Source organism: Leptosomus discolor, chromosome 7 (genome assembly GCF_034619465.1).
Source record: "Leptosomus discolor isolate bLepDis1 chromosome 7, bLepDis1.hap2, whole genome shotgun sequence".
Taxonomy (NCBI): domain Eukaryota; kingdom Metazoa; phylum Chordata; class Aves; order Leptosomiformes; family Leptosomidae; genus Leptosomus; species Leptosomus discolor.
The window spans coordinates 56,016,098-56,137,993 of NC_141397.1; the positions used below are offsets into that span (position 1 = coordinate 56,016,098).

A 121,896-nucleotide genomic window follows, 5' to 3' on the forward strand; every position below is an offset into this window, starting at 1 on the left:
CATTATTTATTTCACAGCTATCTGGGAAAAAAAACCCCTAAATTCCTAACGAAGTGCATTTGTTTCTGACAGATTATTCTAAACTGAAACCTGGTGTATGTTCTTAGACAAAAAGTTTATTAATTTTGACTGTTCTAGGATGAAGCAAAACTCCTTGAAGATGAGTCCTAACCTTAAAAATGTTTTTGAACAGATTTCAGGGATCTGTCTTCTGTAGTTCTATGTGTGCACACACATGCATGTGGGTGTAAAGGTGAGGGTGCATATGGACAGAGAGAAGACAGACCCTGACTCTGTTCATCCACCCTTGCACCCAAGCACCCTTGCACTGATTTCAATGGTATTTGCTCAGACTGTACCAACCTGTTTGCTCATACAATCTACAGGAACCTTTCACTTTCTTCACTGGGATCTGGATTGATTGGTAGCTTAGATTTTAATTGCTAAAATTTTTAGCAACATGTACCTGGATATAAGTAATTACTAGGAACCAATACTACACATGCTCAGTAATCTTAATGTCAGAGGCAATACAAAAACATGCTCAAAACATCAGTCAACAGGCATTGGTAACTGGCTTTTACCATATCTTTGCCAATTATTGTGCACATAAATCGTGCACCTTTTCACCATGCAAATCTGTATTAGACTACAGTGGCAGACAGATAAACGAAATATGCTTTCTGTTCCAATCACTGCCATCATAAAGAGCAGATTTTTAATATCTCAGACATTCAAATGAATAGTTGAAGGTTACTATAAAATTTATAAAACAGCCTGGAAGAGTGAATCTGATATAAGCCCACTCCTCAAAGGCTGGGACAATTATAGTCAAACTTGACTTCCTATTCAAAACTCCCTGTTCTTTAAAGATCTTAATCTCTTTCTATTTATACTGTACATGAACTGCAGTAGCTGGTAGCAATGCAGCATTCAAACCAAAACATAGTTCACCTTATCACTAAAGAAGCAGAGGAGTCCAGTGGTTCAAACTGGTGAGCAAGTATTCAATGGACCTTTCAGTGGATGCTGAAGGTAATTGTCATATCTGACTGTCTCCCTTTAATCAGTTCTCACTGCAAATTTCGGAGGGTATGTCTAAGAAGAGTACCTGCATGCCTGAAATCCAATAAGGAAATTGATTAGCACTAGTGACCTCAACCAGAAAAGGTTAAAGGGAAAATTCCCTTTCAACTGCTCATCAGCTCTTAGCAAATGAGTGCCAGATCCCACACTCCCAGCTTAACGGCACCATGGAAACCAGTCCAGGTGAACTGCTGCCCATTACAAAAATCTGTGTTAATCACATGCATAAGGATGATAGAAATGCTCCCTGGGCTCCCCACTGCAATGAAACAATGTGACTTAATGACATTTGCAGGCTCCTATACACAAAGGAAGGAAACGGTAGGATTTCCTTCAGAGATAATTACGATACGGAACAGAGACATCAGTGGGGTAAAAAAGGTTAAAATAAGGAGTAAAAATATATGCTGCTGTATCTCAGAAGTCTTCCACCTTGGCCTTTCATATCTTTGCAATAATTTTTCAGAGTGCTTCCCCAGTGCAGGCCAGAGAGAATTTTTTATGAACTCCTGAAAATAGATTTAAAATTCACAAAGTCTCATAACAACCGCTATGCTTCCTGCCACTCTCCTATATGGTCGTTTTTCAGCTGAGAACTCAGCAAAGCTCAACAGACTGACATACGGCCGTGACTGGGCTGCTAAACACCCTCTGATGTTGAGGAGACGATATTCTACAGCCTTTGGCTTGTATGATTTTTAGCGGATTCAGATCTAAGCCTTTTTTGGCCTTTCAAATCCATCAGAAAGATGATGTTACTGGAGATGCATTAGTACCATCTACTGTTAGTAAGTCAGTATTGCACCTTAAGCCATATGGATGGTTTTTGTGCTTCTGCTTATTTACCTTTCGAGAGTATTTGTTTATCTTGCACGGTAAGATTAACAAAAACAGAGGCCACTTAGGCAGGGGTTGTGACATCAAGACTCAGGAACCACCAGGTAGACGCACATTGGTGCAGCCAAAACACAGTCTGGTCTTAGAGAGCAGGAGAGATGGAACAAATACATCCTGATGGCTTGGGAACAAATTTCTCACCTCCCCAGCAAGTACTCACACAATAAATATGTTCCCAACTCATGAAATGAGGAAAGACTTATCTTTTATCACTAATTTAAGCTCACTGTAAATCCAACTAGCTCTTTTACATAAGGAAATCAAATGGCTAGGTCAGAACATTTTCTGGTAAAAATCAGCATAGCTCCAGGGACCTCTACTCGGGTGGATCTGAGCCAATTAACTCTGCCTTGTGTACAGAGGCCTGATAAGTAAGCCTGTGCTGCGGATTAAGTCACCAAAAAGAGCACAGACAAGGCCAACTTTTATCTGCTGCTGTTTGCAAGCAAAGGTGAAAAGATAGTTGGTCAAGCGAACCAAACTGGGCCGAAAGCCAACCAGTATAACCTCATTGACTCCGGCAGAGTCACTCCAGATTCAGGTCTGCATAATGGAGACTGCAATCCAGCCTCTCGCCCTGCAACTCCAAGCCATTTCACTTATGTACGTACCCTTACTGGCACACTTAAGTAAAATTGCCTTGCCATAGGATCTGCATACAGTACACATTCACATGACTTTACATCCATTTGTTTTATCCATCCGTGATGGCAGATATTGAACAAGCCTTTGCAGTAGATCTTAAGATTTAGCTGTTTTATCAGCATCCTCCAACTCTCCTTTTTAAAGGATACATAGACAAATACCTAATAGTTCTGCAGTCAGCGCACACCAGCCTCCCACACAGGGGAGATGGAATTATCTCCACATTGCCATTCCTCATCATCTCCGTAGTTTCTCCTTTTTTTTTTTTTTTTTTTTTTTTTTTTTTTTTTAAAGATGGGCCTGATTAGAGCCATCTTTGCTCTAACGAGGACTTGGGCTGGGCCTGCAGGGACTGGCCCATGCTTAGGGCTTCCAGCTCACTGCACAATGCAAATGCAGGCTGTGGAAGCAGGGGTGAACTGTTCTGTTTCAGGCAGACAGATTGCTCAGTCTGTCCAGGTTTTAGTGACTGATAATGTCTGACAGGATGTACTGTTAAAAAAAAGGCCTTCTTTACTGTTACCCCCCTTAGCATTCATTTTGCAAGAATAAAAGAGCTACTCTTCCTAGTCTGTTCCTGTATAAGGGACTCTCTGCTCCTCTTAGAAACCTTTTCCTGCACCCCCCTCCACTGAAGCTCACTCCTGAGTGGGGTGACCAGACCAGGGTATGGCACTGCAAATGTCATACCAGTTCCCTGGTCAAAGACATTTACACTTCCCTGGCCTGCTTCTCCTCATGACACCATCAGACACTGCATTTCTTTTCCAGATGCTTCATGCTAACAGTCCAATCATCCTGAAATCAGGCTAAATGCCCACATTTTTCCTCTCCCCTCATTTATGCTACTGATGAGCTTACAGCACTACGTTCCCATCCACATGGCTCTGCTTTTCCCTTCTTCCCTTTGTTAAGTTTTATTCCACCTCTGTTACTCCACTTCTCAAGGTCACCTGGCCCTTTGCGTAGTGTATCCTGATCCTCCCTTACTAACGGTGCCCTCTAAATGCTACCAGCAACTTGCATACATATGTCCCTACCTGTGTGCTGCAGACATTAATCAATGTATTAAAGCAGGATCAGTTTTAAGACTATCTAAGGTATCTGGGAAACATCACTATCAGCTTTCCTCCAAGCTGATACTTTTCTTATTTATAGTACATATTTTTGTCTCCCCTTTAGCCAGCAGAATTGTAACATGTAACTAACATCCTTAGTAATTCCCCATATGGCAGCTATCAGATACTTATTAAAGCCTAGGAGATCTACCACATTTTCCCTAGCTATGAAAATCGATTATCTTAAAAATAATAGTGTGACATGACTCAACAGTGGTAAAAGCTTGTTACATTTTTGTCCACTTTCCTCTCTCTCCCTCTTATCCTCCCTCTGACACTATCCTTCCCTCCAAAGTCTGTTGGTAAGCTTTACATGCTACTGTTACAAGTCTAGCAATCCTGTTGTTGCTACTTGCACATACATGAAATTTTGTATTTGCTGTTCTCCAATCACAAGCCTGATGTCCCATTTGCTTGTTTGTTAGATATGCCTGGGACAAACAATGTCGTGTGCCCAGTCTGACGGAGTTCTAGGACAAGAAGTGCCTTGTCCCCAGTGCCCACTTCCCTCCCTGTAAGTGCACAGAGCTCTCCATTTCACTGTGACATTTTCTCTCTTCCACCTCTGCTAGTGCCTTTCATATTCCTTAGGGAAGAGGAATGCAGGCAGTTTGCTGCTAATTCCTGTGGCAGTCAGAGCAATGCTACAGATTGTAGTATAATGAAAAGGTGCAGCGAAAGGTTTATGTACCATACCCATCAGGCTTAAATGGACTGGGATTGTCCATTGAATGGACAACCAACTCCTGGTGCATGTCTACAAAGATCTAGGTCTTAGTGTGCTCACACCAGCCAGCAGTCTCCAGTTCTGAACCCAAATACTGCAGGCTTGTTTTGGGGACGTCCTCAGCCCCAGAAAGGAAACCAAGCTCTGTTTCTTTCCCAGTACAGGACTCACAGGCAAGACCCCTGCCATGGGCTGAGATCACTAACCCTCCGGTATTTCTGACTTCCTCCACCCCTTTCTGTTCTCTTGCCAGCCTGGCAGTCCCTTTTTTCAAGAACCCCACAGCATCTGTCCGCAGGCCCTTCCTTCCTCTAGAGAGGATTCTAAGGCTTTCTCCTCTCATTTTCATCTATTTATAATATTTTAATATCATTCTCCCTCAGACCTCTCTAATAAGATCAGTCTCACCCTAAGGTGTATATATGCATTAATACTCTCTGCCTGCAGTTAACTCTTTGAAGGCCAGTGCAGCATTTTTGCATGAGGTCTCAAAAACACTAAAGAGTGAGCCAAAAGAGACTGGCCGTGAACTTCTCCTTATTGCATCACAGCATGATGGTCTGGGTATTTACTAGAGAAATAAAGCGCTTTGATGTTGACTTCAATGTTGTTCATTAACTTCTTTTCCATCTCCCATGTTTCAAACTATGCTGAAACACAGTATTTGTTCCTTTGGAGAACATGTTATGTAAACTTCTGATGAAAAGTAAATATTTTTTTTAAAGGAACCGGTTATAACTGATCCAGTCTGAAACAGCTACTATAAAGGAGCAAAGAAGGTCTCTCTTTTCTGACATCATTGTGTTTAGGCAGACAAATATGACAGCCATTATCACATCCGGAATAGCTTCCAGGCAATCACTGGTTTTAAACCTACAGAGAAACAGATGAATATTTGGGGCTGTGTATCATCCCCTCTTCAATGACATACAGTTGTATTTTTTCCATAGGCTGTGCTTAGAAGTCTTAATATTTGAACAAATTCAGCCTTGCACCTACAACATTAGCCCATATCACAAACCTTATACAACGGCCAGAAAAACACAATTCCTATCCTTGGCACCCAGCAGCATTGCGTGGTCTTCTAAGTCCTTCGTGCTAAGGCAGTAGTACTTGTCACCTACAGACCTCCAGACGCATCACCAATAGTTATTCAGCTTCACCAGTGTGGGGTTGCCCCTATTTCACAGGCAAAGAAACTGAAGTTGAAACAGCCGGTGCTTCCAACCACCATTGTAATGCCAGTGATAGTCTTGCTTTGCGTCGGTGGTTTGCCCAAATGATCTCCGGAGATCCCTTCCAAACAAATTTTTATGATTCAGTGACCCAACTGGTTAGATTATCCAGGTTCCCCGCTGGCCACTGTTGTTTCCCTTGTGCCAGCACAGCCACTCATTGGATCTCTGTTAACCCAACTCATGGAGTTAATCTGCTAAAGAGCTAACCTTACCATAATGAATGATTCATTTTCTGCTGGCATTGCTCCCTGCATCACCTCACCGCATGGTCAGATGAACGACGGAGGAATGCCAGAGAAGGGTGAGAGCCTGTGGCTAGGACCAGAGGATGGGACCTCCCCTTTCTGTGGCAGCTGGCGGCTACATCAGCCGACTGGTAACGTCAACCCATGCCTTAGGGGAATTGAGCCTGCTCCATTCTCCACGCCTGCCGCATTTCCCCGACCTGTCACAGCGTCACAGATGTGGTTGAGTACCTCTGATGGACACCTGCCAGATTGCCCCGAGTTTATTGGGACGCGATAGGCATGGATCCTGGCATTCGGTCTGCAGGCATGGAGCAGTGGCTGCAAAACACTTGGCAGTGGCAGTCCCTGAGCCCAGTGCTTAATACCTGTTACTGGCACCATCTCCTTAATCATCCCCCAGCATGTTTGCCATCTCACTGAAGGTACAAACCCCTGCATCCAGCATATGCTTCTCTGGGACATGTCACCGGTGCAGGTTTTCTGCAGTTTTCTGAACACTAAAATTTATAAACATTAAGAGGTTTGGTTGCAGGTGAAATGTACTTAACCCCATACACAGTGCCTCCTCCAGTTCCTAGCTACTCTAAAGCATTTTTTGTTTGTAGGCTTACGTGCTTCTGCCTTAATAGCTTCTCTTCAAAAACATGGACACATTTCTGCTCTTATTTCAGGTCTGATTTCTTTGATCTTTGTTACACAGCAAGCTTGAACTTCCGCTCTAGGAAAGCCTGTTCATCCATGCCTCTCTCAGGCCACAAGCTTCCCATAGTATTCTGCAAGTCTGTTTAACACTGTCTTGGTATCTCTTTTGCTTTTGATAATTTTCCATTCTGTAGTCCCTTCAAACTTGGCTAAACTGGTTTCCCAGTGCAAGCTCTCCATTTAAATATCCATCACCCAAAAGCCCAAGTACAATCTTCAGTGTTAATTATCCCACATTGTCCCCAGTCTGAGGGGACAGGCTATAAACCCACCCAGTAAGTGAGAAATGCTTTTAAAAAATCTACAAAACTTCCACACTGGCTCTTCCAACCTGATTAGTTTCAGTGGAATTTAATGGGCTTTCCTATTTTTCCCTCCCACAATTCTTTTTACAGACTTCAGTTGCTGGGAAATTTCTATTTGTGGCATCCAAGATCATAAATATCAGAAGATCTCCAGTCCTCCTCACTGCTCTACCCAAGATACCAACCAGTCTGGCTCATTGCTGCAATGTTTTTTCCACAGGCACTGTTGCACCCTCTCCAGTGTTTCCGGTAAAGATAAACCGGATGGAGACAGGGAGGGAACTGAATATGGAAACAGCTATTTCAGAAATAACCTAATGTGTGGGCACTCCTGCCCCAAAATAAGATGTTTCGTGTTCAGCTCCAGCTGCAGAAAGGGCCTTTGGACTGGAATAGGGGAAGTTACTCCTGAATAAAGTATGGTGCTAATGCGTTGGAGCCACACATATCTTCTCACAGAGACATACTTCTTAAGGAATTATTACTTTTTTTCTGTACCTGTTTGGGGGCAGCTTTGGGGTGAGTTACAGTTGATTTTAGAATGCAGAAGAAGCCAAAGAGCATACATTCCCTGGGAAGTGACCTGTCTTTTCCTTACAAACACATATTGATCCTAACAATGGGACGCAATCGTGACCGAGATCTGTACACCCTCATAGTTTATTATTTAGCAATGCAATAAAAAAGAGCTTTACCCCCTCATTACTGTCATAATACAGAGCAGAAATCGTTCACTTCATACCGACTTAAATTTTACTTTCAGCAAAACTGAATAGAAATTATTTAATCATTCACCCTCTATTTACCTTTGATATCAAAACAAAGTTAACATCGGCAGCTTCATGATGCATGTAAAACAAATCCCACCAGGGACCATTCCAGGATTTTAGGGGAAATTATTTATATCATTATTATTCTACCGGGCTGCCTGCAATTTTCAGATCAAACTCAATACATTTTTCCCCCAGTATCTGCAATGACTTCCAAAATTATGCAGATGATTATTTTATTAGCATGTACCCAGATGGTAGACTGCCAGGCACAGTTACTGTCATTGCATCTAGCTCTCTGTAATGCAAGAATTACTAAGAAAACAGTGCATTTGGCCACTGGTTATATAAATTAAGACCAAACCAGCAGTTACAAACTCAATTCAAACAAAATCAATAAAAGGTATGTGAATCATCACACTAGTAACATTAGACATAATGTTAACACTAATATTTTCATTTAAGATATCTAGCACAACACTGAGATGTGGGAAATGTCTGACAGGCTACTCCTGCCCCATATCATCATTTCTCATTGACTTTATTTAAAGCCAGTTCTATTTAAAGCAGGTAATCCCTGGTCTTGCAATTTATGGGTATACCTTAGACCACAGCTGAAAGTCAAGGACCTAACAGCAGACTAACTACAGTAAACAAGGAAAAATGTATATGCACTTCAAAAGATCATTTTTGTACCATAGCAATCAGGTCCATTTGTGACATTTACCATACTAGAATGGCAGTAGTGTTTACTCCAAGATTGTATTTTGTATAAATGCAATGTTTGTCTCTTCCTACCTCCAAGGGATGATTATCCATATAGATTGTAAAACCATTTTGGATATGAAAAGCACTGAGTATAATATCAGCTGGGAGGATAAAGTACCCAGTGTATTGTAAGATCACTTATTGAATCACAAAGCCACAGAACTGCATGGCTGCAAAGAACCTCCAGAGATGATGCTGTACAATGAGGCTGGATCAACCCTCTGGCACGCATGGGGGCTAATGAGCTGTTTGAGGAGGCAGCCATCAGAGTCCCAGTTATTTTGGCACCTATCCTCACCCTGGGATCTTTTCAGTTGCTGAATAATCCCCTCCTCCTCTCCTTGCTTTGGTTTCTTCCTTTGCATGTCCATCTCATCTCTGTGGTTCCCCTCAGCAGCTGTGGACTCCTCTTTTCTGGCACCAGCCCCTCTTGGGTAGTCACAGTGGCCAACTAGCCTCAAACATATTTGTCCTTACTTAGCCCCTAGACTACACAGTATTTTACCCTTGCTGGGTACAAGGACTGAATATAGTCTGGGGATTCCTTCCCGCACTAAATCTTGGACCTCCCTCACTTCTCTGCAGCACATTGCCCAGTGCACTCTGTCTTCCTCCACAGACAGATCACTGAGGAGGAAGGTGATGGCAGCAGAAGTCACCTGGCTTCCTCTGTTGGACCGTGACAGGTAGGTAGAGAACTGCGGCAGTGTTTGCTGCTTGGAAAACTGCTCCCCATCTTCAGGAAGAGGCAGAAGGCCAGATCTGGCCCACAGGCTACCAGCTTAACCACGTGGGTTAAGGCATGCCCCAAAAGTGTGAAACCATAATCCACAAGAGCAGGAGTTAGCATATCAAGGAGACAGCAATCTAAACACACCTTACACTGTTTCAGAAATCTGTTCTCTATCTTTTCATGCATGAGTGGGAAGCCTGTACTATTGGATCTGGATGAGCTAGAAGCCAAGTGTTATATTAAAATCTGTATGCCACAGGAGGCTTGTGAACACAGGTCTTTTGTTGAAATGTACTGTATATACTATATCTACAGATTTGGTTTAGCTTTACACCTTGATTCTTCTGGCACAGCTGTTCGCATTAGGAAAGTCAAACATGATGACAGATCTGATAGCCGGCACTGTCTGATGCAAACATGGGAAGCAGGAAGCAAGAGAAATCAAAGAAGAAAAATGTGTCTCTCCATTAATGCACAACAGCAAAGAGTCCAGCCATATTCTTGCTGAAAGGAATTTGATGTCTCGGTCAGTGCTTTGCCTAATGAGCTACCAACATCAATCTGTCATCATCTGTATTATTTGAAATGGCCTCTGCTGACACAAGGTATATTCATGTACTGGCCCTCCTGGGCACTTGAGAGTTCAAGTCCTGGCCAGTTTATACCACACTGAATGATAATGAAGGGTAACAGAATAATCATTGGCTTCCTTCTCTCAAGGGGAGGCAAGAATGTTGTTGTAGGGATCTCCCCCAGCCAAGAATGGCTTTTGATTACAGAGCAGGGAATATGAATTATTTGGTTCTCTGTGTACAAATAGTCTCTAGCAGTTCTTTGCAACAGTGCTTCAGCGCTCCAAAGCACATGTAGCGCATCTGTCCATCTGCACTGGCATTTCCATGAGCCTGCCCCAAGTACCTGACTCTCAAGAACTTGCATGGCTATATCAAAAGCCAAGAAAGAGATGAACACTGACAATAGTTGGGAATTTCAAGCAAAGAAATCCCCTTTTAGTGGTCCGTCTCTACCTGTTCTATGATACACACATAGCATTACACAATAATCTTTAACAGTACTTCAGCTGCATTCAGAAAATTACTTCCTCTGGAAATAACTACTGAGTGAGATTTCAGATTGAAAGATTTCTAACCAACACCCAGAATCCTTAACTTGCATCATTATACAACAGCATAATGGAAGCTTCATACAATGAAGTAAATCATTTGTCATGAAACTTAAGGCAAATGGCATCTCCTATATTCTTATTGGTGCAAAGTTAACAAAAGATCTTGTTTCCTTTCAAAAAATATCTGGGAGTTGCCACACCGTAATCCTAGTCAAGCCTTACTCTCCAGTGTTAATGCGTACTTACAGATGCAGCTGAGTTCCAGGTGAGTTATACAGCAAGATAAATAGTGTTTACACCAGTATTAACAACTTTTCTGTTAGGAAATCACAGGTTTCAAAATGTATGAACTAGACCTCACTTCCTCCTCTATAGCAAGTAAATATTACGTGTTCTATTTGCTCAGTGAAAGGCTTTCCTCTAGCTTTCCCAAGGACAGTCTCGTTTTCAAGACTTGTGTGTGGACTACAGGATGGTTTCCTCCCTCCTTACATATACCAACATGCAAGCAGGAGTTAGGAAAGGACCAGCTAAGACAGCCATTTTCAAAGGAATGTTTCATACCGAACTGCTCTTGGTAAGCAAAGAAGATAAGGTTATCCCCAGAGTGGCACTGCTATGTGTGCTCTTAAAGGCAGATTAGGCAAATACTTGAGAAAACAGACATGCAACAGACAAAACTCACTATTTCAGGTGGTTTTTCAAACATTTTGCCTTCCGGAGTCCTAAAAACTTTTCAGTGTAAGTGCAGTCCTCTGTATAATAAACACAGGTTTAAAAGTCATGTAAGATATTACGATAGATAATGAGACATGGAGCAGCTCTTCAGTCCCTGTGAGAATCCAGAGAGACGATAGCCTCAAGGACAAGCTCAGAAACGGGATTCTTTCTGAAGAGAGTGAAAGAGACATATCTGTCAGTGACATGGCTAAATGGCTCCAAGAGATCCTGATGGCAGAGGGGACGAGGTGAGATCCAGGTGAATAGTTGAACGAGAAGGTCTGGTCTTGGCCAGGGCCTTGCAGATGAGAGAAGAAATTGAGCTTGATGTTCTCATGAACAGGAAACCACTTGGAGAAACGATGACATGCTCAGCAGACTAGTATAGGGAGTAGGATCAGTGGTTGTGATTTGCAGGAGGTCATCATATGGAAATCGGCATATATGAAAATTTATAGTGACAGATAAAATAGGGATTTCAAATGTATTTGGCAGAAAGAAGATTATGATGTAGACCCAGACTGATTGTGTTACACAGAGGACTCAAAAAGACCCAAGATCTCCTTCAAGAGACAGACCTGGGTGTCAGGGAAAGGGTGCTGCCGCCAGCAATTAAGAATGGGACTAATGAATGGAAAACTTAGAAACCCATTGACACCAACGATCCTCGACAGAATAACAAAGGGGATATGCCAGAGGCAAAGGCTGAGATGCCCACTACGAAATCTTGTAACCTCACCAAAGCGGTTCTGTGAGTTACCTTTACCTGTTGTATTCATATACCCGGGAATATGAAAACAGCATTCTGCACTAGCCAGTTATGTGTACGCTTTCTAACTGGCAGCATTTAACATCACTGTTAGGCTCAGAATTTCTAGGCTGAATGTAAACAAAGATACAGCTCTGTTTCCTTTAGCATTACAAAACTTAACAAATTCCCAAAGCCACCACAAAAAGGTGTTGATGTGCACCTCTTTATACAAACGGGACACCGGCTGTTGTTTTTAATCAGCCCATGATGCCTACATTCATATCTCCATTTCTTTTAGACACTAAGGAGAAGGTCACCTGGGCACCTGTGCCTGTTCAGAGTGTCTCATGTTTATTGCTCTTGACAGGCTGAAGTCCCTGTCTGCTCTGAATCTGATGCTGTGTAAATTAAGCAAGGAAAGCTGTAAGTCTAGCTACTTTGTTGTCATAAAAGTCATCCGTACTTTATGTCTGACATGCAAAATTTCAACTCCTTAGGCAGGAATGTCTATATAATTTATTTCAAATTGCACAACTTGGAAAAACCCACTTCTGTTATTTCAATGTGTTATTAATATATTGCATCCATGCTATTAAATTAAAATGTCCCCCTCATGTTTCCTACCCTAGTTCCAGTTTTTTAGCCATGTGGCTGGAAGGCAGCAGAAGGAGTTGAATAAATGGATGATTTAAGGACATGTAGCAGTAAAAAAAACCTTGATCATCTGCCTCACTAAAAATAAATAACTTTAATTTTTTAAAAACCCTCTTGCTTGTCAGAATTATGTAAATCTCACTGGGATATTGATTGAGTTTGTCATGCCCCTGAAGCAGCGCTCCAAGGTGAGAAAGCATATCAGTTCACCATCCTCCCACCTGCCATTCCTTAGCCCTGCCTGTAACAGCACGGACCCTCCTGTCACTCATGACGATGAGCCTCCACATGGAAACACATGCACCATTTTCAAAACAGTAGCCCAATATAAGTAGGTAACAATTTCGTATTCTTAAACTGCTACAGCATACGAATGAACGTGCAGCTTTTTCTACCAAACTCAGTGGAAAAAGCACTTACTTACAGTGCCAAGAGTGAACTTCGTTTCTCACATCAAAAATATGTCATTGCAGCTGAGCATGTGGGAATCCAGAGAGCACAGCAGGTTTCCCTAACACTTGCTACTAAATTTCAGGATTTAACTCAGCAAGGGAAGATAACATGTGGAGTTATCATGTGGAGTTCTCCACCGAAGAGACTAACAGCATCATAGGACTTGACAGCATCCAGACCAATTGTGCATTTATATCTTCAAACATTCCTGTAAGTAGAAGGAATTAACGTGGCATGTTTCAATTTGCCTTTTTAAACTGGAGCCATGCATCTGTGGAAACCCTGGTAACGCCAGGACAGTCATTGGTTCTCATAGTGAGTGGAGTTTAAACTCACTTAGGTTGATATGCTGTTCACTGAGACAAGGAGAGGTCAGTTTGACTGCAGGGTGTCTGTTTACTCAGTGTGAAACACCCTATTTCTGCTGTCTGATCCACTGTTTGCTCCTGCTGTTTAGGTCTACAGTTTCTTCCCAGGTACCTTGCTTTATTTGTTCTAGGTTCTGATATGAAGCAATGGTCATGGGGAGCACCCATATAAACTGGAAGCCCAAACTATAGCATAAGGACATAACACCAAAAGAAAAACTTCAGTGGCTGCTAATCTCTGATTTCACAGTTGCCACCTATCCATCTCCAACACAGCTTTCCCACACCCATCAAATTGCACAGGCATGATACTGAGAGAACCATGACATCCCTGCAGGGCTGAAGCAAAAATATCCCACTGTTAAGAGTTGCATGGCAACATAAATAACTTTGACCTTGATAAAAGGGTAAAAAAGTACAAAAATTTAGGAAGGGGGGTCTTGCATACCAGGACAGCATAACACAGGGTAAAGTCACACAGGGGCTTGAAAACCCTCAACGCAGAAAACTGCTCTTGTTACTGACTGAAACATCAAAACACATAGCAGAAAAAATGCGGAAGCGGGGAGGAAAATCTAAATCAATCAAAAACTTCACTAAGACAAAACATCTTATATAATCTTCCCACTGGGAAGAGAAGGAGAATAGACTTTCATGTAACAAATGCTAGTTATGTCACTTGATGTACTTCTGGAAGGCACTCAAGTGTTTCAGTGGCATAGACAATAGAAGAGCAAAATAGAACAAGAGAGAACAGAACAGAAATAGACTTTGTTGGCTTTGTCTGGGAGAGCTGGTCAAAAATGAGAATTTCTATTCCAGCAAAAATTTCCAAATTCTTGACAACATTCCATGCTATTTTAAAAATAAAAACAAAAAACAAAAAACAAACAGTGCAGTTTTTAAAAGGAAATTCCAGCAAATAAAATAATACATTTCTCTGAAATAATCAATACTAAATCTGGGAGCCCAAATTTCAACCCTCTCAATCCCGCTACATCTCCAGTAAGTCCAGGAATCCCTAAATTTTTACTGACTAGAGTCTGGTTTGCCTGACTCCTAGATTCCTCAAATGTTTTGAATAGATCCTTCCACCCAGTGATATCAGAACATTTTACAAAATTCAGTCAGTTATTTCAGATCACAGAAGTAAAATGGAAAATGGTTATTTTCATTCTACAGTTAAAAGAAAATAGAGATTAACAGAGATCAGCAAAGTTGAGTGAAAAGGAATCTCTAGCTGGGCACCCAAAACTAGAGGCTCCCAAATTAGATGCCATGTCTGCATTTTTTACTTCTCACAGTACGAAATCTCTCAACTGCAAATACTACAGCAAACCATGGCGTGTGATCAGCCTTCCTCCTCTCAAAGATTATCATATTTTAAAAAATAGTTAATTAACATATAATGTTCTACTATTACAGTCTGGTAAAACTGCTCAGACTTCACAGGTTTTTTCTGCAGCCTGAAATTTCTGGTGTAGGGACACTGGGGGCCTTGGACTGTAAGCCAGCTTAGATCTGCTGAAGATTTGCCCATGTAGTGGAAAGAGGCCAATAAGACTATGCAAATCAATTAGTCTAATTTGTCTTGAGGTTTTTCTCAGACCTCTATGGGTTTTCATACACTTCATTTTTAAATGATGATTACACTGTCATTTAAGGAAGCAATATGCTGCCTTGACAAGACTGGTCACTTGAAATATCTGACATTTTCCCTGCAGACATTTTCTTGCCTTATTGTGCAGGTTTCTGTGTAGGTGATGGCTATATAGAAGACAGCCCTGATGTTCCAATATCTTGTGAACTCTATGATCCAAAAGTAACGTACTTAATCAAGTGTAAAGCAAGAGGTGATTAAGTTTTGCAGTACTGTACAATGCCTGACTGCTCAGAAATGCATCTTTTGATGTGGTACAGAGAATTGGACCAGTTCTGTCTGCTTTACCAAAAAACAACGCTTTTGTAATCTGAAAAGAGAGCCTCCAAAATCCCCACAAGTGTTTAACTTTGATCTGGAGCTTTAAAAAGATGATATTTAGCTGTTTGCTTGTTTAATTTGTTTGAATTTTAAGCTCAGGAAGGGGTCAACTCGACATCTTGCGGAAGCAATTCTTTGCTTTTTTTCTAGATAAGGTTGACCAAGGCCAGCAAATTTCCAATCATCACTAGTTGTTCTAAGCATCCAACCAAAAAAAAAAAAAAAAAAGAGAAAGCAAAGAAGAAAACCATCAACTCACCTTTCCATTGTGGTTTATATGAATTATTAAGAACAGAGATTCAGCGGAGCCTCAATTCTTGAGCATAGAATCAATACTATATTTTATGTAACAAGGGCAGCAAACCCACCTTGTTCCACTTCCATCACAGTGAAGCCTTGTCAAGTCCCTCAGGCAACCTAATTCACTAAGGCCAAAGTCTAACACTGACTTGATGAAAGGTAGATTGAGGTGGATTGAAAACTGGCTGAATGGCTGGGCCTGGAGAGTGGTGATCAGTAGCACAAAGTCTAGTTGCAGGTCAGTAACTAGCAGTGTACCCCAGGGGTCGATACTGGGGTCCAGTCCTGTTTAACATCTTCACTAATGATCTGGATGATGAGACAGAGTGTACCCTCAGTAAGTTCGTAGATGACACCAGGCTGGGATGAGTGGCTGATATGCCAGAGGGTCGTGCTGCCATCCAGAGGAACCACAACAGGCTAGAGAAATGGGCTGACAAGAACCTCATGAAGTTCAGCAAGAAATCTGAAATCCTGCACCTCGGGAAGAACAACTGCATGCACAAATGTATGCTGGGGCTCACCTAGCTGGAAAGCAGCTGGTCAGAAAAAGACCTGGGGGTCCTGGCAGGCACCAAGCTGAACATGAACCAACAATGTGCACTTGCTGCAAAGAGAGCCAACGGTATCCTCAGCTGCACTAGGCAAAGTATTGCCAGCGGCTTTAGAGAGGTGATCCTTCTCCTTTATTCAGCACTGGTGAGGCCACACCTGGAGTGCTATGCCCAGTTCTAGGGTTCTCAGTACAGGAGAGACATGGACATGCTGGAGACAGTGCAGCAAAGGACCACCAAGACAATTAAGGTACCGGAGCATCTCTCCTATGAGGAAAGACTGAGAGATCTGGGACTACTTAGCATAGAGAAGAGAAGGCTCGGGGGGATCTTTTAAATGTATATAAATACCCAAAGGGAGGGTGCAAAGAAGACGGAGCCATCCTCTTTTCAGTGGTACCCAGTGACAGGATCAGAGGCAATGAGCACAAACTGAAATAGGAGGTTCTGTCTGAACATCAGGACACACTTTTTTGCTGTGAAGGTGACTGAGCACGGGTACAAGTTGCCTAGAGAGGCTGTGGAGTCTCCCTCCTGGGAGATATTCAAAAGCCATCTGGACACGGTCCTGGGCAACTGTCCCTGCTTATGCAGTGGGGTTGGACAGGATGACCTCCAGACATCCCTTCCAACTGCAGCCATTCTGTGATACTGTGACTCTGTGAGAGATTTGTTCACTTCAGTGGGGTTAAGATGTGACCTTCTGTCCAGGAGCCCATAGAATTCAGCTCACTTTCTTGTGCTGTAAGAACTATTTGCAGCCACTACTAAAGTACAATCTTTTACTATGTCCCAGACATGAAAGTGAGAGAATAAGTCTGCACTGAGTTAAATGAGAAGTTATTTCTGCAATTATTGCCTCTCAAGTAGGTGTGCCAAAAAAGGGCCAATGGTGTTGGGACACAGGCCTGAAGGGAGCTCACATCAGCAAGCTCACTTCCAGAAGAGAATAATTAGGCAGATCTGTGTCAGTCTGTATCCAAAAGGTGAAAGGCTCCTTGTCATATTACTTGTAGACAAACTACCTGATTGCACGTTCAAACTCCATTCCCAAACATAAAAACCAAATATCAATTTCCTCACACATATCACAAGTCACCAAAGAAGTGCTGGCTGCAAGCATTTTGCATTGCTTTGAGCATTAATAGTCATGTGGGCCCGTGCTGTATGCCAGCAAAGAAAATTCAGACAGTCACCAAGAGCTGAAGGTCTTGAGTAAGCCGATAGAGAAACTGAGAAGAGGTACAGTGGGCTCCAAAGTATTTCCTTTTTGTCCTGCTGAATGTGAGTGACAATGGAGAGGGAAGAAAAATAAACTGTGTTTGCTATTAGAGGTTTTCAGTTCTTTGAAAATGGAACCTGAAGTTGACTGACCTGGGTTATACATTATATTTGGGAATACCTAGAGCTTGACTCCAGAAATGCTATACATCCTACAGTATTTGCAACTCCGAAGTGGAGAAGATGTAACCTAAGAAACTGAGTAATGACCACACTGAATTTATAAATAACGGTCTAAGTCCTTTGCTGGGGTAATTATATGTCACTGAGGTGAAAGCAATTTCAATCTGCACCTGTTGGAAGTGTACCCCAATGTTTCGTATTAGAAAAGGGAAAAGGGAATTAAGATTCACAGGTTAGAAACTGAACTGTGGTTTCAAAGTAGAGAGTAAAATACTATCTTTCCAAATAAATTTGCCATGATTCAAAAGATACCCACAAGGAACAGTCAGTGTGTGTTTTGGGGACATCAAACCTTCATCCTTTAAGTGTTCCAGGCCAAAGTTAAGAAGACAAATTATCATCTACACAGCAGAACAAATGCCAGGCAACACCTGCTTGAAATGAGGGGAAGAAACAAATCATGCTCAGAGCAGTTTTTTACTGCAAGAGAGAGGAAGAGCCTTTCTTTTCCCCAGGAATCTCTTCAGTATGCAAATCCCAGCATCCAAAATTCACCTCATCCTGCACATCTGGAGGAAATCATTCCATCTTTTTAGTCTCTTCCCATTCTCCTTCTTCATCACTTAATCTGTCCAACCAAACCATTTCTATTTATGCTGTTTTCCATACTTCCAGATTCTATAAGAGAGGCATGACTCAAGACTGTTTTTTCATAAATCTTTTAGCCCCACTCACACTAGCTTTCAAGATGAGAAATACTTATCTAAAGCGAAAACTTCTAAATATGCTGAAGTCCTCCTATTCATCTCAAATCTGCAGCTAATTCCTGAACTCCTTGAAAATGATGACAGAGATTCAGATATTTTGAAGCCAAAAGAGTCCTTTACTATTCTGCAGCCTGATTATCACCATAAAATGGAACATTGAAACCTACTCTGAAATCCCTGCAGGAAAAACTTTTCCATTGGTTGAGCTAGAGTCTATCTAGCCAGAGTCTATCTAGCTAAATTCATCTCATCTTAAATTAAAGACCTTAAACATTGGGTACATCATAGAAGCTATATTCTGCCCCATAGAACATTTTTGTTATCCAGTTACTATTTTGTAAACACATACACTGTGAATGTAACTATAAGCTGGGGTCCAGCACTCCTGAGCATTTAAGTAGGTAATTTTCATCCTTAAAACACTTTTGTGCCCTTTACGACCTTCTGCCAAATCCTTAAATCTGTACAACATATTCCAGAAAAATTTCTACAAGACGTCTGCTTTGCAGAATGAAACTCCAGGAACTACTGGAAGTATTCAGGCTATTCAGAGAAAGAAAGAGCTGATGCAAAAGAGTCAGAAACTATGTCTCATTCCCTATTCCAAATTAATTCAACGGGAAAAGTTGCTACATAATTACATTTATGTTGAATGTGATCCTTAGAACTGATTCAAAATGCCATTTTTTAATTTATCATGTTACTGATCTCACAATTTAGACTGGTGTCTGGTGAGATTTGGGCCCTAAAAGAATGTGTCCTGTTTACAAGAAAGCTTAATTAGGACTAGCATCTCTACACATTTAACAGCAGGGATAATATTCCTCTTGCATGTACTGTATTTGCTTGGTAGAAGAGTGTCTAAAAATTATGTTACATTTTTGCTGACGCTTTCTTCTTTAGCTGCTTTAGCAGACTTCGCAATATCCTACCTGATAAAATTTACTTTGGCCAATATTAATCAGTCAGCTTGATGTCCTAACATTTACTTTTCTCTTTTGTTGTTTGCAATGCCTCTTGGAATTGGGACAAATTTCAGACATGCGCTCATGCAAAGTCTGTGGTATGTACTATATAAATGAGACCCTAGTTCTAGCTACCCAGCTACCATCTGAACAGTGTTCTTCAATCTTTATTTCTGAAAGGGATCTCTTTTCCTCAGGTGCCATGAAGGCACTAGTAGCTTTAATACTGCTTGTTCAGCTTCCAGTTCACAAAGCTGTACCAGCAGCTCCCCCTGCTCCCTTGGGCTGTGATGACCCAGAATCTGAAGCTGCAGCTGAAGTAGCTGTGAGTTATATTAATGGCCACAGTCATCACGGATACAAGTTTGCCTTAAACAGAATCGAGAATATCCGCGTGTTACCCCAGGTAAGTGAGGAGCTTGCAGGCAGAGCATTGTGCTAACCTGGAGATGCTTAGAAATGACCAACAAGCCCTGCCAAGGGCTGCATCCTCACACGGGGTAAATCAGCGTGGCTCTGTAGATTTAAATGGGGCAACGCCACCTGGTAGCAGTTGAGAATCCAGGTCACTGGAATGTATCTCTCAAAGAGCGGAACCGAGGAGGAGAGAGAAATGCTCAGATATTTTTGTACAATGCTAGAAAGGGCTCAGTTTACAGATGCAGCGTGCTTGCAGGCAGATCATTCAAAGTGCTGATTCATGAGCCCTTTAGCTAATCTCGATAAAAACTGAGGATAATCTTCATGATGCAGGTAATTATTTATTGGCTAAAGGCGTACCTATCATAACTCCATGCTATTAGTGATTTTGTAGTAGGCATTATTTTACCTAATATCCCATTGAGCTGACAAGGAAGCTGAATGGAAATAGCTGCAGCTTGTAGTCTCATTTTCACTAAGATCTATTGTTATCATTGTAGGCATCTAGAAAGGCTGTAGAAACGGTCATGAACACAATGTATGCACCCATTCAGAACCTTTGATTCTCTCAAAACATTGAAAACATCCCAAATATTAACAAAAATAAAACTCCATGGCTGTTTTCTACTTGTTATGAGAGAGAGGATACCAAAGTCATTTACAAGACACTAAAACAGACATCAATGAGATTACAAGTGTGCCCACAGTTGCCTACACGAAAACACTGGTGGTGCTGCTTTGCTCATATTTAATAGTATTACACTAAAATAACTTAATTGGTTCAAATGGAACCACTCATGGCTCAAACCTCAGAGTCAATCTCAGAGCTAGGGAACCTCACTTCTGCACTTCCACTCACGTCTTGTGTTATAGTTGCAAAGGTTCAGGAACAACCATAAAAGATCCTACAGTCCATAAAACACATGAGTATTGGGTCTGGAACTTAGCTGGTGCAATTCAGTGTAATTCTAATGGACTAAATGGGACAGGCCAATGTGCATCAGTATTTATTTGGTATCTGGTTATAGAAACACAAAGTTTTTTCATCAAAGTCAGCTGTTGATTTTTAAAAACTACTCAACAGAATAAAATCAAGTTAACTTAAGAGAACTGACCACTACATACTGACTGGACTTTCCAAAATGGACGGGCTCGTTCCTTAGCTGGAAAAAATCAGTGTGACTACCATGACTTACTCCAGCTAAAAAACTGGGTCCTGTTTTTTATGAAGGTAAATAGTAAGGACCTATTCAGTTATTCTAGTGTGTACCTGGAGCTATCCAATGACAGTCAGCAACACAGACCACAGTGCAGCCCTAGAGAAGAAATCTCATGATGTTTTGTGAAGTAATTAATACAATTCCTGGTTTGTTGTTGTTGTTGTTTTTTCTCACAGGGGCTGAATAATGACATAATATTTCTTGAACTTGACTTATTAGAAACCACGTGCCACATTCTCAGCCCTACACCTCTTGCAAATTGCACAGTAAGGAGCTTCACACAACATGTGAGTATCTAAAACACTACTAGCTCAGTCCAAAGGTTCAGTATGTTGATGCTAGAAGCCAGGCTATCATCAGTTAGATTTCCAAGCAAATGTTGTATCACTGTAGCAGCCTATAAACACCCAATCACTTGTAGCCTCCTTGTTGATTTAGCTGCCTTCATGTCATGAAGGATTTCACTCCTGGATTTCTTTCATGTCCTGATAAATGTCAGCATAACAGCCCACATACAGTTCATGAATGACACGGGGCCTTGTTTAGGGACCCCAGATTCAGCTCTCCATGGTCAGCCCAGATGTCACTGTCTCATTGCAAACTGCAGACAGGGCAGGTTGCGAATCTGCGCAAACACAGCCTTCCCTTGGCTACGTGTGGGGTTGTTACTTCGTGAAATTCTGTCAAGTCTAGCCACCTAGTCCTAGTCAAGACTGCAGAAGAGCTATTCCCTTCAGACAGGGCTCTGCCTTCAAAGTAATGCTCAGCTGGAATTTACTGGCCTCAAATATTTTGTTGTTATGCAAGTGTGATCTAACTGTGAAATGCTTTCCCTAAGCAAAGCAGTGGGAATGTTGTCTGAGTACAGGCAGCTCTGGTTTCTAAGCAGAAAGCAGAGTGAGCAACTGACAATTTAAGCCTGCTGTTTCTAGAATGGGGCCCAATTCACAGAGCTCATGACTAAATTTGAATCATGATCCACCCCTGTATTCACCAGGGCTCAGATCCCATTTTCCGTCTTGGGGGAGGTAACTCTAACTGTTCCCTCTTGCCAGTGACTCCAGCTTTGCCTTTGACATCTCCTTCCCTGCTGGATCATGTTGCCTGTGAGCCAGCTCACACAGGCAGCACACTCTGCTGTTACCATGGCCACTGACCAGCAAGATTAGTGAGAGTGTTATCAAACAGCTCTGCAGAAGGTCTTAATTCATAAGTATTCATATTCTTTGCTGTTTATGAGAGAGGGACCTGAACCAAATGTCTAGAATCTGGCTACTCTGTCACTTGTAATACTTTTGAGATCCAGATTTGGATCCAGATTTCGCAAATTTTACAAAATCACAGAAACCAGGACACGCCTAGCAGCGCCTTTGCAATCAGACTGATTTCACCAAGAACATTCAGCTAGAATCTGTTCTTTTGAATTTAGTAATAGTTGCCCTTTTCAGAAACTCCTATTTATCTGAACGATGTAACTCTTTGATTTTTGCCTCTCTCTAGGCAGTTGAGGGTGACTGTGATGTCAAACTGCAGAAGCTGGATGGAAAGTTATCTGTACTTGCTAGTAAATGCCATTCACATGCAGGTAAAAACTTTGTTCTTTAGGTTTGAATCTATAGGCTGGAGTATTATTACAGCAGTGTTACAGTTCACTAGCTTTTCTGATTCTAAAACACATATAAAAAAATGTATAAATATGGCATAAAGAATGAGAGTTAATGGGTTTTCTAAACCCAGCTGTTTTGAAAGTAATTTTTTTCCCTTTTCTGATTTCATTCACCAGCCCTCTCTCTTTGCTCCTCTTTACTATGACAATTAAGATCATATAAGACTATCTGGGAAGCAAGTCCCAGATTTGATTTAGAGATTGCTGGTACTGAGGCTTTTCACTCAGGAGTTTAGCCTCAAGGATTTGATTCCTTGTTGGTCTGAATTTACTAGAGCTTGTTGGTCTTCAGAGCCCCTTTGCCAGATGCAGCTTATTTACTAAACCCAGCATTTTCAACACTGCAATGGGAACGTGGAATCTCTATTTTGCATGCTCTGTACAAGATCTCTTTGCTCTGTATGAGATGTCTTCAGTACTACTTTCAAAACTGGTGAGTGAATGAAACTCATGCAAACACAGTTCCAATAAATCATAACACCTTCATTTTTCCACTATTCCTTGTGTGAGCTGAGACATCTTTTCGTTGGTGTCATGAATAGTTTGCCAGAAAGAGAATTGATTAAAACCTGCGTAAGAACATTCAAAATGTGTTACTGAAGTCCACAGCACTTTTGATTGCAGAAAGACTTGAATGCCAAGTCATGTGAAATACTGCCATCTATAGTCTGTGCTGCAAAAATACCTTCCACTATAACGGGACGGACCACGAAACAAGTGTTTTGTGTGACTGAATAGGTCTATAACGCCTTCCAAAACAACTTACGGGCTGACTAAAACATAATCTGTTTGGTTCCTTCTGCAGACTCAAGAGAGGATGTTCTCCAACTCTGCCCTGACTGTCCACTGCTGGCAAGTTGGAATGACACTGAAGTACTAACAACTGTTACAGCTGCACTCAATGACCACAACAGCAAAACTGCTGATGCTTACCTCAGACTCCTTGAGATTGGAAGAGCCAACATACAGGTAATTGCTAGAACTACGTCTAGCCTTCCATGTAAACAGACTATTCCTTCTGCGGTAATTGTGCAGTGCTAATTGGTTATGTTTGCCAACAGATTTAGCTTGCTTTCCTTTGCCCTACTGAATTGCTCTTGATTTCCTAAGCATTTTGTGTCATTTTAGCCACAGGATTCCCTTTCACTTCAGTGGGAGATGCAGAGCTAGAAGCCACAACGTTTGCCTTTTATCTTTTCTCAGCAGCTCTGCAGTTTCACAGCACAAAGTCAGTTAAACAATTTTCCTGTTTTATCAGTATGAGCCCGCGCATATTGTCTATGTTGAGTTTGCTGTGGCTGCCACGAACTGCTCAGCAGCAGAAGCTGGAGATAATGTGGAGGCTTGTCAACTGCTGCCTGACGATCAGTCTGTAAGTATGCCAGCACATCAGTCCCGATCTCGCCAGCACAGAGGCAGGAAAGCAGCATGCTGTGATGCGCTCGCTCTTGTGCAGGAATAGACCTTTGTGAGGATGAAAGTGCAAGAGTTGTAACGCATCATGATATGCTTTTCAATACATAATTCCTAAAGCTATATCACACCTTTCTCTTCTCTCTAAGGTATCTGGAATGAATCTTGATGTATTTGAATATATTTCAAAAAGGCTCGAGGTCCAAAGTGTCCTTAACACAAAATATTTTTAATCAACAGAATATATATTATTGTTTACTCTTCTTAACATGAGCACCTGAGAAAACCAGGCTTTTTGTACTGGAGAGTACATAAACACATAACAAAAGAGCAGACTGTTTCACCTTCCTACAATTTAAGTGCTGCCAGTGTGCTTTGTTCTTATCCTGTATACTTTATCATGCTAAAATTCTTTTGTTTCTGATGAAATTGAGTCCTAGGCAGTTTCAGTGGGTAGGAACCTTTTACCTAGATTCCTATATGTTCTTTCCCTCCTTTATATCCAGACATACAAAGGATCTTACTCCTGAAGAATACACGAGTTTGACTTCTTTGCTGGTTATGCATTTATCAGCTTGACTTTTGAGTCCAACAGACTAAAACCCAAGCACTTTACTGCTCAGATAAAACATGAAAAGATGTAGCTATTTCTAAATGTACTGAAATTAAAAATTGTAATGCAGGTCTCCTCTATTTTATAACTATTTTCTCTTGGCTATGTTCTGCTTTGCCAGAATTTTGGTTTCTGCACAGCAACAAAGGTAGTGCGCCCCTCACAGGACCTCAGAGTGGACTGCCAGCTCTACGGACATCAGGTACCAACTCCAGATAGTCCCTTCCTTTCCAGAGTATTCTAGCCTACTAGTACTGTTGGAAGCAAGCACACTGAGTTTACCTCTCTCACTGGAGACTGCATTAGCTATTTGTGATAGCTTGAGCTTAACTTTGTATCCCAAAAAACAAGGTAAGGTAGCTCCTGATTATCCTATGGATTTCTGTGCCAGGAATTACGTCACCTCTGCCATCCATGCCTGACACAGTTTGTCCTCCTACAATCTGGGAGCTTCACATCTCTGGTAGGGCAGAGGGAACCAAACTCTGCTCAGCTAGGGGGATGGGGCAGGTAGATGTAAAACATAAATGAGCTGTCGTGGTAGATGAAATCAGCTCGGGGGTTTTGCTGGCAGTTCTTAGATGTGACTGAATTCAGGAAGCCTGACCTGCACTGCTATAGCAAGATGAGGGAAACATATATGCACTGGACCTGAGTGCTCTCCAGGTATTTTAGCCTCTCTTTGGTCTGAGAAGGGCTAGGTGGTGGTTGAATGCTTCCTACGGACCAGAGCTCTTGGTAACACAATAGTAATTAGCTGTCTAGAAGGTATATGAAAGGAAAAGACAGCTAGTCTTGAGTGTTTCGCCAGCTGTACAGGTGGATCCGAAAGTTCACATAGCACAGAATTTGGTGCTAATGATCCACCAGATAATAAAAATGTGTTCCTGGGCTCCTGTGCATGTGTCCAAATGCAAATCAAACTTTTGTGATGGTCAGGAACATTTGGTACCTGGGCTGGAGGCCTATATCTAGTTAGGAGCAGGGTGTATTATAAGCCCCAAGCCACTGAACACAAACTGTTTTTCTTTTCCAGCCTGGAGTTTCCTACTCTCAACCAGGTCAAGATACATCAGCAGGACTGGTGCCCAGTGTCGTACAGGGCTTCATAAACCATAATCTCAAGCTTTCCCACAATAACCCTGTTGCATCCGAATCCAGCTCTTCAGAATTTCCTACTTCCATGCTCTCAGCAAAATCTGTAGCAAAGAGAGCAGTTGCAGCAGTTGCTCAGCATGACAAAGTACCTCACCCAGTCGGCTTTGTGCCTCCTCCTCCTCCATGCCCTGGGAAGATTCGCCATTTCAAGATATAGGCTGTGTTACAGACAAGGCAATACAGCTCACTGAAGGATCAGTGTGCAGCAGCAGCACCAACACACAGACCACAACATCAAGTGCAAATAGGTGAGAACGCCTGACTCTGAGCCCAAATGAGTTTTACCCTCCAGAAAGCAGAGCCACGGCCAGGATTTTGCAAAGGCCTGCTTCAAAATAGAAGTGATTACAACATATAGTTGTTGTTTTCTCTACATACAGAGATGCTCTAGTTAAAATATGGAAAATATTGTTTCAATGAAACTGTTGTAAGAGCCATACAACAGTTGTAGCTTTGTGATACACACACTACCTGAAAGATCACTTCACAATAAAATGTTCAACAGAAATGCTTTGGTACCTTCTATCTGTATATATTTTCATTTAGTTGTCAAGTATCTCCTTCACAGCATTATGAGTCATATTCTGGGCTGGATTTCAAAAACAGTGAGCTCCTGCACTTCTCATCAGCTTCACTGGGATGTGTGGGTGCTGAGCACTGCAGAAAATCAGGTCAGTCCTTTCTTTTGATCACACACCAGTAACACTAAAGAAGTGGCAGCAAAAAATGGATTTTTCCCTGCCACCTGTAGTGTTTCCTAGCATGTACCTACTTTTAATATCCACCAGAAGTACTCAATACTTTTGGTCATGGCATAAGAACATCCATGTCTATGAAAACAACAAAGAATCGGGACACGTTCATTGCTGTGCAGGCTGAAAGCATCAATCCTTCCAGCCAAATACACGTGTATTCTTTGACTTCCAGCAGATACACAGGTGCAATATGATCATGAGGTATTGTATGGCCTGTGTGCATATGAGGGAATAACAATTCAAGAGAATAAAAATATACTACAGACACGTGTCTCATATAATAGGATCCAGGCAGTGATGGCAATTTACCATTGTCCTAGCAGTCAAATCTTCCCTGTATTTCTGACACATGTTAGAGGCAAAATCTATTCTAGGTAGAGAAGTAATAAGGAACAGGGGCCAGAAGGATCTTTACTGCCAGCCAGACTGGAATTCTGCAGGCCCGGGGGAGCAGTCTCAAAGACAGTCATGAATCTTTAACCAGGAACAGCATTTGCTACAAGATAATTATCATGCAGGCAGCAAAAGCTGCAGAACACATGTCATTTCTGAACTGTTTCAAATAACCTATCCTGTTCTCCTAGTTACAACCTTCCAGTATTCAGTAAGCAACACAACTAACATTTGTTCTTGGTGACAGTGCAACAGGTTGCTATACAGAAAGGTTCTGGTCTGCTGTGCCAATGGGGAAAGGAAAAGCCATAGGCACTTGCACCAGTGCTTCAACTGGGTGTGTGGAGGGGAAAGAAAAAGGGAAATCAGCCCAGACTCTGTAAGCCATAGTCTAACGTGATGGCAACATACTGCTGACAAGCTCTTGCCATGAAGGCAGCAGCTCTCACGTTTCAAGAATATGCGGAGTTCTTGCAGGAAGCATGTTGCAGGCAACTGCACAAGCTACTGCCAGTCAATTGCTCAGTGATTTTTTGCTTCTCTGTAAAGCAGTGAGTGTACGTTCTGCATGCAGCCATTCATTGAAAAAGTGCTAGTACTAAGCTGTAGAAATATCTTGAAGTGGTAAGGTAGGTGGTCCTCCCATCCCACTGCATGAAACGCTGTACAGGAATTAATGAAATGGCTACCATTATGATATGCATTTGTATAAGATCAAACACATGAGACAGTTTTTAACTCACCTGGAGCGCTTAGTTTTCCTAGCTTTTGTATTTTTAAAACTAGTAATCACCTTAACCAAACCATACAAATTGTCTCATATATAATGGAGTGGGTACCAAGTTATAGAAGAGACTGTTTTCCAGGCTTAGAAAACTCTCTAGCTGATGACAGGAACAGTATGTTTATAAAAGGGATCCACGCCCATAGTGATCTCTGAACTCCAGAAATGCTGCATTTTCTTATTACCTTTTCCAACCACACAAAGCAAGGATATGTAGCAGAACATCTGCAGCCTCCACACTTCACAGATGTTCTCCTACACCTGGCATAACTACTCCATTGTTTTCTAAAACAGTGAGAAAAAAAAAAAAAAGAAAGCAGAACTGTTCTGTGCATTCCAGTTAGCAGCTGCACCCCATCTTCTTTCTCCTTAACACTTGCTCTCTTAAGGACACATTTTGCCCTCTTAAGGATATATCTTCAATGACCACTTTGAAGCAGTCACTTTGTCTCCCTCTCGTATGGCCCCGTATTCATGTGCCTGCACCTTAGCCACAGATTCAGTATTTAGTAGCAGGTTCTCTGGGCAATGAGTGCTACAAAATGACAATATATAAAACACAAATGCCTCCTTCCCTGAAATGCAGCATGAATAGTTTTGTCAGGTCTGCATCACTGGCTGGCAATGTCTTTCAGCTTTTTCAAACCCTGCTTTTCTAAAGCATATGTACTTCATGTGCTGCTTTGACTGGACATGCTCAGATTTCCCAGCTGTGTCCATGTTTTGAGGTCAGCTACTTCAACAGAGAAATTTTTTCCTTTCCAGTGGGAAGAAGAGTACAAAGAATAGAGTCAGGGATATAACAATTCCCCATTGTAAGAGGCACCGACACAGCCAGTACTAACTGGCACCCATCTCCATAGAAATGCCATGCACTGTAAGGATAAAGAAAATGAGTTATTATCCTTTAGCCACAGGGGAAGCATCCCCAGGCACAAGGAACAATGTGAGCGAGTCCGCATTGCTGCTTCTGCTGTTCCTGTGCTATGGCTACAGCAGTGTTTCTCAACATTCATCCCTTGTATCCCTTCCCTCCAAGATACAGTCCGTACATTATCCCTTACCCTGAGTTTGCAAAGCAACTGGTGACACATGAGGTGGCTCAGTCTAGCAGCCATGTGCCCCTTCTGTCCTGCTATCTGAGTCTTCCACCTCTGCCACCAACGAAAAAGTTTTCTTAGAAGAGTTTCATCCCCAGCGCTGTTGCAAATCTTCCTGTAGGTATAATCCCACCCAGGTTTCTACAGACATTCCCTTGGACAGGTTCTGCTGTCTCCCAGAGGAACATGCTTTAAGCACTGCCAGGCTAAATAGCTGAGATTCTTCATATCACCAGTAAGAAACCCAAGACAATATATAAAATATTTAAACCCCCAAACTTTACAATATTATTAAATAGAGACAATTACATCTTTCACTTGCACTTTCCCTTCCTCAATCAATACAGGGGCAACCCTCAAACCTAAAGGTACTCAGTGTCACCCAGCAGACAGCTGTGATTACAGAGACTCCCATGAAAGAAAATGAGGGCCAGGGAAACGGTTACCCAGCTTCTGATATCCTTCAGGGTGAACTACTGCAGAATTGCCCCTTAGTAGAAAACCAATTACTTTCACTGGGATCCTCCCCAAGTAATGGTGGTTGTCAGTTCTCCAGATTTTCAAGATAACAGCTATTTGTACAGCTATTCCCCCACGTCTCCTGACAGGTTAGCCACAAGGCACACTGCTGTAATTTCAAACTGAAGTTTCTCGAGGCAGAATTTTCCATGACCCTTTTTCATCTGTACTCAGCAAATCACTTGAGAATCAATAGTGACCACAGTGCAGTCTCTTATCTGGCAAATCAACCTCCAAATTCAGCAGTGACGGGATAAGTCAAAGGTACAAATAAACCTGCACAGCTTAGCATGTGCTCTGTGATACTGGCGGGGGGAGCAGCCGAGTCAGTGAATGGCTCCCCCCAGAGTCACAGTCTCCAGTCACATCAGGACTGTATTATTCATTGTCGCTGAAAAGGAATGAGAGCAGACCACTGAGTAGTGCTAAAATAATTAAAATAGTGACATTGCCGGATCAATTTCCTTTGTTCCTCAGTCCTGTAGCTACAGGCTTATCATTTTCCTGTGCCTTGCTACAGTGTAAACTGGGGTAGGCTGTGGCAGTGATTAGAGCAGCCAAGGAGCTAAAGATTAAGCAGGTGGGACCCTTTTCCTTGAGCCAATTCTGACCATACAATATATGGGAGACAATTTTACTGAACAAGACAGAAAACTAAGGTCCTAAATCATCTGGCCAAGAGCCAGTTATGGGATAAGTAGCTGCAGTCCACAGAGAAGTCTGGTCTAAATCTGGGAGAGCTATGCAGGGTGACGTGAACCAAAAAAGAAGTAACTGGATGTACGCTTTCCTTGATTCAAAGTACAAAAAGAATAATTTACAGGCAAAAAAAAGAGCACGAGGTGGCATAAGGAGGAAGGCACTGGCTACAAGAAATGAAACGAAGGCAGTTCACCCTCCAGTTTATGTTACACGTGCTCTCTTCTTTAAAAAGTTCTTTCTGTTACATTCTCCCCTTCAGACTTTTGGCACTGAGACGAGCGTAATCAGCCCCAGGTCTGTAACTTTCTTACAAGCCACCTTCCCCTCCCCTCTTAGCATATAATTTCAGATGGTTCTTACTTCATCACTAAGTTTGGTTCTCAGGCAATAAAAGTGCAGCAGCATGTTACAATTAGCAGTGGAGTTCATATGCAACTGTACCTGCCTCTAAACCCACAGGAATATAAAGCTAGGCATTGCCAGGAGGGGCTGAAACCACATGCAGCCAAACAGTTAAAATGGGAGGAGATAAAAGGAAACAAGACTTGCTTTTTGGCATCAGAAGCAAGATGTAATGATGGCAAGTTCACAGAGTACTTTGCACAATGTGGCAGTGAGAACAAAGTCAGAAGTTGGGGGAAGATGGGATGAAATAGGAAATATTCAGGCCTCAGGGAAATCAGAGTGTGTGTGGGGTCAAATACCTGGTAGGTGTCAATAAATTGGGAGGTTTAGGCAACAAAAGATGAGTGGTCCGAGTCAAGGCATTGAGAGGGAACAAATCGTGAAATGGAGCCTTCAACAGCCTAAGACTGTTTTCATAGCCCTGGTTCACTTATTGTCTATTACCTCCAATCTCTTACAGCAGTCTATTTTGCATCATCCCACCAACAGAAGTGAAGTCTTTGGGGTGAGACCAAAACTTACTGCATCTATGCCACTGTATTCAATTACAGTGAATGTTAAGTCCCAAATAAACACAATGGAAATTTCTGCTTAAAAGCAGACACCATGATGAAACCGTTAATTCCTTACGTTGCCTTGTTATCATGTTATCTAAGAGTATTAAATGGCTTGAGCAGGCTTCTTGTCTGGACATGGACTGCATTTTGCTGGCTTGGCCTGGGCTAAGGGCTAACATTCATCTGTAGGTATCCAACTGAGTAGAAATGCTCAAATGCTCAAAGCTTTCTATCCCAACCAAACTGTCTGCACATAACAGAGAGTCAGTATATTTGTTTACAATTAGCGTTTAACAAATACAAAATGTAAAATCAGACAACCTTGTGGCCCTTACCCAGTTCCCATTCAAATTAGCGAGACCTTTGTCATTGTCTTATCTGGGAGAAGAACTGGATCACTGACAGAACAGAGCTGGAGCCAGACCTGTCCTGCACGTAGGCTTATTTAAGCAACTCCAGTTTCTTAAGAAAGCAGCTTTACATGTATATTGTTGTCCCTCGCGATGAGGTCAAAGTTATATGATCTGCCCAGTGAAGTCTGAATTGGAGATGTAAAGTGAGAAGGAGAAAGTGCTCTCTGGTTTCAGAGGGAGTGACAACACTTTCATAAAACCTTGTAATCATTGACTTAGTGTTTGCTGTTGCAGCTGTAGATTTAAAGGTGATGGTCAGCCTGCAATAAAAAGGGGACACAAGTTTATAGAGACACGGCTCCATTACAAAAGCCTGCTATTTCATGCAGGTCAGCCCCTCCCTACTGACCCACCATTCTGATCTGCTGTGCTGGTTTTCTAAGCAGAATGGTTTTACTTGTTTCAATGCTCCTTGGCATACAGATGCTTTGCTCCTGGGCTGCCTCTCCTCCTGCCAGCGAAACACCGACTGCTTTGCTTTCCCCAACCTGTGATGACACTGCAGTAGAAGAGGCTGCAGATCTGGCTCTTCGCCAGATCAATACTCACCGAAAAGAGGGCTACGTACTCAGTCTCTACCGGATTTTCAGTGTCCGAGAACATCCTCAGGTAAGTTACCTGCTTGTTCTGTATCTGTTTCTCCCATGAAGAGCCCCGTGTCAATCACTTAGTCCTTAGCAGTATCTATTTGAACTAAGAAATATTTAAAAAGGCAAATGTGAAGTTTCATTCACAGGACTCCAGAGGCCATGTCAACTTTACGCACAGATGACTAGAAACAATTTCATCACCACTGTGGGCAATTAGAGAGCAAATCTCAGTCACGATTCTCTGCTGCCTGCCCCTGGAATAGCTCCAGGCATCAGTTCAGATTTGGTATGAAACACTACTACGCTGATTTAATTTCTTTTTACACCTTCCTCCCACCGCCTTGAGCAGTTGGAGCGCAAAGGCTATTAAGTCGTCGTGCATTTTGCACAAAAGATGTAAGCACTAACAGGTGTAAACACACCCAGCTTGGGACCAGGGAATTCCTTCACAGACCTCTAAATGATGACTCATTCTCCAGAAGAAATCCGAAACCAGTTCAAGTGCAAAAATTACACTGGAAATATCTATAGAATATTGCTCTCATATCCTTAAGTGTCTTATTTCTCTGTGTTTGCTTAATTTATTACTATTTTGTGTTACAATAGCTGAATCTACTGGCAGTAGCCAGGGACAACCTGAAATGAGTGCACAAGGCCCACAACACATAAGGCATTATGGCAGCATGCTACTAACATTCCCTGCCAAGCTTGCTCACCTCCCATAATCTTACCTGAAACGCTGATTTCTGAGCCCTTAAAGAAAACCAGGCTTATTGCCAGATGTTTAAAGATCTGTGCTGGCAAGGATGTGACACTACTTCCTGCTGCTGTCACAAGGACATAGTTTCTGCAGACACGCTGTGGCCTCCAGCAACCTGAGATCTCACATCTAAAGACACACAGTTCGCTGTGCTTTGCACTGTGTTTTCTATACTGCTTCGCCCAGGTGACAGAATGTGCCTACTGCGCAACTGGATCAGGTCTCTTGAGAATTTTTTCCACATGGGATGCCTCTGAGCTGGCCCAGAACCTGCATCAGCAGTCACGGAGCTAGGTACTTAGCCCCCCACCCTGAGGCTATTTCCTGCTGACAATAATTAGAGCACCCCTATGACCACCCTGCAGTGCAGCGTGGTGGTGCAGACCTGCTGTGAACCACTTTATTCATCATCACTTCTCCCTTCACTTGTGCCAGGTATAGCTCAGCACAGAAGAATTTTGGTCCTCGTTTGTGATTTGGTCTGTTACTTAACTCCCTAGAGACTTAATTTATTGCCTTAAGGGAATACTTTGCTTTTTGTTCCTTTGGGGGTTTAATTTACTTTTATTCTTATATTTTGCATCTAATATGCTTATCCTGTAAATAAGGTGTTTCAAGACACTGCAATAACAAAGTAGGCAATCTAAGCCCTTTGTCACGTCTTTGCTACTGCTGGGACTGAGTACATAAGAAGCTGTCAGCTATGCCAGGGACGTTCATGGACAGTAACAACCTTATGCAACCTTCTATTTCCCTCAAAAAAATAAAGACTTTTTTTTTTTTTTTTTTAATCAGTCAGTGGTCCTTCCTCCCATTTTTTTTAACCAATACTCAGGATAAAAACATTTCGAAAGTTACTTCAAATTCAAATCTGCCCTTAAGCAACGTGTGGTTCAGTTTTGCTCTAATTGAAACTAATGAGCCATCTGCTGTTAACTTATATGCAAGTAGGACACAGACTTTCTTTTCATACAACATACGATTAACTTCACTGACAGGCACTTAACCAAAATCATAAAACATGCCAAAATATTTCATTTCTTTCCCTTGCACCAGGTCACCCTGCCACAAAGACGATGCTGCGCTGCTGCGGCATCTCTTCTGGTTCCCAGGCTCCCCAGCAAGCACTGCAGCGGCAATCCTAGCATCAGCAGCGCTGAGGAACACATCTTTTTGGCAATGCAGAAAAGATAGAAGTTTTTATTCAATACTAAGCAGTTATCAAAAGACCTTTGCATAACGGTCTTTTAATGAAAATTAAAATAAGGATAATGAAACCTTCAGAGATCTGCTGAGCTCTGAACAAACCCCAAATTATCCTTTCCCCAGTGGAGGATGATACATACAGAAGCAGGTAGACAAAAAGATGTGTAGATTTTATAATAACCTCATCTGTGTATTAGAGCTGATATTATACAAGAGAGCTACAGGCAACAGAAAATACAGTTTGATCCATCCTGGTTGCATTTAGCATTTCCAAGATCACCAAGCTTTACAATCAGTCTTCATGATTCAGCTGAGTAAACCCATCTAACATCAAACACGTTTGATCATAAGAACACTTCTTTAATGAGATATGTGTGCGCTTTTGCCTCAAGAACACCTGAACAACCAACCTGAAAGCTCAAGTCGCCAGTCCCAACTTTGGGACTCCTTAAAGATACACATTTTTCCTGACTATTACTACTTCATGCAGGATAGTCTTAGTGATTTTTTTTTTTCTGATAGAGGATATATTCAAAGTTACAAGCTTGTAATAAATGCTGCACTACTCAAAAAAACACATTTTCAGTAAATGGCAATTACTCCTTGACCAGTCTTACTTTCTGTTTACTGATTTAACCTATATTAACACTCATATTAAGGAGACATATCACCATGGTATTTAGGTACTTGCATGTAAACAGAAAATTACAATTAGTTCCTTCTGCAGAAGGATCTATGCAGCCAGGCGTGGGGACACTGCCATGCCACTGTGCACAGTGCTGCTGCACTTCATCTTCACCTTTTGTCAAAACAGTTTTTGATCTTTTCATGACCTTCAAAACGACACTTACACTTAAACCTCAGGATTAGTGTAGGCAAACCCTGAGAGCTCAGTGCAAGGCATCACCAGATTACTTCATAGTACACTTAGGGAAAAACGAGGATATGAACATGGGAAAAACGAGGATATGAACATACAAAAAACTGTATAAAACATGGTAAGCTGCATATGTAGGAATATAACCTAGAGACAAAGCTAACAAAACAATTTACTCATTGTTTATTTTCTATTTAGTTTGCTCTTTGGTATTTAAATGGTTTAATATTACATTCACAAGTATATATGGTAGAGCTCACATAAAATCACCATCCCAGCCTCCCTCCAGAGATCTCTACGCTGTGTGACAAGAATAGTTTGTATCACTTGGTCTCCTCAGAACTCAAGAACAGATGTGTTTTTCTAAGCAGTATAAAGCCAAAAAAGCTAGCAGTACTCCAGCCTTTGGATGCCCTATTGACTGGTCTTCAGTCACTGTTAGACAGAAATCAATACTGAAGGCGAAATTGTCCCCAGACTTCTACAAGACTCTTGCCCCATAAAGCATTTTCTCCATAAACCAGTGAAATCAACTAGGAATGAATGAATACTGCTCTCACTCAGCTTTGTTTTTTCTCCCTCTTCAGCAAAGACATAACCTCAGTCCAAACACGCAGCTAACACATCTAAGTTCTTTAGGATGTATAAATGACAGCTGCTCTCTTTCCAGCTTTCCCCTACATAAAATAAAATACGATCCATGATAAATATCCTGGAAAGGTGCTTACTCATATCTACAGTAGAAGCAGAACCAGCAGCTGTATTATGCAGCATCTCATCTTTCTGTACCACATGATGTGAACACTAGATACACAGAGTTGTACTTTAATCTTTCCTTGTCCCTCTCGCATGGAAATTTGTTTGCCCAAAAGCTGAGCCATAACTGCTTTGTGCACCTGTGCTGTAGTGAACTAAATAAAGGCTTCTGGACTTAAGCACAGGCTCAGAGCTCAAGCACTGGACGGAAGCTTTAAGTGAGTCAGAGACATCGATGTAGATATGCAAGGTCTCTCATAGCACCTTCTGATATCTGAGAGAATATTTAAGTTGTCCGCATCAACGCAGTCTTTGCCTCTTTACAGCAAGTGCAAAGCATCCATATTTTAGAAGAGACTACTTTAAGAAATAAGATATTTCTGTTTCTAATGCCTACTGGGAATGTTCCATGTTAGCAGTTTTTTGTTATTTGTAGGTTTTATCGTCTCGTTCTTATTGAAAGCAAAATAACCTGCCTTTCAAATCTAATCATAAAATGCAGTTGATGATGAAAACATCACCATGTTTAGTCCTTGTTCTTGGTTTCTGGTTGGTACCAGAATTAGAAGGATAAAACTGACTCTAAAAGGCTGGTTTTTAACTAAAGCTGGCTAGATGCATGACCAAGCCTGTTCTAACAGGGCCTGTATCTCACCTGAGTTGCCACCGTTGAGAATTTGTCCCACACAATGTTCAGCTTTCAGGATATCTGTGTGTCCCATCTGTGTGTTTTGTGTTTCTCCATCTCTCCCTTTTACGTGTCCCTACTTTGTTCTATACAAAACTGGGGTATGAACCTTTCTTTTTTTTTTGTTTTCAGGAGATCACTGGTTCTGTCTTCTATCTCATCTTGGATGTAGTAGATACTGAATGCCATGTACTCAGCAGAAAGTTATGGAAGAACTGTACTGCCAGATTTGCTCATACTACTGTAAGGATTTAATTTTCTTATTTAATCTCAGGTATGATGAGTTACTCAAGTACTACTGATGACAGCAAAATCCCTACACACGGATTTTTAGTAGGCAGCAGAGCTTGGAAGAAAGCAAACCCCATTTTTTAAGGTCCACAGTTTTCCTCTGTATTTTCTAATCAGTTTATAGACTGGTAAGATTTATTTTAAAAAATTAAAATTAAAAGAAAGGTTTTGACCAGAGCTAATAAGCAGACATAACTAAATAGCCATGCTAGGACACTATTTAGAATAAATGGTTTACTTTTTATAGCAATCCTGTAAGATTTTATTTTTAAGACAGTCTGTCAAGAAGGGAGTAAAAGAAACTCACTTTTATATAACATGAGATTTTTGCTTTAGTTTAATTCCACTTTTATTCTGACAACTTTGCAAAAATTGCACTGAAAGAAGAGAAAAAAAGAAAGCTCAGCAAGATGAGCTGTGAAGACAGAAAGACAGAAAGTGACCCAAGACTGTTGCTACAGGTGACCAAAACTATTCCGAACGAGTGAAAAAAAAACTTACAAAATGAAAAATGATGAGAAAGAAGCTTCAGGTGAATTGTCCTGGGCTGACTCTTAGGTCAATCAGTTTTCATTTTTAAATGAAAAAATAAAAAGAATTCTGCTCACGTCTGCTTTCAGCAGGAAAACGGTGCAAAGAATATATGGTTGATACAGCTTCTAGGAAGTCAAGAAAGGTATGTCCTGGACACCTTGATCGTACATGGGGCAGTATTTAAGAAGCACTCAGAGAATATACATTCAACTTGTAAACATAAAGGCACAACAGATATTAATAGGTCAGCATTTTTTTCTGCCATAAAGTCAGAGTTTCTTAGTGTGCAAGGGTGATCTTACTGTGCCACAAAACTGACTTAGGGTCTTTCCTACCACTCTCCTTCCTTACTGTGGACATAGGGAGAAGGGGGAAGGTGGAAGACAAATGACTGGATCAAGACATTCTGAGCTGATCTCAAAGTTTAAGCTCTCTGGGTTCTAGACATAGACTCAGCTCCTGGTGCAGGGGCCTGGCCAGGGAAAGCCTGTGACACCTGGGCACTTCTTAGCTGCCAGAAGAGTGGCCTTTTGTAGGCCATCCTGCAGACAAGCACTGCACCTGTATAGCTCAGGATTGCACCAGGGGGCCCTTTATTTCTGAAGGAGATACTTAGAAATGTGCTTCATTTCTATTTGCATATTAACACAACTTTTTTCTTGAAAAGAATTTCATTACCACAAGGAGAAAATGAAGCACTCACTGTCTAGGTACTAGATGATCACTGTAAAGGGTGCAATGTTAATTGTTTCTAAATGTTTATACTGTTTTAGGTTTATGGTCAATGCAAAGCAATTATCTACATTAATCAGGCAAGAAATATTGCTCATCTGAACACTTACAAGTGCATTTTACAACCAGGTATGTCTTCATTTAACACACTCACTTTAAAAGAGGACTGGAAAAACACTCTTTGCCATATAGCATTACTTTAAATTCTAATTGTAATTATGGCACCACAGCGTCTCCATTAGCTTTCAGCTGCCCTAATTTTCTCAAGTCAGTGATCACAAGACCAGTGTGGTTCCGCGGCTCAAAGCAGTGCAGTAATAACTGTTTTCACCTCTGGGAAACCCAGCAGAGCCTCTATGTGGGCTTCCATCCTCTGGTCCAAAAAGTATTTTTATGGGTTTGTGAAAAGCAAGTAAAACGAGCAAGCCCACTATCAGCAGGTTGAGGTTTTTTATGCAGTGTCTCTGCCTCCACTGCCACACTTTCATGGGTCTGCAAATTCACAAAGATTCAAAATTACTGAGTGAATCAAACCACATATTGTTACTCCAGGGGACTGGAAGACAAGTGGGTAGGGTTGGGGGCATAGATGCATTTACAGTGACCTACGCTATCAACACGCTCTTATGGTTATGCTTTCTCTAATGACATTGTTTTGTTTGAATAAAGTTCCACCCAGATATATTTGGACAGTATGTCCTGACTGCCCAGTTGATGACTGTCCAACCGAGCCGAAATATTTGGAGGCTGCTGTTCAAAGCCTTGCCAAGTTCAACCAAGAGAGTGAACAAACTCATTATTTCTCTGTCCTCAATGTCACAAGAGCTTCAATGCAGGTAAGCCAAGGCTCGTCTGACTTGCTTTAGTCCTCAAGAAGTATGGATCCACTTGTTACGCACTTTGACTCCATTCATTGCAAAAAGAGGGGCTTTATGAAAAACTCAAGACACAGATTGGAGTTCCAAAGTTTAGGAAACCTTCACAGTGAGTTCTTTCTTCTACCACCACCATGAATTACTGACTCCCTAACAGAAAGTATTTATAAAGCACAGTCATCCCTTCCAACACTTACGTGTCATTCGATAAATGAGTATAGACATAGTTTAAAACTAGTTTTAGACTAACAGAGAGTTAAGGATCTCCTGGCTAAATCCTAGTTTTTTTACCACAGTAATACCCAGTCTCTCTAAAATTCATTATGTAGAGATAACAAGGTGGTTTCCACTCTTTGTCTCAAACTGTTGGATATTACTATGATACAGTATTTAATCGCTGCCATTTTCCAACTGAGGTACTTGCATTTCAGAAATAGAAAAAGTGATCCTGTTCATTAAAGCAGCCAGAAATGATGAACAAGGCACTGAAGAAGGTCTTTGGATCTGTAGTTCTATGTGGATGCTAACTTATTACAAATCCTAAACTCATTTCAACTGTAGCTGATCCATGAATTACTAAGATTGTGCATATATAAGAAGTAAAAAATAACCAGGCAATAAAGCAGCACTGGCAAAAACTTATTCTACTGTAATACAACTAACAGTAATGTCCCAAGTATAACCTGCTCCTTCCACACTCAGCAGGAGTTTCATGTCTGTTTCAAGGTCTGTAGGATTCTTCCTTCTTCCTGACATATGCACAAGGTCTAATTGCCACTGTCTGTCTGTCATTAACAGTGGGTCATTGGTCCTGCATATTTTGTAGAGTTTTTAATTCAGGAGACATCTTGCTTCAAAAATGACACAACTGCTAACATCTCCAGCTGCAAGCCACTTTCATCAGAACAAGCTGTAAGTACTTTTCCTTGTATAAACACCTATTTCTCAGATACTGCGATTCCTCAGTGAATACTTGGCTTATCCCTTTGGTTCTTTGCAGAGAAGAATCAAAGCCCACAGGCATCTTTTTATGGTTTGTAGCTCTATACTGTCTTGGAACTGTACAAACTGCTTCAGCATAGAGAAAATGTTTCAGGGAAAGTTTTGAATTCTTACCTAGAAGTCCATGAACAAAGAAAACAGAAAAAAATACCATCCAGAAAAAGGCAGTGTAGCCACCACCTTACAATACTGAACCATCTTCAAGGATTTCTTCCAAGTAAACAGACACAGACAATAAAGCACAAACAGTGCATAAAGAATATATTCATACTACAATCAGGTCAGCTAAGGAAAATATTTAGGAACTAAAGAAAAAATTAAGAGAAACTGAAAGACTAAATGGGCATGCTGCCTGTAACATTTCAATCCCCGTCTTAACTGAGATCCAAGCCATGTTACCTAGAGCCCAGTAAAAACACAACTATTAGAAACATTTTTTCATGGTTCCTTTCACCAGTGTGGTGTGAGATCGGTTTTGCCTGAAAAATGATATTATGTTCTACTACACAACTTGCCTGCATGGCGATATTCTGCTGCAGCAGAACTTGGGTGTGTTGTTGTAGTTGCGCCTTAAGCAGCCAGCTTATTTTTACTATCGTGTTACCTAAACCTTCTTTAAAAACATAAAGCTTTTTTCAAAATGCTGCCTGCCTTTGTAAGCTTGACAATCCCAAAATAAAAGTTTGCCTAAGCTGCTTATCCTTACAAATATGTGTAGAAGTTATAACTATTCAGCCTTTCATAATCACTTACTTTACAAGATAGGAGCTAAGTATCAGTGCTACAATGTGAAAAAAATGCTTGTATTTTCTTCTTCCAGCACATAGGTTTCTGCAAAGGCTCTGTAGTAAACAGTCATTTGGAACACCAACAGTTTGTCACGATATCCTGTGAAATCTACAGTCTGCAGGTATTTCTTAATCTAATCTTACTATGGCCAGAGTAATATTCCTTCGCAAAACAAGAACTGAATTCTTGAAAGCCCAGCCATTTGCAAATTTTCTTATTCACAAAGATATGGGCTTCAAGGAAGTGATCAGGCCCAATCAGGAAGAAATCTCTCTTGCGACAAAACAGACGGTTGCTAGGTGGATAAAAAGGCAATAGAATAAGTACAGAGTCAATCATACAGAATGTGTTCAGAATGCTCCACAAAGAAATTGCAAATGAATGCAAAGAGCAGTAACTGTGTAGTTACCCAAGTGCCATACACCCATCTCCTCTGGCATAAGAAGTAGTTCCATCTGTCTATTCTTTGAGCTTCTGTTCTGCAGCTGGCCTTTGCAGACTGCAACTGCAGCAGGTCCTTAGTGTGAAGGGTGACCTTCTTCATATCTGAAAGAATTTGGAATAGCTTCAATATAGGTAATGCTTATTGCCTGTTATTTAGGATCCTGCCACTGAAGAAGGGAAACAGCAAGCTAATCAGACACCTGGGAAATCCAGCCAGAATCATCAACAAACTGTCCCTTCAGAAACCAATCCTTTCTCCCCACACCTAGAAAAAACAGTGGGCTGGGTTAAAATTCTACCCCCTTCAACTAAGGACATCTCTTTACGAAACCTACCAGAAAGTCAAAATGAACATAAAGATGGAAAGCCAGTTCCACCTGAGGCTGTAGGACCTACGCCCAGTCTTGGAGAAAAGACTCAAGTAGACAAACCAGACTTGATCAAACCAGTCACTGGACCAGTTATTCTCCCTTTTCCTGAAGAACTTTCTCTATCAGACTCATGCCCAGGAGAAGCAAAGGGGACAAATTCCATCCTCCAGCCTTTGCTGCCTAAAAAGCCTACCAAAGCCTAGCCAACATCCAATCACCTCAACTACCTGCAACAAATTAACAGCCACAATGGCAACTTGGTCTTTCAATTTGTCTAACACCTCTAAATAAATAAACTGCTTATTACAGCCTTCATCTTTGGAGTTCTCAGTTTTAAGAAAGCACAAGAATAGATTAGAAAAAGAAATTTAACTGGGGCGTTTTCCAACAAAAGAATTTGGCTTTTAATTCTCAAATTCTTCCCATCAGTAAGAGCACGAAGGAAAGGTAACTGCAGAGGGTAAAAGAACTTGCAGGGCTGAGACAGCCCAAAGGTATCAGCAAAAAATATCCTCAGTAGCAAAAGTCTGTCAGGACACAGTGCAGGATGGCTGCTCTCTGAGGGAGGGTGAGACGGAGCCAAGCATGATGACCAATGTGGCAGGGCAGGGGCCTGTCCCGTGGTCCCTGAGTGAGGCTAGCAGGGCAGACCCTGGGATGGCAGTCCGGTTACAGGACGAGGCCAGATCACCAGATAAGTTCATGGGTGATGAGGTGGGTCTGAGGTGAGGCCAGGAAGAGAGGCGGCAGGTCTGAATCTGGGTCTGGATCAGCAGGGTCCATGGCCAGGCACAGGCACAGCTGCGACGCAGCAGGAGCTGCAGCTCAGGCAGGGGCCACAATGCTACAGCCTCAGCTTAAAGCAGCTCCTGTGGGAAGGGGGCTTGGGTCAGTCCTGGCCGTGGCCTTCTCGCAGCGCTGCCTGGGAGCCTGTCCCCAAGGTCACCGAGGGGAAGGGGAACAGCCCCAGCTCGCTGTCACTGAGTCGGCCCTGAGCCCCAGCCGGGGGATGCTCTAAGGGCCCTGACAGAGTCACACCTGGTGTAACGGTGTATAAATGGGGAAGAGGAGTTTGACACTGTTTAGAATCAAAAGCTGGTGAGTTTTTTATTATTTTATGGGTTAATTTAATTATAACATGATGAGCTTAGCCTATTTTTTTATTTCCAATGGAAGATCTCAAGAAAGATTATTTTTTTCCTAATGTTTTATACCCTTGCTTAAAGAAATTGGAAAGGCTACCCACGTGTGAAATCTCTGCACTAATTCTGGCTGGTGGAGAACCAACTCAGGCTATTCAGGTTCTTATGCTTTACTGACCCTGCTGTGCAGGAAAAATGATGATTCACAAAATCAGACTAATTCTTTCTTGAGATAGGTCATATTAACTGCCTTACAATAAAAACCACAGGGACACTCTACAGCCTGTAGCTAAGAAAATCAATTTCACTAAAGGCAGACAGCAACTGCACTGACAATAACAAATATAAATAAATGAGAAGACAAGAAGAAGAAAAAGAGTGCACATGGGAAAGAAATGTCATTTGTGGCCAGGAGTGCACTGATACTTGCAATAATTATGGGATTCGTATCAGACCAGAGAGCCTTTCTCTAGTTGCCACCAGATCTGTTAAATCATTTGTTCAAAACAAAATCAATAAAATATTATTGTTTCTGAAGCTCTTATGCTGCTGAATGATCCCTAGAGATGCTGGATAATTTTTCCATTCAGAGAGCCTTTCAACAAAAAATTATGGTTTTGTTAAAGTATTCTGGTATTATGCAATTTGATTAAAAGGCATTTTATTATTATTATAAATAAAATAGAAATAAAAGTATTTTAATTTGAGCGGAGACAAAATAATATTGAAATATTGTATACAGTTATGTTCACAACAAATATGTTTGTTTTTTCAGTTTGTAAAACTTAAACCTTATATAAAGGAGTAATTGCTTCAAAGATTAAAATAAGTCAAAAAATTATGTGTGAAACACATCAACTGAGCAAAAAAGAATTCCATTTCAATTCCACATCATTAGAAATTTCAGCATATTTTGGTTTCATCCATTTCAGAGTATAAAACAATTCAAAACCAAGCAGTTCTCCAAAAATCATAAAATTCAAATTCTATGCAATTCTTACTGTAGTATGAGCTCAAGGCTGTGTCAGCATTCCCCTTTTATCAGGTCACCAAATTACAGCACCTTGTTTTCCCCTTGGGAAGTTTCACCTTTGCCAGCTCAGGTTTCCCTAACGCGACCAGTGCGTTCTACCTCCCTGCACAGGAACTGCTGATTCGCCACGTGCCGAAATCGAGGATACCAGGTGTCGCCCCATGCCCTCACACAGAGCACCCTTGGCTTTAGTGAGTCAGAGGACAAGAGCATTGGGGCAACAGCCTGTCACACTTCAATGATTTTCAAAGTACTTTTTTTGCCCCTCTTTTCAGTTAGTCCTCAAACTTCTCACTTCTGCTATTTTATAATGAGGTCTATTTTATTAACCATTTGCATGTTGATTCTAATCTCACTATGGCTCCATCAGTTTAATGCTACTACCGAGATTTCTATCAACATACCTAACTGGATTCTTCCCCAAAAATAGTACTGGGGAAGAAATCATCTTCATTAACCGCTAGCCGCAGCCAAGAATACCCTGTTTCAGTTAGTTCTTTTCTGACTACAGCTGCTTACAATAGTAAATTGGACGTCAACAGCAGCAAGTGAAGATAAATGAAGTGGAGTTGGTGTGAACATAAACAGGGGGAGTTAAAGAGAACATCTGAATGTCTGGATCCACAGGTTTGAGCATTCAATTTGGATATTGTTTAGCCTGTTCCGCAGACTTGGCTCAGAAATGACATCTGAATCGATATTTTCTCTATCTTGGATCTGAGATTCAGGTTTAAAGACTTCTATGACTTAAAAATAAATACCAGAAGGAGTGATTATCTAAGCAGTAACTGTATCTACAGTGCAGATCAGCAAGCATCAGTGGTCAGTGCAGATCCATGGGCATTTCCTTTATTTGCTGTGGCCACTCCAGCACAGTGATTCCTGCACTCAGCTTTCAGTGTCACCTAGGCCACCACCAATGTTTACCATAATTGAGGCCTGGTACTAATGGCCAAGACTAATTTCTTAAACTACGAGTAGGAGACTGAAGATGTACAGTTTCTGTGTTTCCTTTGTCCTCAGGATGTACCTGGAGACAGCTGCGTTCCCAGGTGCCACTGATATAATTAACAGCTGATAACAGTCCAAATCCTGCTGCCGAGTCAGCAGATTTACGCCAATCTGAGAGCGGGCCAGAACTGTGGCTTCCTCCCTCCAACATGCCAACATGGATAGATGAGGGCACAGGATGCAATGCATCTGGTCTCCACACATATACTTTATGTGACAGCATGATCAGACAGGACTGCAGCAAATCCTCTAAAATACTTGCCCAGACAGTGCCAAACCTCTCCATGTTCTGGCCTGGTCTATCTCCTAGCCAGACTGAGCAAAACAGCTGGCAGTAACACACTCTATGTACCTTCAGTCACACCCCAAATGCTGTCTTCTTCTCCCAAGACTATGAACCGGTAAGCACTGCTTCTCCTTGTCCAGCAGAGAACAGGCTAGCAACACCCCGGAGCCCTCCATCCAGTCACTGGAGATGAGAGGTGGGTGGATTTTGGCAGACAATTCCCAATTCACTTCTCAATTTTGTTTAATAGTTTTTGAACACTTACAGATCTTATGATACTATATCATCCATTACTATCTTGCTATCTGGGCAATGTCCAGCTAAAATCTGGTCTGATGTTTATTTGAGCAAACATTCCAGTTTCACATGGACAATGTTTTTTAATTGGGCACAGATAACAAATGGTCAGTGACCTCCAGGACTGTTGATGCTTTTATCAGATATTATCAAGCCTTTATCTCTGAACACAGGTGAGGCATCATGAATGTAGTAACATTCAAAGGGTACAGAATAAGATATGCTGGCTTATTTATGCGTACATTTGCTATGCATCTGTTTAGATTTTTCAGCTACCCTTCTTCTACAGTCATCCTTGTCCAATCAAAAAGAATTTAAAAAAGCAAGACCCAGACATCAAAGTTTTCAAGGTGGGTTTAAAAATCAAGGTTTTTATAAAATAAGTTGATTATAAATTCTATTTCTCTGTCTTCAGAATCTGCCCATTTTACACACTTCATGGTTAAACATTTTCTTCTGCATCTCTGAGATTATACATGTTAAGCAGCTGTATTCAGAACATACATATATTATTTTGATTTCAAAGGTAGGTTTTAAAGACTTCCCACTAGATATAATCATGAATACTATACAATCACAACAGCTGCCAATACTTCCCTTTTGTTAACCTACTACAATTCACAAGCATGAGTTAAAGCTTAAATTTTAAGAACAGTATATTATGCCACAAGCCCTGAAAGAGCCAAATCCCTTGGAACTTGGTCTGACCCCATTTCTTAACATGAAATTCTTAACCTCACTTTTTTCCCCAGCCTCTCAAGCCCCTCAGCAAACAGGTCAGTCTTGCAACACATCCTTAAGGTCATCAACTTACAATTAGGGTGCTTTTATTCCAGAAAGCAATTTGCAGCTGAAGACACTAAGGACAAGACAAGGAACACTGACACACTTTTTACGCCTGGTACTAGTTCTTGAGGCCTCCTACACAACGAGACTTCTGTAACTACATTGTCAAACTGTTCACTTGACAGTTGGTCTCCTCTAAATAGCTTTTGAACTTAAGGTCTGCTTGAATGCAATTTGATAGACAAGGTGAGGAAGCTTCTAAAAGTTTGATAAAAAACTGGTGACTGGTAAAGAAAAATAAGCTGCAGGCTGGGAGGGGAAGCTATAGCTGCCGCTGCTGCTTTGAAAACCACCATTGAAGCAAATTTGTATAACATTGCATTTGCATCAAGGGGCACCCTGTTTACAGCCAGCAGATAAAAATGAGACATGAATGAAGATGTGACGCATTTACATATTTTTCGACCATAGTTGGGGGGCATTTCTGTTAACTGCAGAGCTACCCCAAAAACTGATAAACTTTTTTTTTTTTTAATCAAGGTGTAAAATCAGGCCACCCTGGTATGAAGCTATGAAGTATCAAAGACTAAAGAAAAGGTAAAGAGAAGCTAGCCAAGAATGCACCTACAAGCAACTGGAGCCACATGTGTCTTTGTTAGCCGTACTCCTGCTTAGGAGCAGAAACAACAGCAGCTGTAGAGCAGCGCAGGCTACAAGACGGATTAGGTCTTGCTACCTGCGTAATTGACTGCGCTGTGCGAGTTGGTAATCCCAGCCTGGGAGGGAAGCGCTACTGCAGAAGGCAGAGAACAGTCAGCTAGCGTAGCCGTTGGCCTCCCGAGAAATCAGAGATATCCGTAAACAGCTATGGCTATACTTTAGGAAAGGACTAATTGGTTATTGCATATTATCTCTTTTATTTGTCAGCTCTCTTTTTGTTTTCCCCCTAGAATAAAGTCCTATTTATTAAGTATTTGATACCCTGTTTTTCAAGTGGGGAAAATAAGCCTCTCTTTAGTGTATTCTCCCAGATTTATGGAGAGAAAGAGGTTTAGGATGGATGTTTATTACCAACTCCTTAAAGTTTGAATGTGGATCACCTTTTACTGTTGCCTTGGTAAAAGTCATAGAGATAAACAAGCTTTTGACAAGCTAGTCAAGAGAACTGCCATGTTTGGATAAATATTCCTATTCCTGTCAGCAATCTGTTTATAGAAATAGCTTCATTAAACAACACAAAAATCCTACAAGCAATAAATATAAAAATAAGTATTAAAATATATATCAAACTAGATAAGAAATTATAAAAATACATTATACTGATTCAAGTACAACTAATATTTAATTAACTGCTCTGACTGTGCCTGGAGTGCTTGTCCACGCTGTATTTTAATAATCGAGTCCAAGCTTTCTTTTCCAAAGAAGTAAAGGACAATACTCTCTACAGTGGGAACAGAATCTTACTTTTACTTCCACAGTCAATTTTGCAGGAATTGTACATTTTCTACTGTTTATTCACAGCGTTTCTGTTTCACATATAAAAAATACATAAGCCACTGTCAAGAAAATGATCAGTGTCACAATGAACAGCACAGAACAAAAGGAGAAAAAAAAGAACAAACAATCCGCACACAATAGACGACTAAGGGAATTATGTTATAAATTACCTAATCTGATGCCTTTCTTCAATATGACTGCCCATTTGAAAAATTAAACACTATTATAAGTAGTGAATGGGGGTGTGATTTGGAACACAGCAATGATGTGATTATTATTTTTAACTGATGATGAGATGTATTTTAAATGCCTTTGATTATTTACACAATTATTTACAGATTTATTTTACCACTTTTTTCAATCTTCCAGAAGAAATTCTGAATTATTATAATGAAACATTATAAAAACATAAACAAAAGAAATGCCCTACTGCATCAGAACAGTGGTTCCTCCAGCCCAGTATTTATCTGTCACAGTGGCAAAGGCAACACATGACCTGCCCCCTTTCTGCAAACCATTCATCCCCATTTCCAGTACCCAGAATCATTGTAGTAGGGATTTTAAGGAGTACTCATCTGCCTAGTCCTTCTAGCATGTACTTAAGGACTTGCTGTCCATGAACTTTTCTAAGCCATTTCTGACCCTGCTGATACTACCTGTTCCATATCTTTCTGCGGCAACAAGTTCCAGAGGTTCACTGCCCATTGTGCAGGGTAGTCCATTTAAAACTGATTCACACTAGTTTTGAGTGCCCCCAGTTCTAATATTGTAAGATTCTCCATTTAGATTATCTAATGCCAGAGAACTGTTAAGTGCACCTTGAACTAACTATAAAAGAAAGCCACTACTTGAGCTCTATCATTTTAAAATATGATTTCTTAAACACCAGACATGATAAAAGCTGGATTTTTTTTAATAAGGATTAATGAAATGAGGTAAGGGTTAAGGATGATTACCTACTATATTTCCCAATATTTCTCACAAAAATAAGTCAAAGTCAAACGTGTAAAGCCAAGTCAATTATATAACCAGAACATTTTTCTAAGAGAAGCTGATCCAACCCTTCATACTAACCAGGATTCAGAAAATTTCTCATCTGAATCTGACCTTGTCATTTTGGACTCACATTGATTTTTTGTATTTTCTTATTTAGAGATTGATTTTTGTATTCAAACTTCAGCCACTTCCTGACAAGTGATTACTGCCTTTTAAGAATGTCTTAAACAATCCTGAATAAAAGATTTTGAATAGTGAGACAATGTCTTCTTTCTGCTTAGCAGAGGACATTGGCATATCCTGTGAAAGGTACGAATCTTATTATGTACTGAAGTATTTTAATAAAACCCCAAAAATTACCAGCAATTCTCTAAAGAAGTCTATGAAGTCTGCTATAGCCAAAGAGCACACAAAACTGCCCAAATTGAGAATGTCACTTCATGCTATGGCTAGATTACATCGGTATTAAGCCAGTTCCCTTCTGAGTATCAGTCTGAAATGATGTAAAGCTCATAGAAGTTTGCTCTAAATTTTCTCAAGCTGGAAGAGCAGCAGGGACTCACATAGAAGCTAGGGAGCACCAGCTTGCAAGTGCACCTTGACCTACATCCCTTTTCCAAATCTGAGTGACGTCCTTGTTTCCCTTTCGCTAGTTCTCTGCTAGGTAAGGATCTATAGAAACAGGGATGTGGATATAGCCATCACTTGACCACAAATATTTCAGCATATTTTCAGTTCAACTGTTTTTACAGTAAACAGAAAAACAAGATTGCATAATACATAAACTGGAGCTTCTTAATGCCAGGCTCAGCAACACACTGTTCAGAAGCAAAGCATTTTTCATAGTAAAACACTATTGCACAGTGCCTGCTTATAGAATCACATAGTCCCTTTGGTGGGTAGTCCAGAGAGTATTATAAGGCCTACTTTCGCCAAAATCTGCTCAATCACTATATAATCATTTACTTGCTGTTTGCAAATGTTAATCCAGGGTCAAGGTAATGGCCCGCTGACACAACGCTTCAATTTATATAAAACCAAGCCCTTTTAGCATTCATTTATAACTTTGGTGGGCTACTCTGATTTAAAAGCAGACTACTGGCTTTATCAGAGCATGGGCAGAAGTGACATAACACTGCAGACAAAATGCTGCTTCTAGCTTCAGCTTTTTTTCTAACACTACTGCAGTGCTTGAATGCCCAAAACAAAACAAGCATTACACCTGCAGACTGTAATACCATTGAAACGGATGCAGGAGTGGCCCTGGATTTGGTGAACAAACATCGCAGAGATGGCTACGTTTTTGGTTTATTCCGTGTTGCTGATGCATATGAACTACATATTGTAAGTATCAATTCAAATGCTGATTTACGCAAGACTGATTTTAAAATAACGAGCCAGATCATTAAAAGCTTATGTTTATTGCTTTTAACAGAGCGATGTTGATGTAATTCAATGAATCAGCTCTGACTTACACTATCTGAGTATTCATTTGTACATGATGTGCACATAAGCTTGATTTTGAATGATGCTGAATGCCCTCTATTCTCTTGGCCAACAGGATGTTGGCGTAAGAGATGCTCTGAACAGCTTTATACAACACCAGAAATTAATCTGTCCTGTCTGTTGTCAGCTCTCAGGTGTTACATTCAAAATTTATTTTTGGAGGGTTTCTTTAATCTGTGAACATCTCACACTAATTAGATCAATGTATCCTGCAAGATAGGTATTTTATTATTATCTTAATTTTGGAGATAGCTGGATAACTTTAGGGAAGGGAAAAAAGCAGAGGAAGCCAAAGGGGATGAAAACGCCACTCTGCAAAACAGGGGAAGGGCTGAAAAGAGAATCCATATCAGTCATTTCCTATTTCCTTCCTATTTCTATTTCTGTTTCCCAGAAAGGATACATAAGCCTTTCTCAATGATTGCCTAATGCCAAAGCAAATCAAGAGCAGAAAAAGCAATAGAATAAAAAATTTCATTACCTAGTAGAAAAAGGAGACCAAGGACATGCAGATTTGCTAATGCACCCGGCTACCTTTTAGCTGCTTGGCTACGAAACTAGAATCCAGGCCCACACGCACTGTTTAAGAAGTGTATTACGCATCTCAGTATGGCAACTGAAAAAACACGCTAGTTTTGATGGAGCTGCTTAAGACTGCCTGCTAGGACAAGAAAAAGCTCAGAAAGTAACCCAAAGCCTGGATTCCTACAGGTCTTTGGGTATATTTCCAAAAAACCTGATGGATTATCTCGCTTTTCAAAGACAAGAATGTGGCAAGTGATACTATTGGGTTTTGCGTAACAGCCAAGTAGTTAAAGAGCTCATCTAGGAAGCAATCAGTCCTCTTCGGCATTAAGAGATTTAAACCCTCAAGTCTCCCATCCTTGATGAATGCTGCTGCCATGCAGCTATGGGTGTGCCACCTCTGTGAAGTGGAGCCATCGGGCAGCAAGACGTGCAAAATTCATTGGATGAATGAGAAAAAACGTATTTGTACCTAAAAAGAAAAACCTCAGTGTTTCTACCTTTTAAATAATTATTGCCTATAAAAACTATAGAACCATAACCTGGAATAAGGACCAGAACTGAGGATTCACACTTCCATGTGAATCTACCATGCTTATGTTTTGCTTTGTACTGTTAGTTAATTTTACTGTCTTTGCAGTCCAGGCCACAGCTTCAGTTATCACACAGAGTCTACAAGAACAGAAAAGACCCTTCTATCTATCTTAATGATAAAGAATTATCCCTGTAAGGTCTCTGTACCTTCTCAGACTCATAGCCACTAGCTGTGGTCTCTTGCATACTGATCACGTACACTATTGTGCAAGAAGTGATGCTGTCTCCACTGCCAAGATGACATTAAAAAGATAATATTAAAAAAAAAAGACCACAACATTCATTTTATTATCTCCATGCAATAGTGTGCATCAAGGCTGTCATATCAACCACCTTAGAAACTTAAGCAGAGCAATTCCTAGTAGCCAGATCTCTACTGGGTTTACATGGGAGTTCTAGAAGTGTAAGATACTCAAGTGTTCACACTAGAACAGTTTTGGGCTTGCGCAGTGCAAAACTCTGGTGTCCAAGACGCTTTTAAAACAACCAAGAAGGCACCATACAAGATGGGTTTTTTTCCAAGAGCTATCCACCAGATGAACACAAGAATTTTCTACTGCATATTTGGATGTAGACACTTAATTTCACCCAAGCTCTGCTTTAGGCTTTATTGAATCCAAATGCATCCTGCTGAAGAAAGTAAGTATTTGCCAGGGATGAAGCGGCTTCTTTAGTATTTCAAAAGTTTGAACGACAAAGTGAATGTGTTTAGTCACTTCAGTTTTAGAGGGCTCCTAGTGAATAGCACATTTTACAAAAGACTATCTTATCTATCTTACCTTCCCATTCAGTGCAATTCCATAAACACAAATCAGAAAAAAATAGTCTTTCTCTTCTCTGTCTGCATTTTACTAATATGTTGACTAGCAGCTTGCAATTATTGGGATTTCCAAAATAAAATAGAAATGCTAACTACTCCTAAGCAGAGAATAATCATGTGGTTAGCGGACAGGATGGGTGTCCAGGAAAACTATATTCTTTCCCTGATTCTGCCAGTGAACAACATGTGTCTTTGTGCAAATCACCTAGCCTCTATTTTAAAAATAGAGACAATGCTAAGACATACTTGTACTGCAAAACACTGGTGGACTCTCTCTAGTAAAAATACTACACTAGATTTCAGTAATTCTTTCTCAAGGTCTCATCTGTACAGAAACACTCTGAAAAGGGAATCTGAACGGATAAAATGTCATAAAACTGGAGGACACTTATTCACAGCAAAGGGCTTTGCATGATTTTATCTAAATGACAAAATAAAATGTCTGTGTTTATTCTGAATGTCCATACAAGAGTTGCATAAAGTTTTAATCATCCATTCTAAACGTAAACTGAGATTCATTTTCCTGCAGAAAAATACAAAATTGTTTCTGTGAGCTACAGATAATTTTTAACATCCCATCCCACTCCACTGGCAGCCAAATTCAAATTCTTACTCTCCATCCTATTTGTTCAGGAGACAGAACATACTAGAAGAATTTCAGAGCTAAGGCTCCTGACTTCTAGGGATTATTACAACTTTGTTGCATTACTCCCTGAATAAACTGAGCAGGAAGCAAAGTTCTGAAAGTATATCTGGTCACTAAGGTAATTTGAAATGGATATTGCCATATAACTGGCTGCCCAGACAACAGATTTCCTGATAGATCAATATGTTCTATGTGAAAATTAGGAAGAGAGAATGGCAACTTTTTAACACTGGCATTTTCCCTGCTTGATGGACGCCAGGTTAACAACAGATTCTTCTCACAGGTTCTCAACAAAAGGATAAGAGGCAACAGTGGTAAGACACAGCAAGGGAAATTCTGACTAGATTCAAGGACAAAAAAAAAATCATGGAGAAAATGGTTAAGTACTGGAACAGCCTAGAGAGGTTGTGGACCATCTGTCTTGGTGATACACAGAACTCAGTTGAATTTAACTTTGAAGTTACCTTTGCCTTGAGCAAGTGGCTGGACAACATGACCTCCAAAGGTCCCTTCCAGCCTAACCTCTTTCTATGCCTGTCAGCTCAGAAAAACCCTAATAAGGAACTGGGGAAGCTACATCAAAGATTAAACATATCTACTTAAAAAAAAAGGTTCTTTCAGACTGAACTGCTAGTATACAAACTCTTTTTTTACCTGCAATTCTCTTCCAGGGAAATTCATCACTCCTCTACTTAACTTTGGATGTACTGGAAACTGAATGCCCTGTATTATCCAGAAGAAACTGGGAGTCTTGTGAATACAGTGACACCTATTTCACGGCAAGTAATGGCACCCAGCCAGAATCATATGTCAATATTGCATTAACTTGCTCTTCATATGAACTGCCCAGGAATTTCTGGGTCACAAAATCTCTAAGCGAAGACTAGGTTTTAATACGGCTCACTATAAAACAAAATCTATAACAAAACCTATTCAATTCTAGAGTTGTTAAACATATGCTAAAAGTTTGCAAAACAGTTGAGAGCTCAAGTAAGTGCAGCTTTATTTAACTAGTTGTCTCAAACGAGCTATACTCTGCATTCCACTGCTGGCAGCAGTACTGATGTTTTAAGAATAATTTGCTGACAACTAAGGGGCAGTAGAAATTTTTTAAGCATGTTCCTAGTATATTACCCAGAAATACTAGTGTTATATTTTGTCTGTTTTCTGTCACAGCATTTGTGGTATGACAATGTGAAATATTGGTAGTGTCAGTACACATATGATGTGTAGCAATACTTGTCCTTTATTGTTACAGTCCAATGATGCAGTCTGGGATGAGAACTACCAGTCCAAAACTTTATTTAAATAGGAGAGTGGTGATACTGCCACACAGGACAAAGCAGGAAGGCCACGAGGAGAAAAAAGAAGACATTTGCTCTTTTTATTAAGATGGGGAAAAGGAATGGAAGAAAAGGTCCATCCACTTTCTGATACAGATTTATGTAACCTTGACTATCTCTGGCATCCTAAGTTCCCCTGCTAGCTAGTATTGTCTTACTGTAAATAAGTATTAGAATGACTGAGAAAGCTGGTTTAGTTTTCCAATGTCTACTCAGTTGTGCCAACTGAGAATTAAAATAAAGGCTCTTGTACAGATAGATCCCATTTTATCTGAACACAAATTTTGAGTGGTACCAGATCAAACATTTCATTAATGACCACATCTGTTATTCCTAGAAGTACTGTACACTAAAAGGAGGCATAATTTCTATGATCATCTACATCCAATTAAATCCAGTGAAAATAACATCATAATCGCATATTCTTTTTTCCTCTCAGGACTTTGGGCAATGTAAGATTATCACATACACAAGCCAGCTGCTGAAGAAACCTCAACTATATGGATTCAATTGTACATTAAGTCCAGGTAAAATAACCACTGTTGTAAGCCAATGCATACCTCAAACCAGTCCTAGCACCAAATATCAAGTCCGTGCACTACTAGTGTGTAGTAACCATAACAGATTCATTCATCTGCTTGCAATTCATATTTTAGATAATTCAAATGGAATGTTAAGAATGAGTAACAGAATTAAGGTTACCCTACTCTTCTAAAGCAGACTTTATCAATGTCAGATGATATCACCATTCTAGCCCACCAAAACACGATAATGAATATCAGAAAAAAAGTAAACTTGTAAAGAATGCCTGTTTGGGGTGGTAAGATTCTAAGGTGGAGCTAAAAGACTTATAAAAATATTCATTTTCACAAGTTTGATTTTTTTCATGTTACAGGACAAACCCATATTTGTGGAGTGACGGATAGATATTTCACTTTCAAGGAAACACTTGCATTTCAGTTTCTCATTATGAGTTCACATTAAAGGCACATGCACACTCCCAAGAGTATCAATACCCATGTAAATTCTCTGTTTTCACAGTCCCTCCTGATTTATTAGAGTGCAAAGACTGTCCTGTAAAAGTTGAAGTCTTAGAAATCACTGAGCAACACAGAAATATTGCTGCGAAGGCCCTGAAGAAATTCAACAGTGAGGGTAACCACACAAACTACTTCAATGTGGACAAAATTGAAAAGGTTTTAAAGATGGTAAGTGGCATTTTGTCCTAGAATTACTTATACATGACAGAATTTTGTGAGCAGCTCCAAAACCATGGGACCAGAACTCAGACCCGCCTAGGATCAGAACTACTGCTTGTCACCTCTCAGTGTAAATCATCTGCTTAAAACTGAAAGTTCTACTTCTGCAAAGACTTATTATCAACTTCAGTTTAGGCATGTGAAAGCAAGAGGATTTCTCATCTGCTAAAAACTATGGCAGCGTGATAGTATCCAAAATGTCAGAGCCTTCTTTGTGTGCATATTTTTATTTTGAATGCCTATTTACCTATCCTATCATAACATACAAGAGTGTATTTACTACTGACCAGAGTTCTTCAAGATGTACAGTCATGTGTATTGTCACAGTCATACATTTTGTCAATCAAAATCAGGTAATTTTTTACTCTTAGAACATTTAGCACATGGGTACCACACAAAGAGGAACACATTCAGCATCATTTTGGCTTTCTGCTGCAGAGCAAAGCAGCACTGTGAGAGCTCCGAAGGACAGGAGATAAATTTGCATCTGTGCTGTACCTATTGAGGAACTACTGGCTCTGACAAATAACTCCTCCATCTTTGAGTGATGTTGACGTGAAGACTTGTCCTTTGGGCGATTTGATGTATAACTCTCACATCACCACAATTTCTTGTTGGCAGATACTGGAGACCTTCACTTAAAGAGCACAGGATCATTCTGCCAACACATATGTCTGTTGAGGACATCTCTGTAATGAGGTCCCATGGCCCCTACCATAATACATGTTGATCTTGGAAACTGCCTAAATTTGCATGCCAATTTTGCAAACTGCATGCCAACCCAACCTCACCTCGCTGTGGCTTTTAATACTGCTTAGAAACCTTACAGTGTTCTACGCTGTAGTCCCATGCAGGACACATCCCTACTCCCATTTAGCCCATGGCTGGTTTTAGATTCACGTATTTCTCCCTAAATGCTTTGTCTTCACACTTCTCCGGCTTTGGCTACAGTGACAATTTAGATTGTACCACTGGATTTCAACAGAGTGCACAACACTTAGAAACTATGAATTATGATTAAAAACCCCCATAAAGTATGTCACCCACTTTTAACCAATTAGTGAAACTTGTGTGCACACACATGCTATGGACACCTCCAATACAGCCTTGAAATAAGCTACTACTACTGGCGGAAATTAAAATGAAACACCTTTTTATGGGTTCTAATAGGATCACAAAGGCTTTCTCCCATACTCTCATGGAGTAATGCCTTCTCTGCAAATAATGCCACTGACACAGAGAAAGCAACAATCTGTGAGAGCAACTGGCAGAATTTCACGCCAAATTAACATCAGCACTGTAGCACCATGCCCCCCACTGGAAAGGGAAGGTTGCCATCCAATAGATCTCTGTATTTTCACAGGGGCAGCAGTTCAATTTTGGGAGAAGACTCTAAGGACATTACTTCCTAAAAACACAGGCTGTAAAAGTAACAGGTTTTATAATATACACATGCTAGACAAAGAAATAAAGTGACCACTCCAGGAACTCATAAGGTGTGAGGCAAGTAAGGTAAAATTATCTAATCTATTTTCCTTACTGAATACAAACATTTCAACAGCACAGGTAGTGAAAGCATGAGGTAGACACAATTTTGACAACAATATAAGTAAGGCTGCTTTTAAAATTACAGGACTTTTTTTTTTTTTTTTTTTTTTTTTTTTAATACACCTAGTTACCACGTCTTGTTTGACCTCTTGCTTTCAGACTGCCTCCCGTGAAGGTCACATTTTAGGATTCTCTATAAAAGAGACCAACTGTTCCAAATCCACACAACGAGCAGATCAGGAATTGGAATGTGATTTTCTGGATGACTGGCACGCTGTAAGTAAATATCTCTTAGAATAAGAACTGATACAATGGGTGGCACCAGGAAGATCGTCCCACAATATTTCCAGGTGTTTCTTGTAAGCATGCACCCAAACTCAAAAATAAAGACCCAGCATGTCCAAGTCCAAATCCTAAATTTAGAGCTGCTCCTTTTTATTCTATAAGGAGCCAATCTGAACTCTCAAATCTAAATGTAGTTGGACTCTGGCATATTACAGACCTAGAGCTGAGCTTTTCAGCTTGGATCTGGCTTTCACATTCAAATTGCGGCCACTCCCTAGTAATCATTCATGCTATTTTCACAAAAGGTTTCACACTAATGTGAGCCATAGATCCTGAAAAAAACCCCACGTATGATGTCATCCCAGTGAGTCCAGGGTTACTTTTTGTTTTCTTCTGCTGCACTGGAATGGAGAGTGGAATAATTCAGGCTTGTCTACAGATTACTATGAAAGTATTCTCCTCACCCCACCTTCCTGTTACTATAACAGTCTACAACAAAAAAACAACTAAGCAAGATCATAACTTCAGAATAAATTATTCCCCAGAAATTAAATTGAAGGAAAGAAATAAAGATATGGAAAAAACCAAACATGTAGAACTTTTGTTTCATCTACATCTCTTTTCTTCTCTTGCTCTTTATACTCCAGAAGACTGGAGGCTGTGAATGAACTAGTAGCGGAGCCAAAAGTTCACTAGAATGAAGCACAAGCCAGATAGCTAGAGGTTTTCAATTCTGTTTTCAATGCTGCCACCACTAGTGGGTGGGTGTGTGTAAAATACTATTAACATCTGTAATCATTGATCATAATAGGCTAGTAATGGCCCAAACATATATCAAGATAAAGCATCCACTACAGAGAGCGTACACAGAACCCCTCACCCAAGTTCTGTGGTCTTTTACCTGAGCAAGTCCACACTCAATGACTGGACAGCAAGTGAAAGTCACAGCAAACAGGATGCTAAGGGAAGCAATGCTAAAAGATTATAACAAATTACTTTTCAAAATAAATACAGAAGAAAGATCTGTCTTGAGCTTTGTCTGAAACAGTACAGCTACACGGTGTCTGTTCTTTAGGACTTTGAGCAAAACTTCAGAATAGCCCAATCTGAACACATTTGACAAGCAAAGACAGAAAAAAAATGAATAAAGTTCAGTCACCCACAGGGTACTTGTTTTGGAGACATCAGTAGCTGATCAATTTCTTACAGACATCTTACAAGCAAGATGGAGAGTAGCAGCCCTCTCGATGCACATGGCAAAGCGGTCTTCACAGTCAAGAGCACTCAAAACCAGCATATATTTTAATCAGTATTCATCACTGGCAAGTATCAAAGGTCAGAAAGCTCAGGATCCAGCTAAGTTATGTAAAAATACTTAGGTATCAGAGGAACTAGCCTAACTTTTAAAATGGTGAACTTTCAGTAGCTTCTATTAACTCCATCACAAGAACTCAAATGTGCTTTTTTTTTTTTTTCTCTTTTCTTTTGCTTAGCTGGTGGGATTCTGCAAGGCAAGAATTATCAGCGATTCAGATGAACCTGACGGAACAGATATAAACTGTGAAATCTACCAGCCCTGGGTATGTACTCACTTACTGCAGTGTCTCTGGCTATATCCTCATGCAGGCTACAGCAACCTCACTTAGTCCAGTCTGACAGACGGTTCCAACAGTTGTTTAAGTCCCTTTATTATTGCCTGGGTGGGATGCAGCATGTCCGGACAGACTGGCTTTTGACTTCTAGGTCAATTCGAAGATGAATTAGTATTGAGCTGTCCCTACTACTCCTGCCAAGATGTCTTCTTTCAGTCCAGTCATACTCCTTAGTTACAGTGAGTAGAGATCAGCAAACAAGTTCAAAGGAATTTTAGAAAGCAAGAGGAGGGGAGAGGGTCTTTATCATATTTGGTATTCCAGTTTATATTACAACAGCTACTCCAGTGTGGGGTTTATTTTTTTTGATCCCTTACAAATTTTTCTCAGTTGGTTATATAATTTCGTTTTGTTATAGTGTAGTATTTCCAGATGATTTTCAGTAACTTGGCATTTTATCATCTACTCCTCCTTTTCTATCCTGAAAAAAAAACACAGGTTGTTTTTCCTTCCAGATCACTGGAACTGTAAATGCAAACCTGCTAATTCTCACCTCTCTCTCTTTTTCACCACTTTCTTCTGTTCTGTTAACATCTCACATAATACTTCCTCCCATGGTGTTTTTATATACAGCAGCATGACTACGGGCAAAGATGCAGATATTCAGCTCTGGGACAGTCACACAGACATCCCCATCCCCACCGTCATTTTGGTCACAAACATCGTCACAAACATCATCACAGGCACGGATGTCCACACTCTTCTCAATCCAGACCTGAAGACCCTGAGCATAACCATAGTTTCAATGAAGAACATGAAGACAGCCATGAAGAACCTCCTCCTCCCCCCCATGGTGGACCACATCACCACCTTCACCCACCACACCATTGTCCTCCACCTCCTCCTCATGGTGAACCACACCCTCCTCCCCAAGAGGAACTACAACATCACCCTTCTGCTTCTCCTCCCGATAATCCTCCTCTTGGTCCCCATCATGGACCACACTGCCCTCCCCCTCCTCACGGTCCACATCACCACCATCCTTGTCCCCCTTGTCAACCACACTGGCCTCCTCCCCCTCCTCATGGACCACACCACCACCATCCTCATCCCCATCATGGATTACACTGTCCTCCTCCCCCTCCTCATGGACCACATCACCACCATCCTCATCCCCATCATGGATCACACTGTCCTCCTCCTCATGGACCACATCACCACCATCCTCATCCCCATCATGGATCACACTGTCCTCCTCCCCCTCCTCATGGACCACATCACCACCCTCCTCCTCCTCTCCATAGTGAACCACATCCTCCTCCCCAAGAGGAATCACAACATCACCCTTCTGCTCCTCCTCCCCATGATGAACCACATCCTCCTCCTCCTTCCCAAGAGGAATTACATCATCACCCTTCTCCTCTTCCTCCCCATAATGAGCCACACAATCCTCCTCTTGGTCCCCATCATGGACCACACTGCCCTCCCCCTCCTCATGGTCCACATTACCACCATCCTTGTCCCCCTTGTCAACCACACTGGCCTCCTCCCCCTCCTCATGGACCACATCACCACCATCCTCATCCCCATCATGGATCACACTGTCCTCCTCCCCCTCCTCATGGACCACATCACCACCATCCTCATCCCCATCATGGATCACACTGTCCTCCTCCCCAAGAAGAACCACAACATCACCCTTCTGCTTCTCCTCCTCATGATGCACCACAGCCTCTTCTCCAAGAGGAACCATATCAGCCTCCTTCTTCTTCTCCTCCTCTCCATGATGAACCACATCCTCCTCCTCCTTCCCAAGAGGAATTACATCATCACCCTTCTCCTCCTCCTCCCCATAAAGAGCCACATAATCCTCCTCTTGGTCCCCATCATGGACCACACTGCCCTCCCCCTCCTCATGGTCCACATCACCACCATCCTTGTCCCCCTTGTCAACCACACTGGCCTCCTCATGGACCACATCACCACCATCCTCATCCCCATCATGGATCACACTGTCCTCCTCCTCCTCTCCATCATGGACCACATCACCCTCCTCCTCCACGACATCCTCCTCATCTCTGTCATCACTATCACAGACATCATTGCAACAAGACAAGCATATTGAGAAAGTACTTTCCATTCCAAATAGCAGGAGCTGTCTATCGCATTCCAGTTCTAAGTCAGTATGATTCTCTCACACCTCCTACTGCAAAATTTCCTGGGCTATCCCAAAGCATGCCTCACTCCTCCAGCACTGGTGAAGGTATTCCTTTCGCTGGCTCAAGTCTAAAGGAGATGCCAGAAGTTCCGGGTTTTCCAGATCACCCTATGCAATCAAAGTCATGCCCAGGAAACCCCAAACTTGTTCTTCCAAAAATTTTGCCATTATTTCCACATAATTCCATGGCAGAAAATTCTCCTACATGACTTCAGAGAAAGATGTTTCTGGCTTGAGAGTTGCAGGGCCAATGACAGTTGTACAATGAATGAAAACAGCATGTGGAGAAGGGGAAAAATGACACAACTTCTAGGGAGAAGTACTGAAAATAACGATTAAGACAAGTATTCCAACCTGCCTCTTGACGCCAGCTATCTCAGACTCCACTGTAACTGAAACAATCGAAATTCTGAGTCTCTCAAGTAATATGAACGGGTACAAATCTCCCCAGCAAACAATGTTCCTTTAGTTCTAACAAAAAGGAAAATTCCCCAATAGTGAAAACTACCATCTAAAATATTTCATTTTCTCATAATTCATAATTATAATATACTTTGCTGAGGAAATTTGACCACTTTCTATAAAGAATGATCCATGGCCCTACATTCACGCTTTATAAAGATTCAAAGAAAATAAAAATATGTAACCATACTTTTTTTCTTGACACCGTTGCCAAAGTTTTGTCTTTTTTTTGTTACTATGGATTTTTAGCCGCACAGTAAAACATCCACGAGGCATACTCTAGCATAAATTGACTGATGGTGGCTGGGTTACCACCATTACCTAGAAAAGGTCTGAGAACAGTTAATGACTTGTAGTGTAACACTGCAGGGTGGCCTGTGCAGGTACTTCGATTGCTACAGTTGCTGGTGGTGACATACCAGAAACATCGAGTTCAAGGACGGCCCTTTCCAAATAGTTCATAATTGCTCTCAGGGGAGGAGAAAAGCAGATGCATGTAGTAACTCTTTCATGTAAGTGTCATGAACCTTCCTCACTGGAAACTGAGTTGGAAGAAGCAGGAAGAAAGAATACTGGTGTCTCTTTACACTCTAGACCTCATCAAGGTAAAGTCCATTCAGACAGACCTGGGACACCAACGAGTTAGTTCAGAACAGTTATCTTATAAGCAAGAACATGGCATTAATCTCAAAAATTTAGTAATTTGGTCCTCAAAGTAGCTTTTTAATGGCTATAAATAAAGTATTTATATATAAATAAAGTATAAAACAATTAAAGTAAAATACAGTATGAGGGTTACATTGAAGAAAAAGAAACAAAATGGGGACAGCATGTTGTGTAACTAAGTGAAGGTTTTCTAATTTTTAAAAGTGTGTTATCATGTACAAATATGCTGGTTTTGGCTGGGATAGTTAATTTTCTTCACAGTAGCTAGTATGGAGCTATGTTTTGGATTTGTGCTGAAAACAGTATTGATAACATCACAGAATCACAGAATGTTAGGGGTTGGAAGGGACCTTGAAGGGATTATCTAGTCCAACCCCCCTGCCAGAGCAGGACCACCTAGAGTAGATCACACAGGATCATGTCCAGATGGGTTTTGAGTGTCTCCAGAGAAGGAGACTCCCCAACCTCTCTGGGCAGCCTGTTCCAGTGCTTTGTCACCCTCACAGTGAAAAAATTTTTCCTTATGTTAATCTGGAACCTCCTGTGCTCCACTTGCACTCATTACCCCTTGTCCTATCATTGGACATCACTGAGAAGAGCCCGGCTCCATCCTCCTGACACTCGCCCTTTACGTATTTATAAACTTTAATGAAATTACCAGTCTCCTCTTCTCTAAGCTAGAGACCCAGCTCCCTCCGCCTTTCATCACAAGGGAGATGTTCCACCCCCTTAACCATCTCTGTGGCTCTGCGCTGGACTCTTTCAAGCACTTCCCTGTCCTTCTTGAACTGAGGGGCTCAGAACTGGACACGCTATTCCAGATGGGGTCTCACCAGGGCAGAGTAGAGGGGGGAGAAGAACCTCTCTCGACCTCCTGACCACACCCCTTCTAATACACCTCAGGATGCCATTGGCCTTCTTGGCCACTAGGGCACATCGCTGGCTCACGGTCATCCTGCTGTCCACCAGGTCCCTTCCCCCTACGCTACTCTCCAACAGCTCAGTCCCCAACCTATACTGGTACATGGGGCTGTTCTTTCCCAGATGCAAGACAATACACTCGCCCTGGTTGTATTTCATTAATTTCTCCCCACCCAGCTCTCCAGCCTGTCCAGGTCTCGCTGGATGGCAGCACAGCCTTCTGGTGTGTCAGCCAGTCCTCCCAGTTTTGTGTCATCAGCAAACTTGCTGACAGTGCACTCTGTTCCCTCATCCAGGTCATTGATGTATACATTGAATAGTACTGGTCCCAGTACTGACTCCAAAGGGACTCCACTAGATACAGGCCTCCAACTAGACTCTGTCCCATTGACAACAACTCTCTGACTTCATTCCTTCAACATGGGGACGTTTTCATTATGGGGACGTTTTCATTATTGCTGAGCAATGCTTACCCAGAGTCAAGGCCTTTTCTACTCCTCACAGCACTCCACCAGCGCGGAGGCTTCAAGTACACAAGAGGTTGGGAGGGGACACAGCCGGGACAACTGACCTCAACTGACCAAAGGGTTATTCCATACCGTATGACGTCACGCTCAGCATATAAAGCTGGGGCAAGAAGAAGGACAACACATTTGGAGTGATGGTGTTTGTTTTTCAAAGTAATCATTACGCGTGACGGAGCCCTGCTCTCCTGGAGATGGCTGCACACCTGCCTGCTGATGGGAAGTGGTGAATGAATTCCTCATTTTGTTTTGCTTTGCTTGCGTGTGCAGCTTTTGCTTTACTTATTAAACTGTCTATATCTTAATCCACGAGTTTTCTCACTTTTACTCTTCCGATTCTCCCCATCCCACCAGAGGTGAGTGAGAGAGCAGCTGTGTGGTGCTTAGCTGCCAGGTGGGGTTAAACCACAACAAATAACCTTATTTCTTGCATAGTTTATCCACAAAGTCTCTAAAGTGCATTTTCTTTAACCAAAACTTGTAGCAAGACACAACTGGAACACTGGAGAAAATCCCAAGGTGTTCACAGATTCAAAGCAAAGCTATTTGGTGCTCAACACTGGAGACAAGCACCAGATGTTCCCAGCCAGCTCTAATTCTGGCTCTGCCAGACACAGGGAACATTACTTAATCCCTTGTTCTTGGGCGTCACTTTCCCTATCTGTAATGATAACAAAACATTATGAAGACTGACTAATCCATGGTCCAAAGGCAGTCTCCACATGGAGGCAAAGATGGACACTTCCAATCGTGGCATGAAGAACAAGGTTTATCAAGTGTTATTGAAGAGTTATGTGACATTCAACAACACGCACCTGTCCAAGGACTTTTTTCAAACATGTTCTGACTCCTCAGAACTACTGCAGTCTGACCACTAAACAGATCTATAAAAATTACAGGGTTGTTGTCCAGAATCAGAACTTCATTGCCACTACGATCTTCTTGCTCTGGCAGGGGGGTTGCACTAGATGATCTTTTGAGGTTTCTTCTAACCCCTAACATTCTGTGATTCTGTGATTCTTGTGTGTTTTATTTAAGCCTTCTCAAATTAATTCTCAGTAGCAGTTTAGACGTTAAAAAAAAGAAGCTAGAAAGCTACAAACATTCTGCTTTCTCTTCTTCTCAGGAGCCATCCTGCTTAGTCTAAACCTGTCCCCACCTGCAAACATTAGCCTGTTATCTTGATGGCAGGGGGATAACCTTAGTGTCATTCTGGTGACCACACAAAGTTTATTTAGATAAACTCAGAAGTTTATTTGCAGTGTAAACAGGGTATGATGAGAACCAACCAACCCCAGCAACCAACTCATTGTTTACTTAGCTATCCCTCCTGAAAAACAGAAGAGGCGACTAAAACTCCGTCAGGCATTCCTTTTCCATTTGTTTTTTAAAGAGCCTTCTAATTCAGGGGGTCTTTTTTGTCAATTATGAAACCTTTCCTTGTACTAGCACTCTGCTGCAGTTTTTTGTCTAGCAGAGCCACCCCTCTTCCATTTGAGTTTTCGGACTGTGATGACCCTGATGTCTTTAAAGCTGTTGACACAGCACTGAAGAAATACAATGGAGACGGAGCAACTGGTAATCAATTTGCCCTATACATGGTGATGGAAGCCAAGAGAACTGTAAGTAGAATTTGCAAAAAAACCCAACCCAACCAAGTGGGAATTGTTTATGCACTCTGAATCAGGTTATCTCCATCCTGTTCATAAGAGAGCAAGCATGACAGCAAAGTGTTTTCAAAAACGTTTTAAAAAATCAAAGAAACTACTTGCATAGTAAGATACTCGTTACCATGACAAGCAGGGATGTATGTTATATTCTTATCAACGTAACTATGTGTGCTGGTGAATTGCTTATTAATGCAAGGAGTAAAGAATAGAAAATTTCAATCACTAATACAATGTCTTACTAGTCCACTGTTTTCTCCTTTCTCTGTTGGGAATTCTACCCCTTTCCAGTATCAATGAGGTTTTCAGATCAATGGCAAAAATACACTTACTGAAAAACCTGAATATTATCTTGACTTAGGAAGAGCTGGTATCACGCAAAAAAAAAAAAAAAAAAAAAAGACCTGATAAAATTTGGCAATACTCTGAAGAAACTGTTTGTGAGTACTATTCGATTGACACTAGTCCTGAGTCACAGATTATCTAAAAGGACTAGGTGGTATTTTAGTCAAATAGGGTGACAGCTAAAATTACGGAAGGAAAAAAGAATGAAACATGATCCTTTGCCTGGAATCCTTCTGTATAGTGTTAATCTAACAAAGAGAATTTACCTCTGAAAGGCATACAAAGATGATATTACCATAACAGTGACAAGCATTACTTTACTCGAAAACAACATCAGCATTTTTTCTACTAGATTAGATTTTCAGACGTAAAAAACCAAGAAACCCAGTGTCAGAGAGAATATATTGCACTCCAAAATCACAAGATGCTTTTACCCAGATAGAAAGTGACCTCAGAAAGGGAACATAAATTGCTAAACACCTTACAGTAAACTACCCACATCTCCTGTACCTATCCTTGGTTTTCCTGTTTTTTAACTGGGGAGAATTTAGCATGTAGTGACAAAGACTAAAATCCAGCAAACCCTTTATACAATTAATATTAAACAGATTGTGTTGGGTTTGCATCTGCAGGACTTTATTAGTGGTAAACCAAATGAATAAGCCCACTGTCTTCACTGAACTACACACAACCTTAAGAACAGCCAAATGCAAGTATCTTTATATCGGAGCTGTAACACCACCTTCCTTTTGCTGATGTTCCCAAACAACAGATATTAGTTTCAGTATTTTATCTTAAACAATGTTCTATTTTTAAGAATACATATTTATTGCAATTATTATTCATCTTTCCTTCTCTAGATATCCATCTTTCCTTTTCTTAAAAGGTCTGAGGTGGAAATCAATTATTACTTTGAATCATTGATCTGATTATGATGTTAAGTAAAAAGGAGAGAAAAGGAATCTGCAATAGAGATTTCCTCAGCCTCTATATTCTTTTTCTGAAAAGAGTATAGATTTTACTCATCGTTAGTCTCACAATGTTGAATACATTAATTAAATAGCTGGTTATTACATATTCATGTACATTCATTATTGATAAGTTAATAAAACATAAAAGCTGACTGGTGAAAGACTGAACCTGCCCCAGTTAAAGGCATAGCTGTTCATAATAATAATAATGAAATAAACCAACAACAAGTGACATACAGAGACAATGTCTTTTCTCACTTACTTCGTTTACTCACTGAGCTGATTTATCACAGATTTTGAACACTGTAACAGAGAACAGAATTTGGCTCTTTTTAAGTCCACATTCCAGATAGTATAATCTGATGCAGCTCCATAAATGTCAGTTTATACCTGCTAAGGATTAGGTCCATTATATTTTTAGAGACCTTTTCATCCTGTTTTACCACCTGCAACCATTATATCGGGTACCTCTAAACCTCTTCATAGTTGTAGCAACACACAACAGGAATTGAGAGAACACAGAACATAATTCTGTGTCTGCACCAGCGTAAATCCAGTATATTCCACCCACATCAGCTCAGTTTCACTTTCTTGTTACCACTAAGGTGAGAATTATAATTTAATTCTCCCAGCAGTATCATTTGAGGATAACCAGTGTTAAAGTACAGTAGCAACTGCCTGTGTTTGTGTTTGAAAAAGGCACATTGGCAGAGCATTTTTAGCGGCTGTAAAAGATTAGTAACTTCTAGCTTTAAATGTCCTTTAAAGGATGAACCACAAACCTTGCAGGGTGTTAATGCCACCTGTAGGCACAGGCTCAGGTTTACGGCAAGGAGAAAATGCCCCCTACTGAGTAACCAACATCAGAAACACTTCCACAAGCCAGGCCAAACTTTGCTTAATACTTTGTCTGGATTCCTGAGGCTATCCTGGTGAGCAGCTCAGCCTTTAATGCCTGTAAGAAAACTGCAGGCACTGCCAAAGGCTGTCTCCAGAGCACATGCCCTCCTCGCCCCTTACCCCCGAGTAGGCAGGGCAGCCTAAGTACCCTGTTACCACAGGGTAAAGGCAGTCTGGGCACTGCCAGGCTGCCTGGGGGTTGCTGGCTGCTCTTTCTGGGCTGCCTGTAGAGTTATACAGAAGGAAAGCAGACAGATCTGGGAGAAGGCCAAGAGTGAGAGTGAGGGAGTCAGACAGGAGCACAGTCCAAGATGGTAATCATGCTAACTATCCAAGCAGCAAATTTGCTTATTTGGAGTACATTTGAATAGGAGTATAAAACCTAACCACTTCTTTCTGGTTTTAAAACCCTTGGTACCACAAGTTAAAATGAAGGTAGTTGAGCATACTGTATCTATTGTATCAACATATTATAATTGTAGGTAAGGGCTCAGCAGTATAATTAGATAAGTTAATTATCGAACTACCAAGACTTGGGAGACCTTGCATGGCGACCAGCAGCTAATCTGAAATCATACTACGAGATATAAGGTAACCAATGGATAGTATTTACCTTTCGAAGCTCTTATCTTTTCACTTGATTTATTAGTATGCAAATGATGACATGGGTATTGTTTGTATCCAGGCAGGTCCTGACACACAATTCTATGTGAAATATCGAATACACGAAACCACCTGTGCCACTGAGGAAAACAAACTCTGGCAAGACTGTGATTACAAAGTACCTGCAGAGGCTGTAAGTATCTTTAAAAGGTCCTCTTTAAGGCTGTAAGGTCCTCTTTAAAAGCTCTCTGTACAGAAACATCGGCATAATGACCAGGACTGCAGCAGCCTGTGGAAAAATACAGTAAAGAATTTAACTTTTTTAGCTGTGTTGCTTTTGAGAGCTTATAGAACTAAAATACAGTACAGAAATGTTTACAACTCTAAAGTTAACCATTATAATCCTGAATATGTGCAGAAGGGAACATTTCAGGGCTTCAATATGAAGGTTCACAATAAATTGAATATAAGATACATGCACTGTAAGAGCATGGGAGCTGTAAAACTTTCTATTAATTATGTATAATGGAAACTTGCACAACCAAATTGACTTCAGATATGCACCAACAAAACCACTGACGTGGAAGCCACTATTGCAGAAAATTGACCAAAGGGCTTTTAGCAGTGCAAAGCATGTTTGGCTCATGCTGCTAGAGAGCACCTAGAGGAGGTACAGTTGGGGCACACATAGCACGCAACAACACTGCACATTTCCAGTGGAAGTCACTGTTATTTCACACAGTACACAGTGCAAAGAAATGGACGATGGTGACAATATCATTTAAATCAGTGTAAAATGTCATGGTCATTGCTGCATATCTTGTACTAGCAGAGAGGAAACCAGAGAGGTAAATACACAATTTATACAGACTTTATTTATGAAGATGTGCTCATTTCCATTATTCAGACTGTAAATTCTTTAGTTAATTAATCATGATACAAAACAATCTTTCAAATTATCTGCTCAGTTCAACCCCTACTGTCCTCACAATCAACAAAACTGCTCCTTTTCCAGTAACAAAACAGCAATACAAATGTACATATGAACTTGTTCCCCAAACTCAATTTGCAACTGTGCACTTTGTTCAACAGCTAGAGGAATATATAGCACTGTATTTTTCTTTGGCAAGTTTAAGACAAACGTTGTCATATGTTTTTGCAGAAAACAGGAGAATGCACAGCTCGAGTTCACATGAATAATGCTGAAAAAACAAGTAATGTTTCGCAAGATTGCAAAATTTTTCCAGGTATGTAACTGTGGCAGCATTCAACAAGTATGTTGACAAATAAGAATGGGAAAAAACATAATACTGAGACTTTCAGGAAATTTTAAAGGTAGGAGCTCCTTATCATTCTGTTCAGACTTTATAAATAATCTTCCATAAGCCACTACATGTTAATGATAAAATTTCACTTCACTGTTACACACACATATAGGCTAAGTCAGTGAAGCACTGGCAGCTTCTATCTAGGGTAGCGAAAATCGGCACATGTGTGTGTAGTAAGTTTCTTCAAACGCTGGAAGGATACCAAGTTAAAATGAATTTGCTTGAGATCAAAAGCATATCAGTAACTTAGAGACTAGATACAACTCGTCACACTTTAATTTTCTGTCCTTACTTATTCAAGCATAAGACTGTGCCAGAAATTATTAGAAAAAAAAACCTTAATATGATGAAATTGTACCTTAATTTTCTTCACAAACTAAAAATGACATTATTTCTGTTAATGTTTACCAAAACAAATATGTATCCCCAACAAAGAAAAAATGTACCCCCAACAAGAAAAAACACCCCAAAATTCCACTTACAAAATAAAAATCTAGCAGTGATGTAATTATGTAACACTGTGATATCTTTCAGCCCTTAACAATAAGCAGTACTGCATTTCCTGCCTGTAAGACATTCATGTATGACTCTTATGTTCATATAATGACTTCCTTTATTAGAAAGAGATCGCATTGTTTTAAAGGTTTGCAACTGAGATCTCTATGTGCCTATGCCTAGTGTTCACGTAAGACATTTCCAAGCTAGCTTTAAAATACCCATCTAACTGGTAGCCGGGAGCTAAGTGCATGTTAACTACAGAAATATTCACCATGATTTCGGAGATGTTTGGCAGCTTATCTTTGTTTTTTCTTCCTAGTTACCTTGTTTAAAGCTTAAACGGCTATACCTACAGCCAGTGTCCTTCTAGGAACTGCAGTACACACAAACTCCATGTTCTGCTACTGCATAAACGCCGCTTAGTTTAGACGCATTTGTAGGGCAATAGTGACATCTAGTTGCCAGTAAAAGGTGTGTGAATCCCACAGAGAATGCAGGGGAAATTTGCATTTGAATCTTTGCTTAGAAAGCTAAGAAACCACACATAAATTAAATGAATCATGTATTCAGCCTAAGCAGCTCATCTCTTCTTACCAAGTTATAGCAGCTCTGAAAAAAAGAATACATATTCGTTCAGCACTTAGGAAAATGCTGAGACCATAGTCAGTTTAGAACAGGGTGTACTGTTGTTTTATTATCTGCTTCGTGATTACTCCCTGAAACCATGCTCACTTTTTTCTGTAACATATATATATATATTTGTCATTACTGAGTCTAAATAAGTGATGCTAGAAGTATGAAGGGCCAGACTTTGTTTGGGTACCCCTTGGAGAGATAAGACTAAATATTCCAAATGTACAGAGGAGCCAAATCAAATCCAAAGGATTCAACCAGAAAGAGTGAAACAATAGACCCTAACCGGTGAGGGATTTCCCCACCATGTTAGGCACCATACTAATCAGCCTTCTTGGTGGAACAGCTTGATCGTACTGACCCTGGACTGGTTTCCTGGCTGGTGCAAACTGGCATAACTCCATTAAGGCCAGTTCATGCCAGCTGAGGATCAGGCACACAAATTTTACTTCAATTCCACAGAGACCACATATTGTCCCACTTCCATTCTCAAGCTTATTGAATCATGAAATTAATTTATGTACTGAACTATAAAATTAATTTATGAAAATCCAACCCATGATTACTAGGAAGGAAAGGGAGTTAATAGGATTAGTAGTAGGAAACAGAAGTTTGAGCATCCCGTCAAGCTTGTCTATCCTCAGCCAATCCAGTTGGTTAAGCCTGAAGGTAACACCAAGTGGTGTCTGGCAGCCAAAGTGACTAGGCAGGGGGAGTTCCAAGAGCACAGCAGCAGAGTAGTTCAACTACAGTCCCTAAGGAGCTCAGAGTCAGAGCAGTTCATATGGGTGAGCCAAAACACTCCTGCTAAAGTCCCCATCCTGAGACACAGTGAGTGCAGCAAGCTGTGCACAGTGGGTGAGCTTTGAAGAATCTGAAGAACATCTCCTTAGTTGTCTCCACTGGTTCTTTCCTGACTGAATGAGAGATGACCCTTCCTTAGTGATGTCAAAACCACATGCAAGGTTTTTCAGAGATTTGATAACTCCTGAACACACTCCTCTGAATGAAGTTTGCTGCTGAAACCAGGCCTGGATCCGAATGTCATGGATGGCCACTACCACCACAAACCAGAGCATGTTTCTAAATACAAAGAATGACTTTGCAAGCCTTGAAACTGAAATGTGGGGTTTGCTGATCACTCCAATAAAACCAGGAAGGATTCTTGCTCATTGAACCTTTTCTCTCATTCCTAGATAGGAAAAATTAAAACCTGAAGCTGTTTTACATGAAGCCCTGTATCTTTTTCATTTGTTTATTTTCCAGCTACGCCAAAGATACCACTTGGTAAGGCTACTTGTCTTGGATGCTTCCATCCTATATCAAGTGACAGTTCAGAAGTATCAGAAATACTGAAACAAGCCATTCAAAATTTTAACAGGCACAGTGCTGAACCTGCCCTTTTTAAGCTTGTGGAAATAAAAGAAGCTAAAAGACAGGTTTGTGTATGATTTTTCTTTAAATTTTACAAAAAAAAAAAAACCCACCAAACCCAGGTACCTTGGTTGTCTTATGTACATGTTTCTGATTTTAAGGTGGCTTATATTTCATAACAAAAGCATACGAAATGCATATAGAGTATAGACACTGTAAAAAATTCTCTTCATTTATAAGGAATCATAAATGGTTACCTACTGGATTTTCAGAGCTGTCAACTTTACAAACTGATGGTAAACATATTATTTCTTTGTCTGCAGTTGCATCTAACCAGTGTTCAGCACCAGGTTATTTGCATTCAGTGCTGACACAGGCATCTTGTGTCATCTCAGATGCTCTCAAGTATTCCACTTGGCCTCTCCCTGAAGCTCCAGCAGGAGCAGATCTCTCCTAGGTTCTGTGCCAAAACTGCCAGCCTGCACAGATGTCTCACGTACAGCCTCTCAAACAGCAGCCGGCATCTATGTTTTTGCAATGCAATAGGACCCATATGTCAGCTACTATATGCCATAGGACAGGTAAACATCATATAGGAAAAATGGGTAAGAAAATCAAAAAGCTAGCATGCCACTCACTGAAAGATTTCTGCACACAGGAATATCTGCTTTGCAAGAAATGACTGCCCAGGTCACAGAAATTTCAGGTCATCTTGTATTCCATGCAACAATTATTTTCCTGTGAAAGGCTTCCTATGGATTGATGTGACATGGCTAGAAAGTAAAGTTTCTTGTTTGGTTTTTAACTAGTACATAACCTGACACCAAATACAGATCCTTTTCTCTGAATGTGTATGTACTTCACCAAAAAGCATCTTCCGGTCTCATGCCAATTTGACCCATGATTTAATTTAGACTGTCCTCTTTCTATTTACTGATGGCAATGATCCTCTCAACCGAAAGACAAGCTTGCACAACATTTAAGCCACACGACAAAATGTCACGGACAGACTGCAATCCACCATCATGTCACTTCTGGCCAACAGAGACGAGTCAGAGTCCTCCACATTAATTGATCTGGGAGGGAAAGGTCCTATATTTGATTCTTATTTCTCCTTTTTAATTCAATGCTACCTGACCCAATACTGTGACATGGAGAGATTTCATGGGTAAGAAGTAGTAGTCAGTGAGGAAAACTGAACTGCTTCCTGGAGAGAAAATTTAAAAAAGGTCACAAATCTGGATAAACCAGCAGGTGCAGGAATGTAAAGCCCAAGGCAGACCCGATCGTAGGTAGATGATAAATGCAGGACCCTCGATAACAAATGATGCCAGCAGTATAAAGTTACATTATTCAGACACTGTTTTACTATATTCCATGCTCAGGAACATAGGATTTGCCAAGCTGTATTAGTGTAGTCATCCATCTAGACCAGCTTCCTGTCACTGGGAGAAATAAGTAACAAATACTTTGGAGAAAAGTGCAAGAAACCAAGCATTATAAGGCTGCAGGCTTGCCAGGAGAAGTGGAATCCAACTACAAAGTATGCTTCTAGTGTATGCATGACTTAGTTTGCTTTTCGTATCACAAGAACAAGATTTTTTTTTGCTGTACATGAATACTCTAAGGCTCAACGACTGCAATTTGATGGATGGAAGGCACTAGAAGAGTGTCTACTAGAAGAGAAGTTTTGCTTTCTTTGCTAATCACATTTAATAGTTTAACTTCCAATTTTGAGTTGATTTACACAATGTATCTCTTACATATCTATTCCAGGTGGTAGCTGGATGGAATTATGTAATCAAATATGAAATCGAGGAGACTAATTGCTCCAAAGACCAATTTCAAGATTTAACTCGAGAGTGCAAAACCACTTCTAGAGGTGTAAGTAATCTTCAAATTCTGTTAATTAAGAAAATACCGTATTAACAAATGATCATTGAGATCTGACTCAAGAACATATTTATAGTCTTGCTACACTTTGTGAATGAAATTTAAAGCTAGGCTTATAGATAACTGTCTATTCCATGTCTTCTCCTGAATCAGCATCTAAGATGACCACTGAAGCGTCTGCAAATTACTCTCTAGAATCTAATCAGTGTCACCCAAATAATAAATCCCTTGAGAAGTTCCGATCTAGATATTCAAGGAGTTACTCAGGTACAACCCAAAAAGCAATAATTAAAATTAGCACTGTTTTTCCACCTTAAGCTGTATTTTCTAAGAAAAGTAAGTAGCTGAATTATTACTTAACCTCCACCACAGTCCAAACGAGAGCTTCAGAAGAAATCTATTAACAAACATACGTACTCTAGCTAAACAATGCTGCAAAACCAGGTACTCCCTCGGCTTTCTGACCTGGAACAGAACTAACTGCACCAAAAATAGAGGGTTGGTCTCTCAGCTAACCTCCCTGAACCAGCTCAATGTGGGACCACACAAATGCTTCTGCAAATACAAGGTAGAAGGCAGGAATATAGAGTGATAATGAAGAGTGGTGGTTAATGGGGGGGGAGGAACCACAGGAGTCCTGATTCGCATCCGCTGTTGTAGAAGCACACTGTTGAGTGTGACATTCAAGAGTCTCTCCTGTTTAAAAATTACTCCTTGGATGTCTCAAGAATGTTTCAGAATGTTTCAGAAGCACTGATCAAAAAAGGGAAGAATGACAACACCGTGGTAAATGACAGGAGAGTGAGAATCAGACTAGCTGAAGCAAAGCTGTCCATCATGCACGCTTGCCCTTAAACTTTAAGCTCGTTCACATACTACTTTGATCACACAGGATTTGTGGGACTGGATCTTTATCACTTATCCCCTGAACTGTTAAGCAGCCTTGCTAATAAATAGATCATCGACAGATAATATTAGAATACGATATTCCAAGAATATTCCATACCTTGGAATGACCAAATTCCATGGAAGTTGTTTCATTCCTTTATTCAGCTCTGTACAATACATTTTGAAATGGGAAGACCAGAATTTCACCCTGTGTTCAACACGCATGTGAACCACAGAGCTATACCGGGGCACACCGTCATTTTCTCTAACCTGGATAATAAGCCTTGACATGATTTTTTAATTATTTTTTTCTAAACCACTAGTAAGCACCATTGTTTTATGGTTGACATTTTCAAGTACCTGCCATAGCCCTAAGATCTTGATCTTGAATTGTAACTGTCTTCCTTCTTATTCTACAGTTGATTAGTTTCTTTTAGAGTCTCTGATAAGGGCCTTCACTAAAACCTTTTTGAAAATCTACATATACATTATCAACAAGTCTCTTTACCCGCTTTTGCTGATGCTTTTGAAGAACTGACAAATCTGCAAAATACAGCTCCTGTTTACAATAAAAACCCCAGTCTCTCCTTGATGTATTCATGCCCCCTAGTTCTTTCCTTATTACCATTTCTAATCACTTCAGTGGTACAGACATCTGTTTTATGGGTCTATAACCTTTTTAAAACAGAACAGGATCAACATCTGCTTTCTTCCAGCCCTCAGATATCAAGGCAATTGTAAGCAAGTCATCTACCGCAGTTCCTGTAGAACACCTGAGTAAATACAAGAACCTCGGCAATGTTTGATTTGTTAATTGTGTAATCTTTTTAGTCTTTACAGTTTGAGACAGAAATTCCCGTGAGTTCTCCATAAAATCAGTTTCTGGCTTGTAAACCTTCCCATTTCCTTCTGTAATGAACACATACAAATAGTTCATTTAGCTTCTCTTTTATGGTGTTGTTTTCTCTGAGTGGTCCTTTTGAATCCTGATCATTTACTGGCTCTGCAGACCGTCTCTCAGGCTTCTTGCTCCCAGTGCATTGAAGGAAGGGAGGAGGAATTAGTAGTGTGCTTGACTTACTCTGTTAAGGATATGAGCGTGTTCATTATTTCTAAATAATAAGGAGCTGTTTTGGGTTTTTCAATCCAGCGTGTAGCTAAATGTGATGCCAAAGCATATGAAAATCCTCAAGCGAAGATCATAGATATTGCAAGCCAATGCAAGCTTACAGGTATGTCATAGGCACTATCAATTTTAAAAATTCTGCAATTTTCAATGGTTTTCTTACAATTGAAAAAAAAAGATGAAATAGAAATGCAAGGCATGAAAACAGATCATAACAAGAGAAAGTAATTCTTCTGGGACCAAAAAAGCACTGCCTCTTAATGAAGTAGTATCACATATTTTTTCCACTTCCAAGTATATCATATGCAGCTGAAAGTTACATTTTATCATCTGTTTACTGCTCTATTTCTATGACATGGAGCTGGTTACTGACTCTCACTTGGAGATCAACAGATACAAACTCCAAGTATAACTGTCCTACAAAAATTAATTCATTTTCCACCACAATGACAAGTGAGTTAATATCCCACTGTTTAAATAAGTAACTTCTTCTAACTTTCCAAAGACCTCCAATATATTCTTTCGAAATGCAAAGAAAATGATGACTGTAAGTTTTTGTCCAAAATTGGTAATTCACCTATTGATTCTATTGTTATTTATTTCACATTGCATGACTATACTTAGATTTGATATGTTAGAGGCTTTTTTTTTCCCCAGTACATAAATTACTTAAAATTTGTAGGTTCATTACAGTCAAACTCCCAAATCGTTTTCTTATTGTCACTTTTTCCTCCAGCCATCTATTTGGACACAGATTGGCACAGCTCCAGAGCTTTAGAACAGGGAGTACAATACTACTCCATGTATTAAGTGCTGCATTCTTACCCATTCAGACTTGTTTTTCTTCAAGAATTGATAACGATATTGTTCAGCACACTCATTCATTGCCAATAACATGCACCTCTTGTTTCAAGTCCTCCATACGTGTTGATGTTCCCTCTCTTCATTTGCTAGCTACGCTAGCTACACAATTCTTGTTTCTATGAGAAAACTGTTGTTAAGCATCCAACGCGACACTAGGTGCTGATGCAGTGCTCTTTTAGATAACCAAGATATGATACATACAGCTGATCACATAAAACTCAAAGATATTTTGGGTTCGATAGACCCAAATACAAAGCATTCCAGAAGGCAGGGGTTTAGAACTAACTTTTTCCCAGCCTTTATCTATGTTGAATCTTTTGTTCCTTAGATCTGAAATCTGTTGGTTTCTTTCAGTTGAAGACATGGTAATTCCCGCCACTCACGTTGGTTGCCCAAAGACTATCCCAAAAGACAGCCCAGAACTGAAAGATCTACTGAAGGTTTCTATGGAGAAGTATAATTCGGAGAGCAACGATGATTTCTACTATAAAGGCGGAAACATAGAAGCAGCAACAGTTCAGGTTGGGATATACCACACAGATGAGGAACAGACACGGCAGTGTTATTGGTCTGAGCTGAATGTTAGCTAAAGTTTACATTTAGATTTGAAATAATGCTTTTCTCTAAATGTTGATACATGTGGTAACTGGAATATCTATGCAATTTTTTCTCGCAAAATTTTATCCATCTTGGCTTGCATTCAGAAGTTATTTTAAGATCTCCCATCTCTTGACTTTTTTATTTTTCTTAGAGCAACATCATTTTAAAAGTATGTGAAAAAGGTTGACTTAGGGTATCTGATTTCCATATATCTACACCACTTTTTACCAGCCTTTATAACATATCTTAGACTTTTAAAGTAGAAAAATAGAAACTACCTACTTCCTCCATCACACCAATACTCTGTACATTATTTTAGGCACTATCCACCCCATAGTAGCTGTAAGATCCAAGAAATGGGGCTTCCCAATTTCCCTTAGAAATCTTTAAATTTATATACTGATTCTGCTGCTAATAGTACTGCAGCTAGATTCACACGAGAACATCTGTGCATAACAAGATATACAGATAAATACAACTGAATAAAGAAGAAGGAGGAATCAAGAGGATAATTCTGGTCAGCATTTGCCTTGTTTACTGTCCCAACATATCAAAACAGAGGTTTAGGACAGAATTGAAAATAAGACAGTGGAATAGTTCAGAAAATTTGTCAACAAATTCTCCTGAGCATGAGGGGTACCACTGGAGAAGGCACATCAGAGTTTTTCTGAATAGCTCACGTTATCTCACTAATAACATCTGTGCTTTTTCTCCTTTTAAACCTTCTTTCTTTCCCACTTTTCATGTCATGATTGATATTAGCATGCATACATTTTTAAAACAGACTTAAGAGAGACAGAATTTCACGTTTTGCCTGCTGTCTCTGAAGCAAGATGTATTATCTTTGGCTCTGTAAAAAATACTAAGAGAACTCATACCAGGCACATTCTTAAACCCATGCAGTTTTTCTCCTTAATAAATTTGGCAAATATGTTCATTTTCAACTGAGCCTGTTCATCACACACTTCATTTTACTCACATTCCACTTTTCTTACATCATATTTGTCTTTCTGCAGCACTGTCTCTAATGATTTCATTTGTTATTAATGAAATTACTACAGGCATCCAGTAAAACAAAGCCAAAACTGTGGGCCTGATATTATTCTGACCTTTCTGTTTCCTTCAATTTCAATGCTGGAATTTTTGAGAAGGGGAACTGGAGTAAATAACTAGCTTGATTAGAAGCAGATAGGCTTGCAGCCAAATATTTTAATATTGTTCTTAACATATGTTGTTCCAGTGATCAGGACTTGTAGCGTATAAGTAGTATAAGCTTGTAGAAAAACATCTTTCCTGTGACCCCTTTTCAATAAAACACCTTTGCCACAGAAAGCATTTTTGCTAATTTTTCAGGTGGTTGAAGGACACAACTATCATTTAACATTTTCAATCCAGAAGACAAACTGCTCAAAGACAGAGTTCGAAAAACTTAATGAAGACTGTGAAGCCACATCAGACAGTGTAAGTAATGATGATGTTGCCAGCTGTAATGTTCCTAATGGACAAATTCATTTGCACCTGAAATTGTAAACACTTACGTAAAATCACATCCTCTTTCTGTAGACCTTCATCAAGAAGGACACCTTTCACTGTTTGTAACCCAAGCCAGTGACAATGGCGGTAAAACATGAAGCTTAAACTGTCACTCCAACTGCAGGATCAGCGCTCACTGCGAAGTGAAAGAACTTTCTTCTGATAATAATGAATGAAGGGAGGGGAGGAGGCTGCTGCGAAATGAAATAGCTGCAATACTCCTGACTCTGTGGGCTTGCAGCTAAGGAAAACACGGGATTGGAGCGTTACTAGTGTGCAAAGGAACAATGTTTCTGGAGTGCGTGCTGCTGATACCGGGAAAATGTATTCCAGACACTAGAAAATAATGCTGATAGGGCCAGAAACCATTGGCAAGGGAGCTGCTTGGGAAAGAGAAGCTTTATTTCCCCTCTCTTTTCCCACCATATGAGCAGTGCTTACCTGTGAGATTTCAAAATCTGTTAGTGCAGCAGGCACTAAAAATGCCTTTCAATTTCCCAATTTTTAGCAGGAGAAATACCATCAATGAACAGTATTTCTTAGGAACATCATGAACATTAATCAGTGCTCCAAAAGTGCTGGAGATGAAAAATCCAATTTTTCAAGATCCAACTTCCAATCCAAAGTTGAATTAAAGTGTTCACACAGGCATACTATAACCTCATAAAGCTAAGCAGTAATATGTCCCAATACAGAAGTCTCCATCACGAAGACAGATTTCATAGATATTTGGGTAAGGTTCCAAGTACATTCATATTTTAAAGTATTATTCAAAAAACATTATTTTCATGCACAGCTCTCTTCCTTTGTGCTTGATGTTTTGTTGCCTTAATGTATTGATTTTTGTTTTGTCAACAGGCATTAACATGTGAAGCACAAATTCATGTGATTCCATGGGAGAATAAAATCGTTCCCCAGGTTAACTGCTCTAAAGAACGGACAGCGGTATGATTCCTCTTCATTACTCATCATCATAAGTAGAGCACTGAACAAAGGCAGTCATTAAATTCTTTATCCATTCCAAATTACCCCATATTTTGTACCAAAATAAAGGAACATATAGTTCTTTTAACAGCCTCAGTAATGCCACACGCCTCCCTCTCACCTCAACAACTTGTTACATCAAAGGTGGTTTCACCAGAAGGTGAGACAGGGACAACACAGCGGTTACAGAACATGAGGAAAACCTTCTTTACTTTGAGGGTGACAGCACTGGAACAGGCTGCTCAGGGAGGCTGTGGAGTCTCCTCCTCTGAAGATATTCAGAACCTGCCTGGATGCAGTCCTGTGTAACCTGTTCTAGGTGCTTTAGCAGGGGGTGGGACGAGATAACCTCCAGAGGCCCCTTCCAACCCCGACCGTTCTGTGATTCTGTTACAGAAATACAAAGGCAACAGGACCAAGAGAACATTCTGCCTGTTGACTACTCCTTTACATTACTAGTTAAGCTCTGAAGCATCAAGCCCCATCAGCTCCTTTGAATTACTATTGATACTAGGCTTGAAAATTGAGACAAAAATTTATTTGGCAACATAATAATTATACGGCAACATAATAATTATACCCCACAGATTTCAAAAGCATCTGTGAATCTTTTCATGTTAGTAGCAGATCGCTTGCCACGAGCTGTCAATCTCTGCAGAAAGATCTTTCAGTTTTCTTCCTGCCCAGCTTCACGATTCACTAGCCCTGAACATGGGTCAGTTTGAAAACATCAGAATGGAATATAAATATTTTTCATTATCAGAATTTTTTGCTTTCTGATGATTACAGGTTTTTTAATAAATGCAGGGACTCCCATGGTCCCCAATGAAGAACAGCAGATGCACTGAATAAAGTGAGATTGATTAACTTGCTTTCATAATCAATAACTTCACTGTGCTGAGCGCCTTCCTAACTACCTATTCATTCATTATGTATCAACTAATAAATGTCCTCTTTGTTTTCACTACTGTATTGTATTGACATCAACTTTCAAACTTAGTTCCATCCCAAATGACGGTAGATAATGTTCAGACACTGTGGTGGACAGAAATTAAACCCATGTTGCATAGTGACTGAACACCACATATTCAGTCTTTGTCTTCCAGTTGAACAATGATGGGGAAATAGAGATTACTCAATAGCAACTGAATGTTTTATATTATCAGCTTTAACCCATATGTGTTATTTCTAAGCAGCCTTACGAAATGGATACGTCAAACCTAGAAACAAAGAATTGAACAGCTACATTTCATATAACAAAACGAGCCAGATCTTTTGTGTATTCTGGTATTGAGACTACTCAGAGACATATTAGCCTTTAGCATAAACTGGTTTTATACATCAGTGTTCTACCCTAACAAGGACAGGGACATTTAGTGCTAGAAATCAACTGTATTGTTCATAAATTGAAACCAGTACACATTTCGCTCTCTATAGTATCATTCCCATGTTAAACTGGCAAAATTTCAGTGATATGTAAATTGTTCTTTTAACATACAATTGCTAAAATACCCTGGAGTTATCAGGGCGGGGGGGGGGGGGGCGGGGGGGGGGGGGCAGCATTTATGCTTCCATGCTTATCACAGATAGAAAAGATAGTTATTTAGTTTATGTTAAAAATCCGATAACCTATTTTTGCTAAATGACTCTTGTACTGCAATGAGCCAACTTCTGAACTTCCCAGATCTGAAGCTGTTGCTCTTGTTCATGTAACAAATATGGCTATTATTGCAATGTTTTTTAGGCTGTGTTAGTAAGAAGGCCTCCTGGATTCACACCTTTCCGAAGATTTGCTGCACTAAACCAGCCACATCAAATTTTATGCTCTGATACGTATGAAGAAGAAAGGCAAAGACCTAGCGAAGAAACGAGAAAAGATGGTGGACAGGAACCAGAACATGAAGGTGAATCTGAGCATAAACACAGGCATAAACATGGGCATAAACACAGGCATGGTTATAAAAAGGACCATGAGTCTCACAAAAGGCATAGGCATGAAACTGGTAGCAGGCACAGAACTGGCCATGGGTGTGGGCATAAAAACCACAGTAAAAATGGTAAACATAAACATCCAAACCACAAATCTTCTGAGGAGTCCAATGAAAGGGTTTTTAATCAAAACCAAACCCTCCCATCATCCAGTGCTGAAACAGCATCAGAGCTAGTTAATCCAGGGGTTGCAAGAAGGGAAGCCAGTACACTTGCAGAACCACTAATTATTCCTGATACTTCTTTATTTAATGCGTTGCCAGATCGCCCAGAATCTCCTTCCCCTAGATGTCCTGGAAAACCATGGAAACTAATTACAGACCTTCCAGGTCCTTCTAGCTTTTCCACAGAATTCACAAATGAGGATCTCTTGCCTTCCACAACAGAAAACACCAATCTAGCAACAGAAGACTTTGATCTCTCAGATGCTTTAGTATAATTCAAAGATTGTAGGATCCTTTTCAGAAATTATACAGAGAAAAAATAAGAAAAGTACTGCCTTTTGAAATGTATAAAATGTGAAGAGGTAAAAGCTCCTATTCTGTTAGCTGAGATACTCAGGTCACCAGCAGTTCTGGGGACCTAAGACCATACAGCAATGCTCTGTATCTGCATATATTTGCAAAGATGTAAATCAGGCAATGGCACCAATGATTCAGAATCAGTCTAGTAAAGGGACCTGGCAAGTCAAGAGCTTTCTGCTGCAGAAGTTAAAATTGTATCTCATCTGCCTCAAGTTGCTATAAGCACAAAATGAATCACTGCATCAAATCTCGCTGATTTATGTTTAAAACAATGGCACAAAGAATTTCACAGATTAGAAGAATCTCAACCAAATATGGGTAAGACAAAAGCAAGCCAATATAGAGCAAGGATGCCTTTCTTAGATATCTGAAATAACATTTCTCTAATTTACTGGAGTGAATCTTTTAAAGAACAAAATAAAATAAAGGAACCTGTTTTACCTCTCAGTTTCTTTAAACAATTTAATATTACCACCAATCTATCACTAGCAGGCTGTCCTGTTGAATGAGATAACAGGGACAGCTGAGAGAATCCTAAATAAAGCAGCTTTATTACTCCCTATGCGTGTTATGTTAACTACAGAGCAGAGCCACTAAGATTGACAGATTTTCATGCAGAGAGGTGCACAAATATTACAGATCAGATGACAAAATCACAAATACTTTGAGTTACCCAAAATTTGCCTGCCTTCTTCCATTAGTAGGTTGTGTGTAATTTAGAGACTGCACTGGATTTTCTGTTCTGTATCTACCAAAGGTTGAGTTTTTGGTAGGATACATTAGCTAAAAGCACCAAATATTTCTGGCAAATTAAAATATATTTTCCCTCTGCATGAATCAATAACTCATTCAGCTAAAAAACCACCCAGCAATAAATAAATACTTTAATGTCAGATCCGTCCACCACTTGGTCCTGGAGAAAGTTATTGAAAGGGTAAGGTGCTACAAAAGGTGACACTGCACTGATTTTGTTGTAAAAGACTATATTGCTTGAAACCACAGTGTAAGTATCCTCCAACACAGATGCACAGACAGAAAGGACATTGTCTGAAATTGTTCATCCCAGCTGCTGGGATTGCTGTGGCATCAAGACCGTATTCTCAACAGCCAGGAGTGTGTCCTTCTTTTGTGTGCTATGCTTCTATTGCCATCACCTCACTGGTGAGGAAGAATTAGATAGATAAAGACTACTTAGACAACGTGAAACAGATGGATCAACAGGATCAGGAGGTCTTGGCACAAAAGGTCCAGGAGGATCTTGAAAGAGAAGCTACAAGGAAAGGTCAGAAGACACAGCAGTGGAAAGGACAGAGGCAGGGTGGAACGATATAGACAGGGTGAAAAGAAGAAAAGAAAAGAGCAACTTAGGGGCAAAAATGGAAACGGAGTGAATGGGATGGAGAAGTGGGTGAAAGTAGCATGGCCAAGGAGCAAAAAAGGACACGAACCAGAGAGGGGAAGTAAGAGCAAAAATAAAAAGTAGAAGACCAGTGCAGGAGGGTGTCTCCAATCACGACAGGACAGTCCCCTACTAATCACAGAACTGAACCCATACTTCCTGAATCTAAACATTCCTGACAGCATAGGCATGCTTCCCCTCTCCAGCGCCTGGTTCCTACAGAGGTAAACAATCTTCTGCCTTCAGTTACTTCCCCAGCTCACGTGGTAGATAACTGCACTGTGAGCAAAAGAACTCAGCCCTTCTGATAACCCATGTTGAGGGAGAATATGATTTTGCACGTGCAATTTCTTTTTCTTCATTTTTCTAATTGCAATTAAAAGCTACATTCAAATGATATTTAAAAAGTCATGAAGTCCAAAATTAGAAACTGTCCCCGTGAGTATAATTTCAGCCTGGTTATGTGCATCTAAAACATTTTTTTTTAAACACCGTAATTGATTGCCATATAGGCATATATTAGATAGATGGACAGATAGATAGGTAATTATCTGCCATGACTGGTGATGTAGAATCAGAACCACTGTACTTCCTTTCTTCCTGAAAACAACATTACTAATCTTTTAAGAAGTCATACAACTCAGCTGGAGCCCCATTTTAAGGAAAGATATAAAAATAAAAATGGATCTATCACTAATCAAGTCCTTGCACTTCTTTCTTTCATTTCTTTCCTTGCACAATAAAAGGCAAAGTCTATCTTTTCTTTTTAGCACATGACAAGTACTAAACTTACAAAGCTAGGCAAAGGAAAGCCTTGAGAATTATCTTTAGTTTTTTCCTTTTTTTTTTTTCTGAATATTGACTAGTATTATTTTGACTATAACTGGGATCTCCTTGTGTATGCTGTATTATTATAAGCTCAAAGCAGTTTTTTCTTTAAATTACCATAGCAGTTTAAGTAAAACTCGCGGAATTACAATAAAAGAAATAAAGATGCAATGATGAGAAAAGCAAAATTTTCTTCCCATCTCTGATCTCCCTCATCTGAATGAAAAGATAGTCACGCTCTTGACACGTGCTCCCTACAGAGCATATGTACACGACCACAAGTAGTGAGACATAGACTGAGTGGTCAGAGCACGGTAATAAAAGCCAAGACTCCTAGATGTTTGACTGCCTTGAAGTTACCATGTGCTATAGTGATGATGCAAGGTTTCATTAATGTTTAACACAAAGATGACAATTTCAATTTTGACTTCTTGTTTTTATAATGTATAAAAATAATTACTTTCAAGAAATCATTCTGGAATAAAAATCAAAGTGTTGAGTCTGAAAATTTTGAAACACAATGTTCTGATATTTTTAGAACGGAACATTTCAATTTCTCATTGACATGTTCCCACAGAACGTTTTAATCACAACAAAACAGCACTTTCTGATGGAAAAATACACTGTCAGAAAGCTACCGACCAGGCCTGTTTCAGATCTGCTGCTGAAGAGCTCTGCAAAACTACCAGTTTCTCCTGGTGCTGGGGCCATGCTGGAGCACACCCTGCAGCGCACCGCAGTGCTTAGTGAGCACTTTTCTCCTCGGCCAGCAGACGGCAGATGCTTTGCCACAGGGGTTTCTGATCTCCAAATTAGGGGTCTGTGAGTGCCAGGAAAGGTTTAGTAGGCTTGACGTTCAGCATTTCTTCTGGGTTAGTAACACTGTAGATAAAAACACCACATCTGTGCAATCTGTTTTAAATATTAAGCTCTATTAATAAAGCATTAAAAGTTTTCCAGTTATTTATTATGAGCAAGGCGTATAAATAACACTCTAAGTGTAATTTCATGAACATAAAAAATAATAGCTAGCCCTGCACCAGAAAAATTGCATTCTTACTCATATAGATAATTGGAATTGGGAGTCTGGAGTACGAAAATATGTCTGAATTAAACCTCTGTTCACGGTCTTGCTGAGATCCAGAGCCACCTGATGGCCATTCTGCAGATGTCTGGATTTAATGTGCACTCTCTCTCTTGCTCATGCCATCTGTGGCAATGAGACAAAATATGTACTTTAACTGACATGTGAAAAATTCCTCAGCTTTACTCTGGATGGCCCATTTGATTTTTGCTGTCATTCAGACATGACCTTTTAATCACCCTCGGCAATTCCAATCATCCTTTAATGTTATGTTCACATAGTGTAACTAGCCACGGGAGAGAGAGATTTGCAGGCACCTGACAACAGAAAATGGGGAGAATTAACAATGAACTCTGGCATTTGATAAGACATAAGAACCCATTTCTTTCCTTGTTTTCTCAGGTTTCTCTGACAGCAAGATAATTGCTCCCAGTTTAGGAATATCAGATCTGAGGATAAAATGGGTCTAAGTGGATACAGAATTAGGAATGACAACACTGCATGGCCACCATTGTATAGACAGAGCTGTATCAAATTTAATGCACAAATTGCTCAAATATTCTTAAAAAAAAACAGTGGGGGTAGATATTTTCAATTCTGTGACCAGCTACTCACACACAACTCCTAATTCTGCTGTGTTTACAAGACTACATTAGCATAATTCAGCTTCCACAGTTTTAATCAAGCTTTAAGTGAAGTTCATCTGGTAAAATGTAACTAACAACTCAATGTTTCTACTGCATTCTAAAATAAGAGGCAGGCTGTTTTAAGGAGGAAGGAGTGAAGATTTTCCTAATTGAGTAAGGCAGCTGGGTACAAAGAATACTAGTATTACTGCTGTTCCTGAATGGGTTTCAATCTGCTGCTCAGTGAAAACCCAAACATAAGCTCCAGAGGAGTAACTCCTATCAGTATGGAGTAACACGGATTATAAACCTGATAGTGATTCTTTCCTCTTCTGCCACGAATGCAGATAGTGCTGATCTGTGAACTGAAGATCAGGCATTAAACTACTGGCTTCACACAGCAAACCACTTACTATTTCAGTTCAAAGTGAATCACAGAGAATCAGAATTCCCCACAGAATCCAGAGTCATGCCAAAGAAGTATATTTGTTTTAAAACTGAAGAGAAGGCACTGTATTATTTCAGTTGGTGACTCTCCCTCTTCCACTGGATGTATGTGTTACAGGAGCGCTAACAGACCTCTTGGCTTGAAACAAAAAAAATAGTTGTGTGAGAGAAAAAAAGGGAACAAGCAAACAAAACTGGCTGAGGGAGGGAATGGATGAGGACGCACCTTTTATCCAGGAAGGACACATTTTTAACTGAAACTTAGATAATTACACAAAACTCAAACAGTTAGGGTGGACAATACTGGAGGATTATTGATTTCAAGGGGGGAACATAATGCTCACCAACAGAACAGGGGGAGCTATAGCATGTTTAAAGAAGGACTCTGACCTGCATGCCCAAAGCACTATAGCTCAGTACCTTGAAAAGTCCAGACACATGCAAAGAAATTTAAACAATAAAGGAAAATTGGTTTATTTCTTATTCTAACCCTTAAGCATGTCAGCAGAAGTTAATTCCTTACCATTTGATCCAATATAAAAAAGATTAATGCCATAAAACATCCCAGAGAATTAAATCTATTATAGCTGAATTCTCTCCATTCATATGTGCCAGCTGTTCTACTAGCAGCACATCAACTAGAAGAGTAGTAATGCTCACAAAATTAACAAAAATCAAGAGATACAATGGGACATACCTCAACTTCCCAGGAAGCAATCAAGCATTGGCAATATGCTTTGTAAAAAAAAAAAAAAAAAAAAAAAAGCTCCAGAAGGTATCTAGAATTCAGACTGATCATTTAAGCAGTCTTGTGACTGCTAAACTAAAATCTCTTATTTGAGCACAGAGGCCTGATTTTAAATTGTGCTGAGAAGCCTGTGCTCCCATTAACTTTAAATAGCATTGCGAGTACTCAGCATTTCTAAAAATCAGGCCTTAGAGCACTGAGCCAAAGCCTATGGTGTAGAAAACTGATAATACTTGGAAGAGGCTGAGACGGACACTGAGCAGTGCAACACCTCCTTGCAAGCAGAAAAAGGTAATTATGGGCAGCATTAACCCTCACAATAGCTCTTATATTTTGGGATGTTTTGGGAATTGGTTCAGGTCCTGGCATTAACCACAGCAGCACTGGTGGCTTAATAGCTTTTTTTCTGGCCCAAATACAGAGATTTGAGTGTTCTGGGCAATGTTTTGCCATACTTCCTTGTTTTCTTGACCACTCCCACAATACAAGCCAGATGGAAGAGGCAGGAAAAACAAGCATAAACTACAAGATTGCCTCTTTCTTCAGAGTTCTGTACAAACGTACGGAAAGATTAGCAGATTTACAAACAACTCCTCGTCTTCATTTAGTGATTAATTTACTTCAGATTAATTTACTTTTCTACCATGAAACAACCAAAACACCTCTGAAACGTCACTAAAGCTGATAGATTTGTTGGTTGTAGGTGACTGTCTCACACGGGAACAGCATCGATAGGAAGGGTATGATGCATCTGCACCCCACACACTGGACACAGTTCAGCAGCCAAGACGTTTCTGTGTTAGCACTACTGTAGCTCTTCTCTTTTGCACTGTAAATACACGTTAGCCATCATCAATTGGAACCAATGAATACATGCACTATTTGCAAACTTGTGAGAATAACCTGTCAATCGTGCTTCTGGCTACTCGGTTTTGTTAATGAAGAACTACATGAAATTGTTCTAAGAACGCAACACTAACTTTCCACTAAATATTTATCTAATTTTAGTCTGTATTCAGACCATCCATTCCTTCTCGGACAGTTACTCTACACAGAGGTGTTTATTACACAGAGTCATACTTGTTTGAACAATCACCTCGAATCTCTGAAAAACCCAGACTGGTTTGATCCACAAGTTGAGTGAACTCTTCTGAAGCAGCACCTAATGCTCTGTGGAACACAGTCCTACTACTCTGTGGAACACAGTCCTACTACAATTATTCACTCCAGCAAGACATTACCAGTTGTTCAGAGCAGAAGACGGCTAAACCCCTTGCTGACATTGAACTAAATCACAATCAATTGTATTGCCAGGGGTTGCCTCAATCATGGATTAGGACTTGATCTTGATGTGCGCTGGCTCAAGGGACACAAGCAAATCTTAACAGGATGTCATCAACCACTGACTGCATTGGGGACTCCAGTAAATAAAAAGAATGGTTCTGAAGACAGCAGAAAAACTGTCTGCAGCTAATGAGTCTGACAAAATTAGTCTGAATCACAAAATGAGTCTGACTAGTAAAAAAACACCTGCACATCCAATTCCTCATGACATACCCATGACATACCTTTGAAATGGCAACTGATGTATTCATGATCAATATACCTCACCCAGTGCCATTCACGACTGGGAAATGGCATGTATGAGCTAAGTGTTACAACCTCAAAGAACAACAATTTCACAGCAAGAGACAATTATGCTAAAAACATTCTGAATCCCTAATATACTTCTATTTATTTACAGCCTGAATTGCTGATTCTCGATCAAGCTAACAGGCTGCTATAGGAGAAATTCACTCTGACCCAGTCTTCAAACGGACTCCGGGAGAAATAGTCAAACATCATTTGATAAATGGTGATAAAGTGCAAAACAAGAAATTGTGAGGAAGGGCTGTTCTATCCAAGTACACTCAACGGTACAGCAGTCAGGTGGTTGAGCTACATCAACATACTGGTATCAACATAGCTAAGACAGTGTTATCACTGCCTCTAAAGGTTGTTTCATTCTCTTCAAGGCCCCATTATGGAAACATTGCAGCTGTGCTGGGTTTGCTGTGCAGGGCGTGTAGGTTCAGTCGCCTCAGAAAGAGCCAAAAGACTGGGAGGAGCAGGTGAAGGATAGTAAAGAGCTGCAATATGTAACGCACTAGACAGATGTAGAAACAGCAGCAGCAGCAGCTTTTGAATGAGTGCTTTGCAGATAATTCTGGAACGATCAAGAAGAGTCTTAGTCTACAAAGCTCACCCCACTGAAGTGATTCCACAGAAAGCACATCTGATGTCAGTTCTGTAGTCAGTGTTCTTGAGTCTCTAACATTTACTTTTCAGTTATTTGTTATACATTTTCACTCAAAGGCATCTACTTAGACAAAAGATGAAAGATCATTGATAAAAGGCTGATAACAGATCAATTTGTTATAATGATCTTACCACAAAAACCATAATTTCACTTGCATTTTGAAAGATATCACAGCACTGCACAGCTGAATGTAACAACTGACACATTTTGATACATACAGACAGAATTCATCAGCTCAAGATTATGCTGATTTTTTTTACCACGACTTTTTCTTCTTCCTTATCTACCTACTGAGTGTTTTCACAGCTCTCTTTACCCAGGGGAACAATATTAATGCCAAAGCAGTATCAAAAAGCAGCTATCTTGAAGCAGCAGTGAGGATTTTCTAAATGATAAAGTCACTCCTCTTCTCCCTCCTTTCTTTGCAGTATTTCCTCCTGAAAGCATGGGAGTGTGCTTGCTTGCTCATCACTCTTGCTACCCTAAACAACTGAGATAGCTTTGTTCTTCTGCACCAGCAGTTCTGCTCATGAACACTGAAGCTGAATTTCCTTTTTTAGACAGCAAGGACAGACTTTCTTCCTCTCCTCCCTCCCTCTGCCTCCCCTCCCCCTCCTACAGTCTTTGCTGTGCCCTCATCTTACCTTCAACAGCAGAAGAAATCCATGCTGCAGTTTTTTTCCTCCTTAGCAGCTCTATGGCAACAGCAGCTCTGAGGCAGCAGTCCTTTACGGTTCTCACTTTTCTCTCTTTCCTTCTGCACAAAGATACACAGTTTGTTTGCCCAGTAAATTAGCAAAGACAATTCTGATGTGATGTAAACTAACAAACACAATTCCAATGTGATTTCAGAAAAAAGTGTGCTCCTGGGGGGTACAAAATTGTATTCCCAGAAGAGCTGAATCTGAGCTATGCAAATTAATAACAGTAAAGGAAATCAGAGAACTCCTTTTGAGTAATAAATTGTAAAATCATCTTGGACATAACTCAGCTTTCTTGGACAGAAAAGCTTAAGATACAAAAAATATAACAGCCAAATGAAGTCCTGAAACTCTAAGTATCTGCCCTTCCAATCCTCTTCCCCGTCCCACTGCAGGGGAGTGAGCCAGCATCTGTGTGGTGCTTAGCTGCCACCTGGGGTTAAACCACGACAGTATCTTGTCATTGACTGAGTCTTTATTTGTTATTAATCAGTGGGTTGTTCATTAAATTCCTGCTGAAACAGAAAGAATACTGTCACACAAGATCTTGTAGTCTCGTAACCCATGGAAAAGTGTGTATCAGAATATATTTAGAAAAGCTAACACAAGCTACAAAGGACAAAAGAGCAAGCAAAGAAAAAACACCAGTAACTGGGTGGTTACCAAGTACTATAGTATCTGCCTGCTTAGAAATTAGGGTTTTCCTGACTTTGCTGCTTTTAAATTAATGAGAAGAATGAGCTACAAATAAATGTTGAATATGATAGCAAATAAACAACTCCTTAAGAGTCAAAAAACAGTTATTACCAGAAGGTCTTAAACTAAATTAAAATACCTAGCACAAGATAAAACTACTTTGAATAGAAGCATCTATATTAATTTATTTATTGCAAAAAAAAAGCCAATAAATTATAATCTAATCACTTTCAATACATGCATGACATAAATGAATCCATATATTTCTGTAATTCAGCATGAAATCTCATTTCTGTCTCCTGCTGTGTAAAGAACAAAGGTTTCTGGTCACTGCCAATTGCTGTGACACGACGTTACAGTGCATGCCCTGGATTAGCACAAGCAATGCCACAGTTATTCCTGGTTGAAATAACGCGATCACCTGCATCCTGTCCGTGCTTGCATCAATGGATGTCCACGCCTGCATCAATGATGTCCACGCTTGCTTGTGTCAGTGGAGCCCTGGAAAACGTGGGCAGCTGTTCCTGGGTGCCACCTGAGAAGAAAAGAACGGGTTATAGCACAAACAATAGGGACTAAGGACTGGCCGACCGAGGCTTCATAACACTAAAAAGAAACAGAACCCCAAACAACAGAGAACAGTGACGAGACAGTTTCTTAGCAGCCCACTTGGCAGCTTCAACTTCAAGGGCACAATTTCAGACCAAATCATGACAAGCACATGCATCTGTAACACTGTTAAAGAGAAAAGCCTTGTAATATCTGTATTTTTCACTCCAAAAAAATCCCAGAAGGATTAACAAAACAAACAAACAAATTGGTTAAACAAGTCACAATGTTTATCTTGATTAATTTTTTAAACTTTTACCCAGGTAGAATCTCAGCTTCACCCAGAACTGGGCGCTTTGTAGGAGGAAGCATAGCACATAAAGTAATCAGTCCCAGCCTTAAAGAGTTTACAATTTAAGAGATCCTTCAAAGACAGGAGATTATAATTTCCATTTTACAGGCAGGTGAAACAAGGGCACAAAGCTGAAACTACTCATCTGTAATTTCACATTAAGCTAGTACCAGTGACAGAAACAAGACTCGGGGAATCTGAGCTATAGTTACCTGCAGAAATGAATAGTCTCCATTTTCTTACAAAAAGTAAAGCTCAGTAGAAAACTTCCAGTTTGTAGAAATCAACGTTTACCTTGAGGCAATACTTCTGACTACACAGCTCATTATATTAACGACAAAGTATTTATCTTTAATGTTAACATTCACATGTTGTAACAAGCTGTATAAACTGCAAAATACTGGTTTGGAGGTTAAGATGCTCTGCTAGAGAAGAAGGAAGAGACTTCAGTTAACACACAAGGCTGGATATGGACAGAAAGAGCTTCTGTTAAAGAACAATGAAGTAATTTCTATGATACCTCACTCTCTCTGTTTAGGGACATACATATATTCTGACAATAAAGGCCTATAAGACACTCATACCAAAGCTTTCTGTGCAATGCTGCAGCAGTCGATAAAACCTAGCCATCTCGTTGTCACTAATCTGAGATGGGCTCTCATAACTCACAGCCCTGTGCACAAACTCCCAAAGGAACAGTGTGTTTGCTCTCATGTCTTAAAGTGCAACTTGGATGGGGAAGGACAGTGTCCCATGACTCAGTCTCATCAGTCAGGACATGCAGCATCTATCAAGGTAAGCACAACACACACTAGAGATTATTATTTTTTTTACCACAAACTCTGGTCCTGTGAATACACCCCTGTAAAATCAAGGAACTGCTTGGCCTCTTTGGTGATTTCAGCTTGGGCCTGGTTCACACGCGTTAGTTCCTCCTCCTAAGAACATGACACTCAACTTTTTTATCAATGAGGAAAGGTACTCAAAATTAAATACAGAGTATAGGTCTGCCTGTAGTGGCTGTTCCAAAAATGTAACAACTGAAATCAGCTCAGCAATTAAAAACCTCAAGCATCGTCAGTGGATTCCAAATTGAATAACCATGAGAATACCTAACTTACACAGACGGTTAAGCAATATCAGAAGGAAAAACATTTTCTTCAGAAGAATGCATGGGCTCATATTTACCTTTCTCTCAGAACTCGAAAAAATGTTCTTTGCAGAGTGTCTCACAGAAACGCACACCATGCACTATTTCATGGTAGTGCAGAAGTCTTCCAATGGACTTAAAAATTAAATGTGACCACAGCACTCTGTCCGGATGTTATCAGCAGCTGCCACCTGCTTAATCTCTCTAGCTTTCTTTACTTTTGTAACAGAAAGAACAAACTCTACCCTGAAAGTATGCATTTAACTTCTATCAAAGATTTCTAAGCATCCTGTTAGCACTATTGATCTCCACATTTTTCAAGCATTTGCCCACATGTAACCTCTGAGGCAAATACTATCACCCCCACTTTACAGAGGAGAAAACTGAAGTGCAGAAAGAGCTCTCATTCCAACCAAAGTCAATGGCAAGTCTCTAATAAATATCATCTGTTCAATTTTAGTGCTAAAATGGCATGGCTGCGGTCACACTGGGAGTCGTTAACAAAACAGAGAACAGAGTTAAGCTGACTCCATGTCCTGGGCCTGACTACAAGCCTTAAAAACTGCAAGAAAGAATCTAATTGCCCAATCAAGGAAAACTTTCAAGACCTAAAACTATAACTATCAAGTTTTACAGCATGCAGAGGACTGAATGACTAAGAAAATCATAGAAAGAAAAGTATACTTCTGTTTCAAGTACTTGGGTTGGGATTTTATTGTGCCAACATTCTTCCTATTCTAACAGAATAGTTACTAAAATAACAAGACCACCACAAGTGATTCCATATGATAGTTTTCTTACTTTATACTCATTTAAAGAATTAACAGTGATTTACATACTTCTTCTAAGAAAGGAAATACTCACATAAAATTAACGCTAGTTTTTTATTAGAAGCCCAACATAATGCTAACTGAAATGGGAAATTTTCCACAAGTTCAAAGGCCACTGGATGAAACGATATGTATCTAATATAAAAATAAGAAGTATTTAACTTCCCTTAGTCCTTTATATTTTTGACCCTTTGAAACAGGGCTGAGAATCCCAGGTTCCTCTGAGGCCCCAGAACATTTCTGTCACTTCCCTTCAGCAGCAGGTTACAAGAACCTTCCCGCTGCATAAAAGAGAAACTATCTTTCTTAAAAATTCATAGAGAACTTCATTGTCCAGGGTAAGAAATGCGTAACCGATAACTTCAGACCTCTGAAGGCACTAAGGTCACTACAAGTCTGAATTTAAGCTGCAAACTCTAAGAGGAGATGAATTAATGGATGAGTAACCTGAAATATGGAAGTCACACAACTTTGCCATTTCCTTCAAAAACAACAAGTAAATTAGTCTTAAACAATTTAACAAATTAATATCATCGAGAAAAAAGAATTCTCACTGGGAATGAGAGAACTTAGGCTAAGAAGCAAAACTATGCAAAACTGAAGCAGGAACACTCCTTGGAGACTTATGCTTGAGGCAATTAGGGAGCACAAGCCACAAACCACCGTGCATACATTTCAGACAAGTGAGTCAGCTGGTCAGCAAAAGGTCCCATCCACCCTATATCCTCTGTGCGAGTCTGAATAGCTTGAATAGACTGAGCATGTGGGACAATTAAATTAACTAAAGCATCTTAAACCCCACTGGCTTTCTATAGTTCTTGGCTCCTAAAATGTTTAAGCATTTTTGAAAATGTTCCTTATTGCCCTAGCACACAGCTGTTCAGTGAAACAAAGCTTCAACTGGGAGAGAAAATTCTGTGTCTGGATTTTCTTTGAATTCACTAAACGAGGACATCATTGAGATTTCAGAAGACAAGTTTGATTACAGCTACAAAGAGTAGAAATATCTGTCAAGGCACAACAAAGTTGTAAAAGAACTTTAAGAAAAGAGAACAAAGCAAGCCTAGCAGCCTAACGTACTAAAGTCATCACAATGTGGATTTCAAATTACACCGAGATAACAAAGAGCACAAAGCAAGCTTTCTCAGTGCATTAAAACCACTGCATCCTATAAATTCTTATTATTTAGTTTGTTTAGGTTATGATTTCAGTGCAATGACAAAAAAAGTGCAAGTTAGCATTAATGAAACCCTGTGACTGTACTTAAATAACAAGCATAGGACTCCTGGAATCTGGACTTTCTCTCTCCCCTGGAGATTTTCCAGAATCTTTCCTATCCACTCCCACCTCTGAGGAAGGACGCTTTTGTATAGGCAGGATCCTTTGAGAATGATGAACTGGAAAACATTACTTCTTGCTAACAACACTCTAACGAATCATCGTGATCCTTAACGTGACTTACTGTGAATAATCTCTGTCTGTTTACAATTACTTTCTTTGCCCTGCTTGCTGTGGCAATCAAATAATAGACAGTGGCAATCAAACAATAGACAGTACATACTCTAGTATCAGACTTAGAAATGCAGGAGAGGAACTCAGGATCTTCCAGGTTTCCTGTGAAGTACCTGACAGTGTCATGGTGAATTTAAATCATGGTATGAGATTCCTAAAAGGAGATTTCTGAAATTTCCTAATGCAAACTGTGACATTGCCTCTGCCAGAATATTGATGAGCAGGGATTACTCAACTTGAGCTCAGTTTCAGGAGGTGTCAGCTCCTACTGCTTTCTTTAGATACATCATTCTTTACTTCAATCTGCATGAATAATGACTGGAAACCCAGCTGCTAAACCAGCTAGTCCATCTGTTACCCCCTGTTAATAAATGTATAATTATGTTCACTCTCACTAAAGAGCTCATGATTCACTAGGATTGTCTTTTGGGGAGACATCTACTGAAGTATATTATGTGCACATACAAATGTAGCCATGGATCCTATCTTTAGCAGCACAGACATTATTTAGCATATTTTTGGTATCTCTTCTGCTTGATGACAACACGAACCTGGTCCTTGAGAAGCAAGTTTTCAGCTGAGATCGCTCTAGAAAGCTTAGTAAGGTTCAAAGCCAGGGGCCATAACAAATCTCAGTGTCAATCCGCGATTTTTGTCAGTGACAAAATCTGACCTTTCGCTACCTCTCACTATGATGCCTCATGTTCAGAACACAAGTAATCCCAGGCAGAGCACAGCTACCACCAATCTAAAAATATACAAATTAGATAGGAGATCACAAATGAAACAGCTGTTTGCCCTACTATACCCAAAGAGGTATTTCTCAAACACTGTATTCAGGTACGCAGGCTTGCAAGAGTACAAAATGTCAAAAATTTTTCCTCTAGTACAGTTGGGGTCATTGCTAGGACAACAGTCCTGGATTTCTGCTCTATCTTGTTTCACAAAGAAAAAGGACTGATTCAGTGTTTCCAACCCTTTTCTCACCTGAAGTTAACGAAACAAAATTTCTTTCCTCTTTTTATTTGGTGAAACAAGTCAATGATTTTCGCTGGAGGAAACACTGAATTCCTTTCCTCATATGCCTTGATGTGGAACATCCATAGGAACCTCTCTAACATGAGGACTGATGATTTCTTTCTTAAAACATAATTTCACAGTTCCAGTCATACAACATTTAAGGCAAACAGAGAGCATCTGACGAGAGGCCACCTGACTGGGGACTATCTACTTCTATAGCAGTGGATTAAAATAACGATGAACCAGAGCAAATAACACGGCCAACTAATCAGATTTGTCAAACTCTGCCAAACTCTGCCGCAACCACGTGACAGGAGATGCCAATACGCCCACAGACTTTTCTTTATATTCAAGCATCAGGTAAATCATAGATGGACAAAATGCTCAGAGACATAGAAGATTCCTCTAGAAAGGCCAGTGAGCAGGAGCTCCAGGGGGCAGGTAGCACTGTTTGGACCCATAGCTGTCTGCAGAAGGAAACCTTGGCATCTATTCAAGAGGCTCCCAAATGCCATTATCATCAATAGTAAATAACAATATCAATTTTTAAAATTGTCCTTTGATTGAAGTTAATACTCAAAAAACATTTCCTGGGGCTGGGTTTTTTCGGGGTGGGGGTGGGGTGTGTTTTGTTTTTTTTTTTTTCACAGGATGAAGTTTGGTCAAGTGGAGTAAAATAAGACTTGCAGCAAGTTAGAGCAACAGGAACAGTTTCTCCTACACTTACTATACTATAACTACCCCTAAAGAAAGGTAGGAAAGCCTTGTTAGTTAAAACCCACTTTTGTCAAAATCAAACTTTCAAAGTGGTTTGAATACATAGGTAATCTGAAATGACCCTAATTTCTTTACAGGAAAAGATAAACTAGATACTTGTTTCTGAGATGACAAATGTTTTTGTAAAAGACATTTAAAGTCTGTGGAAAATGATGGCTTACCTTCCTGAAAATCCCACATGTCAAGGAATCTTCTCCACTCACGTTTTCAAATGTACTATGACCTAATTGCAGTACTTAAATAAAAAGTATATACATTCTACAGCTTTCTTAATAAATGTTCAAGAGCCTTAATACAAACAATTACTCAGCAGCATTATTTCTTCCATTTAGACCCAAAGTAATTTTTAATGGGAAATCTAACTGTGTCGGCCTGAACCTGTGTTCATGTTCTCTCTTCAGTCCATCCTATTTCTTTTACAACCAGAGGTTTATGGGTCCACACAAACTGCTATCATTCATGTTAAAAGGCCTCTGGTTATTGATGCATGATTGTTTAAATTGCAAATATAAGAAGCATCCTCAGTATTTTCTACCCAGCACAGACAGACGAAACTTGAGAGCATTCGGGTGAGTCGACAGAGGAGCTGCATTTATGTAACTTAGCTGGGATATTGGTAAGCGTTGCATTATTTCTACAGACAATGTTGCCTCAGCAGATGCTACCATAGGAAGAGCTAATGTACATTTGGTCTTTCAGAGATTCCCTTTATTGATATTCTAGATGGTTCTAGACAATTTACAATATTCTAGACAAGGGTTGAGTTTTTCAAGCACTGCCTCCACTTGTTCATATATAATCACTATGGAAACAAGTTTGAGAAGTGACACACATAAACCCACTAAAGTTGGCACAAATTATGGCTTACAATTTTTATTATTTGCCTACATAAGAAATATGGATGAATAGATTATTGTAAAACCCGAGAAGAGCATTAAAATGATCGAGATTTTTGTTTTTTCCTACAGCGCTAAGAAAGCAACGGGCACAATCACTGATCATTTCATTGAATCGGTTTGCACAGTAACATTTTCCTTACTGCTTTATTTTGGACTGCACTAACCTTTAAATCAGTCTTGACAGATTTTTTTCGCGGACATCGCCATGCTATGAACCGCAGCGTATCGCAGCACCGCGTTTTCGGTAGCGCCCTGAGGACCACCCTGCCCATCTCCAACAAATGCTCTCCAAATACGCCTTCATCCCCTTTAGAAATTATCCACCCCGTGACAAATTTGCGTGATTCAGCTAGCTGCTGTCTCCAACCGGGCGGAGGCAGCCCCTCCGCCCGCCCGGCCTCTTCCCCGCGAGGCCGGTTCCACACAAACCCACCCCGGGGCTGAGCGGGGCCGGGGCTGAGCGCGGAGCCCCTCAAGCGCCACCATCTTCCCCCCGCTCCCCTCACGGCCCCTCCGGCCGCCGCTCCCCGCCACTCGGCGCTGCCTCCCTCGCTAACCGAGCCGGAGTTCGCCCCTTCCTGCCCCTCACCATAAGGCGAGAAGGGACAATTCAGGGGGTGTTTTGCCTAGTAGGGAGGCGGAGGGAGCCATTTCTGCGTGTGAGACCAAAGGGCCGAACCTCGCGGCCCGGGGGCCGTCGCGCCCCGCCCGAGGAAGTCGCTCTCCTCTGTCATCCCCTGACTGCAGGCACCGGGGCTTTAAAAATAACAGACATGGCGGGGGAAACGCAGCCATGACACGGAGCCGCTCCTGCCCCCTCAGCTGCTGCCGCATGGCCTGCTCGGTGCTCCTGTCGGCCCGGCTGCCTGCGCCCCTGCGCCCCCGCCCCGCCGAGCCCCACCAGGCCCCGGCCGCCCTCGCCCCTTCCCGCCGACCCCCGCCCGTCCCCGCCACGCTCCCCCTCCCCCGCTCTGCAGCAGGGGCCGGGGCGGGAAACCCCGTGCACAGGAGGCAGCAGGGAAGGGGGGGGGGGTAGAGCGGGAGGAAGGAGCGAGGCTCAGTCACGCCGTCAATGGTGCAATATCCTTCCGCGCTCTGAGGAAAAAAGTAGTTCCACGTTCCCCTGACCTCGTGGCCCCTCATGGCTCAGACAGCCCCTCTAGAGCATCTCAGAGAGTCTGGGGAGAGGAAGCCCTCGGGAAGGGGGCTCAATCCGGGGGGATTCGTGCTTTTTTCGCTGTGGCGTGAGGTGTATATCCATGCGCAGAGCAGAGAGAAACGAGTCCGGCAGCAGGGCGAGTATATAAAGCGGGCGCGGCGGAGGCTTTGCCTTTTCAGTTGAGGACAGAGCTGGTGTTCGGAACATGTCAGGCGGCTCCGCGGATTATAGCAGGTATGGCGCGGCATGCGGGGGCCCCGGGCCCTTCCCTCCTGAGGGGGCTCGATGGGCTGGGCGGAGGAGGCCGGGGAGAGGGAAAGAAGCGAGGTTGGGGTGGGGATTGCCTGCGCGCTCGAAAGAGCGCTGTGAGGGCGGCTCGGCGCTGCGGTTAGACAGCGCCTGGTGCCCCGGCCCCTCCCGGTTCTAGACGTTTCGGTCCCGTCTCTCCCCTTACTCGCCGTTCGGTAGGGGCTTAATTCCGTTCCTTGGGATTCGCTTTTTCATTGTTGATTATTTAGAAACCCCCCACCCCTAAAAAAGGGCTATTTTTACGTTAGTCATACCTAGTGAGCTAAACTGTGATCAAAACGTTTGAGCGCCTGTTCAGGAATTTTTTTCCTTACAACTGCCCCCCCGCTCGGCTCCCGCCGTTGGTTCGCCCCGGCATTGCGGGCCCGGCTGAGGGCGAGACCATTTCTTTTTTTTTCGGGGGGTGGGGGAGGGGGCAGGAGAAGGAGGAGGAGGAGGGGCGCGGCCCCCTGGGCGACCGCCCGGCGCCTTCCTCCGCCTGCGCGCAGCGGCCGCTTTGCGCAATCCCAGGGGTGGAGCTCTCGCGAGAGTTGCCCGGCGCTGAGGCGGGGCGCGGGGGGGGGGGGGGTGTGCAGCAGCAGCAGCGGAGCCGGGAGGCCGCCGCCCCCTCACCACCGCCCCCTCCCCCCCCCCCCCGCCTCACGGCCGGCGCCGCAGCTGGGCGAGCGGGGAGGGCGCGGTGGCTGCCATTGCCCCGCTCCCTCCCCACGGCGGCGGGGCCCAGCTTGCAGAACCCCGCCTTAGAGATGCCTTCCGTGAGGGGGGCGCTGTGCGCTGGGCCCCGCCGGCGTTGTCTTACCGGCTGGGCTGGGTTTTTTTTTTTTTTTCAGAAGCCACGTTGTTTACCCGGGGTTCAGCCATATTTTGGTGATGGGTTTTTCTATAGTCTGAAATTCACTGTGAGCCTCACCTGAAGGCTTGGATGATATATTTTGAGTGGTGAGGACTTGGGTTAGTGGCACCCAAGCCAGTGGGGAGAGGGTGGGGGTCCTTCCATTGGCAAAATATCAGAGGACCTGCTGGGATGATCTGTCACGGGTTCCAGATATGGCTTTTGGTAGCCGAGGTGTCAGCTCCCTTCTGCGTGTTTCTTGCTCCTGTGTTAACAGCTTGTTCTCTTTGGTGACAGAGACCATGGCGGCCCAGAGGGAATGGACCCCGATGGTGTTATTGAGGTGAGCACTTGAGAACTGACTAGAGAATTCAATCACTGGTGGAGATGGATGTTGGATTTAATGTGTTCTATTTTTTTTCTTTTATTACAGAGCAATTGGAATGAGATTGTTGACAATTTTGATGATATGAATTTAAAAGAATCCCTTCTAAGGGGAATTTATGCTTATGGTTTTGAGAAGCCTTCAGCTATTCAGCAGAGAGCTATAATTCCATGCATCAAAGGTATGCAGGTGATTTGTTTGCCAATCCCAACATTGGATAATTAGGAAAATGCTGTAAAATGCATATGGCGCTTTATTAGTGTGTAATAATATCTATTTTTAATCCTTATTGAACAAGTGATGTGATGGTACACCATCTTTCGGGACTGACCTGAAATGGAGAGAACTCTTTAATACTGATCACTTAATAAAAAGGGAATAAAATAAAAACATGAATGACCTATGTGGGAGCAGTAAATGTGTATCCTACTTTTTTTAGGGTATGATGTGATTGCTCAAGCTCAGTCAGGTACTGGCAAGACAGCCACATTTGCTATTTCCATCCTGCAGCAGTTGGAGATTGATCTCAAGGAGACCCAAGCACTAGTATTGGCCCCTACCAGAGAACTGGCTCAACAGGTATTGATAGTGTAGTCAAAAACAAAGCTGCTTGTGTGTTGCATAGGTTTCAGGTTTCACAACTGAGACAATAAACAGAATTCTTAAGGGGCTGTAACTAATATCCATTCAGAACCCTTCTTGTGTTGAATAATGGGGGATATAAACTGGCTTCTGTCCCACAAGTTCTCTCCCTGCTTGAAAAGTTGAGTTGATGCATGTGGAGGGTATGCAGGAGCCAGCTGCTGTGCTGTGTGCAGTTCTGAGGGAGCATCTTCAGCAGAAAACTGAAATACAAGATGCGTTATTAAAGCACAGCGTTCTGAGTGGAAACAAAAACGTACTTTTTGGAAGCTATTTGAACTTGCGTGCAGTTGTGCAACATGAAAACTGCAGTGCGCCTGTGGTCACTTCATTGTTTTTGTATTTTTGTGATGTTTTCCTGACTCTTACTGCATGTCTGCTTTACCTTCAGGGCTTGGTATTCTGTTTTACTAGGTGGGAATGCCTCACAAAACTTACAGGATACTTAATTTTTAGGATTAATGTATATCAATAATGTGGAGTCTTAAGATGAAATATTGAACAGAACTCAGAGTAGAAAATAGATTATATACAACTTCCTGTCTTTTTCAAATAGAATATACTGAGATGCCAGTGCTGTAGTGAAGAGTCTTCTGGAAGGTAAAGCTAAACACACTAAATCAGACAAGAAAGAAATGTAAGCAAAAAGAAATAAGTAGAACAAGAACCTGATCAGAATGTTTATTCTTTGTTCTGCTCTGAAGGTGTTGGTGAGGTGAGACTTGTTTTGAAGCCTGGCAAGTAGCAGTGCACTTAAACACTCCTGTGAACTTCCTGCAAGTGCTTGGCCTGCAGGCTGTGGCCTGAAAACTGGCGTTCCCTTCTGGAGGCCCTGCTTTTAACTTGATACAGCGGGTGCATGGGAGTCACTTTGTTGGCTGCTTCAAGTAGTAAGGACAAAAATTTAGCTTACGTGCCCCTCTGACTTCAGCTTTCTAGTGAATAATTTCAGTAACAAGCAGTTGGGTAAAATCACCAGCAACTGTCTTTCCTAACCGTAAGAGCAGCATAGTCCTTGTTTGCTGTCTTAGCTTCCACAGTCCATAAGCACCAGCAGTAACAGGGCTTCATCTTGAATGTAGCAACGAGCTACTACTAATGGAAGGTTTTATTTTAGATTCAAAAGGTGATTCTGGCCCTTGGAGACTACATGGGAGCAACATGCCACGCTTGTATTGGTGGTACAAATGTTCGCAATGAGATGCAAAAGCTTCAGGCTGAGGCTCCGCACATTGTGGTCGGAACTCCAGGGCGTGTGTTTGACATGTTAAACAGACGCTACCTTTGTAAGTACGGATTCAATTTTGCTCTTGATAATAAATTTCCAATATAAAATTACACACAGCGAGACCTTAAGTGATGCCTTTGCTGTTGTAGAGAGTTGTACTTTGGAAAGCTTAGTCCTGCAGGAGAGTGACAATAAAAGTGTGTTTCTGAAACTTCATGAGATACTCCTTTTTTTTTTTTAATAGCGCCTAAATGGATCAAAATGTTTGTTCTGGATGAAGCTGATGAAATGTTGAGCCGTGGATTTAAGGATCAAATTTATGAGATCTTTCAAAAATTAAGCACAAACATCCAGGTAAAAAACCTTTTATGTGGTTAAATCGATGGATGTGGATTGGGTTACAGGGTAGCTGAGAACTGCTGAATTGTCTACGTTAAAACTGGTGTCAGGTGCACGCTAACACAGCGGTGCGTTCTAGGTTGTGCTGCTGTCGGCTACGATGCCAATGGATGTGTTGGAAGTGACCAAGAAGTTCATGAGAGATCCCATTCGTATTTTGGTGAAGAAGGAAGAACTGACTCTGGAGGGTATCAAGCAATTCTACATTAATGTTGAAAGAGAGGTTGGTATTAGTTGAGCTTGCTCTGGCTGGAAGAGCCGAGTTCAAGTTCTCTTACCTTCTTGTTAAAGCACTGTGCTAAAATTACAGACCCTGAGGCTGAGCTTCGGTTTCTGTAGTAATGCTAGTAGAGTACACGCAAGAAGAAGAAAAACTATGCACTGGATCAGAAATGACTGGGGTGGACCTCTTTCTTAATGTCCGGTGTCCTGTGTCTTCAGATTTGGTGCAACACTAGATGCAGAAACCTTGCTTAGTGGCTTGGTCCTGCTTCTCAGGTCATGCTGACTGTGTCTGTACCCTGCAGCATGCTTAATTGGTTATTGCTTTTGAGTTTCACTTGTTTGGAATCCTTGTTATGTCCTGAGCTGTCGGGACGATGCATTTCCTGATCATCTTTGTCCTGTTCAGGAGTGGAAGCTGGATACCCTCTGTGATTTGTACGAGACGCTGACCATTACACAGGCTGTTATCTTCCTGAATACAAGGAGAAAAGTAGACTGGCTCACAGAGAAAATGCATGCAAGGGACTTCACAGTCTCGGCTCTGGTAAGAACTGATCCTTCCCCACAGCTGCTGAAATGCCTTGTATGTGCTGAAAACCAGCTTGTAACGAGCTCCCCTGGAGTGAAAAGCAGGAAAGTTATAATATAGCTGGGCGGTGCTGTATTATCGTTCCCCCTGCTTAAAGAAAAATGCTTCCTTCTATCCCTACCTGCTTTGTTCCCACGGCAGGTAGGGACGCTGGGTTTCATACATCACTTGGTCCTCAAGGGACGTTGCAACCTGGAGTGTTGGAACTGTAGTAATGGCAGCTTTTTTCACTCTGCAGCATGGCGACATGGACCAGAAGGAACGGGATGTTATCATGAGAGAGTTTAGATCGGGATCGAGCCGTGTCCTGATCACCACTGACTTGCTGGCGAGTATCACTTTGAACTCTAAACACGTTTCTGTTTAAATCTGCTGCCAAAAGCTCCGTAATTCAGTGAAGGTTCTTGTAGCCTGAACTACTTGGAGCTTCTTGGAAGAGTAAAGACTGCGCTCCACGATGGACTACGCAGTTGTAGTTCATCACTAACCATGTGGTCGACAAAAGCACGGGATAAACAGCTGAAGCTAGAGCCTGTGACTTGCATTAAAGACCCTGTGTTGCTTTTCAGGCTCGTGGCATTGACGTGCAGCAAGTGTCGTTGGTTATAAATTACGACCTGCCAACCAATCGTGAAAACTACATTCACAGGTTCGTGGGCTCCATCCCTAGTGCCGCGCTATGCGGGGTGTGGTGTGCTCAGCAGAAACCAGCGCAGAACCTCGCCTGGTGGTCCCTTTAGTTCTTGCTGGTACCGGGGGGTGACTGCTTAGAAGGTAGCAGGAAATAAAAGTAGTTGGGGTTTGGCTTTAAAAAAGCCCTGATTTGAACAGCTGTGGTTCTGAAGTGAGGGAGGAGCAGAACTGCTGGACAATACAACAAAGCAGGGGGAAAACCAAGATGTGTGAGGAGTTCAGTGATGGCTGATCATTCTTCTGAGATCTGGGGGAACTGAGTGACTTTGTCAGGTTGTGGAGTAGGATTGCAGAAGCCATCACTGGCCTAGCATCATGATGGCAGCTCCATCTGTAGGTCCTTGCTGATCTTCAGCTGCTGCTCAGGGACAGGACCTCTGTCGGCATTCTTGGCAAGCTCTGTGTGCAGGACTGCCTTTGCGTGTGGAGGGCCAGCTCTGTGCCTTGGTGGCTCCTCTTACAGCAGGGTTCTTCCCTCTGGTGTGTGCCTTCAGGTGGCAGTTTGGTTCCCTGGGCTTGGCGAACTGCTCAGTGGCTGACCCTAAACCAAGCAAACTGCTCTGTTACTTGGTGTAAAAAGATACAGGAGTCTGTAGCAGCAGTTGATGACATGAGGTGGTGCTCAGAAACAGCAGTGATGCAATTCAGGCTGTGGATTCATAAGTGGCACAGTTTGACTAAAGAACGAGTTGGTGTTTATGTATTTCTTCTGTCATGATGTCTGACTAATTTTGGGGATCCATTAAAGTATCCAGCTCTTACTGATGAGGTGCAGTCTGCAGGGAGGTAGAACTGATGGTGGGTGAGCTAAACTACTGTGGTGTGTTAGTGACTGACTTGGGCTTAAAATGTTGAGCTTCAATTTTTCTGAGTTTTGGAAAAAAGTTTTGCCGCTGGAAGCAGTTACATGGAATTAAAACTTTCCAGCTGCACGTGCTGTTCCCTGTTACTGAATACAATGGATTAACTGGGGACCAGCCTGGTTTTTGAGTGATGGCTTATGGTGGTGTGCCCTGTGCCTTGGATTGGCTGCACGCGGCGGGGTGGGAGCTGAACAGCGCGGAGGGGGAAGGAATGGCTCTTGCAGGTGTTGGAAGCGGGTTGGAGTGGCTGGAGTGTATAAATGTGCTCTTCTTGTGCAGGATTGGCCGGGGCGGTCGCTTTGGCAGAAAAGGTGTGGCTATAAACTTTGTCACTGAAGAGGACAAGAGGATCCTGAGAGACATTGAGACTTTCTACAATACTACAGTGGAGGAGATGCCGATGAATGTGGCTGATCTCATTTAATCCCTGGGATGAGGTGGTTTGAATGCAGTGCTCGCTGTTGCTGAATAGGCGATTCACAACGTGCATTGTGCTTCTTTCTTTGGGGATACATTGAATCTTGTCTCAATGCTCATAACGGATCAGAAATACAGATTTTTGATAAGCGAAGCGACTTTCTGTCGTGAGCTCTTGTGGGGAAAGCCATTGGCTTTATCCACTTTAGGGTTAGACTGTTGGGGTTGGGTGGAAAGTCATGGGGTCTGTAAATTTTTTCTTTATTAGAAATTTATTTCCTAGTTCCATAGAAGTGGTTGTATTAGATGTTCTTTATCATTTAATAATTTACTTATGGACTAAAAGATATAAGTGCTGTATAAAGTCAGCCAATTATGTTAAACTAGCCTACCTTCCTTTATTGTATGTACTTACACTTCAGATTGAATTGGAAAGGCCTTTCAAAATCTCTCAACTTTTATAGGAGCATTAAAATGCGTTTTTGTTTCATATGTATTTATTCAATAAAGTATTTAATTAGTGGTAAGTGTGATCTGGACCCTGTTGCTAAGCCCCAGCAAGCAATCATACTATTGTCTTAGTTAGGGTTAAACCCAGTAAAATTTGCCATATTGCACATGTCTTAATGAAGTTTGAATGTTCAATAAAATACTTCTATATTCACTTAAATTGCAGATAGTTGCTTCTTGGTGAGGGGTGTCTTGCTCAGGGGGAGGGTGATAGCAGCTGTCTGGCTGCAGTATGGCAGGGACAGTGCAGCTCTGCCCAGGCCTCCCTCTGCTGCACCAGTTAGAGGGCTTCAAGGTGGTTCTTGGTGGTGGTAATTGCAGGGGCTGCGGTCAGAGTAGTACCTGGGAGGACTAAAGGGTGACCTGGAAGTGCGTGAGGCTGTTGCATGTGTCACAGCACAGGGGTGACACTGAACTACCCTCTCTGATATCCGAGTAGAAAATGGCTGGCTTCATGAGCAGCACAGGCCCCAGGTTCTATGGCCACAGGCAGGTGACTGCCAGGTAACCAGAATCCAAGCGGTTCAGAGCAGCACCTGAGAGGACCAGAGCCCCAGGTCCGAGGCTGCCCCACCTTTTTTCTTGAGTAACTTGATAAAAACAAGAGTGTGGTAATACATTTAGTAGAAAGTGGTTTGTGCAGCCTTTCATGCTAAAGGGCTGATCTGATAGAAGATGGAGGTGGGTTGGACACACCTCCTCAGGAGCTGGGCTCAGGCTGAATGCTTTCAAACCCAAGCCCAAAAGGAACAACATCCTCTTTTCCTGCCTTCAGCTGACAATGACTTTAAGTACAGGACACATTTATTTTTGGTGCATTTACCTTTTTGTGTGCAAGTACTATGTGTATGCACAGGAGCATTACTGGTCCCTCAGCAGCCAGAGAGCTCTTTCAAGTAAAAAAAAAATAAAATCAAGTACTCCAGCATGAGTTTTTCCAACTGCTGAGCAGTCCTTTTATTGCAAAAACCAGTACAAAAGTCCATGGGTCCCTGCTCTCAGCCACCCATGAAACAAAAAGCTGCTCTACTCCACTGCTGGAGGAGTCAAGTGTTCTGGGTCAGCTGCTGCATCACAAGGGCACAGAGACTCATCAGCTGCAAGTACTCATCAGCACCGTCTGCCAAGCATTTGTCTACTTCCTGCAAACAGAAAAGGGAAGTAAAACCCTCTTAACACAGTGGTGCTCAGGACAGCTGCTCTTAGGTTACCATGGAGAGCACCCAGGTGAAGTTGGCCAGCCGGCTACTCAAGTGGTGACAACTGCTCCAGCAGTCGCATGCCCCCACCCCTCACACCACCCTGGGGAACAACGGGACCTCCCAGCCTGCGCCTCCTTGAGGAGGCCAAGGCCTGACGGCTGAAGGGAGGCACTGTTTGCTCTGCCACTGCCTGCCAGGAGCATCACCCTGCAGGCCACCAACTCTATCTGCCTTTCTTCAGGGACTGCAGCAGAACCTCCGCCACTGCTGTCTTCATCTTGGTCAAAATTCAGAAAGTTAATTGCCTCTTTTTCTTTTTTTGAAAAGGCATATTTTAAACACCAGAAGAAAAACTTGCATTTTACAGCTTCTAAGTGCTGACTTAATCTCATCTTCATTTTCTCTCCCACCTAATATTAAAAAATCCAAACAATCCCCAAACCTCTTGAGCCAGTCCCATTACAGCAATATAATATGGCTAATAATTCACTTCACTGGATTTCAATTCCTTCTCATGAAATTTCTCAGGACAAAAATTTAGGTTCTACCAAGAAATATTCAGAACTAAAAATCACAATAAATCTTTCTGTATACTTCCTGGGAGAGAGTGGCTACAAAAAAATTCAATCAGTGGAGATTAATGTGTCAGGTTTCTTTAACTCAAGCTGCAGACTTACCGCAAGTTTCTCAACTATGACAGATTTCTGCTTGTCGCTGTAATCTTCGCTCTCCACAACAGTATCGTGCAGCTGGTTTACAAGCTGAGCCACAGCATACCCTTCATTTATGAGGTTCTGTGTCAGGGAGAGAGGAAAATGGAAATAATTTGGCAACAGAAACACCACAAACTGGAAAACCAACCTGAAAAATTATGTCTGAACTGAGAGTGCACTGAAATTTATTATGGAACCTTTACATTTTAGAGGCCAAGTCAGCTGTTGGCACAGTCCAGCATCCGCCTGACAGTGACTCAAAGTGAGCACCCTGGAACGACTGCAAGAGCACGGCGGGCACATGGCAACAGTTTTGCTCAAATATTCTTCCAGCTCTTGACAATTTACATCTCGGGGATTTTGTGAGCTAGAGACATTTTAAGCATTTAACAACCTCCACTGAACCTGTCCAATCTGATTCTAAAATTAGGAAAGCTGAGCATCCACAGCATCATGTGGCAGTTTCACAGCCTTCGCATTTTAAAGTGCCACCTACTTTGATTTGTTTTCTTCATCTGGCAGTTGCTAGCCTCAGGCATACAGAGATCTGTAAGGCCAAAGCTTTCCTAATAAAACAAAAAGCATGGCAACTAAAGATAGCTTTCTTTTTACATCAGTAGTGCCCAGTTACAAAACCAGCAGTTACTGAGTCCATGAAGCCATTTAGGCAGAAATGAAAACAGCAAAAGAGTCGCTGCAATTTTATTTTGCTGCACAGCACAAAGCAGAGCTGCACTTGACAGACGTACCCAAGTTGTGCCAACTGCACACTGAGCACTAAGGTCTGAAACAAAACCCCACCGTGAAGTACCTGCTCTAGAAACTGGAGAACAGTTCTGAACAGCTACATCAGATTAGATCGTGGTTTGATGAAAGGCTACACCAGCTCTAAGGACTCAGACAATCCATACCATCACCTCTGAAGATCAACACATTTTCAGACATCACCGTAAGCAACCGTGGAAGCGTAAGGCAGTGACATCTGCACAAGTCCTTGCACAACACAACCAAGATCTGCTGCAAGTTTACAGGGGAATATGTACAGACTCAAAACCAGAGGTCCTGCCAAAACTACCCGATGAGGCTCAGCCAAGCCAGAAGCAGGAGGCTGACCAATACCGGCTTCTCTCCCCAGGGACGGAACACTTCCCTGGAAGGGGGAATGGTACTACGGCGTGCTCCCCTCTGTCAGGCACAACTCCTTGACTCAAAATCCAGTTTGAGACTGTCTGAGCCTCCTTTAAACTCAGGAGATTAGCAATTTCCCATTCTTCAAACAGAGTAAGAACCTTTTCTGTATTAAAGAAAATAAATCCACCTCTATAAGCCAGTAGCTTGTGCCCTCTCCAGCAAGATCTATTTTAAGTCACTGCAGTTTGTAAGACAAATTCTACTGTAAGATCCACACAAAATATCTCAACACTGAAGACTTACTACAGCTTTATTGAGATACCTCTCAACTAACAGCTTCTGTGTAACAAAGAAGGTGACCAGTCCAGAGACTGGTCCAGCCTCCTGAAGACACAATTCTAAAGGCCTGAGCCAAGTGTCCCACTAGGAATTCCTACTCCGCCTAAGTCAGCCCAACAGCTCCACACGTCATCAGTTTAACCCACATTGGTAGGGACTCTTATTTGCAGCTTCGACAGCTCTTCCTCAGAAGGGAAAGGTCGCAGTAGTAACTGGTAAAAGATGGGCTTCCCGAAATGTGCATCCTAGCTGCCCTGAGGCCAAACGCTCCTCGGCTGCAGCCCAGCAGCAAAGGATTCGCAGGGCACCGACCTAGAAGGATACCCAGGCTACAGTCCTCTTGGTGCTCTACCTTTGCCAGTGCTTCCAGTTTCTCAAATGAACCACTCTGGCAGACAGACAGCAGTTCACCAATCGTTTCTTTGGGGATGACCTGTAACAAGAAGTTACATTTACTAATTTCAACTTTGTAAATTGAAAATTGAAGTTGATGCTTACAGTAACAAACTGTTTCTGAAGGAGGCCCCTTTAGCATTTCATTCCTCCATACACCCAAACACTTTCAAGCAAGGTAGACTAGCTAAATTTTAAGAGTGAGAGCTAGGCTGTAATATTTGTCCTATATTGGCGATATTAAAACAAAAACTATATGATGATAGTGAATTGTCAATGTCACTTTCATAAATCCAACACCCAATCGCTTACTCAGGACACTAAGTCCAGGACCTACTTGAACAATGAGATCAGCCAATGCTTTCTGTACCATTCCACACCTAAGCAAAACAGCAAATCAGTTTTCTCTCCACTGACGCACCAGGGACATACAAAAAAAGACCAATGCAACAAGATCAGACAATAAATCAGAAGAAAAAAAGTTGACAGATGCCATTATTTAGCTCTGAGCACTGCCCACATTTTCCCCTCCACTCATTGTCATTCCTGTTCATCGAGTGCCTGGACAGTTTGGTTTCAAAGCTTATTACTCTTTTGTCCCAAGGTCACTCTAGGGTGACAGAAGTTACGTGCGACCCAGGCCTTGAAGTTTTTATGAACATGTTAAGTTGGGTTCCTTTGGTTTAAACAAGCATTATTCAATGATGGAATTTCACACTTCTCTTTCCTATCCTTACAGTCAACTTCCGCCAGGTTTCTTAGAAATTGTGATTTACAGACACCTGGAAGTGAAACCCAGCTTGTTTCTACAGCTAGATACATCAAACTGAACAAGTTCACTGAGAAAATTGTTTAAACCAGTTCCGTAAAACACACACAATTGCCTCTGGTTCCATCAAAGTGAAAACCTCACAACCCTCACAATTAGCTATGGTGGCAGCACCTTCATGGGAAGCATGTCCATCATTAAAGCCCATTTATTTTTCAGTTCCTCAACTTCTAATCTCACATTTCTTGCTTTAGGGGGTAAGTGTGTCGTTGCTATAGCAACGCCTTCACACTAATTTTATTAAAGTTATTTCTCCAGGTTTCTCCTGTCCCCGTCATTCTAGAAGAAATCACTGCTGTTTTGTTAAAAAGCAAGATCTACACAGATCCTTGAAGGGACACTGTCACTGTGAGCGTTAAGTGCAAAATGAGCTGCTACTGGAAGTCATTCCCCTGTGGCGCCTCCAAACCATACTTTGCAATGATCTACACTTGTGTACACACACACACGCGCCTAAAAGATGTTCTAGTCTACTGTCCCACAAAAGGCAATACATTTTGCATTCATGGGCAGAATATTTCAACTATAGTTTGAATTGCGAGACTATTTTACAGTTTTCTTTGACTCACAGAGTAAGTGGCTAGAAACTTGCTATGTAATAAGCGTACAGAATCAGGCAGTCTTTAAAATTCTGGTGGATAGCATATCAGCACCACACTGCAATGCTAATGGGTATAAAATGACTTTTAAATCAAATTTTGAGCAAAGGTAGTACAGGTAGCAAGCAGACTTACTACACAAATGCTTTTCAGCCTAATGACAGGAGACACTGTAAAGCATAGCTTACCCCAGCAATTTCAGTGACTATCTTCTCTGTGATCTCTTTCCCACCCATTAGGCGAGTGGCACTTTGAAGAAAAGTAATTGCTTTTCTTAAGTCTCCATCCGATACTTTAACAAGGTATGATACTGCCTGAAAAATAACGTCAGAAAGTGCCAAGTTGTATGTTCACAGTTAATTAAAAGCCAGTAAACTTTCTCAGCACATTGATTTTAAAACATTAAGTAGTGCCTAAAGCAGATTGTCACAGATAGGCACAATACACAAAGCGACCTCTCTACTAATACAAACGTGTGCTGGCAATTTCAGAATAAAGCACGGTTCAATGCAACTATACTCAACACAGAACAAAAAGCCCTACAGTTTTGCTTCCATTTTCTCTGGTGGTCATCGCTCTGGTTTTAGGAAGACTCTTAAAATTCATCCCATCTATGGAAGGAGGATAGTATCTAAATGAGTTAATATATTTTATTTAATACAACTGAGCAGTCTGGAAACATATGCTGACTTAGCCCCTTTCACCACAGTGCAGTTATGTAAGTCATCAGATTCCTCTTCATCTTGTTTCTGTGTCCTTATCATCTTTGGTGCGTTTTTAAGATGCTCCCGTAATTCATCTGTTAGTCAGAGGAGACTTAACTGAAAAGTTAGACCACTAAAACACAATTAGTTCTGGTTTAGCCCAAACCAGGACAACTGGATTAAACAACAAAACAACATGGCAACCATGAAGTTACCTCACTACTGATTTTCACGTGTTCCTTCTCAGAAACATCCAGTAGCCTCTGCTGCTGGATTTTGTCTGACAAAGGCTTGAAGCGGAATTTGGAGCACCGAGATGTTAAAGGTTCAATTATTCTGAAAGAAAGGAAGGGAAGTTTCTGGTAAATGAACACATGGGTCAAGTTCATATAGACAAAGCTGTCAAGGCAGGAAAGGGCAACATAGTCTTAAAACTGCAGCGCTGTAAAGACTGAGAGTTGAAACGTAAACATTGTCTTCAGTCTCAGATTTCACATAGCTACATCTCTATGAACTGAAAACTATGAAAACTAGGTATCAGCCTCTCAGTGGGAAAAAGATAAGAAGAGACTACAGCACAGGAAGAGCAACAAGTACAAATAAGCAACAAATTCCACACATACCTGCTGATATAGTTACAAATAAGGCAGAAACGTGTTGTTTTAGATTCTTTTTCCATTGTCCGCCTTAAAGCTGCCTGGGCTGCTGAAGTCATTGAGTCTGCTTCATCCAGGATTACAATTTTAAAAGGAGGACAAACTTTACCACTGAAAAATAAGAAATCTGTTATCCAGGAGACCTGCAATGTACAGACCAAGAAAAAAAACAAACCAACAAACAAAATCACTACAAACAGCAAGTCATATTTACTTAAGTATTTATACTTGATACACAGAACACATTCAGGGGTTCAATCTTTTTTGATTATTCTTAGATAAAGGACTAAAATGTGTAATGAAGGGAGGACTGAGTTTCCATAGAAAGACCGATCCTTGAATACAGCAAGAGTCCTTTAAAACATGTACTCTTGCTTTAAGTTTCTTCTTTTAACAACTAATGCAGCTCTTCTTTTTACAGGCTTCCTGATTCCCTGAACTTCAAAGAACACTGCAACAGACTAATTTCAGCACACAAGACCATTTCTTGCCAGACAGTCCTGGCATGCAGTTTCTTCCTGCTACTTTCCACAATCTGCTTTTTCCACACCTACGGCTTCACCTGCACAGGGCTTCTCACCATCTAACACCAGAATCTTGTTAGCATCTTATAAACTAGCACCTATCTTGTATGAGATGCTGCAGATTAGAGAAGTAATTTCCACCACAATTTACCCAAAGCAGCTTTTCTATGGTAGTCAGACAACATTGGCAAAGGCAACAGCGTATCACCAAATCCAGAAGGCTTGATCTTTCAGGGTTTTCCCTGTCTGCCTCTCTTCTAACTCAAACAGCACTTAGAAAGTTCCTCCCGGGTATTCAAACTCTCAACATGAAATTAGATGAAGTCAAAGCTTCGCCAAAGCACTGTGCGTGTTGCAAACTCCTGGGCAGAGCTGACCCACCATTTACGTTAGAATGGTAAAGTTAACCTAAACAAGAACAACCACGTGGTTTGTCCTACGCAAGAGGGATTTGATCCAGCACATACTCTGAACGGCTTCCAGATGGAGTTAGCTGAGCAAAAGCCTTCACTTTTTCCCGAATCACTTGTATTCCACGCTCATCAGAAGCATTTAACTCAAGGACTCTTTGCCGGAATAATTCAGGCCTGCAAAATTTTTATTACAACATGTTAGCTGCTAACTCCTGTAATGATACATTATGAAGCATATCAACAACCCTTCTGGCCTTTCTGAACGGCAGGTATTATTTCTGCCAGCATTACTGAATAACATACTTTGTTAAAAGACAGTTAAGTTGAGATCATTAAATGTTAGGTATGAATTTCCATTAGCTATTTTTACAGTTGCCTCCCAGACTGCAGAAAATAACAAAGTGTAAAATTACATCAGTTATCCAGGGGAAAAAAAAAAGTAGGTAGTTGGCTTCGTAAGTTCAGAGCAGTATATTACATGCCTTCCTAGTTATATGCTGTGAGCAATGTGGAAGAACAAGGAAAATGCCCAGATATAGTCACTGGCAGTGCTCCACCACTGCAATACTACCAGAAAGAAACATCTAGAAAATATAATACAGGCAGTCTTCAGTAGTGGTACTACACAGCAGCACCTCCGATTAAAAAAAAAGAATGAATACAGTGGATTTTAAGTTCTGGGAATTTAAATGGACACAAAATGTGGAATTCTCTTCCTACTACTCAACTGGAAGTGGTTCTCTCCAAAAACACATGAGCTAAAAATTAAAGACAATGATGGGGATAGGGGGGAGGTACTAAAGTCAACATTAGATTTGATCATAACATCAAACCACCTCATCCATTTTTCTGCTTATGGGTCACTGAATTCACTACTCAAAGACTCCCAAGTGTTACAAGTGAGTTGATGAATGTACACAAGCTGAATATTAGTCTGGCTCCTAATATTACTTCCAGACACAATCCAATAGTGTGTAACGTAAAGATTACAATTCAGACATTTTATGAAGTACTTTGAAATCTATGTGTAGCTAACAACTTACTGAATATACCATTAAAATTGGAATTCCTTTACGAAGTTCAGTAAGGCATGTGCAAGCCATTTCCTTTCACACTCTTTACTATAGGGTTACACGGCTGCTGGTCTCAAGTGTTGTAAGTCTATACTGGTAACAGAAACCAAAGACTTGTGACAGGACAAATGAGAAAGAAATCTCATGTTAGAGCTGAGTTAGAATGTGAAGATATTCCTGAAAAAGACCTAGAAGCTACACAAGACCAGGCAGTGACCAGAGGCACTCCGTCACGTGATTAGAAGACACGTAACAGTCGCTTACACCAAAGCAACTTGACTCCAGCTTACCCATAGAGTTCTCTAGCAGCTGCTAAAATAGTGGAAGTCTTTCCAGTTCCAGGTGGGCCATAGAACAACAGATTGGGAAGCTGAAACAGCAAGGCACCATTTTTAAGAAAAGCAAATAAACAAATCAAACAGGAAAACCTACTGAAAATCTGAGCACCTAACAGAACAGAAAACATCTACTCCTCCTGGTAAATAACACCAAGTCTTTCACTTCTAGGTCATTGCACATAGTGCTCTCAAGGAGGACAAACAGTTGCTGTTCATAACACAGCATGAACAAGCTGTTATTTGGTGGCACCATCAAACATTCTATCAAAATTGATACTTTGCTTTATATTTTATTTTGATATATTCCCTCCAGGTCACATCTGAGATCACTAAAGCCTACAGGACTGCAGAAACATGCCAATTCATCCAAGGATGCCCTTCAAACAGGCTGGACCATACTAGCGGTGCAGCTGTGACAAAATCTGTCACGGGTTACCTCTCCCTTACCTTCTCAAGCCATGCTGAGAATGCCGTGCTGCCATTAACTGCACTGCAGCAAGTACAAGGCCACCTGCGAACGCCTGCGCTCCAGCGCAGCGAGTGCAACGCAGACATCGCCTCACGCCCATCACAACGGCTGACTGGAACGCACAGCGCTGACAAATACCTTCATCCATCCAAGGGTTTTCAAAGGAGGAGACCAGTGGCATTTCTCAAAGGGATTAGGTTAACTGATCTTTCAAATAATTTAATTAATAACCTCAGCATGCAAAATAGGAATGCATTAAAGAAATATGCTGACACAGGAAGATGAAAGCAGCACAGCAAAGACCGCAGTAATAATTATACGATAACATTTAGCAGCACAAAGCATAAAATCTCACAATTTGCAAATGTAACTAAATATCTGCTAGATGTCTGGAATTCATCAGCTGGAACAAAATAAAAGCTGGCTTTGTTTTGTCTGTCAGAGGAACAGTATAAGCCTGGGTAACACGGTGGTCCTAGGATGTGCACTTTCAATACAAATGGAAAATTATTAATACTAATAGGGAGTTAATAAGGCTTAATCTGGAAAGCTACACACAGTTCAGGTCATCCTTAGTCAAGGATGATAAATCCCAAGGTGATTAAAGGAGAGAAGAGCCTATCTTATGAGAAGCAACTTTCTTAAGGAGTTTCATTTAGTTAGCTCTGCAAAACAACAGCTGAGAGGGAGTATGGCTGATCTCCATAAATTTATCAGAGCAACACAGGGACAAAGAACAAAGTAGCCATAAACCAAATTTGTATAAGTTAGCCATGACTAAATTTTGGCCAAAATCAAGAAGCTTTCGAATTAGCATAGAAGTGATCGCTTTCTCTACTACTATTTCAAGTAATCCCTCTCACAAATTATCAGGATGCACTTTAAAACTGCTGCCTTTGACAATAGGGGGTGTTCCAGTTATACATACTTAGAACAAGAATCCAAGAGTCCCCTCCAATCAATAGCAAAAAGACAAACCTCTCAGTCTGACTTGATTTCCAGCCCTTAATAAATGCTCTATTTTTAAAGAGTCAACTAAAATTAGATTAGAGAATTTTATGCTGAATATAGCAAGCAACGCAGACAGAATGGGAACAGCAAAACCAAAGACATCCAAAAAGCAGAGAAAAATGCAGGTGTGAACAATCCATAATCAGAAAATGAAATGGTGTAACGGGTCTGCATGGTAAGGTTTTGGTAGCGGGGGGGGGGGGGGGGGGGGGGGGGGGGAGGTTACAGGGGTGGCTTCTGTACGAAGCTGCTAGAAGTTTCCCCTATGTCAGATATAGCCAATGCCAGCCGGCTTTAAGACGGACCCGCCGCTGGCCAAGGCCGAGCCCATCAGCGACAGCGTTTTTTGCCTCTGTGATAAAGTATTTAAGAGAGTGAAAAAGTTGTTGCACAGCAGTAATTGCTGTGAGTGAGAGGAGTGAGAATATGTGAGATAAACATCCTGCAGACACCAAGGTCAGTGCAGAAGGAGGGGGAGGAGATGCTCCAGGCGCCGGAGCAGCGATTCTCCTGCGGCCTGTGGTGAAGACCATGGTGAGGCAGGCTGTGCCCCTGCAGCCCATGGGCGGTGGAGCAGATGACTGCCTACACCCCGTGGAGGGCCCCCACGCCAGAGTAGGTGGATACCTGAAGGAAGCTGTGACCCCGTGGGAAGCCTGCACCGGAGCAGGCTCCTGGCAGGACCTGTGGCCCGTGGAGAGAGAGAAGCCCACGCTGGAGCAGGTTTGCTGCTAGTGACCCCGTGAGGGGGCTCACGCTGGAGCAGTCGGTTCCTGAAGGACTGCACACCATGGAGGAGACCCACGCTGGAGCAGTTCATGAAGGACTGAACCCATGGGAAGACTCATGTTGGAGAAGTCATGGAGGACTTTCTCCCGTGAGGGGGATCCCACATTGGAGCAGGGGAAACATGTGAGGAGTCCTCCCCGAGGAGGAAGAAGCGGCAGAAAACAACAGTGTGATGAACTGACCCCAACCCTCATTCCCTGATTTGCCCCTGTGCTGCTGGGGGGGAGGAGGGAGGAAAATTGGGATCAAAGTTATGCCTGGGAAAGGAGGGAGGGGTGGGGGGAAGGTGTTTTAAGATTTGCCTTTATTTCTCATTACTCCTCTCTGAGTTAATTGGCAATAAATGACATTTTTCCTTTAATGGAGTCTGTTTTGCCCGTGACAGTAAATGCTGAGTGATCTCCCTGTCCTTACCTCAACCCCACAAGCCTGTTATTTTTTTTTCCTCTCCTCTTTCCTGTCCAGTTAAGGAGGGGGAGTGATAGAGTGGCTTTGGTGGGCACCTGGCATTTTGGCCAGGGTCAACCCACCACAAATGAAGACAGACCAGTTTGGTAACAAGCATCCCATTTGAACAACTGAGGTAAGACACAGAGAACAGATTCAACTGTGTATGTAAAAGTACAGATAGAAGAATTTCAATCTTCAACCAATTTATAGCAAATAAATCCATTCCAAATTTGGCCTGCTCTTTCTGCCAGTTATTCATTGCTTGTTTCCTTAATTACTAAAAAGTAAACAGCATCCAGTACTAACAAATATTTTTTTCAATTCTAATTAGATACCACAACATTATTATCCCCCTGTATCTTTTAGGAAAGCTCCAGGGAGACGAAATCTTTACTCAATGACAGCTGAAAATTCACCAACAACCATGTTAGGTTAGCACACTGCAAGGGTAGATATTTTCATGGAGATTCATAGTTTCATGCTTCCGTGCTGATTCACGCTCTACTCGTCCTCAAAACAAGCATTAGCAGGTAAAACATTTTAATAACAATCTGTTTCCCAACTCCATTAAACCCATACTTTACTACTGTTTCAATCTCATTTATGCTTGTTTCTCACTGGAGGTATCACCAGCATTTACATGACTTTTTCACCAAGCACAGCCTAATCCTTTATGTAACTGTGGCAGTATTTTTAAACAGACTGCAACCTGATCTGGTTATCCATTTTTCCGTGCTTGCCAGGGGTAAGCAGGATACCTGCAGGCATCACCCTGCTTATGGGAAAGTTACTGCATATAGTGCAAAGCCCAATGCCTTTTCTAGAAGTTTCAGTACAAGTGAAGATGTACGTTGCAATGATAAACCACACCCAAGTCTTTCAGTCATTAAGATAGCATCAAGCAAATGAAAATCAAAGAATACTGTGACGCTTGTCAGTTTCTTTGCAAAAAGCAACAACAAATCAATAGTCCGGGCAGACAGAAATCAACTTCTCCAGTTCAAAACCACTTGGACTCTGGTCTCCCCAGTTCACAACAGGACAGATGCTTGCTAATACAGATGGAGACATACGAGGGACTTAAAGGTCCTGCTCCATTTAGCAGCTCCCAAACCAAGGCCCACAAATAGAGGCCAATCAACAAAGGACTGGCTCTCCATTTTCAACACGAAGGTTTAAATAAAGCACATTACACAAACGTACAGCGTTGTCACAGCTGTTTCTTTGATCTCAACAGATCTCCAAATTCAATAAGAACTTCTGAAATAAGTACCAGCCACCTCAGAGTTTAAATTACACTTTTGCCTTTTTGATAGAATGGGTCCTCTCAAGATCTAACAAAAATGGCCAAATTTTTAAAGCATGACATTTTTTAAAGCAATCGCATGATGTCTTTCTCAAATGCCTTGCCGAGTTTGGGTAGCTATGGTAAAATACAAAGCCTGTAACCATAAGCAGAAGTTATAATTTGCCTTTTCAACTCGAGGGGGGCAAAAAGTCAACACAAGTGTACTAGACTCATAATCCGAGAAATACTGCTGATGCAGGAGCTGTAAGGTTTTAAATAGCTGTTGCTCAAAATAGAACTTCACAACCCATCACCTAAGTGATGTTACACAACTGATATGGCCAGACAGAATAGGTGGCAGCACGTCATTTCTCCTCAGCTGTTAACAGTTCCTTACTAATTACCTCAACTGTACAAACCCTAAAATAGAGCAGCATTGCTGTTAAAACCCAGATTTCTGTGGGCACAACATTACATGACAAGATCACATCACAACGGTGTTCTCAAAGTAAACTGAATCTGGAGACATGAACTAAAGAAAGAAATGATAAAAGTCTTTCCCAGTTCTGTCATATCATTTTGTCTCCCTAAGCTCAAACACATAAGGTGCTTCTGCTTTTGCAAGTTCATATTAAATTAATAGTTTCAGATGGAAGTGGACTCCTATTAGTCAAAATCAGAACTGCAGAGCAAATTGTCTCAAGCTAAAGTGTTGAAATACCAAAGGTGCATACTGCGCATCAGAGCACACAAAAAGTGAAAGGCTTCTTGCCTAAAACTCTGAAAGGTCCAAATTGGTTTTTTTAGGTCTTGGTGAGCCGACAGCCATATCACAAATGTCATTTTTGTAACCACTTCAGCTGCCGTTAGCAGCCCATGAAAACAGAAAGAGCTTTTGGAGCACAAGGATGACCCTTCTAGGCAAAACACGGAGCAAAAAAAGCCTCAGCATGTACGAAGGAAGGAATTGCCCAGATTTGCAAAAAAGCACAGCCATCTCTTGGGTACATACTTTATTTCTCCTTGCAGTCCTTCCACCTCCCCATCACCTGGTTTGGAGGAAATAACCATTATTCACACTGAATATTTACTAAATTTTTATCCGAAAGCAAATGCAAGTGTAAATAAAAGCAATTGAAAACACTCTGCTCATCGTCTTTATATTCTTAGGTCACAGATGCCAACACTGCAGTGAAGTCATGCTTAGCTTTTTAAAACCAAAAAGACTTACTTGGAAACCTTAACCCAAAAAGTTTGGTGATCACCATCTACGTAGTAGACCTGGCACTTACAACTTAAACTTCCCTCACCAGTAAAAAGGATATTTGTTTTAATGTTTAGCAGTTTCACAGAAGCACCGATAGATCACTAGAGTTATTTAGTCCAGAAACTTTTCTATGAAAGAAAAAAATCCCCCTCTCCTCTTAAACAGGAATGTCAAAAGTACTAGCTGAATAGTAGTGCAGAGACAACAAAAGCCTTTCTAGGTTTGAAGCTATTGACAAGAAATTTAGCAATCGAGCTTTTCCAGAAAGATTCCAAACTGCATCACAGATCTGACAATTTTACAACATTTAGAGGGCTGGAAACACCACGAATTTTACACAGATACCACAACATATTAAAAGGAAGCCACTTAGCTTGTTCATAAAGCACCACTGTAAAAATGATCATTGCTGAGTTAAGAAAGAGAAGCTTTCTTTACCACAGGCTAAAGTTTCTGCCTAAATCAATTGGTTAGATGCTATCGTTACACTCACATCAGCACCTTCCAAGGACTTTTTCAGCACAGCAACAACTTCATCCTGGAAGGCAACTTCATCCACATTTTTGGGGCGACTAAATAAAAAGACATTAAATGCAATTTATTATCTAACAAAGTTTCAGAAGAAAACTGAAATTAAGAAAAATGCTTCCCTTTCTGATTACATCAGGTACCAAAGAATTACAGCAAATTTTGTAGCTAAGATCAAAATCATAACAGGAAACCTGTCTAATGCCTCTGGTCTGTATTATGGAAAATGACCTCGTTTCTCAGGAAGTTATTTGCTTATTTCTACTGTAAACACCTGCCTGAGTTGTTTTTGGAAGCAGAACTGTACGGCAGGCTGCAAAATTTTACCACTTTGTGAGCTGACAAAGGCTTCTCAAAACCGATGCATTTAACACGCTTCTGCGCCAAGCCACAGTGATGAAACTGCACTGCTCGACATGGGCAATGGAGGCATTTTCTGCTCAGTAACACCAACAACGGGCTCTTACACTAGTTCACAGTGCTGATTTCCCCTCATAACACAAACAGTTAAAGCCGTACTCCCTGCCGCAGACACCTACAGCTGCAACCCCCTTTGCTACACACCCCTCCCTCTTTCACACACCCTCTCCAGAGCCAAACCCCCCCACGACCAAGCCACTGGCACCCCAGCCAGCAACCTCAATGCCCCAGAAAGGCCCTTACTATTTCTCCACCCAGGGGATCGGTTTGAGCCTCTTGCCCTCCCCGCTGCTCCCCGCTGCGCCGGCAGCGCCTCGCTCCTTAACGGTGAGGGGCTTGGTGCTGATGGACGACGGGCCTTTGAGGAAGGCCTGCATGGCTCCGGCCGGCCTGGGCTGGGCTGGGCTGGGCCGGGCTGGACCGGACCCGGCCGCCCCCTTCCCCTCACCGCCTCCCGCCTCAGCCCAGCCGTGAGGCCGAGCACGGCGCACACAGCCGCGGCGCGCGACCCCACCGCACCACAGGCCCCGCCAGCCCTTCCCGCCAACCCGCAGCAGACCGAGGGTGGGGCCGCTTCCGTTTGCCGAGGGCCAACCACAGAG

At 41.3% G+C, this 121,896-nt stretch overlaps 6 protein-coding genes and 3 non-coding genes across 10 annotated transcripts; 8 read left to right on the forward strand and 1 right to left on the reverse strand.

Moving 5' to 3' along the window:
* The first annotated feature begins 19,482 nt into the window (after positions 1-19,482).
* AHSG (alpha 2-HS glycoprotein) lies at positions 19,483-25,927 on the forward strand. Its single transcript, XM_009950911.1, has 7 exons — positions 19,483-19,686; positions 21,097-21,207; positions 22,421-22,505; positions 23,392-23,555; positions 23,845-23,958; positions 24,734-24,814; positions 25,649-25,927. Exons 1-7 carry the CDS (start codon positions 19,483-19,485, stop codon positions 25,925-25,927), a joined length of 1,038 nt encoding a protein of 345 aa, XP_009949213.1.
* A 5,858-nt stretch (positions 25,928-31,785) lies between these two features.
* On the forward strand, positions 31,786-41,516 carry FETUB (fetuin B). The gene is made up of 7 exons (XM_009950912.2): positions 31,786-32,007; positions 36,408-36,518; positions 37,874-37,961; positions 38,502-38,668; positions 39,506-39,619; positions 40,530-40,619; positions 41,100-41,516. Exons 1-7 carry the CDS (start codon positions 31,786-31,788, stop codon positions 41,514-41,516), a joined length of 1,209 nt encoding a protein of 402 aa, XP_009949214.2.
* A 7,991-nt stretch (positions 41,517-49,507) lies between these two features.
* HRG (histidine rich glycoprotein) lies at positions 49,508-60,906 on the forward strand. The gene is made up of 10 exons (XM_086468607.1): positions 49,508-49,705; positions 53,124-53,231; positions 54,235-54,322; positions 54,837-55,003; positions 56,762-56,878; positions 58,381-58,467; positions 59,113-59,365; positions 59,726-59,983; positions 60,047-60,122; positions 60,357-60,906. Exons 1-10 carry the CDS (start codon positions 49,508-49,510, stop codon positions 60,904-60,906), a joined length of 1,902 nt encoding a protein of 633 aa, XP_086324733.1.
* Positions 60,907-64,697: 3,791 nt separating this feature from the next.
* On the forward strand, positions 64,698-81,905 carry KNG1 (kininogen 1). The gene is made up of 11 exons (XM_086468608.1): positions 64,698-64,892; positions 67,839-67,949; positions 68,919-69,003; positions 71,482-71,654; positions 73,366-73,473; positions 75,521-75,602; positions 76,715-76,881; positions 78,314-78,436; positions 79,352-79,438; positions 81,222-81,381; positions 81,730-81,905. Exons 1-11 carry the CDS (start codon positions 64,698-64,700, stop codon positions 81,903-81,905), a joined length of 1,467 nt encoding a protein of 488 aa, XP_086324734.1.
* A 17,192-nt stretch (positions 81,906-99,097) lies between these two features.
* Positions 99,098-106,318, forward strand: EIF4A2 (eukaryotic translation initiation factor 4A2). Of its 2 annotated transcripts, none has more exons than XM_086467665.1 (11): positions 99,098-99,305; positions 100,507-100,550; positions 100,641-100,773; positions 101,032-101,171; positions 102,352-102,520; positions 102,707-102,816; positions 102,941-103,084; positions 103,493-103,630; positions 103,914-104,003; positions 104,245-104,324; positions 105,511-106,318. In XM_086467665.1, exons 1-11 carry the CDS (start codon positions 99,272-99,274, stop codon positions 105,653-105,655), a joined length of 1,227 nt encoding a protein of 408 aa, XP_086323791.1. In that variant the 5' UTR covers positions 99,098-99,271; the 3' UTR covers positions 105,656-106,318. The 2 variants fall into 2 exon arrangements, with proteins under 2 accessions (XP_086323791.1, XP_086323790.1); XM_086467664.1 differs by having other exon boundaries at positions 99,099-99,300; positions 100,505-100,550.
* On the forward strand, positions 100,888-100,958 carry LOC147415297 (small nucleolar RNA SNORD2). The gene has a single exon (XR_015183689.1). It is a non-coding gene; the product is annotated as a small nucleolar RNA SNORD2 (small nucleolar RNA).
* Positions 103,138-103,318, forward strand: LOC147415298 (small nucleolar RNA SNORA81). The gene has a single exon (XR_015183678.1). It is a non-coding gene; the product is annotated as a small nucleolar RNA SNORA81 (small nucleolar RNA).
* On the forward strand, positions 103,714-103,840 carry LOC147415299 (small nucleolar RNA SNORA63). Its single transcript, XR_015183677.1, has one exon. It is a non-coding gene; the product is annotated as a small nucleolar RNA SNORA63 (small nucleolar RNA).
* An 841-nt stretch (positions 106,319-107,159) lies between the features above and the next one.
* Positions 107,160-121,671, reverse strand: RFC4 (replication factor C subunit 4). The gene is made up of 10 exons (XM_086468189.1): positions 121,538-121,671; positions 120,840-120,918; positions 115,025-115,104; positions 113,716-113,835; positions 112,692-112,835; positions 112,284-112,404; positions 111,553-111,678; positions 109,896-109,976; positions 108,038-108,154; positions 107,160-107,300 (listed from the first exon to the last, which is right to left on the reverse strand). Exons 1-10 carry the CDS (start codon positions 121,669-121,671, stop codon positions 107,205-107,207), a joined length of 1,098 nt encoding a protein of 365 aa, XP_086324315.1. The 3' UTR covers positions 107,160-107,204.
* Between the last annotated feature and the right edge of the window lie 225 nt (positions 121,672-121,896).

Bases quoted from the DNA above. Each gene is read 5' to 3' on its own strand.
- AHSG (XM_009950911.1), top strand. From the start codon at position 19,483: ATGAAGGCACTAGTAGCTTTAATACTGCTTGTTCAGCTTCCAGTTCAC. The intron at 21,208-22,420 runs GTGAGTATCTAA...GCCTCTCTCTAG, and splicing joins TAAGGAGCTTCACACAACAT to GCAGTTGAGGGTGACTGTGA. The intron at 24,815-25,648 runs GTACCAACTCCA...TTTCTTTTCCAG, and splicing joins GCCAGCTCTACGGACATCAG to CCTGGAGTTTCCTACTCTCA.
- FETUB (XM_009950912.2), top strand. From the start codon at position 31,786: ATGGTTTTACTTGTTTCAATGCTCCTTGGCATACAGATGCTTTGCTCC. The intron at 32,008-36,407 runs GTAAGTTACCTG...TTTTGTTTTCAG, and splicing joins GTGTCCGAGAACATCCTCAG to GAGATCACTGGTTCTGTCTT. The intron at 38,669-39,505 runs GTAAGCCAAGGC...TGTCATTAACAG, and splicing joins TCACAAGAGCTTCAATGCAG to TGGGTCATTGGTCCTGCATA.
- HRG (XM_086468607.1), top strand. From the start codon at position 49,508: ATGCTGCTTCTAGCTTCAGCTTTTTTTCTAACACTACTGCAGTGCTTG. The intron at 55,004-56,761 runs GTAAGTGGCATT...TCTTGCTTTCAG, and splicing joins TTGAAAAGGTTTTAAAGATG to ACTGCCTCCCGTGAAGGTCA. The intron at 59,366-59,725 runs ATTGTCCTCCAC...ATCATGGATCAC, and splicing joins CCACCTTCACCCACCACACC to ACTGTCCTCCTCCCCCTCCT.
- KNG1 (XM_086468608.1), top strand. From the start codon at position 64,698: ATGAAACCTTTCCTTGTACTAGCACTCTGCTGCAGTTTTTTGTCTAGC. The intron at 64,893-67,838 runs GTAAGTAGAATT...GTTTGTATCCAG, and splicing joins TGATGGAAGCCAAGAGAACT to GCAGGTCCTGACACACAATT. The intron at 79,439-81,221 runs GTATGATTCCTC...AATGTTTTTTAG, and splicing joins GCTCTAAAGAACGGACAGCG to GCTGTGTTAGTAAGAAGGCC.
- EIF4A2 (XM_086467665.1), top strand. From the start codon at position 99,272: ATGTCAGGCGGCTCCGCGGATTATAGCAGGTATG. The intron at 102,817-102,940 runs GTAAAAAACCTT...GGTGCGTTCTAG, and splicing joins AATTAAGCACAAACATCCAG to GTTGTGCTGCTGTCGGCTAC. The intron at 104,004-104,244 runs GCGAGTATCACT...GTTGCTTTTCAG, and splicing joins TGATCACCACTGACTTGCTG to GCTCGTGGCATTGACGTGCA.
- RFC4 (XM_086468189.1), bottom strand. From the start codon at position 121,671: ATGCAGGCCTTCCTCAAAGGCCCGTCGTCCATCAGCACCAAGCCCCTC. The intron at 120,919-121,537 runs GTAAGGGCCTTT...CTTTTTATTTAG, and splicing joins ATCCCCTGGGTGGAGAAATA to TCGCCCCAAAAATGTGGATG. The intron at 111,679-112,283 runs GTAACTTCATGG...GTTATTTTTCAG, and splicing joins ACGTGAAAATCAGTAGTGAG to GCAGTATCATACCTTGTTAA.